The sequence below is a fragment of the Ceratotherium simum genome, chromosome 11, assembly GCF_057802395.1.
Source record: "Ceratotherium simum simum isolate JZ-2026a chromosome 11, ASM5780239v1, whole genome shotgun sequence".
Classification (NCBI taxonomy): domain Eukaryota; kingdom Metazoa; phylum Chordata; class Mammalia; order Perissodactyla; family Rhinocerotidae; genus Ceratotherium; species Ceratotherium simum.
Window position 1 is genome coordinate 73,162,209 of NC_141910.1, and position 121,896 is coordinate 73,284,104.

General features: G+C 43.7%; 2 protein-coding genes across 2 annotated transcripts; both read right to left on the reverse strand.

The window, feature by feature from the left end:
* Positions 1-2,955: 2,955 nt before the first annotated feature.
* On the reverse strand, positions 2,956-89,671 carry DCDC2C (doublecortin domain containing 2C). Its single transcript, XM_087436404.1, has 10 exons — positions 89,385-89,671; positions 81,664-81,715; positions 63,702-63,778; positions 58,980-59,108; positions 51,585-51,722; positions 47,676-47,718; positions 35,297-35,423; positions 32,900-33,000; positions 28,298-28,366; positions 2,956-3,039 (listed from the first exon to the last, which is right to left on the reverse strand). Exons 1-10 carry the CDS (start codon positions 89,669-89,671, stop codon positions 2,956-2,958), a joined length of 1,107 nt encoding a protein of 368 aa, XP_087292530.1.
* A 734-nt stretch (positions 89,672-90,405) lies between these two features.
* On the reverse strand, positions 90,406-113,413 carry ALLC (allantoicase). The gene is made up of 11 exons (XM_004436443.3): positions 113,169-113,413; positions 111,469-111,519; positions 108,119-108,206; positions 106,498-106,623; positions 105,229-105,308; positions 104,165-104,297; positions 95,503-95,658; positions 95,026-95,099; positions 93,905-94,013; positions 91,725-91,849; positions 90,406-90,936 (listed from the first exon to the last, which is right to left on the reverse strand). The coding sequence occupies exons 1-11, from the start codon at positions 113,256-113,258 to the stop codon at positions 90,730-90,732; spliced, it is 1,239 nt and encodes a 412-aa protein (XP_004436500.2). The 5' UTR covers positions 113,259-113,413; the 3' UTR covers positions 90,406-90,729.
* Positions 113,414-121,896: the final 8,483 nt, after the last annotated feature.

A 121,896-nucleotide genomic window follows, 5' to 3' on the forward strand; every position in this document is an offset into this window, starting at 1 on the left:
AGAACACAGCCAAAAATTATTCCCAGTGAGGAAAAAACACTTATTACCGCCTTGAATTAAACTTCACAGACTTAAAATTGCCTCATTCTCCCAGAAAAATGAAACTTGCAAACTCTCACAAAATACAAGAAGGCACTGCAATGTTTTGGAAACAAGCACTGCAATTGGTAAGAATTCCGGGACTTTTAGGCCATTGATAGGATGGATGGCCACTAACAGCCATAAGCGTTCGGTAGCAAAGGTAACATTTTTTAAGTGAGGTGTGAAATGGGCTCATTCCCTTCTCCCAAATAAATCTTTGTGTTGGGCCACAATTTCTGGTGGCCTCGGATTGGCTGATTAATTCCAGCAGCTCTGTGTAATGTATTGGAGTGAAAAACTGCTTGGAGACCTTGAAGGCTGTAATTGAACCACAGAGCTATTGGGTGGAGCCCAAAGGTAGCCTAGCCTCTTGGAAACAAACCAAAGGGGTCATAAAATCGCTCACAGCCACCTCGCCAGATGACTCAGTGCTGACATTATGGATAAACCCACAGCAAGCCCACGCTGTCAGGGCCAGTCCCACGGCCGAGCCGGCCCCGTGCTCCTGGCAGTGGGGTAGAGAGGGAAGAGAAGTGGATTTGCTTCAATTTCTGAAGTTTCTTCTGTCACCTTTGTCACCAAGGACAAGACAAGTAATCATTCTGCTTTCTCCTCTGTAAAATGAGGATCATCACCTGGCAAGGTTGTTACATTGAAAATAAAAGTCAGAAGGAAATGTCTAGGAAGGTATTGTGGAATCTGTGCATATTTTTAAATTATTGTTACAGCTGATGGTTCAATATACGTTTTATATACTTAAGGCTCAATAAAAGGCTGTAGCATTTAATGGGATTTTTTCAAGTACTCAAGACCTTGACTACTGGGAAAGGACAGAGCAGGGCAGGAGGAGGAGGTGGGTTAGATTCTCCCCACCAAGATTTCTCTCTGAGGTGAATTGTCCCTTGAAGAGCATCCTTCAATTAAAGTTCAAATAACAAAAAGAAAAGAGAAGCACATTCTACAACAGAATGGACACTTGCATCAGAGACTTAATTGTGAAGTCCACTGGCTTCCTTGCTGTTCCCTGGGTGGCGATCTGGGGCCCACGTGTACGACTGCTCCAGTGTGGTGCAATCACCAACTTCACTTTTGTTTTTCTTTGCTGAGGAAGATTGCCGCTGAGCTAACATCCATGCCCATCCTCCCTTATTTTGCATGTGGGACGCTGCCACAGCACAGCTTCATGAATGGTACGTATGTCCGTGCCCAGGATCCGAACCTGGGAACCCCAGGCCACCAAAGCGGAGCGTGCGAACTTAACCCCTACACCACCGGGCTGGCCCCCACTTTTGCTTTTTAATATCTGGGGGGTCCACTTCATAAACCTCTTTTCTTGAAAACAAAATAAGCTCCTCTGATCATTTTGTTGGCATTTATCATACTGAATGATGATTTTTCTCTTAAGTTACCAAGAAGAGTCGAAAATCAAAAGGCAGACATTCCCCCCAACAGTCATTGGAAATTGTTGTTGAAAGATTTTGATTGTGGGGCCATCAACAATTACAATGAAATGTTAAAACTAAAAGCCAAAACATCATAATGTAGGAGTCCAAGTCAGCCTGTGTTCCCAGTCTGTGTTCTCTCCCGGTCCACAGATAAGAAATTGTAGGAAAGGTCCCCTCACACAAAGAACTCTCACCACCATCATGACCCTCCTGGAACCCAGCCTCGCTGGTCCCCAGATGCCATCCCTCCTTTGGCTCCATGGTGCCTCTGCCTTCTGGTGCCCAAGAAGACCCCAGTGCTCCCCACCTCCACATATAACCTTCAAGCCACCCTTTAAGATCTCTTTGCCCTTCAAGGCTCCCCTTGGGGTTAGTTTAATGGAACTTTAACCACGTATAAATGCTAAGAGAAGTCAGCTAGTGACATGTGACAAGTGACAGCCTTCCCACAGGACTAGGGAGTCCAGGCACATCTGTCTCCTTATGAGCCAGCAGAGCTCCCTTCAGCCTCTCCTGTGGTAAACACTCCTCCTCTGTCTTTCTTCAAGGGGAACAATGCTCAGGTCCTCACACACAGGGTCCACAGAAGGAAGGGAGAGAGGGAGGAGGGGGGAAGCAACACAAACAGTGTTAGGTCGTCCTCAATACTGGTTTATCACATAGGACACTATTTTCTCATAGGATTGTAATTCCCACACTTTAAAGAAAAAAAGGGCTGCAGGTGCTTTGTTTGGGGGCCTAAATAATATCCAAAGAGCATACAAGTTATTGATAGAGAGCCACAATTCAAGGCTATGGAATAAAGTGCAGAGTTTTCCATCCCTACCCATGGACATGAGACCTTCAGACCTCAGACGACATGCCCTGTGAGTGAGTTCTGGCTACAGCATTACAAGTTCAGTAACGTAGAAAATAACCCTGTGACCTTGGGAAGGACACCTACCCTCTCTATGCCTCAGTTTCCTCATTTGTAAAATATCCAACTATGTACTAAAAAGACAAGTAGTTAATATAGCTGTAGGATTTCTACAATTTGCAGCACATTATGTCATTTACTGTATGTCAATACTGTAATATATCATTCTTCTACTTTTCACGGCTAATATGTTACACCAGAAATGCATACACATGAAAACCCTTTGTAAACTGCTTTTAAAACTACAAATCTAAAGAATTATGATTATAAATAAACAGTTATGAAAAAATTTAGGAAAGGAATTTATAATTTGGTGATGTTATAATTATGGGATTTTTATGGAGCAATGTAGGGGGATTGTGGGCAAGAAGTAAGACCTTTTCTCTATCGAGTGTTCTCTGTGTATTTTAACTATATTTCAGGAGACAAATTTGACTAGCTGTTTATAACAGGATCTGACAGATATCCTCACCCTTGGCCGAATTATTACAGAATATGTACATTTCTATTTCTTCAACATCTACTTGACATACCTTTTTTCTTTGTGTTGTGTCTTAAGGAAAATCTTTTCTTAAAAGACATTCGTGAATTGTCTTCCTGAAATAGAAACCATCAGTGTTAGCAACTGATACTTTTTTCTCTGAATGTCAACAAGAGTCCTCAGCATTGGAATGCTCAGCTACAACTGGACTCTGAGAACTGAGGTTTGCAACCAAGGTTAGTCCACTGGAGATATTAATACACGCAGCAATGATTTGCCAAAACATGAAAGCCCGTGCTGGAAGGCCACGCACCTCTCCACGCTCCAGCAAGGGCTGCCTTACTCTGGCCCGGCCTGGGAGTCCAGACCAAGATAAATGAAGCCCATGGATCACCATGGACCAGATATACTCCCCTTGTCTGGCTTCAGGGTCCAGCCCCCATCTGTTGGACTCTTTACTCAGGGCAGTTCAGGGGCCAAGCTGGAGACCAGGACCTCTGGACCCAGTTCATACTGATTCCCATGGGTCACTCCAAGTTTTCCACCACTATCTTGTCCTCCCAAACATTTCCTATATCAAAAATGACCCAGCTTCATCTTGGAACGTAAAAAAGTGGAAAAAGAAACACTTCCTTCCTAACAACAAGAAAAAGCTGGATAATCTACAAAATTACAATCTTCTTGAACTCATCAGAGAGTTGAGATCACAGGGAAACCAACTGTCTTTAGCTTGGAATCTAAGGACAGACAGACTCCTCCAAGGAGATTCAGGGCCTGAGTACTGGCTTCCCTGGGACAGAGTGCGGGCGGAAGAGACTGCCAAACAAGGGGGTGAGAAGATTTCAGCCAAAGGTTTCAGGGAGTGTAGATGGGCATGAGAGCATACAACCAAGGCTCCTTGGATAAATGGCTGATTCTATGGAAAGGGCAGAGAAAATACAAGATGAGCCTGGAGCAACTTGCAGTAATAGAAACAAAGGAAGTTCTTAAAATAACAAAACATGTCAAAGGACATGTCAAAGGAATACAGGAGCCAAGCTGCAAGAATTCCAGTGGCCAAAATAGCAACAAAATAAATAATGTAATATTGTATTATAACCCAAAGTGGAAAATAACTGTACATGAGTCCATAAAGATATGAATAAAAGGGTGGATAAATAAATAAATTGGAGATAAGAAACAAATATTTCTTACAGGTGAATTCCAAAGAACAGATATACGTAGATTACGCTGTCCCACCTGGAGATGGTGGCTAATTCCCACCCTATCTCCTTTTGGAGGCTAGCCCTAGTGACTTGTAGGGAAAGAGATCAATACTAAGTATACAGTAGAGAATCCTAAGAAACAATACATTAACCAAGTAATGAAGGTTAATATTATTAGGGATGTCATGTAGATATCCGCTGATATGACGTTACAAGAAGAGCACTTCACCTCTGTGGCATTCTTCCCCGAACCCCATAACTCCAGTCTGATAATGAGAGAAACATCACTGGGGGATGTTTTATGAGGCCTGCATTCCCTGATATCAAAACCAAAGACATCACAAGAAAAGAAAACTGCAGACTAATAACCCTCTTGAAAACAGACACAAAGATCCTTCACAAAATATTAACACATTGAATCTAACTATATATAAAGAAAGATAATACATCATGAACAAGTGGAGTTTATCCCAGGAAGGTAAGTCTAGTTCAATATTTGAAAATCAATCAACTCAATTCAGCAATTCAACAGACTAAAAAAGAAAGCCACACGTTTATCTCAGTAGATGCAGGAAAACCATTTGACAAAATTCAGCATCCATTCATGGTAAAACTCTCAGCAAACTAGGAAACAAGGTAACTTTCTCAATCTGATAAATGACATCTGCAAAAAATATGTATATAAATATAAACATATATACATATACGTTACATAACACACACATATCCACACAGCTAACCTCACAATTCGTAGTGAAAGTCTGATGTCTCCCTTCAAGATTAGGAGGAGGTCAAGCGTGCCTGCTCTCACCACTCCTATTCAACATCATACTGGAGACCCTAGCCAGTGCAATAAGGTAAGAATGTGAAACAAAGGCATCCAGACAGGAAAGGAAGAAATAATATGGTCTTGATTCACAAACAATATGACTGTCTAAGTAGAAAATCCCAAAGAATCTACAAAAAACTACTAGAGCTAATGAGTTTATCAGGATTTCAGGATATGGCTCAACATACAAAAATCAATAGTTTTTCTATATATTCCTAACTATTGGAAATTAAAATTTTAAGTGCCATGTATAATAGCTCCAAAACAAAATATTTATGCATAAATCTAACAAAATATGTGCAAGATCAGTATTCTGAATGCTAAAAAACATTGATTAGAAAAACCATAGACCTGGCCGGCCCCATGGCTTAGCGGTTGGGTGCTCGCACTCTGCTGCTGGCGACCCGGGTTCGGATCCCGGGTGCACACCGACGCACCACTTCTCTGGCCATGCTGAGGCCGTGTCCCACATACAGCAACTAGAAGGGTGTGCAGCTATGACATACAACTATCTACTGGGGCTTTGGGGGAAAATAAATAAATAATAATTATAAAAAAAAAAAAAAACATAGACCTAAATTAACGGAGAGATAGACTATATTCATGGTATGTCATAGTCAATATTAATGCATAGATTCTCCCCAAATTGATCTATAGATCAATGCAATCCCAATCAATCTCACCAGGATTTCTGCAGAAATCAACAAGTTGTCTAATATTTATTTAGAAAGGCAAAAGTTCTAGAATAGCTCAAAAAAATGTTGAAAAGGAAGAATAAAATCAGAGGTCTTACATAATCAGAGTTCAAAACTACAGTAATCAAGAAAGTTCAATATTGGTGGAAAGAAAGACACATAGATCAACAGAAGAGAAGATTGAGTCCAGAAACAGCCCAACACATATATGTTCAGATGATTATGAAAATTGTGCAAAGAAGTGTAACCATCTTTTCAACAGATGGCGCAGGAACAATTAGATATCCTCACGCTAAAAACAAAAGATGAACCTCATTCCTACCTTGAACCACATATAAAAATTAAGTCAAAATGGGTCCTGGACATAAATGCAAAACAAGAAAGCCATCAAGTTTCTAGAACGAAACGTAGAGGAAAATCTTTGAGACTTTGAGTTAAGCACAGAATTCTTAGATATGACGGGAAAAGCTCAATGTATAAAAGAAAAATTGAATCATAGGACTTCATCAAAATTAAAAACTTCCACTCTTCCAAACACAATGGTAAGTGAATGAAAAGACAAACCACATATTGGGAAAAGGTATTTGCAAAACACATATCTGATGAATCATTTGTACCTAGAATACATAAAGAACTCTCAACACTCAATAAAAAGAAAGCAAACAACCCAAAAATAAAAATGGAGGCAAAAGATTTGAATAGACATGTCTCCAAAGAAGATGTATGGATGGCAAATAAGCACATGAAAAGATGTTCAACATCATTATTCATTAGGGAAATGCAAAATAAAATCAGAAATGAGGTACAACTACAAAACAAATAAAATTTTTTTAACTGGCAATGCAAACTGCTGGTGAGGCTGCAGATCAACTGAAACTCACATTCACTGCTGGTGGGACTGCAAAATTGTACAGCTGCTTAGGAAAAGCTTGCCAGTTTCTTACAAATTTAGATATGCTTTGACCACATGACCCAGCAATCCCACTTCTAGATATTTACCCAATTTGTATATGAACGTTCATAGCAGTTTTTTCAAAATTGCCAAAAACCGGAAACAACCCAAATGTCCTTTAGTTGGTGAATGGATAAACAAGCTGTGGTATATCCATAAAAAGGAATACTACTCAGCAAGTTAAAGAGATGACTAGTTGGTACATACAACAGGATGGATGAATTCCATATGTATCACAGCAAGTGAAAGAAAGCAGATTCAAAAGAGTACACACTATCCAATTCCAGTTATATGATATGCTGGAAAAGGCAAAACCTTAGGACAGAAAACAGATGAGTGGTTGCCAGGTCCTGGGGGAGAGGGGAGGAGGAAAGAAGCGGTTGACTATGGAGGGATGTGAGGGAATGTGGGGCCAATGGATGCACCATACTTGACTAAGCCAGTAGTTACATAACTGTATGTGTCCCCAAAACTCCTAGAACTCTACAATGAAAAGGGTGAGTTTTCCTGTTCATAAATTATACCTCAATTTTTAAAAAGGAGATAAAATGACCCAAGGAGGGAACAATGGCATGAAGTGGTGGATCAGGTGATTCTTCCTGCTGATTAGAATTACAAAACTGAAAAAAAATCACAATTATTAAAATGAGCTCTGAAGGCACTTGAAAACACCAAAGGAAGGCAGAAACGGAAGAGGGTTTACTGTTTCAGACTGCTGTGGTCTCCCACTCTGCAGCCTTCTGGCCTGAGGGTGCTCCTCACCCACCACGGCGCTGGCTGCGGAAAATCACAGCCTTTCTGCCCAAGGTAACAGGTGACCACTCGAGCGGCTGAGCACCTGCAAAGTGAAGGGGGACGTTTTGGAACTGAGAAAGTTGCAGAAGGCTGAGATCCAAAGTATGGTTGTAAAGCCTGCCCAGCTCTCGCTCACCATAACTGTGCATTTTTATACATTTGCCAAAACACCTCCAATTCCAATGGATGTAAATTATACCTCAACAATGCTGTTAAAAACAAATTAGCTTTTGAAGAAAAAAAACCCAGGACAGTACCTCTGGAGCTAGCCTGCTCTGTGGTTTCTGGCCCTGGTAAGCCAAGGCCGCGAGGAGCTGCCCCGGGACAATTATCTCTACAATATGGGAGAGGGCAGCAGGGCCCAAGGATTCCCGGGGGCTCTGTAGCAACACCTCATTCACCTGAAATCTATAATGCCTGAACACCACTTGCCCAGAAAATAGCGAAAGCAAAAAAGAAACTAAAAACATGTCACAAATCCGTGTGTCGAAGTTGACGCACTTTGTCAATGGGAAAGTCTGCAGCATCTCACTGGAGCCTATGTGCACAATTCCAGCAAGCTTAGTTCTCTGTTTCCCCCCCTGCCACCGAGCAGAAGCCATGTGTTAGAGGGATGAGGGAAGCTGCTAGCAGCACGCTGAGAGCCACAGGAGGCAGTCCTGAGTCCAACAGTGAGAGGGGACAGGAAAAGCCACCCATACAAAGTAAGCAGGAGAACTCACAGAGCGCAGCCAGCAGGGGCCCCTTTGCAAAGGGACAAAAGCCTGTAGACCTCAAGCATCTTCGAAAACATCAAACAACACAGCAAAGAGACTTGCTGTGTGCAAAACGATGACTGAAGTGTCAGGAGACAGGTTTAAAAATGAAGAAATTGTGGCTTATCCACAGAGGCATCAGATATATGGAAAATCACTTTTGCAAAACCCATCATGACTCAAAAATGAGAGATAAATGTAGTATTGCTGTATTGGCATTTATCAAACTATGTCACTAAAACCATTCAGTTTGGCATGCAATATCATTGAAAGCGTGTGTAAGCAATCTGTGAGTCCTTATCACCATCTCTAAGATTAAACACTAAAAACTTATTTGCAAAAAACCTAGTCACTTCCTTTAAAACGTCATAAAATACTTTCTACATTTCACAGAAGCACTGGACTGGAAACACAGACATGAGGTGACATTCATTCTTTGCCAGTTTTCAGGGTTCACTTGCAGCTGATATAAGGCAACGCTAATAAAGCATCCCTTTTGACTTTGCTCCCATTTACCACTGAAGAAATAGATTCTCCAAAAACACCCACCTCAGTCACTATATGGAGACTAAATATGGAGATAAAAGAGTGGAGATCCTGGGTTTTTCTTCATATCCATTTCCACTCATGTCTGATACTTTCTCCACCATGAGGGATCTGACATCCTAGCTGATGCCTAGAAAAACTCAGGTAGACCCTGCTCCCAGCACATCAACAGCACCTCTCCAAGGCTCATCCTGGCTTACTCTCATCCTATTTATGCCCTTTCTGTGTTAACCTGCCAGGAACTTCCACTTTCTCTCACCCAAATGCCTTTTAAGAGTGAGCAGACAGAAAAAAAAACCTGTTATCAGCTCTGTGGATAGTTTCTCAGGGTTGGGGTAGGGACATTTCACATAGAGGAGGTTATTTTGGGATCTCTGGATTTTCAGTTACCGATGTTATTGATAAGGGAGAAAATACATATGTTAACTCTACGCATGTCAGTGATTGCATTCATCCCTACTTTAGTTTATATTTCCAAGTTTTAAATAACAACTTAGTCTTGTCAAAATTGACCTAGAAAGGAAATGTCACTAACAATTCAACAGCAAGGAGGCTTTTCCTCAATCTACATTACAATTCTCTATGAGACCAGAATAGGGTTAAAAGATGATAGCATTAGAATTCTCACTGTAAGGACTTCACTTATGAGCACAGCCCAGGTAGATGTACTTTGCAATTATGTTAAGACCATTTCTTCAAATGTCCATTATAACAATGAACCTCTCTTACTTACATATCATGTATGCATTAAAAAGAGTACTCTTCTCCTTTTCTACAGAATAAAGGAAATGAAATCTTTTAAAATCAAAATTCTTACTTTTGATATCAAAATTAGTTACTAGAAAAATGACAGGATTTTAGTAGATATTGATGATAATGTAATAATTATGACCTCTTGCAAAAATCAAGCACAGGCACAATAAGAAAATCCTTCTAAAAATATTTATATCTGCTCCTACTGAGTCCTTCGTTCATGGATTTACCAACATCATTAAAGCAGAGTTTTTAAAAATCAGAAACCAAGAAAACAAAAGCAGTAAATAAAATAAGGGCAACACGTAAAGCAGAATAGAAAATAGTTCTTCAATATATTAGGCACAAAGGAGGAAATTCTAAAAATGGACGAAATGTTCAGTTGCAGAGACTGAAAATGAAAGAGATTTTGATCCTTGTTTTAAATATCTATTTCCTGGAAATGTCAAATATTAGCCAATCACCAGTTGCCTTTTGAGCACCTCCTAGGTGCCCAGGGCTCTGCCAGTCACTGGTACCAGCTGCCGGGAAATGCAAGGTGAGGTCTTCTGGCTCAAGCAATTTACAGTTACAATGAGGCCCTGATTGCTAAATATGAAATGCACATCAAATGAGACCGCAGATAGCTAAGTGTACAACTGTATCAGTGCACAGTAAGTTTTGCAGGATTTCAGAAACCACCCAAGTCTGGAGTGGTCAAGGGTGGTTTCACAGAAGCGGTCAGACTTAGATAGGGACAATAACAGTTTTGAAAAGAACAGTGACACAATTAAAGGGGCAAATGTGGTGGGGGAGAGGGTAAAACAGAGTCAGGAGAGCAGTGTGAGGCCAGGAGTTGACCAAGGTCGACCAGTGTGGAGGCAGTGAGAGGGAGGGGACTCAGAACATGGGAAAGAACTGACGGACTGACCGAGTGAATGGAGATAGGGTGTGAAGCAAAGGGAGGAGTCACAGATGAGACACCACCTCCTCAGACCTGGGCGACAGGAAGAACAAAGGTGCTGTTGACAGAGAGAAGAATGAACTTGTGTTTAGGACGTGACTTACTTGAGGAGAAGTAGCAAATCTAAAGGGAAACGCAGTGCTCATAAAAGTCATGAGGTGTAGACTCTACATGCTATGGAAGGTCTGGAAGAACTGAAGTCACCAGAGATTCCACTCAAGACAAGGGACTGAAGTGGCATGTGGAAACAGAAGTGGGACAAGAGTGGGAGGTCAGCGCAGCTCAGGTCACCTTCAGAGTCATCGGGGCAAACTCACCTATGAAGACAGGCAATAGGGAGAAGCACCAGGAGTGAAAACAGAATGTGAGGTCTCTGCCTCAAGGTGGGGCCAAGATGGAGACACCAGCAGGCTGATGAGAGCAAGAGACGGTCATGTTTATGACCACGAGGTTGACAGGTAGAGTCCAAAAAATATCCCAAAGATTTCAAAGATAGGGCAGATGAAGAAACGATCACTGAATTTAACCATTATAGGTGAATGGTTACAAGAGAGAAGCAACAGTAGACTATCAGAAGTTGAGCCATATCTCAAGGGGTGAATAACGAGAGAGAGAGAAAGTGGAATTGTTGCATATCGGTGCTGGGCATGGAAAACCTGACATGAAAAAGCAACTGCAGCAACCTTCACCTGGAACTATTCCCAAAGCAAATGACAGTAAACGTTCTAGGTTAACAGATGAACATAGGTGAGGTAACAAGGTGCTAGCCACATGTGCTGGAAGGGCCAGGAACAACTTTTTAAAGTTGACACCTCTGCTTACTGGAGAGCAGAACAAACGTTCCAAGGAAGAGGGAACATTAATGGTACTGATGAGGCAGGAAGTGGATAGAGGCCCATGGACCCTCAAGAGCTGAGGAATGAAGACATTTTAGAGGCAAAGGGGATATTCTTTTCCTCTGGGGCTTAAAGAAGCAGTCTGACTAAAGGTACCAACGCCTGGGATGCTGAGCAAGAGGTTATCCTAGATGCTTTTCCTCTTGATTTCTGGTTCATAAACATTAAGAAATGTGTTCTATCTTCTAATATTTGTTATTTTTCTGTCAAAGAATAACAATAGCGAATGATTACTGAGCCCTTACAGTTCATGAATTATCTTGTTTACCTGTCCCAGTAACCCCACAGGGTCTCATCATCCACATGGTAAACATGGGAAAGCTGTGGCCTGGGACAGGTTACGTGACTTAGTCAAGATCACACGGCTAGAGGGGGCATAACCTGGTTTAACCTCTGATCTACAGTCCCTCCAGTCATGACCTGGCTCCCCAGCAGGTAAACAAATGCCCGAGGAACTCCTACTTACAGGGGTCCTGTACCACGTGGGAATCTTCTGTGGAAAATGAATTGTTCTAGACTTTGAACACATATACCATCACCACTCCCGTCTAATGCACTGGTTCCCAGGAGGTGGTCTGTGGATCCCTGGGGGTCTATAGAACCTTCCAGGGGGTCAGTGAGGTCAAAACTATGTCCATAATACAACCAAGACTCGCTCACTTCTTTCACTGTGTGCCATTTGCACAAATGGTGTAAAAACAACGGTGAGTAAAACTACCACTCCCCAAGTGCAGATCAAGTCCGTGGCACCGAACCACACTTGTCACAGCTCTATTCCTCACTATGATGCATTTGCAGTTTTGGAAAAAATGCCCCTGTCACTTAAAACGTCCTTGATGAAGGAATGGAACTTATTAATGTTATTAAATATTGACCTAGAGTGGGTCTTTTTAATGTCCTGTGTAAGGAGATGAGAAGTATACCTACAGCCCTTCACTGCACATCACAGCACTACAACCGTCTCAAGGAATGGCACTCGTGATTGCTCAAGTTGCAGGATAAACTAGCCACTCACTTCATGGAACGCCATTTACCCGAAAGGATGAACAGCAGGCAAACTGTAGTCATTTAGTCACGGGTATTGGGAATTTTCTGGACAAAATGAGGCACCTTAGTGAAAACAACTGACAACGTTCAGGTCCAACAACAAAATTTGAGCATTCAATAAAACTAGAATTTACAAAACATGTATGTGTGTTTGACAACCTCCCAACACTAGAAGTCTTTTCTAAAGATATTCCCGGAAATATTAATGCATGTGATTTTTTTAAAAATAATGTATAATTAAATGTGTCAACATTTGCATAACTCGCTGAACAATTTTTTCCAAATGACAGCTGCATCATGCTGCAAAATCATGTACGGGTAAAAATCCATTCAAAGTGCAAGGTATAACAATGGATTTTAATGTAATAAAAGATAAAAAGTTCACTGATATGGTTTCTGACTCCAAATTGCAACTAACCTTTAAGAAACTACCACTTGTCAAGTTTTGGTGTAATATCAAAGAATATTCACAATTATCCGAAAAGGCTATTAAAACATTCCTCTCTTTTCCAAGTACACATCTATGTGAGGCTGGATTTTCTTCACCTACTTCAATCAAAATATCATATAGCAACAAATTGATGCAGAAGCAGATATGAAACCCAGCTGTCTTCTATTAAGCCGGACAACTAAAGAGATCTGCTAAAATGTAAAACAGTGTCAGTATACTCACTAATTTCTTTTTTGTTTTGGAAAATATAGTTATTTTTCTTGAAAAATGTGCTAGCTATAATAACATGTATTTGATTTGTTATAGTTATTTTTAAACGAATTGACAAATGAATGGTTTCAAATTTCTCAGTTTTAATTCCTAATACAGTAACTGCTGATAGATTTAACCCACATAAACAAAAGCTCTTTGGGGTCCTCAATATTACTTCAGAGTCTAAAGGGGTCTGAGAATAATAAGTCTGAGAACCACTGCTCTAAAGTATTTATCAAAATTTGACGGAGCACCACTGAATTCATCCAGCATATTGCAAACACGAGATGCTAGTGCACTAGTTCTAAGGGTGGTACCATGAGCCTCTTAGCACCTTCCTTTACACTTCAAACCTCCAAGGCCTAAAATAAATTCAGCCAGAACCTCCAAGCTCACCATTTGCAGGGAGAATTTCTGAACTAGGATTTTATTCTTTTCATTAGAAAAAAGTCACCCACTTCACCTATTTAGGTAGCTTTTTATTATCATAATTTTTAAAATCTGATTTTTTATTTTTCTACTTAGAAGCAAGAATAAAAGCTTTGCCTTAAAAATATGGTCTTAACCCCCCTTCCCACAACCTAGGCTCCCCACCCCGTGCCCACCGCCTTTCTGTGGGACTCAGGAGGGCAGCAATTCAGGACTCAGGTGACAACGTCTGCATCTTACCGCGTCTTACTGTGTGGACCTTGCACAGAGTCCTGTCCACCAGAAGGGGCACTGAACGAGGAGTACATGCTCACTGGGTATTTGGAATTGGTTTAAGATATTTGTATGTAATAGGGAAATACGTAAAAATTTTTAAATTACAGTAGTGAGACGAGCAAAGAGATGTTTCCATTTCCTCCTCAGAATATGAAAGGACTGGAGAAGAATTATTTCTAGAGGTGCTTCTGGCTCAGAATTTTAAGATCCCATAGACCCAGTATACTGCGTGGATGGACTGCGCAGGCAGGAGCCTGCTCCTGGGCTAAAGCAGGCTCATTTATCAGGTGCAAGTGCGTAGACTTCGTGATACACGTTTGGGCAGTAGTGACAAAGAATGTTGAGAGAATGTCGCACAGCCTTCTGACACAGAGAATAGAACTGAAGGATATTTAGGAGCATTTAATTCCACCCCAACTATATGTATGTTTACTAAAATTCATTTGTATTCTGTGCCTATGATGTTTACCAATTTGTAAAATGTATTCTTTTTTTTTTTTGGTGAGGAAGATTGTCCCTGAGCTAATATCTGTGCCAATCTTCCTCTATTTTGTACGTGGGACACCGCCACAGCATGGATTAACAAGCAGTGTGTTATGTCTGCGCCCGGGATCCAAACTTGCAAACCCCAGGCCGCCAAAGCGGAGGGCACAAACTTAACCACTATACCACCAGGCCAGCCCCTGTAAAATGTATTCTTGAATGCATTTCAGTGCAAGGTGAAAATTTGCTTTTTGATATATTACAACGTCGAAAAAAGCCTGTCTTTCCCTACTCATTCTATTTACGAGCAGAAAATGTGAATTTTATTTACAAAACTCTTTTTTGCACTACCATGGATTCCCCTCCTTCCAATACCATTATAGACAAACCCTGAGGATGAATAAATAAGAAAGAAATGCCTGACTTGACCTGGTTACGGCCTCATGGATGGCATCTCCGTGCAGTCTCCACAGGAGTCTCAGCTCTGCATTACAACCCCACTATCTCTCATCCCGGCTTTCTCACGAGGAACAGCTGCCAGGTCCACAGAAGATACGCGGAGTCAAGAAAAAAGGTCCCTGAATAATCTCATTTGTGGATCCAAAGAGTCCGTGGACCTTCCAGCCCCTCTCTTTACGTTTCTGACTTTCTTTCCTCTAAACCACTCATGGGAGAAGATATTTGTTTCCCCAAAATATGGCTGTCAATTTAGGGTAACTAAGTCATAAATTCACCTGAAGTACCCAGAGCGTAGTGTAGGCCATCAATACAGATTTCTCATTAAGGCTTCCCAGAAACAAACATTTTAAATGCTACTTTTTGTGCCCAAAAATACTATTTATGGTCCTATGTTACACACACCTAAACTCCAGGTCGTTTGGTGCCTTACAAACACACTGTAAACTGACCACATATATTTATAATTAAAAATAATTCAGATGTTTTAAAAGTTATAGATAGCATCTCTATCACATAGAAAACCCAGTAAATATGAATAAAATGCTTTCCTTTTGTGACTGCAATGGTTTGTGTGTTATGTGGTCATATGTTAATAAAAACTTGTCCACCTGAGGCCAATAGAAGTGTGACAAGATGACCACTCATGGAGAACAGAAATGGATTATGACACACCTTACACCAGGGCTAGACTCACAGCTGAGGGCACCACTTTATGAACTAAAAAGGATCATTTCTTCTTTCTCCATGTCCCATTCCTGCTACTTAGGCATTACAAGGTGGGCATAAAGTTCTATAAAATTTTTTACTCTCACCTCTTGGGAGGTATCTCTGATAACACTTTTTCTTTTTTGTGTGTGAGGAAGATTAGCCCTGAGCTAACATCTGTGCCAATCTTCCTGTACTTTGTATGTGGGTTGCTGCCACAGTGTGGCTGACAAGTGGTGTAGGTCCGTGCCCGGGATCCAAACCCCTGAACCCAGGCTACTGAAGCAGAGCATGCAGAACTTAACCACTACGCCCCAGGGCCGGCCCCTGATGACACTTTTAATTAAGAGTTGCTCACAGCAAAATCCCATTGCTGTTCTTTGCCTATGCCCTAGCAGATGGCCCGAAGTTGGAGTTTTGTTCATCTGCTTAAAATCAATTTTCTGTAACAGATAATATTGTGGACAACTAGTGAATAAAAAAATAAAGTTAAAAATGAATGGCCAAACACAGGCTGCTGAGATGAGGAGCAGAGCACCTACCTGAGCATCTGGCTTAATTTTACCTCCTTTCCCTTTCACAATGTCAAGGTCGACAAGTAAATATGGAGCCCACCTGAGAGACAGAGAGCCCAGTGGCAGCATGTCAGACACACTGCCTTGGTTCTGCCCTCTGCCCAGACACAGTGGCTCAGAGAGGAGGACGGTCTGCTCAAAGAACAGCAGAGCCTGCAGCCTTGGAATGGAGCCCAGACCGCTGCAAACACAGGACTGGGAGACGGGCAAGGATGGGAAGGGAACCTGAGGCCACTGGAGAAGGGGAGCCAAGAGGACATTTTGAGTCCTCAGCCTAGAAACCAGGAGCAAAGGTGCAGAAGCTTCCGAGATGGAAGGCGTGGTGGTGGAAACTGGCCTGCACTTGCTGATTTTTTTTCTAGCTGTATTGAGATATGATTGACAAATAAAAATTGTATATATTTAGGTTGTACAACATCATGTTTTTTGAGGTGTTCAACATGATGATTTAATATACGTATATATTGTGAAATGATTCCCACAACCAAGTTAGTGAACATATCATCACCTCACATAGTCACTTGTTTTGTGTGTGGTGGGAACACTTAAGATCGACTCTCTCAGCAAATCTCAAGTATACAATACAGTATACTGTATTCTTAACTGTGCATTAGATTCCCAGAACTTACTCATCTCATACCTCACTGATATTTTTCACTTGCTACTTCTGCAAACCAGAGTGGAGCCTCTTCCTTCAAGTCTCTAACCATGATTTCTAAAATTGTCATGAATACAACAAAACTGTTTCAATGGAGCCCACCATATGAATAGATAGGTTGGTTCATTCATGTCTGTTCTATTATAAAACATCAATTCAATATTTCCTGTTTTATTAATATAGAGCATTACATAGAATATCGATCTGCAATTATATTGAAGGTGAGGCATCCTTATTATTTTAAAGTGAAAATTCCTTTTTTTACATGATCAAATGAACCTCCTATGTATAGAGGAATCCAAGCTTTATTTTTCTAGAACTGTATAATTCCCTAAAAATTTCATTACTTAATACTTAATTCACCATATCCCACTTAGCATTATTGATGACTGACACGTAGCTTTTGAGACTCCAGTATTGATCAATACGAACCTTGTCTCTTAGGCAAGCAATAAAATACTTAGCTGCAGCGACAGAGCGGCATCAAGATAGTAAAGAGAAAAGAATGGTAAAGATCCTGGGCAGGCAATGAATTTCAAAAATCCATTAAAGAATCAATGCCATTTTCATTTTGCCACAAAAATCCTGAGTCAGAGACAATGCTAGATCAAAAAATCCCTGGTTTTATTGGCCTTTCTGGCAGTGTTAACTAAATGAAAACCCTCTACAGATTGACAGATAAAGCACACAACGAGAGGAAGTTACTACTAGGGATTGGCATATGCATTTCACTTTAGCAACACGTTTAGATGATGTTTTCATCAGTAGCTGCCGGCGATGGAAAATGCCTCATGTTCTGAGCCTCTCATTCATAATTACGTTAAATCATTTAAATATGATTTATGTCAATTAATATAAACCATTACTTTGATTATTTAAAAAAAGATTTCACTGTTTTATCAATCATTTTATAGCTCATAACATATCAACTGCTCACTTTTCCTATAGAATCTTGTCTGGTAGACCACTTGAAGCTGAGGTGCACATTACCGGAAGTGCCCATTTCTTTCAAAACCTCTCATCCTGTAAGATTTCGATCCTCGATGACGTTCTAAGCACAATATGATTTGGGGTGGAGTCATAATGGCAAGAAAACTAAAAAACAAAATAGAACATGACTCTTTTTTAAAGAAAATAAGCACACGACGTTTATCAATGATAGATAACTCCTGCTCTGTAACTATTGCACCAAAATTTTGTTTTTCAATTTTTTGTTAGTATGACTCCACCTAAAGTCTTATCATGTTTTGAAATTTCCAGCTTTTCAGCAACATGAAACATTGAAGACTAAAAGCTTTGAGAGGACCAGATCTCTCTTTCTTATGCCAAATTCTAGTCCTAGAATGCCCAGGTTTGTTCTTTTAAGAATTTGCAAGGAGCCAAGTCACGCTCCTTGGCAGGGGAGGAGAAGACCATGAGCAGAAGACATGGCCCCTGCAGATGCAGCTGACCGTTTCAGCAGGAAAAAATAAACAGAAGGCATGGAGTAGAGAGTTGTTGAAAACTTGAAAGCACACACAAAATAACTTGGAGATAATTAGAAAAAATGGCATGATTAAAATAGCATGTATAATTGCTAGAAGAGAGCATTAAGAAATGACCAGAATGGGTAATTTAAAAGTTTCTTGGAAGAAGTGACTCATGAACCCATTGGAGACGCGGCATTAGAAAAAGAGGGAAAGATGGATCTGGCCAGAAATGTGAATTTAGAAGTCAAGTAGGAGTGAGAACTGACACCACGCTGGAAGGCGTTTCTTCAAGAGGAGCATGGGGCCAGCCCCCCAGGTCCCAGGAAGTGTGGAAATCAGGGAGGAAAACGACCACTGGTATTCCACATGGAGTCGCACACACCTGCACAGCTGGCCAGGCATCATCTGATGATACACCTGCCACTTTTCTCACCGGGGTAGCTTCTTCTGGTTCAAGAGCCCAGTACTATTAACAGAACTTTCTTGGGCAAGAAGATGAAACTATGAACTGCACCTCATTGTGGAGAAGATACAAGCCTTACCACTAAAAGGATGTCTTCCATTAATTCTAGCCTAGGGCAAAGAACTTGCAGACAAAATGATTCTCAATGCTTCATTGCCAAATCAGAGACCAGAGAGCAGACTCTCAACTTATACTGACATTCTAAATGTTTCGATTTATAGACATCAAGATTTTATCAGAACAAGTGACACCCAAATACACTTTTTTAAAAAGTTTACAGCTATCTCAAGGAATAAATTTAATAACAGACATGAGTTCTTTATGTGTGGCTTGGTAATTTTTCTCTCCTGGCTTTTCAATGGGCTAACATATAAACACTTCAAAGGCAGACAAAATCTGCTATTTTTCCATCACATTAACGGCATCTAACTCATGATGCTCCACAGGTTTTGAGGTGTGGTCGAATGCTGACTTCAACATGCATTTGAAGGGACTTTGTCTTGACCTAATCATAATAACATTGTCATAAAACATACAAAACGTACCTCTAAAAGGTGATAGACCATTTCATGAGTTGAAGAATATAAAAGGTAAAAATCTTATTTAAAATACTTTTTTTTACCGATAGCACATGGATTATTAATCAAATTATACTTGATTTTTTAAGCCTTTGGGGAAAAATGTCACAATTATGATTTCATCTTCTTATATACTTTATACCTGAAACTTGTCACTATGGCAACCTGCCTTGATGCCTATAAATCAGAAGTGATCCATGTGTTCATCTTATATAATGCAAAAACAAAAAAACCCACCAAAGTGCACAGCCCGGGTATTCCACATGCTCTCTGTTAGTGTTCCGTCTGGGGGAGTTATCACCAGTCTGATACAGGATGGAGATAGAATACTTCAACATCTAGCTTCATGATTTAAATTTTAGTTTATATTTTTTAATGTTTTCCTGGGTAAATTATTCCATCTATTTAGTTTTCTTAAGCTCTCAATTTTTCACCACATCACAAAAATACACCAAATGAGAAATCAAGTTGAATATTTATTCTGGTAAAAGAGAAATAAATCTGTCTTTTTTAATCCTGGCATGAGATCAAATGGTCAGAACAAATGACACTCAAGAAGCAAAATTTCCAGTTGCTTTGGAAGAATTTCACATAAGCACATGATTCATATGTTGTTTTGTTGGTTGTTTTCCTTCAAATGTGAATGGCAGCTCTGCTCAAAAATGTTTAAATCTATTTCAAATAAACAAAATCAACATTCTGAAGTATACTGAGAAAAAATTTAAAATACTGAAAAATCGTAAAAATTGATTCATAGTATTTGTTAAAATAGATTTTTTTATTATCAGCAAAGTCAAAACCTCTTTAATACACTACATAAAAAACTAAATGGAAACTGGAAAACAGCTTTTAAGAATATATACAAAAGTGAAATAGATTCTAAGCAGAGGAATTCAATGTTTTTACTTTATTTTCTTATCTGTATTTGCTCATATTTCTACAATAAATATGAATTATTTATAATTTGATAAAGTATTCTTAATTTTAAAATGTGAGATATCATATCATAGAAGAAAATTCAATTTAAAAATGCAATTAATGCCAACTCTGAGTAAGGCATTGCATGTGCCTGATGCTGAGAAAAGTGAAAATATAAATAAAGTCAAATTCCTGCTTTCAAGGACTTTAAACCTCTGATAGGGATCGTGATTAGACTGGAGAATAACAATAATAACAGTAGCTATAATTTACTCCCAACCCACTGTATAAAGTACTTTATGAATATTTCTAATCTTTATACTGACCTCACAAGTTGGAAATTATCCCAATTTTACACATAAGGAAACTGTGGCTCAGAGAATTGACACTGCTGTCACAGACACAGTTTCCATGTGTCCCAAGTTTGCACTCCATTCCATCATGTTCGGTAAAACATTGTGATTAAAAGAGCAAGTAACACGTATACCAAACAAATGATACATTTTCCAAAGAATTCTTGACACTGAAACCCCAGTGGATGTTATTTAAGCTTCCAGGGACATCCCCATGAACACCCACTATTGTTTCTCCAGCCAAGTGCAGTCAGGTTGGTTCTCAGAGTTCCAGAGGATGGAATGCCAGATCACAAAATCGATTACACTGATTTTAACAAGATAGCTAAGAGTGGGAACAACCAAGTGTCTGTTTCCAACTGAAGAACATGTACTTTCAGTAAAATAACGCAAACACCATTTTAAACATAAATATGTTATAATTTTTAAGAACTTTCAAATCCATCGTCTAATTGATTCTTGCAAAGTAAATAGACATATAAACACGTAAAATAACTGTTGCTTGAATTAATGAAGTGCAGAGAGGTATGGTTACTTAACAAAGGACACCTAGCAAGTTAAAGGAAGAGCCAGAACTGGAATTCAGAGCTCTTTTACATGGCTGGGTGCACGTCCGCACGTAAGAAATACGTGCACAAATACAGCTGTAGCTCTTGTGTGTGCCCTCTCCCCCATACTGTCAGGATTCTTCTACAATTCAGTTATTTCTAAAAACATAAGAAAAAATCGTAACACCAAGCATATTTTATATATGTTATCTCTAATCCTGGAGGTTGATTTTGTTATAAATAAACCATTGAACAAACTTCAAACAGAGGAGGGAACCGAGGCTCTGAGATTTTAAGGGGTTTTCCCAAGGTCACACACATGACTGACGGATGGGGCATGCAACTCTAGGCTGATCTCATGTCAAATCCCAGCTGGTTTCCACAGGCTGGTTTTGATTAGGTAACCTTCCCAAATATTAGTATTTATGGCCCGAGTTTTTTATGGAGTGATGAGGAGTATAAGTGAACTAAGGGGTAAATAAATAAAATCTTATGTACTAGGATAAAAATCGTCATGGTCACTTAATCATTTAACAAATAACAGTGAGACGTTGATTCGACTTAGGACAGAGGGACTGCTGAGCAGCAGGGAGAGCAGCCCCATGGAGAAGGACACGCCCCCGCCTGCCATGAGGGGCCAGCTGCCCAGCCAGAGCCTCGCCTTCCCAGGGGGCTGTAAGCCTCGCAGCTATGGGGGAGCCCATCCACCTCTTGGGCCCTCACCATGTCGACATATTCATCCTTAGCCTAATGGCCAGGGTCTGAAGGTGCAGGTTTTATGACTTTCTGGAAAACCCAAGTGACTGTCTCCAGGTGCCTGCTTGCAGATTGCTCATGGAGGATGTTGCCTAATGCATGACCCAAAGGAATCTTCACTCTCCTGGTTTTTTTTGGTGAGGAAGATTGGTCCCTGAGCTAACATCTGTTGCCAATCTTCCTCCTTTTGCTGAAGAAGATTAGCCCTGAGCTAACAGCCATGCTCATCTTCCTCTATTTTGTGATTAGCCCTGAGCTAACAGCCATGCTCATCTTCCTCTATTTTGTATGTGGGACGCCACCACAGCACGGCTTGATGAGCAGTGCATAGGTCCATGCCTGGGATCCAAACCTGCGAACCCCAGGCCCCACCAAAGTGGAGCGCACGAACCTATCCACTACTCCGCCAGGCCAGGCCCAACTCTCTCTTGTTTTTTGTCTGCCTTTACAGAGGATCCGTCCATCCACTTGAAATGACTTAATGAAGTTTCGTTTCCACTGAGTTTGTTTTCCATCTCTGGGAACAAGAGCTATGGTGTATGACGGAGACATGGAAGCTATATTTCTAAAGAACACCTGACAAGATTTTGGAATCCATTGATTATCTTGTTAGGTCTGTCTTCAGAAAGGAGACACAAAACTATAGACTTTGTCGATACAAACCTTTCCTTCATTATCTTCATAAAGCCTTTCATCTTCTTTTTCCTATTATTAAAAAAATATAGTAATCAACTATCTGCAAGAAGGATACTGTCACGGAAATCCTTAACCTTGCCTATCTCCTCTCATTTTCTAGGTTGGGTCAAATTCTTTCCTGTTACACGTATCACTCAGGAGTTCCCTTTCAAGCCTCCACCCCACCCTCGGTACTATTCCTGTGTTCCCGGTCCTCATATTTCCCCTCTATTTCGTCAAGCACTACACGTCTCCCACTCTAAGTTCTTCATTTTTATGTACATCTGGTTAAATATTTTTACACAAATACAGTATACTATACTCTCAGTTGCACCTTGATTTTTTTTTCACTTAATATAATCTCTTGGAGCCCCCCACCCCCACACCTTCAGGACATACAGGTCTACCTTACTGTTTTTCGAGCTGTAGTGTTTTCCATTGTGTGGGTGAAGCATAAATTAATCAACCAGCCCCTAAGAATGAATATCTCATATTTCTATTTTTTTGTTACTAATGAGTATATCTGTGAAATATCCTTAGCTTTGGAAATTATGGTTAAAAAAAAATACGTGCACATTTAATTTTAATAGAAACAGCAAAAATCCCTTCCCCAAAGGCTGCACCAATTTATACTTTGACCCTGTTAAGAAGCATTGCTGCTTTCCTGCATCTTCCCAACACTGGACACTGTCAATCTGATTTTTTTTAAAAATGCATTGTTTATGATTTGTATTTCTTTAATTCGGGATGATAAGGATATATTTTCTTGTGTCTTTTGGAGATTTGTGTTCTCTGTGAATTTCCTATTTGTTTCATTTGCCTTTCTTTTAACGGGTTGTATTAATGACTTAGGAGCCGTTTGTAAGTTAAGAAAATTTTACCTGTGTTGCAAATGGTTTCTTCCATGCTTTGGACTTTTGACTTGATGGCATTTTCCAAAGAGAAGAGTTTCATTTTCATATAGAGAAATGCCATGTCTTCGGGGATGATTACTTCTTAAGTCACAGCCTTTTGAGACTCACTGAATATTCAGCTTCATTTTCAGTCCTCTCTATCAGGAGTCACTTCCCAGCCCTGGCTTTGCCATACCCCCACCTTCTGAACCAGAGTTCAAATTGCCACCAGAGCCATACAATAGTTACCTACCATCCTCAAGGTTCTTGATCAAATCCAAGACCAGTTACTCCCACGTGCCAGGTGATGTGAAAGGTGCTAAGGGTGACAATAAAATGAACTGAACACAGACTCTTCCTTCACAAAACTTAGTCTATCAGAGGAGATAGCAGAGGCACACAAATAACTCTAAGAAAAGCCAAAGTGGGATTCAGGTGGTGTGAGAAGTAGAAACAAAATACTGTTGGGGATCACAGAGGAAGAGATACTACCTTTCGGTGGAGGATCCAGAAAGCTTAACGAGGAGGTTGGCATTTATAACGAGCCTTGGAGGGTGGGAGAAACTAGGCAGAAATTAGACCGAGGGCAAGCCAGGCAGCACGCACAGCACAAGAAGAGACAGAAAAGTGCAAACCATACTCTGAAAGGAAGAAAAACTTAGCACCCAAAATATTAAAATCAATCTCTCTCCCTCTCCCTCTCTCCCCACTTCAGAATAAACAAAATTACCCATGAAATTTTTATATAGCCTTTTCAAAGGTAGGAAAAACAGAAAAACTATTAAAAGTTTGATAACCCCAATTTCAGAGTCAGAAAAAAACCTTAGAGTCGCACAAGATCAACCGTTCCCATGCACAAGTCTTCTCCGAAACCTGCCTGCAGAAGCGGCCTACAGCCCACGGTGAACCATCCCCAGGGGCACGGAGTTCACATCACCCTTGGAGAGCCCTAATACATGGTCTGGAGACACATTTTCCAGCATTGCCATTCACACCTTCCACATTCTTTGGAAACTTTTCAAAACCTTTACACATTGTTTACAAATCTAGCAGGTAGCATAAATAAAAAAGTGCTGCTTGCACATAAAAGGTTTTACAATCAATGGACCAAACAAGTCAGGCAGTAAAAGAACTAGAGAAATTCCAGTCTACCTCGATTCCAACAGTTCTCAAGCACCCAGTTTAACTAAAATCTTGTGTCATGAACACAATTTGAAATAAGGAAAACAAAAAAGTACACATTTCATCTTTATAAGTTCACAGAAGAGTTTCTCAAGTTAGTTAATTAATGTTGATAATATTCCGTTGTTAAGATGAAAAATATTATTAAGTGTCAGATACTGGCAGAGTTGTCACAACTGTATAATTAACATATTTACAGCATTCTGAAGATGAAGAAGTGTCATGTGAAAGCACAGCTCTATTCTCTGTGTTTGATTTTGATTTCCTCTACTTCTGTGCCAGTGACACACATGATGACAAAATAAACACACTTGTCCATAGTTCCCCGGGCTGGGGGGTGAGCAGGATCTGATCATAATACCTACATTTAAACAGCTCCTTCAGTCAGGGGTTATTTTAAATGCACAAATGACAACAGAGTAGCGGCTGGGAGAAGGAGGCAGTGGGGGCCAGTGCTCACTGCTCGCAGAGTTTCTGTTGGGTATGATGAAAAGTTTTGGATATAGATAGTAGTGTTGCTTGTACAACATCACAAATATACTTAATACCTTTGAATTATACACTTGAAAATGGTTAAAATGGCAAATTTTACATTATATATATGTAAAACCACAAAAAAAGTATTAAGTGATAACAGAAATCCTTGTGATCAAACATCAGAAATATAATATATATTTTTAAAATAATGTTCATGATAATATGCTCTCTTATAACTTTCCAAGGTCATTACCATTTTATTCCAGGAGTTTATACTTAAGTTTAAGCAACTTATCATAGGTAACTCGAAGCCACAAACATTTATTAAACACCTACTGCATATAAGGCACTTTCCTAGACACTGTGAAGGACATATAGGATGACAAGGCACATTCTCAGCCCTTTAAGGATTTCACAACCTAGGAGAGCAGTCAAGCCAGAAGTAACATGTCTAAGAAACCTAACCTAGTCAATGTGAAATAAATATCATAGGGTTAATTTTTCAAATGAATAGACAAATGAAATACCAAGTGAAACTACAATTCACTGAGAGCAGATACAGATCACTGTGGCCAATTGGCCAGAAAGTGGTAATTGAGTATTTTTGCTTTTTCATTATTAATATTAGCTATTATCATGCATATAAAATGCTTGCTTTCTTTCTGATCGTTCAAAAACACAGGCTAGATTTTAGGGCCAAAAACCTTCAATTTCTTGGGGCATTTCATACCAGCAAGGAACAGACACACCAAGAAAGTTTTGTTCAGCTCCTGCTGGAAGCAAAGACGGAGCTGTGTGGACCTGGTAGAACTAAAACGTTTCTGGACATCTTGCAGACTATTAACACGATACATAACATCACAAAGCAATTGTTCCGTGAGGAGCAGACCATGAAGCCTGACATATCTCTTCTGAGAAATTATATGCAACTAGCATGGTTCACCGGGGAGAGGAAAACACAGCCTTTGAAATCATTCAAAACCGGGTTAGAATCCAAGCTCCCCCACTTTCTGACTGTGTGGTGTTGTCGAGTGACTTAAGCTCTCTCCATCTCACGGTTTTTGAATCTACAAAGTGGAGTACTGACACTTACCTCGAAGGTGAATGTGAGGGTGAGAGGGGACACGTGGGAGAGGGGCCAGCACAGTCCCCAGCACAGCACGAACGCTCAGTAAATACGAGTCTGCCCTCCCCAGCCCATCCCTGCCTCGCCCCCTGTCATTCAGGTTCAGGCAAGAGAATGAAGGTGTGATTGTTCCTTATCACCTCCTTTCCCTAAAAGCTTAGAAACTTTTTTTTTTTTTTTTTTTTTGCTGAGGAAGACTGACCCTGGGCTAACATCCGTGCCCATCTTCCTCCACTTTATATGGGATGCCACCACAGCATGGCTTGCCAAGCAGTGCGTCGCTGCGTGGCCGGGATCCGAACCGGCAAACCCCAGGCCGCCGCAGTGGAGTGCGTGCACTTAATCGCTTGCGCCACCAGGGCGGACCCCTAAAATCTTAGATTCTTAACCCAGATATCTAAAAACGAGGTGCTTGGGTTTGCCGTTATTCCGATACTATTGCTTACATTAAGAAAGACACTTTGATTCACTGTAAGAAATTCAGTCTACTGACTGATGTCATGTTACTAATGCTCCCAGAGCCCGAGCAGATTTACACGACAAGTCAATAAGGCGTAGATGACAAACTCCAGCGGCCCGTTTGCACAAGGTATTCAGGTGATCATGTAAACTCAATGTCGTCAAAATGAAAGTGTCATATTTCTATTAAAACACGGCATTCAGTTCCCCCATAACTGAGACACAACAGCAGCCCTGTCCTCTGCTCCCTGAACACAAGCAAGTGGTCTTTTTGCCCCTCTTCTCCTAGTGCTCGGCAGCAAACATCTTCTCCCCTGTCACCCTCCTCTCAGAACACAGTCTTACACTCTGTCACCAAAGCAATTATACATTCTCCTTCCTCCTCATTTGAAAGTCTTCCCTAATCACCCAGACACAGGCCGTATACCTTTCCCTGAAAACTGTCTCCAAATCAAAAATATTTAAGAATATAAGGAGGGAAAAGAGAACTGTTGGAAAGATTATTCCCTTCGACTGTCTGTTTTAGATCATAAACTCCTTTGAGGTTGAAAAACCCAAACAAACTACCTGAGGACCCATGTCCTTTCCCATAAACGCTCCTTTCCAAGCTGAGCAGACCCAGGAGACAACTCCAGGCTGCTCCAGCACCCTCCCACGGGCCCCCGGAATCATTTCTCTCCCTTCTTGAACCTGGAGCCGGGAAGCTCCAGTTTAAGAGCAGGAAAGTGCTGCTGGCAAGGCTGCTGCCCCTCAAGGTTATTTAGCTCTGGAGGAATCAGCATCAGAACAGACTCAGACTTAACATCCCAGATTTATCACACAACCTCCTGCCTGGGGCCAAAATTTAAAAAATAAGAAACCACCGTGAAAAAATAGATTTTTGCAAACAAACTCCCAAAAATCTATTTCTTAGCTACATGAATTGTGTATTTAAAGCAAATTTTGTCTTAAATGTTCTCACCACAAAAAAGAAAAGAAAATGGTAACTACTGTGGTGATGGATATGTTAATTAGCTTGATTGTGGTGATTATTTCACAATATATACCTATATCAAATCATCAAATTGTACACCTTAACTATATACAATTTTAATGGCCAAATATCCCTCAAAAAATAAATAAAAGTAAAGTAAATTTTGTTTTCCCATTTCACGTACTTTAGCTAGATTAGTCACGTAATCTCATAGAGCACCTCAGAATCACGCTTCCTGCACGGACGTACATCTAAAGCATCTGGATCGGAAGAAGCACAAACAGAAACCACACAGCCAAGTTCTCCTGCACGAGCTCCTGCTGCCACCTATAGAGCACACGCGGCACATATCCTTCCTTCCCCCAACAAGACACGCTATTAACACAACACCAACAACCCACCAAACAGTACACTCGTCCATGAAAACGGAGCCACCTACACACCGCTGCCACGGTTCACCTTCCCCGACTCTCCTCTCTAAAAAAATATCTTGAAAGCCGTTGGAAAAGAAGTTTTTCAATCTGTGACTGGAAGTACAGTAAAAGGTAATCAGAACAAGCATAGAAGCCATTAAAATTACTCACGTAGTTTCTGTCACACACGAGACCTGATCTAAGGTACAGCCTGTCTGGAGAACACATGCTATGTTTCTAATTCTATGCTGATTTGTATCCTGGAAGCAACTGGGGCCCTCTGGTCCTTTCTCCATCACACGTGAACTCTGTTCAATGTGTTAAAAGGATAAAGAGGTGCCTTAGACCCAAGGCATTAAATACAAAATAAAGGTAGATTTAACTCACCTTGTTGCTTTCAAAATCAGAGGTGTTATCATCTATCTCTTCAACTTCTTTAACTATCTCAGCTGGTTTCTAGGTGGAAAGTACACCATGTTTTAGATTTAGTAGTCAACTTATGTCAAACTCCTTTAAAGATGCAAAGAGCACATGAAACAGCATGACTTTCTACACCACTTCTATGGACAGAGCTGAAAAGTCACCTTGGTTTTTCCCCAGCGGTTACTTCAAATACAGGATTGCATCTGCTCTGCATTTTTTTACCTTTGGCTCCACCAACAAAATGCCAACCTGCTTAATAAAACTGTTGGAGAAATCTTTAAGGAGAAACACTATAAATCCCTTTTGTGTAAAAAGGAGTGGATTGGTCACTCCAGATGCCTCTGAAATGCCTTTGTAATTCTCAGTGTACTCTTGGGGACCCCAACCAGTACCCTCTTCTCTGTGTTCAAGGGGCGCCCGCCACAGCCTGGCTGATCTTGCTCCTCACACAGTGGTGTGTGGTCACTCTCCTTGTTGATTATTTCCCAGTTTTCATGATTTGTTGGCCAAAGGAAATGAGCTGTCTTTAATTAGTGCCCTGGAACCTCTCTCCACTCTTGGGGAAAATCATGTGGTTCTGTGGCAAAAACTCCCATAGGGGCTATTTCAATTACATTTCTGTAGGCAAACATCTCGAGACTTCGAGGAAACGTGCCTGAGGCCAAAAGTCAATGTGCTGAGGAAGGCAGCGTGGATCAACGGGAGGAACCTGGGCCTCAGTTACACCTCTGAGCTGGCCCACTCTGGAAGCTTCCATCACACGGAAGGCCTCTAGACTTCTACTACATGGCGTGATAAGTGTTCCTTATTGTTTAGCCACTTCTCCTTAGGTTTTCTGTTCTTCACAGCTAAAAGCATCCTAACAGATATAGTACTAATTACACTTTTTAATTTATTCATTGAAGTGGATACCTCAAGGACCTTTGTTAGCTTAGTCTCAGTTACTCTACGTAGGCACCTGAAAGCACCAAGGCTTTAAAGCTCCATTATGTTTTTCCTAATTAAACAATGCAGAGATTACACAAATTTAGACCGACTTTCTCCTAATTAGTCCAAATTATTTTGGTTTTACTTTAGTTATTGTCTTGTTCTTGGCTCTGTCCCTGGAGGGAAATGAATTAAAGGGGGTGCGGTTTAGGTGCATCGCTCCCGATGCTACTGGAGAATCTAAGTAGACACTCTCCTCTTGCCTGACTCTATGGGACCCTCCGAATATGACTGAATTTCAGTAGAGGTCAGAACCGGCCCCAGTCCTGTGTGATTGCAGTCAGTGCCCCTTCTCATGCGTCAACTGAAGACTGTACAACATCACCTGTGGGGACGCTGGCGTGAAGCTCCTCTGCTACCACAGAATTGGCCCCGCGCAGAGAACCGCCAGACCATCTCCTCAAGCGAGGAATCAGAGGTCAGAGTCCTGGGCTAGACAGAGCCTGCAATTCTAGGTGTTTTTCTGTCCTTTTAAAGTATTTATAAAAATAAATATAATCTTGAATCTGGCAGAAGACATTACTTCTGTGAAAAATGTGTTCCTTAAATCAGACAGAATTTCAACATCAATGTTTTAATATCTGAGTGCCATTTTTGTGCAGATTATAAGTGCTAAAAATTGTTTCCTTAACATTGGGGTATAATAACCCAGGACTGTAAAATAAAAGCTAGTGTAAAAATTCATCACTCTCGGAGAATCAAAGCTTATAAAGCAGACTGTTAACACGACCACCCTATAGGCCTCTGCTCAAGCTCTGATCATAGAATGTTGGAGCAGGAGGAGTGGATGGCAAGGGGGTACGTTATCTGCTATTAAAACCAAAGAGAGGAGCTGGCCCCGTGGCTTAGCAGTTAAGTGTGCGCGCTCTGCTGCTGGCGGCCCAGGTTCAGGTCCCGGGCGTGCACCGACGCACCGCTTGTCCGGCCATGCTGAGGCGGCGTCCCACATACAGCAACTAAAAGGATGTGCAACTATGACACACAACTATCTACTGGGGCTTTGGGGAGAAAAAGGGGAAAAATAAAAAAAGGAAGAGGATTGGCATGGATGTTAGCTCAGGGCTGATCTTCCTCACAAAAAAAAAAAACCAAAGAGAAACAAAAAATGGAAACTATATTGTCATTTATTAAAAATGAAAACTCAGAAGGAGACAATGCAGCATAAGAAGGAAAAAAAAAAAGGGTGACTACAGATGGACCATAATCCACGTGGGGACAGGCAACCAGCAGTGACACCCTCTGTAACATCCCGAGTTTCGATCCCTGGCATTCTCTCCCTTCACTTCGTTATATTTCCCACAAACCCAGCCTTCCGCCCTGTGCAGGAACCAACTGGTTCAGGACATATAAGGTCCAGGGACTTGGAAGCTCCCCCACTCGTGATGAGGGGAACCCAGATCACTCAAGTAACTGAAATACAGCTTCTCTAACCAGCGGCCCCACCCTGATTCTCTCGGGAGCCAAAGACGGACATCAGCAGAATTCTACAAGGGTCTCAAAGTGAAGTTTGTTCTCAAGAATGAGCTTTTACCACCAGGAGCGCTGGAATGTGAGAATGCACCTTCCAACACACGCAGGTAAAAGAGGGCTCTGCAGGGGCTGGCCCCGTGGCCGAGGGGTTCAAGTTCCATGCGCTCTGCTTCAACGGCCCGGGTTCGCGCGTTTGGAGCCCAGGTGCAAACCTCAGCCAGCTGTGGCGGCGTCCCACATACAGAACAGAGGAAGAGTGGCTCAGATGTTAGCTCAGGGACAATCTTCCTCAAGCGAAAAACAAAAAAGAGGAAGATTGCCAACCGATGTTAGCTCAGGGCGAATCATCAAAAAAAAAAAAAAGAAAGAGAGCTCTACGGAAATCAATGGCCAGTGTCTCAGCTGGTAGGAAACCAAGCGACTGAAGTTGGAAGATGGAAAAAGTGGGAAAAAGTGGCATCTGTGATTGAAATATATAAAGTATATATCACTCTGTAAGGAAATTAAAAGCAATTGGAAGACAGAACCATAAAAATGGGAGTTAGGAACCAGAGCCCAGGTCAAAATGCACAATGAGTGGTCATCTTGAACTGTCAAGAAGATTAATGCTCAAAGCAGCAACAATGTATCAGTAACAATAATCAGTGTTGGAGGGGGGAGGGGGATTATAAATTTGGTATAAAACCAAACTGCCTAAAATGTCTTAATTTACTTATTACTAAAATTCTTAAATGTGCAATAAAAGTATTTAAACTGTTAGTTTGGGTTTTAAGAGAAAAAAAAATCTTTTGGTCATTTTTTGTCATGTCAAGGAAAAGAATAAATAACATTACTGGTAATTTAGAAAATACAAGACACACAGGAAAAGTGCTCAAAATGCCAAAAGGAAGTGGAAAGCTAGTACATTAAGGCATAGTCCATAACATTTTAAAACTATATCACAGAGAAGAAAAACAGTAGAAGTTAAAAATAAACAACAGAGTTCGGAGTGACTGATTCCCGAAAGAGGAGCAGAAAGGCTCGCTGGTATGGATTTGGTACTCTACAGTTACAAGTGCAGGGCTGGGACCTAGTCCATTTACAAGGACTAAAAATGGGACTCAAATGCTAATATTGACCTTTTACAAAATATAAATTTTTTTCTCAAAAACTAACTATTGGAATTGTACTTTTAGTGCCTTCAGGTAGATACTGGAGACAAAGCGGTGCATTTCAGAGCTTATCTGGCCGTCTCCCCTTGGCAGGCACAGGGATTGGGGCCGGAGGGCTGTGGAGATCTGCCCTGGCGCTCAGGGTCAGGGGGTGGGCCGAGCTGGGCTGGAACCCAGGCCTGGGCCCCTCTCTCCAGGCACTGGGGAATAGGCCTTGACGACAGCACCCCATTCCCACTCTCTTGTGCCCTCTCTCCTATCTCATCTGCTTCCCTCCATCTCCCCCTGGACGGTCCACAGAACTCCGCTTCCCACTCTGCTGTGAAGCCAGGAGGAGGGAAATGGTGCATGGGGGTCCACTATACACCAGGCCCTAGATTGGGTATCACATGTGCATTGCTTCACTTAGCCCCACACAAACCTGCACGGTGACATCACCCCCACGGCACAGATAAGGAGACTGAGGCCCAAGGTCAGAAAGCTAGGAAGTGGCAGACCAAAGACTCCCCACCATACCATCTGATATACCATTCATTCCATCATTCCAACATTCCATCATTCCACAAATGATTAGTAAGGGCCTCCTACCTGCCAGGAACTCTGCTAGGGACAAGGGCAACAATAGTGGGCAAAGCAGACCATCCCCTTCCTTAGGGAGCTTATAGCTTAGTGGGGAGAAGGGACAGCAATCAAATGACAAAGTGAACTATGCAGTCACAAACTTGACAGCGTTAAGAAGGGTCCCAACAGCAGAAGAGCCTTTTGGAGAGATGGGCAGCCAGGAAAACTGGTGATACAGGATCTGAAGGAGGAGCAGCAGCTAACTGGAGGAGTCATAGAACATTCTAGAGGCCATGGAGAGCTTGGGGGAGGGGTGGGGTTGAGACTGCAGGCAGGTAAGGCTGGTGGAGCAGACTAAGAAGGCAGTGGGCACAGTTGTGCGATGCCAGCTACCCACCTGGTCCACAGGCACCTCCACCTGCACATCCTGGTCCTCTGTCACTTCCGGCGCTCCTTGGGTTTCCGTGTTAGGAGTCTGAGCTTTATACACGTCACCTTCTGGAGAAAAATAACACAAATTTAACAGGGTTCTCAAACCAATGTCCATTGTACATTTTCTGACACAAACCAAAATTACAGCTCAGCATCCTCGGAGCCTCCTGTGTCATCTGTCAGGCAGCCTGGCCCAGGGACCCCAGACCCCACACACCTCATCTCTGTCCCCATCACCCTTGCTTTGGCTTCTGTCAAGGCGCTAGGCTCAGTGGCCCTCAATGTCTGCGTTGTCTATGTAAGTCCCTGTCTCCACTGAGGTCCTGGACCCTGGATGTCATGGTCATTGCTGTGTCCCACCCACCAGGGGACTCGGTCCCAGAGACAAAATACAGTGGACATTTGACAAGCATGTGTCCAGTTAATTCAGCTAGAAATAAACACAAAGCAACTCACCAAACATCAAAATCATAGATTTTTCAGGACATGGAGCTTTATTACTTCAAAATATATTCAAGAACCGGGTTTGAACAAACTGGGTTTTAACAAACTAGGTGTTAAATTCATGCACTGTAAGGTACTCAAGTTAGTTGGTAGATAAAAATAATTGTAATTAGCATTACAATTGGATGTATTAAATGTTTATAAAATCCTGAGGTTCTTGAAAAGTTTATCCTCACCCTGATCAGAAGCGATAGGTGACAGCAGAAGATAAAGAAGTGAGCCAGCCAGTTCCTTCAACATCCAAAAGGATAGATATGTGGCCATTGATGACCTCAATGAACCAAAATGGGAAACTCCGATCACAGACCCATTCCATTCCTCCGTCAAGAGTCCTGGACCTCCCACCCCGCCCTGGGTCCATTCTTGTCCTTCCCAGCCTTCAGCCCCAGGAGAACTATGCCCTGAGTCTCGGGCTGGAGGATCCCTGCTTTCACGGGTGAAGGGATGGAAGGTGAGAGGAAAGGGCAGGAAGGTGGCATCCATCAAGAACCCACTGGGTTCCAGGCTCTCCTGTATGCATTCGATACTTAGTACTCTCGGCAATCCTCAAACAAGCCTACTAGGCCCATTTGCAGAAAAGGAATCTGCCCATGGTCACAGGTTCATGATGATCGCAGCTGGAATTCGAGCCCCATCACACCATGCTGCTGCCCAGAGGGAAGGCCCGATGTGTGCTGGGCAGCCCAAGCTACTCGTGTAGGATATGTTTCACCAAAAAGTAAATTTTACACACGGTGATTAAAATTTCTATTACTGTTGCTATATTACAGTATTTCAGGTGGTATAGGTTCAACAGGCTTTGGTCTTAGACTCAACCTGACCTCAGGATGTATTAGAACAGTGTAACCTGTGCGCACATGTCTGCCAGGCGTGAGCTCCGTGGAGGGGGGACCACATCTAAACACCCCCCTGTCTAGACCAGTGCCTGGTGCACAGTAGGATGATGCATTCGTCATGGGCTAGGAGCACCAGAAGGGGGAGAGGAGCAAGAGAGAGCGTCAGGGAAACTCCAACTCTGTAGCCTGGGAGCAAACGGAGGAGTGAGAGAGGAAGCTAAGAAACAATCAGAGAGCAAAGAGGAGAAAACCCGAGTCGTATTAGACGGTAATGAAAGCCAAAGGAGAAGAGGGTTTTAAGAAAAATGACTTCCAAAACTTGTCAGACACTGCAGAGAAGTAAACAGAGCCTCCTTCCGCCATCCTCCCTTCCTCTCCACAACCAGCCGCGGGACTCGAGTCTCTTGTTAAGTATCTATCACACATACTGGTGAGATGGCCACGGAGCTCAGGGTGAGTCAGAGCCCAGCAAAGGTGGTGCGAGAGGATGAGCAGCACCAGTAGCACCAGCAGTACCAGTAGTAACAGCAGTACCAGTAGTAACAGCAGGAGTCAGAATAGGAGTATAATTAAATTATTTCATTTTAAAATCACTTCTGAAGTTTAATCTTTTGAATGTCTCTCCTACTCAAAAAGGAAACGCAGACAAGTCAGCTCCTATTTTCACGTTTCCCTTAAAGGCTGATTGGTTTGTGGTTGCCCCGTGTCCTTGGTCCTTCAGGGAAAATACGCCCACCCTAATGGACACGTGGGCCATAGAACTACTCTAAGGCTAGATTCACCTCGGAAGGCCCGCGCCTTAGAGAATCCCACAGCCTTCAGCACTGGAATTTTGTTTTTCTGCTCTCCCAACCAATGCCCCATGAGCTGAACATTTTATTAATAAATCAGATAGCTACAAGTCAGGTTTTTAAATCAGCTAATTACTAGTCATATCTTTGCAGTACAAAATTGGTCTGAAAAACACATTCTTAACCCGGTAGCGTTCTTATTGCCTACAGCGACGTGAAATTTCACCGTACCTGCACCGCTCTGGCTTAAAGGCTCTACCAGTGTTTTCTTTTTTCTTTCTTTGGCGTAAAAAACAGAATCCTGGTCTTTAGGTGGAATGTTGTCACGTTTATGAGGTTCTCTTCCTTTGGAATCCTCCTAAGGTACAATTTAAGAACAAAAAGGGTGTTAGGAACAGCGCGTACACTAAGTGTTATCAGCGATTTTGAGGATAATCGGCGGAAGCACGCAACTCCTTGGGGGAAACAGTGGGCCCCCTTCTAGCACCATCTGGACTCTCGGTTCCTTACATTTCTCTTCTGTAAAGTGACATCTCTCCCTCGCTCCCAGGGACACGGTGGGCAGCACCTCACCAGGAGGGGAAGGCTGAGCCTCTTCCTAACGGAAGGTGCTGTGAGATGCCTGACAAATGAGGAGCCACGGGAGAAGGGGGACAGCGAGTCTAGTCTGAAGGGGTCTGTGTGGCTTCAGGGACACTCCTAAAAGCCCAATAAAATCGCTGCTTCAACTACAAAACCATTCCTGCTGGAACATCTGAGCAAGATGGAGCATCTCTGATAAAAAATTACACATATGGCAGGTTTGTTTTGCTTTACGATAAAGGGGAACTCAGATTTCTAAAAACAGTCTGTAGACAAGGATAACAAAGCATAACTAGACCACAGAGCAGGATGAACCAATTCTTAGCACAGTCCTAACTCTATTCCGAAAACTATCTTCACAATACAAACTGTCTTTTTTAGTTTTCCTTTTTTCTATCTTTGCTAAAGTATTTGGAAGTGAATATAGGCAAAACTATATAAATAGATGTTTCTTTTGAGCTCTCTATGTCACTTAAGAAAATCTCAAACTAAAAACACCTACCTTATACCATTAATATATTGTATATGATGCAAACTACGGTATTTTTTTCCTTGAGAATATTAAAGTGTGAAAATAGTCCTTCAACCATATACAAAAACCAAGTAAAATCTTGCTAACTATTTTAAGGGGCTTTCCTGCAGGTTGAAATTGTGTCTGTTAGTGCAGGAAACAAGGTCTTTGCAGACAGAATGGGTTCTAAAAACAGAACATGGTACGTGGTGCTTGCATTTTGCAGGGAGCTGGGGGTTGGGACCTGAAACCTTCTTGATGATTCTTAGCATCACTGACATCTATTTGTTGCAATCATATTCCGTATCTTTAGCCTCTAAGAGAAAGACATCATGTGTTTATTTTATTATCTCTGAAATAACACTCAAAAGAGAGTGACAAAGAAACATGCCCCCCCTCTTTGTGAGGACACAGAAGCAGCCACGGTACAGAGCAAAGAGCGCAGAGCCGACAAGACCGTCTGCAGTCGGACCCCCGGCTCCCATCACCCCGGGCGCCGCATGAGACAAAATGAGGAGGCTCCATATTGACCCGGAAAGTCACCTGAAACTAAAAGAACTCCCAGGGCTGCAAGATGGCAGGTAAAGAGCGGGCAGAATTTCATTAAACCAATTTTATTGTTTAATCTCATACCTTACCTAAGTACATGAAGGAGATGCAAGTTTTTTGTTTTTTGTTTTATGAGGAAGATCAGCCCTGAGCTGACATCTGCCAACCCTCCTCTTTTTGCTGGGGAAGACTGGCCCTGGGCTAACATCCATGCCCACCTTCCTCCACTTTATATGGGACACCACCACAGCATGGCTTGACAAGTGGTGCATCGGTGCACACCTGGGATCCGAACCAGTGAACCCCTGGCCACCGCAGCGGAGTGCACGCACTTAACCACTTGCACCACGGGGCCGGCCCCCCTTGAGATGCAAGTTTTTAAAATCACCTTATTTCCATAAAATCCAGTGAAACCTAGAGCCGCGCTGGTTTGGCCTCTTGTCAAGTCATGGCTCAAACATCAGCTCTTCAGTGAGGACCACCCTGCCTACTCTCGCCTTGTCCCTGCCAGCTCCTTCCTCGTCCTTCCCCACATTTTCCCACAGCACTTCACATAAACCTAATAGTTTATCTATGATGTTTATTGCTTATCTTTCACCACTAGAGGTTAGAAGCTCCATGAGGGCAGGGATGTTCATCTGTTTGTTTTTCTGATAACACATTCCCAGAGCCTAGAACAGTGTCTGGCACATAGCAGGCCCTCAACAGATATCTGTTGAATGACCAAGTAACCGTTGAATGACGATGAACCTGACCACTCCCACCATTCAAACACTGAAGGGAGTTGTTGCTGCTTTAGGATGGTGTTCAGATGCCTTAGCTTCGCAGTGGGACCTTCAGGCTCTAAGCCCACCTGCCCTCCTACCCTACCTGCCATCCCACCCCCACACCCCTCACTGCTCAGGCTTTGCACAACCCAGGCCTTTCTACCCACGGCTCACCTCCACCTGGAACACCCTCCCTCCTCTGCTTCCTAACCTACAACTTGCCATCCTTCAAATACCAGTACAAGCCTGCCCTCATAGGCCCCTCTGCTGTGTCCCTGTAACACTTGACATATTGTCACCAGAATGCAGACCCTGCCATCTGTGCATTCCTGGTACTCAACACACATTGGGCTCTAACTGTGTACCTGTGCTCAGCTGAGTGATCATAACAGCTGCTCAGTATGTCTCTGCTGATTTAATGACCTGAGTAGGAAAATGTGGGAAAGTAAGAAAAGAAGAGCTGAAAATCTGGCATTCTCCACACAAGGTAAGTGACAAGTTGTTAGGCATCACTTCTGCAGGTCAAGGTCTCCTTATGTAAATGTTAAATACGTATTTTTTTCTGAACTATTTAGAAGTAGGTTGCACACATCATGCACCTTTACCTCTAAGTGCCTTAGCACATAATCCTGAAGACACTTGACCTATTTAATACTTTAGGGTGCATTTCCTAACAACAGAGACGATCCTTACAGAATCACAGGACAGCTATCAAATTCAAGAAATTAACCTTGATGCAATATGCTTCTCTAATCCACCATCCATAGTCCCATTTTGTGCAATAATGTCTTTATAGGATTTTCCCTCAAGTCAAGCCCAGTCCGGGATCACATGTCGCATTTAGGTGTCACGTCTTCTTAGTCTCCTATAACCTGGAATCATTCTTGAGACTTCTTTTGTCTTCATGACATTGGCATTTTTGAAGAATGCAGGCCTGTTTTCCTTTGTTTCATAGGAAGAATCTGAAGCTGGCTTTGTGTGGTGTTGCTGCATGATTAGATGAAGGTTATGCATCCCTGGCTGGATCCTACACGGCCACGTCCCTTCTCAGGTATCACAGCTGGAGGCCCAGGATGACTGTCTCCTCTGTTGGTGATGTGGATCGCCCAGTCACGGGGTTTACAGCTTCTCCAAGGGCAGTCCTCCCTGTCCCTTACAGCTAATGCCGTTGGCAGGATGTGCAAATTTCCAGCTCCACCAAACTCCCCTGCACTTGACTTTGATTCCTGCATGAGTCTTGACCTAATCACCTTTAAAACCAGCTGTAAATGACTCTCATTTAAGTGGATGATCTTAATTATTTAAACAGAAAAAACTGTAAAAGTTGGAACTATAGAAAGAAAGCAACAAAATATTTACATAAGACCACTTAAAACAAAAAAATGTAATAAACCCCTGAAAAATACACTGAGACCTTACAAAGTGTATGACTAGACCCACAAACCTAGTGAGTGTGACCAGACCCACACTATTTGAAGTGTGAGTAGACCACACCTAGTGCACATACCAGCACAGGTGTATGACAAGAACTGGAAATAGACATGAAAGGCCCAGGTATGAAGCTGAGATTCTGGCCTTTATCATGGAGGAGGGGCAGTGCACCCAGGCTGGCTTTAGACAACCCCTCTGGCCATCTGGAGACTGGTATGCAGTCGGTACTCAACTACACAGTCAGCCCCACTCCCTACTCAGTAGCTGTGTGTCAGGCAAGTCATTCACCACCGTTGTCTCAGGGCCCTCTAGATGACATGGGATTGACAATAGGGCCTTTCTTAGGATTGTAGTGAGGTTTACAAAACTTCATTCCAGTAAGGATTTTGGAAGCCTGCTGGGTGCACAGAACTCCAGAAAATGTTAGAAAGAGACATCTGAGACGATGAGTGGATAAGGTTTGAAACCTGAGCTACAGAGAGCAGCCATGAAAAGGCGGGGGTCCAGTGGAGAGGTGAGGAGAGAGTCTCCCAGGAGAAGGAGCAGAGGGTCCAGGAGGTAACTGAATGCTGCTCTCATTTTCAGGCTCTCTAGGCCTGCGTCCCTCCAAGATAAAGCCCGAACTCCCACCAGCACATCCACACACACAGGCCTCCCCCGGGCCCAGCCTGCCTTCCCGTTCCCATCATGGGCAGCTTGACCACGTGCCTTGCTGTTCCCCGACATGCCAGCCCCTCCACATTCTCATGTTCTCCAGAATAGCCACCTCCCCGGTGTACCTGGCCAACCTGCCTACAGATCCTTCAAGACCCAGCTCCATGGTCGTCTTGTCCCTACACAGAGAAATCCCTCCTCTGTGCTCCCATCCACTACACGCAGCTCCATGGTCAATCACACGCCTGTGGTTTTCCACCTACTTAACTCTCTGCCTCTGGGCCGTAAGCTCCTCAAGGATGGGACCAGGGCCACCTGCATCTTTCCTTGTCCGGCGCGGCATAAAGTGGGCACTCTGGCTGTCTTTTCATTGTCAGAGCAACATGGATTTACAGCGGTTCTTGGATTAAGCAGGAAAACAGAGAACCTATTGCTTTCAGACGCAAGGAAACTTTTCTGAGCATCGTGCCTCCAATCCCCATGCCTCTCTGCCCCAGTCTCCAGCCCCCCTGAAATCAACGTGAGCTCTATTTACAAAGGTGACAGGTACTTCTTTTCAGTTTCATTATTCCTTCTTCCTATTAAAAATATTTTCAGAAAATATACCTGAGGCACGTTTGGCTTATTTCTCTGTAGTGCTTTAAGAACTATTATTTTCCTCCAGAGCCTATTTCAATCAATCTAGCTATATTTTAATGCATTGTAACGGGTTATCTTGCTCAGGCACATGAAAGGCAGCCGCCCAAGGTAATTTGGGATGAACTAGACAGATTGTCTAATTGAAGAATAGTAACAACCCATTTCAGAGTCAATCCATCCTCAGGCAGAAGACGACGAATGCTGCCGCAAAAGGCATTCCAATGGCTCTGAGTGAACGTCCTGGTTCCAGGTGGGTCCAAGTCTTCCATCATGAACCAGTCCCTGCTCTGAGCGTTACTAACGTGGAGGGTTCGCTCACATTTGGCCTGACTGCCACATCTTCAGGCTGCAAGCAGGTGACATCAGACGCTGCCCTGATTGTTGTGTGGTTCTGCCATGGCCTTGACATTACCAGCCTGCAAATGGCAGTTCCACAGCACTTACTTCACACTGAACTCTACAGTTTAGACTCGGTTATTAAAGTGTGGATGTCAGCCCCACACACACACACTCATGCACACACACACACACCCCCACATACCACACACACACACCTTTAACTCACCAATGCTTTATCTCATTTTCCTGATTGTTCACTACCAATATTTGTGCTCTATGCCCAAAAGGGAAGTAGGAAATATTAACATTCTGATTGGGGATGTGATATAAATACAATGCTTATTAACTATTTACTGATATTTTACAGAGGCTTGCACCCTAAAATATTCATTTTAAGACTTGACTGCAATTTTAAACATCTATTAAATTAGCCTTACTTCTTTGGAAGGTAATAGATATAAAATCACAGTAAATGCAGTTGCTGTAAAACTGAATTTGATATAACTAAATAAGAGTAGCTTCATTCAGTTATTTTCATTGGACTCAAAAAGTCATGGCTCAAGTTAATTTGTGCCATACAAGGCATTGGCAGACTCCTAATGACGAATTTTCCAATGTTCGAATATTTGAATCAAGCAATAAGAGAACTGAGCCAATCAAATAATGCAGACCATTTTCAAAGCATATTTCAAATGTGCTAATCAGTGAAAATGCACTGATATGATTTCTTTGCCATTTTCTTGGGAAATGGGCATTTTTAACAGTGCAATTTAAAGTTCTGCTAAACGAAGATAAAATTTTTCATTCCATTAACAATCTAGACGTAAGAAGCAAACAGCTTTGCTCTTCAACTTTTTAAATACTCTGGGTAGCGTATCTACAATAGCTTAAATTAGAACTCCATGCCCCTGGAATTAAGTCTGCTGACAGAGATCCTGGAAAAAAAATAAGAAGTAAAAGGAGAGAACAAGACACGTTAACTGCGACCCTGAGAGGTCGGCAACCTCCAGCCACACAGCCAAGGACAGTGAGGATTCCAATCCAAGAAGTGGAATCCAGAAGGCTTGCTCTCAAAGCTCCTTGGCTTTCCATTGGTGGTAGTAACTAGTTTACTAAGAAAAACAAAAATCTGTTACCATAATACGTAGACAAGATTTCACCCGCTTCATAGGCATCCAATTAGACCCAGAGAAGGGTCGTTGTTTTACTCATTAAAGAATAATAATCCCAGACAAATACAGGAGCAGATTTGTCCTCCATGTCATAGGGAATTCTACTTGACATCAAAAATACTTTTCTGCATCAATATCATCTCTCACGTCTCCCCTTACCTCTCATTTGATGAACGTGTTAATCTAGAGCAAAGCAACTTCTCACACATACGCACACACCAAGATCCTCCTTCTCCCCCTGGAGCCCAGATCTCGGCTCCTAACACCACCGCTGACCAGCTGTCCCCCCGGGAAACGTGGAGTCATCCCTGACCTCTCCCACTTCCTCACACTCCACAGCCATGGAGACCTGCCCGTGTCCCTTCCCTTTGTCTTTCTTCCTATCTCATGAATCAAGATGCCATGAGTCATAAGGCATGTGGTTACTTGATGTGTCGCCAAGAAAGAAACCAAGTTGCCATTTAAACCATGCCACAGAGCTTCCTTATTACCTAGAAGTTGCATTTTCTACTTACTGAAAAAGCCCTATTAGAACTATATAGACATAGATTTTTATCACTTATCGCTCTTGTATATAAAGAAAGAGGAGAATGTAACAGAAATAAGTTGCCTGAATCCTCCCAAGATTTTACATCCAGAGTCTGGCTCTTCCAAATCATTTCGGCCTCAGAGTCAAAGATGTCTGTGCCTTTCCATGCAGTGTGGAGAGAGTTCTCCACTGTTATCTCTGGAATTCTCTTCCAAGCTCCTCTGCACATTTTGATGCTGGTACTTTCTTGCCTGGAGTTTGGGAGGCAATCCTCCACACCTATCTCAGCAACAAAATGCAAACAAGTATGGTGGACTGCTTCCTGGCCACAAAGCCCCCTCTCAGGAAGCACATGAGGTGTGCAGAGTGAATAGCATTTAGCTGCACTCCTCTGCTGAAAGAGAGTCTATTTCTCTACCTCCTGGAACCTTGCAACCACGTGGATGAGGACAGAAGTGCCTGAGGACCAGCAGCAATTGACAGATATTGGCACCTCAGTGAGACTGGCCCAAACCCACCCAGCCAACCATAGAATTTAGAGAAGTAATAAATCGTTGTTATTTTAAGCCCCTAGGTTTGGAGATGGCTTGTTAGACAGTAATAGATTACTGAAGCTGATAGCCTCAACTACGTGTGGGTATCTCCCTTTCTTTGGTCCATAAAAGAGTTGGTTGTTGCTTTGCAAAAATATATGGAATTGAAGAAGAATATATTCTACTAATATCAAATTCACATCTTGCTGTTCTATCTTTATGCCTTTCTGTGTATATAATAACTTTTCATTTTAATTCTGAACCATAACAAAACCATTTTGAGCACATTTACACAGCAATTAAATGCACATGTATAGTGCCAACCATGCACACACCTCAACTGAAGAGACAGGAAAATGAGCAGCTGTAGCCAAGTTCACTGTGACAACAAATGACACTGCGACACGACTGCCAATAAGAGCTGTCAGATGCCATCAGCATAAGATGCACCCCATTTCAGAGATGTTAAGATAGGGAAAATGCTCATTGCAGAATCAACAATACACTGCATCTCTCAAATTTGACTGCTCTGCTCCACCCGTCACCCCCTGGGAACGTTGTGGTGGCCTCAGAACTGGCCTCTCCTCCTCTATCCTTGCTCCATTTTCTGTCCATACATTTTATTCCACCACTAGAAGACATTCTCAAGTGGACATTTGTTTATTTTACTCCCTTCCTGGCTGAAATGTGGATCCCTACAAACACAAATGTTTTCACCTGGCTTGCCAGCCCCTCGTGACCCAGCCCTGCCCGCCTTCCCAACCTGCCCACCACAGCTGGCTTTCCCACCACAGGGATTGTGTTTTCCTAACTCTATTGGGCAGTGTTGATGGCGAGACAGGCGCGTCTGAAAGTTCAACAGAGGAGGGATTGCTGACCTACTGGAATTGTCGGGTGAGGAAGGGTTGATGCTGGTGGAGTCAGGGATGACTTCTAGGTTTAGGCTTAAATAGTGAATGGGATTCAGTTTACTGGGTGAGGACTGTTAGGGTCACTCTGTCCTGTTTATTGACACGTCTGCCTTCTCCTCCAGCAGAAACTTACACTCCGCTCATCTCTGTATCTCCAGACACAGGGCTTCCCTGGGCCACCGGACAAATCAGCAAATGCCCCATTCAGCTCTGAGAGTCTGGGGGTCGAAAGCTCTGTGCTGCACGTGTGATGTGTTCATGAAAAAGTCAAGAAAGATTCTCTGCTGTGTACTCCAGGTAAATTAAAAAAAAATTTTCAAGAAGATTTAAAAGAAAATTCAGCACCAATCTTACAGACAGCTGCTACTCTGCCCACTGGACATCCTTGGACTGCAAAGACCACCAAGGTCACAACAGCCTCTCATGTGCTGCGGGTGACATCCCTACCAAGGGGCAGTCCTGGGTTTCCAGTGTTGCTTTTCTAATATCTTCCCCCCTTTCCAAAAGGATGTTGAGGTAGTTCATACCGAAAATAGATAAAAGAAGTTTAACAAGCTAGAAATGGAAAATCTGGAACAAGCAAATAAAGAAACAAATATATTTATCATAACATCGTTGCTGTGACTAATTATAAAATCCAGCCTCCTGCCGCTAAAGGAGCCCACATGTGGAGTAGTTTCCATTCTCAGCAACGTGCCCACTCATCACATGGGGCGAGGATATTTTCAGCACTGAGATCAATATATCACATAGACCTTTATACAAGGGACACGAATAATGTAAACCCCTTGACAGGCATTTTTACATCAACTTTTGCTAAAATCAATGCCTTTGGCTTTCTTCTAGGACTTTGCACCTTCCAGAACAAAATGTGCTTGCTATGCTGCTATATGCTCTCGTCACAATTACTCCATAGAAAATTTCCAAATAACACATGTTGTTTGCAGTGCAGTTTACGCCACGTTTGTGATCATTCTGTTTAAAGATACCTAAATGTTAAATGTCGTTATCAAAACCCATACGTCCAATGATAGATTTCCAAAAGAGAGAAGAGGAAATGTAGACAATATCAGAACAAACATGTCTCAAAGTTTAGACCAAATAAAATAAACGTTTAATAAAAGGAAAAGAAAATTATGTCCCTGCCTCTAAGGAACCAGAGTAAAAACAACAGCAAAACGGAAGGAAGACGTAACCAAAGCAGGAATGATGAAACAACTACTGGCCCAGCAGACATCGTCAACAACCTGTGTGCTCCAAAACCACTAAAGTGGGATTTCAGTGTTGTACCATTCATGCTAAATGTCGTCATTCAAAATCCAGTGCCCACATGTGAAGACACGGCTTTAGGTAGTAGAGAAAAACTCTGCGAGGTGGAATCACATGTGCATTCACGCAGGTTCTCCCCCTACCTGGAACATCTGCCTCTTCTCTGACTCACACTTTGTGACCTGCACTTCGTCTGCCAGTCTCCACCTGTGTCGATGACGCCCTCTCCTACAAACCGTCACTCTACACATGTGACTCCTTTATACAAATTTTTATCATGAAATAAGTCTATGTGTTTGCCTATCCCAACTAGATGGAGTGCATCCTTCAGGCAGAATCACGCCTGTCATTTTTGTGTTCTCAATGATCCTCATTCATTCATTCAATAAGCACTTACTACTAAAATGAAATCCTTAGAGAAAGAAAACCGAAAAGTAAATAAGATGATCATTCAGTTCAGAAAGCTACCAAAATAACAGAGTCAATTCAGAAAAACCTTGACACCAAAAGCTAGACAAGGACAATGTGAGAAAGAAGCATTGTAGGCTAATCTCACTTAAGAACAGAGATGCAAAAATCCCCAACAAAATTTAGCAAAACATATTCAGAAAAGTAGTTTTTTAGGGGTAAGTGTTTTTCAGTGAATGCAGGTTGGGTAAGGACCGTGGTCATGAACTCAACATGAAAAGACTCAGGTCAGTTGTGTTATTATCTCCAGCAACACTGCGCTCCTCCAGTGCAAGTGCAGACAAAACTAAGGGTTGGACTCATCCAAAAGTGGACTTGTGTCAGGTGAATACAAGGTGGTTCATAGGGGTAGGGAAGCCAAAGCTGTTTGCAAGAGAATGATTAAAATGGTGGTCATGATATCTGAGCTGCAACAGAAGAAAAGCAAATCCAAGGGCTGGCTGTTACATATTTGAAAAGAATAGATCAATACATGGGGGAAACTCAAGGCCGCTGAGTTACAGGAGGGAGGGTACTTGAGCAAACGGGCCCGAAAGCTAGGAACTGGCAAATAGGCATTCAACAGCTTCGTTGAATAAACAATGTCAGTAGAGCCACTAAAATGCAGTTTTTATAAGATGGTTATGGATATGTGATCATCATACAAACAGGTGATAAGGTCCAGTACAGGCCTCCAAGATCTGGGTTCTACCTGCCCTTCTCATAGCGTCTCCTGACATTTCCTGCCATTCTTGCTCATGCTGTATGTTCCAATAGCAAATTGTGTGTAGATAAATTCACCTACATACATACACACAGAGCGAGCTGTTTCTCACCCTTGTGCCTTCCTCCAGCTGTCATATCTGCCTGAAACGTCCTCCTCCCAGCTTCCCCCCACTCCCAGCTGTGCCAAGCTTGGCTCACTTTTGCTCCTACTGAAACAGCACATAAAACATTGCCAGCTTAAAGTAGCTTTGCTTCCTTAAAACAGGCTGTTGATTAATCAAACCTTGCTCACTAACAGAGACAGCACTGTGCACGTGCCAGGTGGGAACCCATAGCCCCAGGATGACCCCAGAACCAAGAATCTTCAGAAATGTTGTCACCCCACTGGAGGGCACAGGGTTTCTTTCTGATGTGAGGGAAACGTTCTAAATTGACTGGGATGATGGTTGCCTAACTCTGTAAAGCTACTAAAAACTAATGAATTATATACTTTAGATGAGTGCATTGTATGATACGTGAAGTATATCTCTACAAAGCTGCTAAAAATTTAATAAGTATTTCAAGACCAAAAATAACTAGGGCATCAAATTCATGATTTTTTGGATACCATTAGTTATGGCAAAGTAAAACAAGTTTTCAAATAAAAAAATAATAAATTGTGAATCAATTTCAATAAAAATATTAAATTTAAAAAAAAAAAAAAAAGAAACGTTGTCACCTGAGCCCTTCGGGAAGCAAGAAGTTCTTCAATAAAGAAAATCTGGCTCCCAGCAGCTTGATCACCACATATGAACTGACTCAAGACTAGCCAATCAACTTACGCGGGCCCAGCTGTAGCTTAGTAGCCCCTAACTCCTTAAATTTCGCCCTGAACCTTGGATCAGAGAGACAGAGTTCAGAGCCTTTCTTCCTGTCTCCTTGCCATCGACCTCAAAATAAAGCCTTTTCTTCTCTCAAAAGCTGGTTCCAGAGGCTGGCCCTGTGGCGCAAGAGGTTAAGTGCTCGCGCTCTGCTGCGGCGGCCCGGGGTTCGCCGGTTCGGATCCTGGGCACTCACTGACGCACCGCTTGGCAAGCCACGCTGTAGTGGCATCCCATATAAAGTAGAGGAGGATGGGCACGGATGTTAGCCCAGGGCCATTCTGCCTCAGCAAAAAAAGAGGAGGATTGGCAGATGTTAGCTCCGGGCTGATCTTCCTCACAAAAAATAAAAAGCCAGTGCCATAGTATTGGCTTCTGTGCACGTCAGGCAGTGGGCCCTTGCCCGGTGACACCACCTGTCCCATAAGATCGGTATATATTTTTATCTTCCCACTTCCTGTGTTATATTACAAACACCTCAGTGCACCTCCAAGTTTCAGACTCTGAGCTCCAAGTATACACCTAACCTCTCATTCACCTCATTCACAGGAGCAAACCAGGCACCTAACCCCGTGCCAGAGGAGCTCTGTTCTGCCAAGTTGGGGCCCTCAGCCTGGGATGTGTCCTTGTCAATGTGGAAGACACCAGACTCAGTCACAGTTGTCATCTTTCCTTTTTAAAATGTACTTACTTTTTTCTTTCTTCGTGAGTGTTTCTCGATGTCCGTGTGCTTTCTGAAAGACAAAAGACAGTCAGCCTGAGATGTTTAAAGCTCAGCCAAAAACAACTTTGTAAAAAACGTAGACTGCAGCCATGGGTTTCAGGAAGGCATGACCAAGAGGAAGGAGCTTACTGTCCGCAGATGACAAGAGCTCACATCAACAAGTCTTCCCAGCCTCAGGAGAGACAGGGAGTCTGTCCAATTTCCTTCCTTGAGATCTCTGAAAATCTGATGGATTCTCATGCACCACGGTGGCAGTCTGGCCCAAGGGTGGCATGTTTACAGGCACCTTCTGTCCTAAAGTTTTTATAGGATAGTGGGGAGCAAATTCTAACATTCAAGTTTTTACAGTTGACTATGGCTTCCACAAGCACGGTTTCTTCACGTAGCTCTCACGATGACTGGGGAGCAAGCGTTATGTCCTCCTCAGGCTGGTAAGGAACCCAGGCTCGGGGACATGAGAGCTTTCTCAAGGCCCCACAGCTGATCAGCAAAGAACTATTGACGAGACTTCAATCCAGTCCAACCCAGTCCATTTGCTCCTACCACATCACACAGCTCTCGTCTAACTGCCTGACAACGGTACAAATGCACGCGTCCCGTTTCCAACTCTTCTTTACCGAGGCTTACTCCGGTCATTGCTAAACAAATTTGGAAATGCTTCTACCACACAGTTCTCCAGCAGAAGAGCACCTCCCCCTCTATTTCGTGTATGGTGAAAGGACTTCAGTCTCTTAGCAACTCTGTGGACTCTCTTCACCCCAACCTCTGGTGAGGGAAAAAGACTTTCAAGCAACCGACAGACTCGGTTCAGGGTTCAACACGTGAACAGCTGACGGGAAGAGGCAGAGGAACATGTGTGGTGAGCAGGGGACACGGAGTGGAGAGAACTATTCATCTCAGCTCAACAGCCCTGAAGATATTTCTACCCACCTGCTGTTAGGACTATCAGTAATGAACTAGGAAGTCCATAAAATCAGGAAATATCCAAGCTTGCCAGGCGTGCAGGCAGGACCCTCACCTAACCATCTGCCCCACATCACTCTGCTGTGGGGTCCTCCATCCATGGACAGGACAATGAAGGCCGTTCTCTGCCTTAAAGCAGGAAACCTAACAGCCTATGAGCCCAAATAGGCACGAGGTACACCACAGACACTGTTCCCAGTGGGGTCTCAAGTTTCCCACATGACACGGCACCCCATGCGTGGGGTGGGGGTGGGGCCCGCCACCGGCACACCTGAAAGCATCTGCCTGTTCCACAGGAGGTGAAAGCTGACCCCTCTTCTTCCTTGCTCAAGACGACGACCATTAAAAACGTGACAGAGAAACAGCTACGGGGAAGGTTCCTAGCAGCCCTGAAATAGGTCCCCACACCACACATAGTTCAAACACACCCACTGGGGCTAAGTAGTCAAGGGTGCAAAATCCCGCACATCAGCTTGAGGAACTGCTCATCTCAGCAAGACCTGGAAATCAGGAACGCCCCTCAGTGTAGGAACTGGCGCTTGGTGCCCCAGTTAAAAATTATATCTGAGGGAGTCTCATGAAAGGAACACTCAGGCTGTGTGTACACACTGAAGGGAGGAGGACGGGCAGCAGCTCTGGCGGCCTGACACCCCAGCGCTGGCCCCGCCTGCTAGGAAGAACAGCAGCCCTGCCTTCCAGGGCAAGCAGGAAAGGGCATGGTTAGAAGGCGGATAAAAGTCTCGCCCACACATGGCCAAGGGGCCCTGTGATATTGTGATTTATAATAAGAAATACGTATGTGGTCTTTGTCCTCATTTCTGGCACAGAGCTCCTAACACCTTTGGAATCTCCTAGGCAATGAGAGCAATAAAGGTGTCTTTTGTTATGTTAATGAGGTGACTTTTGGAGAGTGCCTAAGGTTGGGGGCTGGTTGCCAGGAGAATCAACCACACGATCAGAGGTTGGAAACCTCAGTCCCACCTCCCACCCCCACCCCCCAGACCACCAAGAAGAGGAGAGGTGCTGAAATTGAATCCAAGGCCAACGGCTAATGATTTAAACAATCCTGCCTTTGTCACGCAGCCTCCGTACAAACACAAAGGACGGGTTCAGAGAGCTTCTGGGGTGAACTCGTGAGGATTCAGGGAGAGTGGTGCTCCACGCCCCTCCCTGTACCTGCCCTGTGCATCTCTTCCATCTGGCTGTTCCTGAGTTATACCCTTTTATAATAAACCAGTGATCTAGTAAGTAAAATGTTTCTCTGAGTTCTGTGATCTGCTCTAGCAAATCAGTTAAACCCAGTGTAGGGAAGAGTTGTTGGAACCTCCAAGCTATAGCTGGTCAGTCAGAAGCACAGGTGACAACCTGGACTTGCAATTGGCTTCTGAAATCGGGGGGGGGGGGGGTGGCGAGGGGTGCAGGGATGCAGTCTTGTAGGACTGAGCCCCTAACCTGAGAGATTTGATGCTATCTCCAAGTACAGAGTGTCAGAATTGAGTTGAATTGTAGGACTCCCAGCTGGTGTCCAAGCATTGCTGGTGCTGTGGAAAAACCTCCACACATTGGCATTGGTACTAGAATCATAGGTCCCTAGAAGGAGAGACCTGAGGGATGCCTGCCTGTCATCCCAAGCCCCACGCCTGTCTTCTCAGCTGACCCAAAGGCAATGAACCCAGACTCAGCCTTAATCCCAGGGCTTTCATTTGGGACAAGAAAAGTGAGGATTTGGATCAGTATGTACCTCTGAACTTTGGCCTTGCAGGTCAGCCTCCTCCCTGACCCGCCGCTGAGCCTGGCCCAGCCCTGACACTCAGTATCAGACACACACGAGCTCATCAGGAGCTGTGGCCACTGAGGGCCCCAGACTAATAAAGAGGTTTCTGGATCTATCGTATTTCTGGCCAATACAATAACAGAAAGGTTAGGAAGTTGTTTTGGACTCTATCATTGTACAGATATTTGGAGTAGGAAATATTGAGGCTTTACATTCAAATACAACCTAAGAAGGAAGGTGAGAGGGACACTGAAAGTTCATTAAGGAAGTGTCAAATGTAATTCTACCCTGGGAATGGAAATCAGACCACCTCATCCGGTGACTTCAAGGACACTGGACTGTGGGAAGGGCTCTCTGCAGACAGATAGGGAAGTCTGTCCATGGCTAAGTGAGCATCAGTGCAGGACACTGGGGAGCAGGCCAGAGCTCAAATGCTGGGCTTTTCTGCCTCAAGATAAAGCCGCCAGGCTCCCTCAGGCAGGAGTCTACCAGAGAACCTAGTGCATTAATTACAGGTGCTCATCTAGCCTACTGCAGACGGCACAAGCGGAGTGAGCCAACTGTCCCGAGAAGAGAGAACTGTCAGGACAAATCTCAGGTGACGGGACGGGAGTTTCCACCAACGTCTTCGTCTTCCTTCTAGTCGTTCTTCCATGTCCATAAATACACACACCATCGTGCACCCTGGTAGCCAGGCCCAGGAGCTACTATAAAAATCACTGCTTTTTTCACCAGGAGAGACTACTGCGCCACACAAACTCTGCGTTTCAGATAAGGAAAAGCAAGTCAAATTAAGACAACAAACACTGTGCTGGATGGAGTGAGGACTATCGTAACTGTGTCCTGGGGCCAGCTGTGCCACTATTTTGCACCTTTAGTCCCCTGATCTCTAAGACTCCCAGCATGCCCAGAGAAAAGACAATGGACTCAACACAAGATCTTACCGTGCTTGTGAACATACCAAACAACGGTAGTTCTTAGTTGCCTAACTTTGAATATCCAAAACTGCATCATATATAAAGTGACAATACCAAGTTCCACTACAGAAAAACAGCCAGTAGCTGAACTGGCCATAGATGGGAGAGATACTGAGGGTAAAAATGCAAATTGGTTGGAGGGAAAGGTATGAAAGTGCTCACTGTGGGACCTCACTGGGAAGGTTTAGGGACTTCCACTGAGGGAAACATTTGAAGGCCTCCAGTCCTGCCGCAACATAAAAATGGTGGTCTTGCAAATCCTTTGAGTTGTCCAAAAGATGCCCATTCATTGTAAATAATCTGCAAAGAAGGAAAGAAGAAATGAGCTAGAGATTTAAGACCAGCGATCCGGGGCTGGGGGCATTTTTGTATATGAAATGGCCAGCATGTGGACCACTGGAGAATCCATGCACTCGTCAGCAAGCGCAATCCAAACACGCTAACTAACCCTGTGGGAGCTGCTCTTGCAGAATTAGGTTTCCTTTCTATTTTGAGATTTTTTAATTAAAGTCTATTTTTAATTACGTACAAGTGCTCAGAGGCCCTCGAGAACATTTTAAGCTCTTGGTCGGTATTCAATTAATTTTAACTAATAACAGCTAAAATTAATACAAATTGGCTTATAATGTTCTAACAATACGTGGAAAACAAACCAGCACTTATTAGCAAATAATATGCCTTTTTATAAGCACCAAAAGACTAATATTTGTCTACTCTTTATTCCGTACTTTTTTTTAGCAAGTATGCATTCACTAATTTATTCATTTAAGAAATGATTCAATTCGTTCAATCCTGAGCATTGTATGCACAAGACAATGAAGCAGGCATTGCCTTGAATAAAAATATGAAAAAGTCACTGCTTCCCCAAGTCCAGAAGTGGACACAAACTTAAAAAGACAAATATGAGCAGAGAAGGGCACCGTGCCGGCCCTTCCAAGAAAAGAGAGATTAAACTCAACTGTAGGCTTCACAAAAGTGGGAGAATTTGCAGCGGGGTTTGAAGGGTGGGTGGGATTCCCTCATGTGAAGATGGCACGAAGCCATCTGGGGTAGCAGGAGGGGTCTTCGCAAAAAGCCAGAACACGGGGGGCTGCCTGCCCTACCAGATGAAACACAAACATAGACCTGGAATGTTGAGTTCTAGAACCTGGAATTCTAGGGAGAGGGATTTATCAGCAATTTAGCCAGTGACTGGAGATTTCCATGGGAGAGCGGGAGAGGAGCTGTGTTTTAGCAACAGTACACCGACCGTTGTGGATGGGCTGTGACAAAGCAAAGACCTCACCCGTGAGAGGAGACAGAGCAACTGCCAGGTGTATGCTGCAGCCACAAATTGGAGCAGCAAGCGCAGGAGTGGGAAGGAGAACCCACAGAATTCATCCCCCCCCCGCCCCCGCCGTCAATCACTCCCAAACCCTGGGCGTCTCAGATTACCTGGGAGGCTGCTAATGCACAGGGGACCAGGCCCACCCTCCGGGCTTCTGATTCATGAGTCTGGGAGGGGCCTGAGCGCTCATTCCTAACAAGTGCCAGCTGATACCCATGCTGCTGCTCCCGGGCCCAATTGAGAACTGCTGCCTTAGATCAACGCTGGAGAAGCGACGGAAAGAGAACATCAAGATAGGAGAGGTGAGATGCCACCCGAGAGCCGGTGCTGGGACAGGGAGCGCAAGGTGTGAGATGAAAAGCAAAGCTTAGAGTTCTGTTCTTCTCCTGCCATTGCCTTGGGCCAGTCAGTGCCTGTCCCCCCCGGAGGGCTCGGACAGCGGGGGAAGTGTCCCCAGGAGTAGGTCAGGGAGGCGCAGCAGACGCCCTCAGCAGATGCGCTCAGCAGGCGAGGGGCCGAGGGAGACGACAGGACTGACCAGCTGCGGCCATGAGGAGAGCACCTCTGCCCAGAGCCAGGCCCCGGGCTGGACGGTGGGGCTCCAACAAGTGGGGTGTCCAGAAGATCCCCACAGAAGCAGAAGTGTTGGACAGATGGACCAAGAATTTAACATAAACATGAAAATGTTCTAAAAGAAATAAGAGAAATAGAGAAATACAAATTACTGTTTGGAAGATAAAATTGAGGAACTCCCCCAGAAGGAAGCAGAGAATGATAAGAAACAGAATATATAGAAGTTAAGAAATAAGGATTAGTAGAAGTGCCAACATCCAGACAATAAGAATCCCCAAAACAAGTTAAAATAGAAGTGGAAAGGAAGAAATATGTGTAGAAATAATGACGACTAGTTTCACAGAACTAAAGAAAGAGGAAGACCTCACATTGAAAGAGTCCACAGATGACAAAAAAAAGTGCAGAGAGAACAGTGAGGTTCTAGTACATGCTCAACAAATATGGATGGAAATGAAAATTGAGGGTGGAAATAATTGTATTTCAAAGACTCAAAGAATTTCTCAGGGATGGCGCATCACCTTTTCCTTCCAGCGAGTGACTTGGACAGAACCCAGCACAGTGGAACTCGGGGCAGTTGACCCTCTTCCATCCTCACTTTCCTCCAGCCACATAACCACCTGTCCTTTCTTGGAACACATCTGGCTCTCATGTCCAGGCATTTCCATTAACACTGCATTTTCCCACACAGGCCTGGGACCAGGGTGAGGCAAGCGAGGCACCCCGGTGTAAATCTGGGGAGGTGCCCACCCTCAAGCGCGTGCCAATGCCTCACTCATCTCCTCCCTGGTCCAGCCCTGCCCCGACTTCTGCTCATCCCCCATTCTTAGAGCAAACATCTCTTCTTCTAGGGGTATGCTTAGACTGGGCTCCACCCCTGTGTGCACCCTCTCATACACACCCTGCCCCCACTGTAATTACCAATTGGAAGTTCTGTCTTCTCTGCTGGGCCACCAGCTCAGTGGGGGTGAGCAGAAGAGGCTGGGTCTCCAGTGCGCAGCACTGTGCCCACCTCGAAACCAGCACCCAATAAATGCCTACTAGAAGCACGTTTTTCCAACACCAAGATCAGCAATAACCCCTCACACAGAGACCCACGCAATTTTACTGAAAGATTTCTCTGGATTATATATCTCATACCGAAAGTTCAAAACTAGCCAATAAATCAACTCATTTTAATACCACTGAGAATTTGGCTAAGTTTCCAACTGACACAAGAAAAAGGTGCAGTGGAAACCTCCACTGAACCATATTAACATTATCTAACAAATGATAAATACAGATAAACACAAATGACTTTTCAAATGTCTGTTGAATATTAGCTGTAGATTCTGTTCAAAGGTAGCGTATACATTGATTAAAAAAAAACTGTTATGGGGGCCGGCCCGGTGGCGCAAGCGGTTAAGTGCGCACGCTCCGCTGCGGCGGCCCGGGGTTCGCTGGTTCGGATCCCGGGCGCACACCGACGCACTGCTTGGCAAGCCATGCTGTGGCGGCGTCCCATATATAGTGGAGGAAGATGGGCACAGATGTTAGCCCAGGGCCGTCTTCCTCAGCAAAAAAAGAGGAGGATTGGCGTATGTTAGCACAGGGCTGATCTCCTCACAAAAAAAAAAAAAAAAAAAACTTATGTGCATATTATATCACTCTTTCACGATTACTATTTCTACTTTGTAAGCATTTCTTTTATTTCCAAGCTCTGCACTTTTTCTAAACGCGACCAGAAAGAACGAATTTAAGTCCAGGAAAAAAAAGAAACAAGCCTATTGATCTAACATCCTATTTTCCCTCTAAATCTCCTATTTCCTTGCTTACTTCTGTATGAGGATATTCCCTCTCACTTTCACCACCACCATTTTATACATGAAAGTTATGATTAATTCCACTATTGTTTCTGGCTTCTTCCAAAAACATACACAAGTCTATCTGTTCCACACCATTGTCTTTATTTAAGAATAAAACACTACTATTTATAACTGCATTCCGGAAGCATTTGGGCCTTTACAGAACTGATTTTTATACATCTACCTTCCCTGGTGCATTTAGGTCCCCCTTGGTATTCACCGTCCTTGCTGGGTTAATGACCCAGCCCGAACGTCCCAACACGCTATGTCCTACTCACAAGTGGATGCATCAGTTTTCATTGTTGGTGTCACAACTGCGGACGGTAAATCAATCTTTTATGCTTTAATTTACCCCTGAGAGAGTTAGTCGACAAGCAAGTGAAACAGGGGTAAATGTTTTGGTGTTCCAGCCCAATGCCCACCACCTGGGGACCATCACTGTCCAGAAAAATGGTCCTTCTAACACTTGGCATCGGACCACATTTCCTTACTTTTCAGCTTTAAAGACTTGTGTCTTCCCTATGCTTTCTCAACTCACTCCCACTGCAAGACTTTGAGCCTCCTCATCGCCCCGGCAGCGCTCCCAATATCCAGGTCTTAACCTCGCCCCCTGCAGCCTCTCAGCCTTCCAGCTCCCCACTGCTCCCTCCCTCTGATCCACTCCAACGGCCAGTCCCCTGGTCTGAGACCCGACTGTCCCTGACTCCACTCCACAGCCAGCTCTGTCTCCACGTGCCTCACCTTAAACCCCTGCTGACACACGGAACCGAACTTCTCCCCTGCTGTCCTTCCCCACACTCGGCCCATGGACGAATCCATCCACCTGCCTTCTCCCTCTCACCCTGGGCTGCCAGGGATCAGAGCACACACAGTCCTGCAGGTTGGTCTGGCTGGGCCCTCCAGGCTGTTTGTCAATCCCCTCATTCCACGTCCCTCTAGTCCCTGTCGCTGCCCCGGTTCTCCTTTCCATTCACAAAAGACAACCTTCTTTCCACCCGCCCCCAGGTCACACTGCCTTCCATCTGCTCAGGACTTTGTTCCAACTGTTCTACACTCTCCTTTGTCTTCACCACCCCCTGTCCCCTGGGGCTTTACCCTCAGGGGAAAAATGTGCTCAAGTGTCTCCCACACTCGTTGATAAGAAAGTATTTTCCTGGAGCCCCCCCAAGCAGTGATCCTGTGTCTCCTGTATCGGTCCTCTCTCTTCCTTTTACAGCCACACCCCCCCACACACACTCCCGCCTTCCTTCCCCGCCCTTCACTCAAGCCCTGCCCACACAGCCTGGCTTCCACCTCCAAGCGCTCGGGCCACCTGCTCATTGCAGTCCTGAGAGCCGTTCCCGTCCTCGTCTCACTCGTCTGTGGCATTTGTTGGCATTCTTGTCCCTAGAAGCATTTCTGCCCTGCTCCCACCTTCTGGACTGCCTATCTCCCCACTGGCCATGCGTGTGCACCCTCCTCTGTGGACTCCCTTTTCTCCTGCTCCAAACTCGACTCGCAAGAGTTCTGCCCAAGCCGGCTCTAGGGTCCAGGACTGGGAACAGGCAGAGGGCCAGGTACTCCATCGCCACAGAGCACGGTGCCAAGGAGAATTCAAAAACCCAGCGATGGAGGTGGACTCAAGCACCAAATAGCCCAACGAGGCACCAACAGGCCAGAGAGAAAGAGGGCCTCCAAGCCTCAGGGCCACAAAGGAAGCACAAACGGGAGCCAGGAGAGATTCTCCAGGGCCCACTCAGAGGAAAGCAGGGGCCTCGTACAGGACGCCTAAAGCCTCACCTGTGAGTAGGAAGGGGGCCATAAAAGAACTGATTAGAAGATGACTATTGTCTTTGTTTTAAACAATTTGATGCTTCTGCCTTCTTGTGAAAAATTTGATCTGGCTACACGGGACCCACATTCCCACCAGGTGACAAGGAGCTCATTGAAGCTCCCACAGCATCTGAGTTGTGCCCCTGCTCTGGGCCGGCTCCCAGGAGGGTCTCGTCCACACGCACAGTTCCACTCACTAGCCACTGAGTTAACAAATCCCAAATCTAAAACTCACAGCCCAGACTTGGAGGTCCTACAGGCGTGTCATACCTGACTTCTTCAATCCTTCATCACATCCAAACCTGTATTGTGTTCACCACCTCAGAAAAGAACCTCATCGGTTCAGTTTCTCAAATCAGAAATCCTGTGGAGTCCCCTCTCCTCTATAGCCAAATAGTTACTAAGACTTATCATGTCAACCTCTTAAGCACCTCTTTCCACCCCCAAGGTCACCTCGCCTCTCTCCACCCCATGGTCACCTTGCCTGTCTCCAACCCATGGTCACCTCGCCTGTCTCCACCCCATGGTCACCTCGCCTCTCTCCAATCCCATGGTCACCTCACCTCTCTCCACCCCATGGTCACCTCACCTCTCTCCAATCCCATGGTCACCTCGCCTCTCTCCACCCCATGGTCACCTCGCTTCTCTCCAATCCCATGGTCACCTCGCCTGTCTCCATCCCATGGTCACCTCTCCTCTCTCCAATCCCATGGTGACCTCGCCTCTCTCCACCCCATGGTCACCTCGCCTCTCTCCAATCCCATGGTCACCTCGCCTCTCTCCACCCCATGGTCACCTTGCCTCTCTCCACCCCATGGTCACCTCGCCTGTCTCCACCCCACCTTCCAATCCATCGTCATGACTGGCATGGTGAGCTTTCTCCACACAAACAGGACCCAGTGCCTACAAGACAGCAAAGCCCCTTGCCTGGCCTGCCTGACGTTCCTGGTCTGGATCCCTGACAGTTGTTCCAGCCTCAAGTCTAGCTACCTCCCTCACAACAATGCTGAGCTGTGTATAACAAGCAGTGTCGTATCCCCCCCAAAACGCTGTCCTTGTTCACCATCATAATCGTCAGCCCTCACCATACACCAGGCACTATTTAAGTACTTCACACATACCACAACTCTTGGAAGGAGGTACTATTATTATTTCCAATTTTCCAGATGAAGGAACAGGCCTCAAGAAGTTAAGCATGTAGCAGTTAAGTGCGCGCGCTCCGCTACTGGCAGCCCGGGTTCGGATCCCGGCCCACAGCGACGCACCACTTCTCCGGCCATGCTGAGGCCGCGTCCCACATACAGAAACTAGAAGGATGTGCAACTGTGACACACAACTATCTACTGGGGCTTTGGGGGAACAAAAAAGGAGGAGGATTGGCAATAGACGTTAGCTCAGGGCTGGTCTTCCTCAGCAAAAAGAGGAGGATTGGCATGGATGTTAGCTCAGGGCTGATCTTCCTCACAAAAAAAAAAAGGAAAGTTAAGCATGTCCCTGAGGTGACCAGGACACAGGTGGTGGAGACCAGGTTTGGCTCCAGGCGACACTAGTGGCCACTGCACCATGCTGCCTCCTTCATACAGGGACTTCATCTCCCCGCTAATCAGCCAAGTCAGGGCTCAGACTCGGGCTCCCCATGTGGCTTCCCCTGACTTCTCCAGACCGACCGCGAGGCCTCAGCACACCAACGGCAGCGGCTAACTAAACGTTCATTGTTGGCCCACCAGGAGGGGCTTAGTGGGCATGCCTCTGTAGGTTAGGCTGTGCTCACCACACCTAGCACATGGTAGAGGGTCAACGATCTTTGTTGAGTGAATACATGAAAGAAACTGGTTAAAATAAGTATGGCACAAAGACTGGAGAAATACTGTCAGCTTTGAAGAAGCAAAATCAGAGTTTGCAATGCCTCGTTTCCGCCCTGGCTGCTCCAGGCCGGGCATTCCCACAGCAAAGCACAACTCGAACTGCGGTGCCCCGTCTCCCGCAGACGAGAGAGCTCCTTACTTCCGAACGCCTCCGAGGGGGAAGACCTTTTCTCCAATCGTGGCCAGCACGCTATTCCACTCCGTCAGGCTGAATTTGGGTATAATAATTTTTACAGGAGGAATAAATAATCTTCCATTTGTGAAAACACTGTAAGAATAGAAACAAAAGCATTAACTAGTACCTGAAATTTGAGGAGAAAACACTGAAAATTCAAAGAAAGATGTGTAATTATAGGATGTAAAATCCATGCAGTGCACTGAGCAGCCCTGGTAGTACACACCCCGCCCCAGAGGACCGTTCTGAGCTGCAGGGGATGCTGAAACCTGTGACGTCACAGTAACGTTGGGGAAACATCCTCTCACAGAATATAAGGTCCCAGATGAACAGGACAAAACTCTACTTTTTAAAAAATATGCCTCCACTATGGTGGGTAAAATGGAAGAAAATTGTGTCCATTGGGAAAACAAAGGGGGAAATTTTGCCTTTAAAAACGCAATTTTTCCCTTCCCGTGGAGCCAAGATAGCATCCCAAGGGAAAGAATGTGCAGTCTTCTGAAAAGATAATAGAAACAATTGGTTTCACTCTTGCAGTTGTAAGGCAGCTTCACTGTGATCTCAGCGGGTTTATTTTGTTGCTTCTGTGTGCAGGCGGAGAGGTGGGGGGGGGGACAGGGGGGAGGGATCTGCTACAAAATCCAATGCAAAGTTACTAGTTCTCTGGTGGTAACAAGGTCCTGCCACTTAGTCAAAGCCACGCGGCAACAGTTTCAAACTCTTGTGACTCGTATTAAAATAAGGTAAAACACAAGGCTTATTCCTCTAAGTCTAAAAGTAATGAATAATATTTAACAATAGAGGAGCTCAACTTTACAATTCTGGTTTTCAATTTTTTACATTATTATTTATCGTCATTGTGGTTTTATTCTTGCTGTTTTTCCTGAAATGCAAATAATGTAAAATTGGAGAAATACATCTCTTTTTTTTTTTCAGAGTAAAAATAAATTTTAATTTAACGTGTTTGTGCACCATAAAGAGACTTGATTTTCTCTACTAAGGCTCTGTGGCAAGAGGCTTCCCATCAACCCAGAGTCCTATTTACGAGTCCCACTAGTAAAATCATGTGGATTTTCTCCCTAGAAAGGAATGTTCTGTGCAAGTGATAGCCCAATTCATCCACGTGATTTTACTAGTACAATCAAGATTTGTACAATGTTTCCATCTGTTGGTTTTCCTAAATGGTGTATGCCAAAAGTCTTTCCAAACCTAGATTGCTACTAACAATAAAATAAATAAATGTTTAAACAAGGTCATGTTGTATTTTTGTCTAAATTTTTAAAGATATTTAATACATATTCTTATTCTGAGTGTGGGGAAATAGGCACACTGTTATGGACTGAACTGTGTCCCCCCTAAAGTTTTCGCAGCCCTAGCAGACTAATTCATACACACACACACACACACACACACACACACACACACAGTTGACATAGCTAAAAGTGAGCACAAGCCTACCGAAGGGCAAGTCGCTAATATAGATCAACGACATGTACGGGACCCATAATCACAGACCCAGTCTTTCCATTCCATGAAATCCAATCCATGGAAATGGGACAGAGATTTCCATGTAAAGATATTTCTCATGGGAGTATTTATTTAAAAAAAATATAAAAACAACCTAAACATGCAAGTATGGAGGAATGGTTAAATAAATTATGGCATAGCCATACAATAATGAATTATGCAGCCATTTAAAATTATTTATGCAGAATTTGTATTTACAGGGGAAAAATGGACAAATATAATTAATACCATAAAAACATACAACTGCAGGTACAGAGGGAACACTAAAAGTAAATGAACCTCCAAGTTAATAGTAGCTGACTCTGAGGAGTGGGGTAATGAGTGATTTTTATGTTATTCTTCCACTTTTCTAGATTTCCACATTTCTTATAATAAGCATGTAAATATGGAGAAAACTACCTATAAGAATTTTTTTTAATTTTCAAAGACAAAGGAAAGAAATGCTGTCTCCAATTTATAAATTAGGAAATTGCAAGTGCAGAGGGAGTGATGGACTTAACACGTCTCCAGAAGTTTGCTGGTTGAGTTGAAGAGTGAACTAGACCCCTCTTGCTGTGCCAGATTTAGGTCTGCGCTGTTCAGCTGTCAGACAGTCCATCTCCCACCTGACCTTCCGAGTGGGTGGATAACCAGCACCATCTAAAAGACCCAAGAACAGTCTCCCTGGAAAATCTGTGAGGACAGGTAATGGATGGGCAGGAACCCCCAGTCACAAAGCAAAAGCTCACTGTTGTTAGATTATGGTACACCCAAATTTTGGAATACTATGTAGCCATTTTTAAAAGCACAGCTTATCTATATGTGCTGATAAAGAACCATCTCCAAAGTAAACTGTGTGGTGAAAATAAAGGAAGATACACAACAGTGTATGCAGTACACATACGCCTCTAAGAACTTGAATATGCAGAGCTTGTCTTACAAGGATACTCCAGAAACTCTTAACTGTGGTTCCTCTGCAGAAATTACTAGAGAACTGGGATAGAAAGTGGGAAGAAGACTTACTTTTAATTTATACATTTTAAAACTACATATTTACCATGAGCATAAATTACTCTGGCCATAAAAAAATGGTTAATTTTAAAAAATAACTTTGAAGTAAGAGAAGTTAAAGGCATAAAACTACTTTGTCAATGCCCCTAATGTGCCAGTTAATTTTTTAATAGGAAACATTTTAAGTAGGTTGTATTTTAAATTCTTTACATAGGAAATATTTTTAAATTTTTTAAATAGGAAACAGCACATGGATCTAGGAACGGATTTTAGCCAGGTGACTGGATGATGATGACGACGGCCACCATCTACTCAACATTCCCCACGTTAAATAGCTTAGTCAGTGACAGAACCAGGACCTAAACCTGAGCCTCATCCTCCGAACTGGTGACTTCAAACACTCCTGGTCATGACCAGGTAGATTCTGAGGAGACCCAGACAGTCAGGGGCATCAACAGCTGACTTCTGCAGAACACACGCTCAGCAAGCCACCCACTCCCCCCACCTTGGCCCCCCGTTTACAAGGAAGGGTCAGAACCCCTTTCTCCCTCGAACATCAAGGCCTCTGAAAGCTGTCATAATAACCATTTTCTGTTTTTATAGTTACAAGGTCTCCAAGCAAACATGATCTGGTCTTTTCTTTGTAGAGAAGACCCTGTGTTTGGATGGATATTTGGGTCCATCTAGTTGAATGGAGCCTATGCTGCCAGAGTAAATGGTTTATGATAGAAAAAAGTGTCTGTCAAGATAAGTGAGAATCATGGATGTCTTGGGTCATGCCAAAAACAATGTAGCTTTAGGGATGTGTCTTTGCCAGGAAGGATCCATGAGCTCCTCCATAATGTTCCCTGAGATTTCCATACATTCTTCAGAAAGAGATGTCCTTCAAGAAATTTAGAAATACTATCTTTCATTATTTCCAAACAGCTCTCATATTTGTAAAAGGCACCTAGTATGTTTAAATGTCTCCCTTGCAGAAGCTTAAGGAAAGGTATCAAAGAAATGATCGCTGAGGTTCTGAGGATAAGTGAAAGGAGCAGAGTTTAGCTAATAAACAGGTTTCCTTCATCCTTCTGCTTCCCAGTCTGGGGCTCTGCCGGGTCTAGCAGGGCTTGTCTAGCCACGTGGGCCTCCATCCCTTTGCTGGTCAGCATGAGAGTGAAGGGCAACTCATCAGGAATGTAGCCAATGTGATTCCGGTTAGCAAAGGCTGGGCCTGGACACTGCTGCTGGTGTCCGTCTGACACTGAGACCCCCAATTCCGGAAACTCACTGAGAGTCTTTCCAAAGAGAGTAGGACATGGTAAAAGGGGGATGCTATCCTGAACTTCACATCAGGGATTTTAATCCCAAAAATATTAAAACATCACAATATAAGAAGGATTCGGGAGAAGAGCCGCCGTTTGGAGAATTCCTACCCAGGGACAAGTGCTGGGCCGGGCTTCTGGGAAATGTTACCGGTTAACCCGACCACACCATGCAGGTGGATGTGATCAGTCCTGTTTTACAAACGAGGAAGCCAATTCAGAGAGATGCAGTGCGTGCAGTTCACAAAGCCGGTAAGAGGAAAAGCAGGATTTGAACCAATGTTTTGAGTCAGTGTGCTCTCTTTCTACCACCCCCAAAATATAGGGCGGATTGGCCCACAAAGCAGCCTGGATCCACTGGACATATTCACGGGGGCACCTCCACACCTAGCGCCATCCGTGCTCCAGGGCAGCCGGGACATTCCGGGCCTCAGGCTGCGCTTTTCTAGGACACGCTGTCACCTACAGCCTGTGACAGCAAGAGCTCATGGTGGGAAAAATAACTGCTAAATTTGCTTTCAACATCCAGCAGCTGCAACTGCTAGATTAAAAAGAAAATTAAAAGCCTAAGACTGAATTGTGTGTTCCCACCGCCGTGTAACCTGTAAACAGCGGTGCAGCAGCTGGATGGCTTCCCAAAATCAAGGTTCAAGAGGGAAAGAGTATAGAGCACCTGCAAGGCTGGGTCCTACAGAAGGTGTCCCCAGAAGAAGAATTAGCTCAGAGAAAGGGGAAGAGGGGGCAGAGGAAGAGGGGGAGGGGAGGAGGAGGGAGGGAGGAGGTAAAGGAGAGTCTGTCAGGCTGAGCATTATCTTGAAAGAGCCCCGGAGCTGTGACTTCTCACACAGGACACTGTACTCACTTTATATGTCGGGAGGTACGATGATATGTTTGCCACCTGGAAGGCACATTTATATCACAATGTACCACCGGTTTGATCTGAAAAAAGAAAAAACAAAAACCTCAGAATTCAGTTCAAACTAATAAACACTTGTTCAACACCCACGGTATGCACCACACCGCCCCAGAACCTAAGTAAAGGTGGGGGCCTTGGTAATAGGACACACGGGGAGACCCAGGAGGGGTGCACGGAATGCTGGATTCCATGCTAGTTGGTGGACAGGATTCCAGCCAGGACAATGCCCGGGGATGGGGATCGGAGGGCTGTGTATTCCAAGTGGACGGCAAGCTCCACGTGTGGAGGTGCAGAGTGCAAGGGGGTTACAGTGGTCCATGAGGGCTCAGAGAGACAGGCTGGAGGGTTCTGCTAAGGATGCACCTGGCAACTCGTCCAGCAAGCATCGATGGTCTACTCCCCAGGGACACGGCTTGGCCAAACTGTGGGCCCCAAGAATGGATGGGCAGCTGCTAATTCAGGCCGTGAGGCTGGAGCCAGAACGTCCTGGCAGCAGGTGAGAACACCTTCCAGTGCTTTCTGACCTTTCTCTTCTCTTTTCTGTGAGTCCACCTGAGGGGCTGAGCTGCCTCTGGGGCCTCACTCAGCTTCAACCTCACGTCCACTGGGGCCCAGACACTCAGGCAGGAGAAGAGTCTGAGACCTGCCACCGGTGGGTGAGCAAAGTCTCTCTTCCTCATGGTCCTATTGTTTAAGAGAGCACAGAAAAGCAGTCTTCCCTGCCTGCCTCATTTTGCCCTCTGCTACTCCACACACTCCGCATTACATCCCAGTCGGCCACCTGGTCCACTGGCCAGTCCACACACAGGCCCTGGGCCTTTGCTGCAGGATGCCTTGGCTCAGGCTCCTCCCAGCAGGAAGCCCTACCCTACCAGCCCCTCCCCCCACCTATCTGCTCACCACCCCTCCAAGGCCATCTCTAAATCAACAGAACCCAGCACCCTTTTCAGCACGCCCTAATTAGAACTCACTTAGTGTCCCTCACACCACAGGCCGCTCCTCCTGCAGGATTGCTCCCCGCTGCACTGTGACCTCGGGGCAGAGATGCACTCAGAGGCCATCCTACCTCACACAAGGCCACCAGAAGGCCTGACCTGGACCCCACCTCCAGGGGCTTCTTCTTCTGCTGATCCTCCCATCCCCCTCCCAGGCTGGGACCCAAGCTCCCTTCAGACCCCGCCCAACATGAAGCTCACAGAAGGGATTTGAGCTGCTCGGTATCAGAAGTCTTTGTTGTGGCTCAGAGTTCAGGTCTGACTCATGTCTCTCCCTCACTCCCTGGCTCCTGGACCTCATCTCCGCCTGGAGCCTGCTGCCTGCTCGTGCTCTGACTCCAACGCCGGGCCCCACCAGCTTGTAGAGGCTCTGCCCTGAGTTAGACCTGGTGTTCAGGGCTTAGAACTCCTACTGCGCCTGGCCCAGCAAGGAGGGCCAAGGGACAGAGGGTTTCTACCCAGAGTTGGGCCTCCCGCCCTGGCCTGCCCAGCTGTCTGCTCTCCATCCACTCCCAGGCCCCTCCAGGCTGCCTAGCTCATGTGCAAACCGGCCACCTAACCCTCTGATGTTGGCACAGCTCTACTGAATTACCCCAAGTTGAGTAAAAGTCACCTACAAAAGTTCCTTTGCCAAGAATAACACCAGTATACTCCCGGTTCACCACGAGAGACAAAGTAAGCTGCACATACCGTTCACAGAGGTGACAAATTATTGACATCTCAGGATTTCCCCAGGACTGTTTTTTAAAAGAGGAGAGGGGAAAAGCGTTACTCTGGGTTTTCTGAAGGAGACGAGGAGGCAGTGTCCACGTGGCTCGTGGGGTGGAGAAGGGTGAGAAGAAAGATGGAGCTGCCGTTGGGAAGTCTGCCTCAGCATCTTGCTGCAAGCCTGAAACGCCTTTAGTCAGGAGAGAGAACTGACGAAGAGTCATGAGAAAGCAGAGAAAATCTGGGAGGCAGACTGGCAGGTGGAAAACCACCGGCTTTGGAGTTGGGTAGACCAGCGTTCAAATTCCAGGCCTATATCTTCCTATCCGTGTGACTTGGGAGAATCTATTTCACCTCTGAGCTGCAATTTATTAATTTCCAGAATGGGGATGATATACCCTGCAGAGTTTATATGAGATGATGTTTTATATAACACACACTGCCATACCTATCACACAGCAACAAATATTCAATCCAATAAATATGAGAGTCTCCCAACACACACAGAGAGACAGAGACAGAGAAACAGAGGAGAGAGGAGGAAATGGAAAGAGAGAGACCATTTAGCATCTTGGTCTTATTATGGTCCAAACAGAATGGCAGAATTTTACCCACAGCCTACTGATTATCCCCAGACATCCCCATCTCAGAAAATCACACCACCCTAGACCCATTTGTTCACCTACAAAATCTGGGAGACATTCTTGAGTCTTCTCTTCCCTTACGCCCCACAACTAAACCATCAGCACATCTCAGTCTACCTCAAAACTGTACCCTGGACCCATTCAGTTCTTGCTGTCCCCACAGCTACCAGGCTGGCCAAGCCCTCATCTTTCCCCTAACTCGTCTCCCCACCCCAACAGTCCTCTCTTCACAGCAGGCAGAGTAGCCTTTGTGAACATAAATCAGAACGGGTTACTCTCTGACTTAACGCCCCCAGGCGTGGAAAGATCCCTGCTTACACTAAAATCCCACTGCCCACGAGGCACATGTGAGCTGGCATATGCTGGCCCCTGCCCTCATCTCCCGTGTCTCACCTCTCTTCCCCTCCCCCCCACACGACGGCTGTTCTTTCATTTTTCCAGTTCTTTAAACATCAAGCTTATGCCCCACAAGACCTTGAGCCTGGAATGTTCCCCTAGATCTTTGCACAGCTTGCTCCCTCTTGCATTAAGTCAACTTAGGGCCGGCCCTGTGGCTTAGCGGTTAAGTGCGGGCGCTCCTCTGCTGGCGGCCCAGGTTCGGATCCCACGCACGCACCAACGCACCGCTTCTCCGGCCATGCTGAGGCCGTGTCCCACATACAGCAACTAGAAGGATGTGCAGCTATGACATACAACTATGTACTGGGGCTTTGGGGGGAAATAAAATAAATAAATAAAATCTTAAAAGAAAAAAAAAGAAGTCAACTTAAAGATGTCAGCTCCTCAGAGAGGCCTTCCCTGACCAACAACACATCTCGATTTATTTCCATCTAGCACCTAATATGGCCTAATATTTTCATGTTTATTTATTTGCTTATTATTGATTCCTCCTTGTAGAATGTATGCCTCCTGAGAGCAGGACCTTGACTGTGCTGTTCACAAAGTGTCCCCAGTGCCTGAACACCGAGCGGACCATTGTAGGAGTTCAACAACTATTTCATGGATATGAATGAACGAATGCTGTGATGACACGTGAAAAACAGCTCTGATACTCCAGAAAGGATCCCAGAAAAAAAAAAAAAGGCCATTGAGAATTGTGGTAATGCACACCTAGGCCCATTGTTACCCTATTGTCATACTATGTATAAAATTGTGCACACCTGCATACTAACAGTGAAAAAAATCAATGCTATGAATATCAACAACTAGCATGAATTTACGGCCCTAGTTTGAAAACAAATCAACAGAAATTGTCCTCTGCAAAATTCTATTAGGGAAGGTACAGCTACCCTAAGAAACAGCTTTCTGCTTGATTGCATTAAATTATGGAAACAATGAGCTAATTGCTTTTTTAATGTGTTAATGATTCATTAACCCTGATATCACCTGCCTAATTAAATAACTCTAGCAATTAAATTCATGATTCTGGATTTTTTTTTCCCTGTACTCCATATAAGCTCCTAAGAGGTGTCAAGCAAATGCGGTTCTCTGTGTCTGTCTGATGGTGATGACAGTTTCAAAGACTCATGTCACTCACCTACCCTGAGACATGGAAGAGATCTCCAACAACAGTCCAAGGTAATTAAGCCAATCTACATCAACGATGGAAGGTGCTTGAGACTACCAGAGGTGTACCTCACCAGGCAGAGACGTGGTTTACTGGATGCCTGTGGTGTATCAGGCACTACATTCATGACTTTAGATGCATTCATACTAACCCTCAAAATGACCAGGCAAATATCCAGGCAACAAAGAATCAGAGAATTTATATAACTTCCCAAGAACACACAGTTCTTAAGTGTCTTGGCCATGATAAGCCATCAAAAAGCATTTTATTGTAGTAGTTTTTAGCAAAATGGGGATTTGAACATATGCCACTATAGCATTCAGGAGCTTGTGTTTTGAGTCATCCACCATTCCAAGACTGGCTGTGTCACTCTCTAGCTGTGTAACCTTGATCAAGTTGTGTTACCTCCCCAAGCCTCTGTTTCTTCATCCATTCAATGCAGATAAAAGTGGTGTATATCTCATAAGGTGTGCTTTCAATATAAGTAACACAGAATGAGATCGTGCATGTCCAGTGCTTAGCACAATGCCTGCAGTGAGTTAATAGCTCAACTGACAGAAGTTGTTGTTATTTTTGTTGTTGTTGTTGTTGTTAGGCTCCCAAGACCCTGCTCTTTCCACCTCGTCCTGCTGTTCCAACTACCCTCAGCGGACATCCTCACAGCCTTTTCCAGGCAAAGCATCAAACAAAAAAGACTCAAAAGAATCTAGCATAGGGCCAGCCCCATGGCTTAGCAGTTAAGTGCGCGCGCTCCGCTGCTGGCGGCCTGGGTTCAGATCCCGGGCGCGCACCGACGCGCTGCTTCTCTGGCCATGCTGAGGCCGCGTCCCACATACAGCAACTAGAGGGATGTGCAGCTATGACACACAACTATCTACTGGGGCTTTGGGGGGAAAAATAAATAAATAAATAAATAAATAAATAAATAAATAAATAAATAAATAAATAAATAAATAAATAAATAAAAAGAGAATCTAGCATCAAGAAAAGACCTCATCATGTAACCACATTGAGAGGAGAATCTCACAATAAGCAAATAGTGCTCATCAAAGTCTTGTCCATGCAGTGTCATGAAAGTGAATTAACAGAGATGGCCAAGCTAAAGGAATTAACAGTAGATGCTTAGCCTAAAAGTCTAAATCAATTTCTAAAGAGATACACAATGGCCACAGATCACAGAAACCTTGTGGAAAGTGCAGTGGTCTTTGCATTTCTTGTTTTATTCATTAAGAAAAAAATGTTGCACTGGATCACCTCCAAAGTCACTTCAAATTCTCATTCTGTGATGCTGTGAGTCAAAGAAACAATCAGCTTCACTCTTTCCCAAAATGTCAGAGTCTTAATAGGTTAGCCATTCTGGAGCAGTGACGTAAGGAATGGGAAAGAGGCAGGCAGGTCAGAAATCACCCTCCATCCACCCCAGCACCATTACCGGTAGAAATGTGGCAGATCTGGGCAATCCCTCAATGTCTTTTGCAGTCCTCTCCCTAGTTTTATGCTGCATTATGGGCCCCCAAGGAGGAGAACAGGCAGATGTATCTAAATAATGGGGGGGGCGGGGGCAGGAGGAGAGCAGTGGCTGTTTTCCATCCTTTGGAAAATTGTGCAATTTTTTACATAAAAAAAGAACCATGACTAGGGTTTTTAATTGACTTAGCTGATTTTACGTACTTTGTAAAGTTCTATCGTGATTCTAAAAGTTAGGATTTTACCCCCTCTGGAAAGTTGGGAAGGAAACAGGGGCACACACTTGCCCAGCCCTCATGGAGGACTCCTTGACTGAGATGACACTGGCAGGAGAGGTCCATGTTTGGGTTACTTCTGTGCCCGCTAAGACAGCAGCTGATCTGAATTATGATGGGCCTTGAGTGGAAGCTTCCAGATCTAGAGTGGCAGAGGGCTTTGGATCATCCCGGCAAACGTTCCAAGTTTCTGATGACAAGACTGAGGGTTGGAGCAGCGACTTGCCTGAAGTCAGCAAGGTTGTGCCAAAGCAGCTGAAGCCAAGAGCTCTTGACTCCTGGGCAAGGGTGCTTCCCACAGAACTGCTCCTCCTGAAGAGCAATGCGTTTCAAAATTTTCTATTTCAAATCCTATTTGTTCAGTGATTTATTTCTTTTTATTGAAAGATACTTCTTCTTCTCCAAACTATTTTGAATTACTGATGATTCCTTGAATGCAAGTCTCTCTCCCTCCCTCTCCTCATCACCATCATCACCACCTCAGCAACCTCAAGCCTCTTTCTCAAAAAGTGGGAAACACAATATGCACAGCAACTAACCAACCACTGAGTGTCCTTGGAGTGAGCTCAGCCCAGAGAAACCCTCAATTACTCCTTTTGTGAAAATAAAATGGTAACAAATGAAACTAATCACTCCTACTGGCTTGGTGTTAATCACCTCCATTTTCTGCATGGTCTCTGACAATAGCCAATATGAATAAAATAACCAAAAAGGAAGAAAGAAAGAAAATGAAGACTAGGGGGGTGGAGAATTGAGGGAAAATAAGAATAGAAGCAGTAGAGCAAGTGCAGGAGGAGTGAAACTTATGCTTATCCGCATACATTTTGTCAAAATTCATTGATTCTCTCTGCCTGTATGGTTAAACTGTAGAGTTAAAAGAGAGTTAAAAGCAGCTGATAAATGTCAACCTTTGGAGACAGAAGAGTTACTGAAATCAGCTTCTGTGACAAGCCTAGGAGAATGAAGCAAGGTCTACAGAGCGAAATCAGTAGAGGTGAGAAGGAAAGAGGCAAGCAGGCTCCAAGGCATGGTGGGACCTGGTGTGTGCCAAAGCCAGCCAGTCCATAAGTGTCTTCCCCATCCATCTGATATCAAAACTAAAATCTCTACCATTGGTCACTCTTTGGGCCAAGATGTTGTCTCCAAAATGTCTCTGACAAAAATGCAAATACATCACACATGGCAGAGAAAGAAAGTTAGCCCTCTCCTGCTAACAGAGCAGCAGAAATCATCCATGAAGGCCTGAGCCCTGGGAGGAAAGGGCATTTGGGGGAGCATGGAGGAAAGGATATCCTAAAGAGAGAGGGAAGAAAGTGAGGGTGGGGAAAAGAGATAACCCCAAATAGAATCATAAATCCCTACACAACAGGAAAGAATGATGTTAAGAGCAGAATCAATGAAGCAGAAAACAGAACAAAAAAAAAACAGAGAAAACCAACAAAACCAAAAGTTGGCTCTTTGAGAAGATCAATAAAATTGATAAACCTATAGCCAGATTGATCAAGAAAAATAGAAGACACAGATGACCAATATCAGGAATGAGAGAGGTCACATCACTCAGATTCCACAAATATTAATAAGATAAAAGAATATTATAAACAACTTCATGCCAATAAATTCAACAACTTAAATGAATGGACAAATTAAAAGACACAAACTACGAAGTTTCACTCAAGAAGAAACAGACAATCTGAAGAGAACTGTATCTATTAAACAAGTTGGATCGATAGTTAAAAACCTTCCCACAAAGACAACTCCAGGCCTAGATGGCATCACTAGGAAATTCTACTAAACATTTATGGAAGAAATGTCACCAAAACCAGAAACAGACATTACAAGAATAAAAAAATTACAGACAAATATTCCTCCATGAACATAGATGCAAAATTTTAGCAAATAAAATCTAACAATATATAAAAAGGATAATATTTCATGACCAAGTGGAGTTTGTCCCAGGAATGCAAGGTTGGCTTAACATTTGAAAATCATCAATGTAATTCATATTAAAAAACAAAAAACCATATGATCACCTCAATAGACACAGAAAAAGTCCCATGTAGTCCAATTTAAATCTTAATCCTACACCCCATGCAGAGCTTCTCCCCTCAGCTCAAGCCTAGCCCGGCTGCAGTGGGTAGAGTACATGGTTTTTGTCTTCAGCCTCCTCCTCCTCCTGGCTTTTCCAAGGCTGGGCTGGAGGGTATAAGAAGACAGGCAACATCTAACATGATTGGAGCTGCTGCATCTGACTTCCTTCGCAAGTGTCCAAAAACAGCTTTCAGGGGGAGGAGGGATTTAGTGGATTCTTCTGAGAACCTCCACAGGGACCTCCATGCTGCACTGTTTCTAACGCAGGAGACGCATGCTCCAGCTGACTCCTTGCTTCAACCCCTCCAACCCTTGCTACATTCCCCACAGACCTTTACCATGACTGGCAATCATTCTTGAACAGCTCAAGTCTGGCGACCTTCTGAGGCATTCGTCTCCCAGGAAAAGTTATGCACCTTTGCCACACCATCCCACCATATGGTGGGAGTGCAGCTTGCACAACTGCTCTCTCCCCACCCTGTCCTCACAGGCCTCCATCCTTCTGATGCTTTGGGGCATAGAGAAGTAGGTCTAACCTCTGCACTCACCTGCAAACCTAAACCTCAAGCTCACAGGTGGAGTCCTCCCAAGTGCCTTTCATGCTCCTCTCAAGCAGAGCTTCTCTGATTCAGCGTCCAGCCGCTCTTCCTTTCGGTAGGCACCCAGTTTTCTGAGAGGTTCTCTGGAACCTCATACTTGATGTGAAGCACCCATAGGAAGCAAAGGAGAAACACCAAAGCATCCTCTACTCTGAAAAATTCCCTTCATCCAATACATTTACTAATATACAGTCCTTCTTATGGAAGGTTTCAAAGGTGATGGTCGGACCATTTTGGTATCTTAAGTAGATCCTACATTGCTATATCTGACACTTTAGAAAGTGGAAAGTTGTCAGCCAAAATTCCAAGATATTAGGCAAAGTCCCATTCAACATCTTGTAATTATACACTATAAAAAGTGGAGGAGAACTGGTTGCCCCACCACCACCTCCATCATCACTACCTTCAACCCTGCATCTAGTCCTAGGATTAACCATGACCCCACAGCACACGAGGACAGGCAGGAAAGAGAAACATGGAAGGACCAACTCAGAATGAGGAAACTGCATTAAATCCACCACAGTGGACAGGAAGAGATGCTATGGGGCAGTAGGAATGAGCATGAGCACCTGTAAAATGAAAATAGTTATACTGAACTTGCAAGATGTTGTCAGGTTTTGAGATGCCAAATGAAAAGCCTCTGCCCATGACAGCACTTGTTACAGAGTGAGTGCACAATGAGGGTCTATTTAATATTAGCATTAACTAATGAGGATCAAGGCTCACTCTTATCTCCCCTACCCTTCCTCCTGCCCAGCTCTGCCTCGTTCAGGACAAAGGACAGCTCCACACTGCCATCCGGGCCGATCAGCGAATCCCTGGACTCTCTTGGAGACTAAGAACCAAGGCATCCCAGAGCTCGACCCAGATGAGGTTCACTCTCTGAGGCTGACCTGGAGTTTGGCCACATGATTAGCATTGGTGACAATGGCTGCACAGCTAATTTGTGTGTCATGCTCCCACGGAGGTACTCCCTCTGAAAAATGGATTTATAGGTTGGAATTGACATGCTGAATGCCTCCAAAATTGCTGACTCTGCAAATCGGAAAAACCATCCCACAGAGACAGACAGACATATGAATTATGGAGCCTGCTGGCCATGCTGCTAAGTCCCTGCTCAGTAGCAGGGCCTCAACTGAAACCAATCTATAGGAAAAGACCCAAGGAGAGAATATCTGCCCTAAAATTCTGCCAGGCTGCCAGACTTCCCGAAGGTGCTCAGTCAGTTTCATTCATTTATTTAAGACCTATTTATGGAGGACCCACCCTGTAGTAGGAACTATGCTAAGTGTTATGGATGCAAAGGTGAACAAGACCATCACCACACCTGGCCTCGGAGAGCTGGGAGCCTAGTGGGGACACGGGCACTAAAGAAGTGATCTGTAAACAAGCACACAGCACTGTGAAAAGGGCTCTGTAGAGGCAAGCATGGGGAACTATGGGAACACAGAGGAGAGCACCTAATCCTCATGGGGGGAGAAAGGAGGCTTCCTGGAGGAAGGGGCATCTAGGTTGACCTGAAATATAGTAGGAGCCAGTCAATTGAGGACAGGAAGAAATGTTACATGAGGCAGGAAGAACGGCATACACAAAATCTTGGTTAGAGGAGGGGGTATGTGGATATAGGTTTTTGGGAAACTGAAAGTCATCATGGACTGGATCCCAAACATAGAGGAAGGAGTGGTGAGAAGTGAGGCTGAAGAAGAAAGCAAGGGCCAGATCAAGAAGGACCTTAACATTCATGGTGAACTGTGTCAACTCCATCCTCTCGGATCAAAGCACCTTGAAGCATTTGAACAAGGGAAGTGATGGCTCAAATTGGAAAGAGACAAGGCTGGAAGTAGGGAGACCAGTTGGAAGGCACAAGATTTTTTCTAGGAACAGATCTTGGTGCCTTCAACAAGAATAGAAGTAACAGAGATGGAAATAACTGAATGGATTTGAGAGGAAGTAGACTGGATGGGGTGAGAGAGGCTGCAGAGTTGCTGGGAGAGGTAAGAGTTGAGAACAATATCTGGGTTTCTGGTTTTTGGAATTGGGTGGACAGTTCCATTCTCTGACATAGAGAACACACACAAAAAATTGAGCTTTGGGGCAGAAGCCAATGAGTCCAAACTTGGACATGGTGAGTTAGAGGTGTCTTTGGGACATCCAAGTGACAATGCCCTATAGATAGAGATGTGGACCCTGAGTTAGAGAGAGACCTGGGAGTCTTGGGCACATGGATGATAATGGAAGTCATGGAACAGATGAAGCAGACTGTGCTGCCTGAATGAGAAGAGACAAGGAACCAGGACAGTGCTCTGAGGGACATGAATATTCAAAGGACAGACAATGACAATAATTGCACAAGCAAAATTTAGAAGAAACAATCATAGGAAACAAGAAGAGAGAAGAGTTTCAGAAGACAAGGAAAGAAATCATTTCAAGAATGAGAGGAGAGGACTTCATATCCACCAGCATGGCTATAATAAAAAGGCCCAAATGTTCATCAACTGTTGAATGGATAAATAAAATGTGGTATATTCACGTAATGGAATGAAGAACCAGCACATGCTACAACATAGATAAACCTTGCAAACATTATGCTAAGTGTAATAAGTAACATGCAAAAGGCCACATACGGTATAATTCTATTTACATGAAATGTCCAGAATAGGCAAATCCACAGAGACAGCTGTTATTACTCTTATTATCTTTTCTCATCCACTCAAGGACAGTTCTCGAGCAAGTCTCCCTTTTCTCTCCCACATCGTCAGTTTACCCACAAAACATCTTGAATAGCAAAAGCAATCTTGAGAAAGAAGAACAGAGCTGGAGGCGTCACACTTCCTGATTTCAAACTATATCACAAAGTTATAGTAATCAAAACTGTATGGTATCAGCATAAAAACAGACACATAGATCAATGGAATAGAATAAAGATCCCAAAAATAAACCGATGTATATATGGTCAACTATTTTCAACAAAGGAACCAAGAATACACAATGAGGAAAGGACAGTCTCTTCAATAAACAGTGTTGGGAAAACTGGACAGCCACAGGCAAAAGAATGAAACTGGACCCCTGTCTTACACCATACATAAAAATCAACTCAAAATGGATTAAAGGCTTGAACATAAGACCTGAAACCATAAAACCCCTAGAAGAAAACATAGGGAGTAAGCTCCTTGACATTGGTCTTGGCAATGATTTTTTTGGATTTGACACCAAAAGCAAGTGCAACAAAAGCAAAAATAAACAAGTGAGACCACATCAAACTAAAAAGCTTCTGCTCAGCAAAGGAAACCAACAACTAAATAAAAAGGCAACCTACTGATTTGAAGGAAATATTTGCAAACCATATACCTAATAAGGGATTAATTCCAAACTATACAAGGAACTCATACAACTCAATAGCAAAAAAATAAAAACAAACAAAACAACCCAATTTAAAAATGGGCAAAGGACTTAAATAGACATTTTTCCAAAGAAGACATCAAATGGCCAAAAGGCACATGAAAAGGTGCTCAGCATCACTAACCATCAGGGAAATGCAAATCAAAACCACAAGGAGAGATCACCTCACACCTGTTATCAAAAAGACAAGAGATAAACGCTGGTGAAGATGCGGAGAAAAGGGAACCCTTGTGCACTGTTGGTGGGAATGTAAGTTGGTGCAGCCACTACAGTAATCAGTGTGGTGGTTCCTCAAAAAATTAAGAATAGAACTACTATATGATCAGCAATCCATTTCTGGGTATATATCCAAAGGAAATGAAACCATTATTTTAAAGAGCTGTATGTATTCCCATGTTCATTGTAACATTATTCACAATAGCCAAGGTATGGAAACAAACTAAGTCTCTGTTGATGGATAAAGAAAATGTGTTATATAATACAATGGAATATTATTCAGCCACAAGAAAGAAGGAAATTTTGCCATTTGCAACAACATAGATGAAACTGGAGGGCATTATACTAAGCGAAATAAGCCCAATTTTCAGCTATAAGATGAATAAGGTCTGAGGATCTAATGTGAAACATGGTGACTACAGTTGTTAACACTGTGTTGCGTAATTGAAATTTGCTAAGAGAGTAGAACTTACCTGTTCTCACAAAACAAAAAATTAAGAAAGAAAAAGAAAGATAATATGTGAGGTGATGGTTGTGTTAATTAACTTGATGAGGGGAATCCTTTCATAACGTATATCAAATCCTCACATTGTACACTTTAAATATCTTACACTTTTGTCAATTATACCTCAATAAAGCTGAGAAATATGGTATAATGGAATACTCTGAATTCACTAAAAGTTATTATAGGAGCATATTTGTTAACATGTAAAGATTTCATGATACATTGTTAAGTAAAGGGAGATTTGTAAGAAATAATATGTAGAATAGGCTCTCATTTTTGCTCAAATAAATATGTTTATAAAGCTAGAAATGTGTATATATATATATGCATATATGTCTATATATTTAGAAGCATATAGAAAAACATGGTGGTTAATTCTCTGGGTGATAGGATTATGAGTGTATTTTCTCTTAAATTATATACATTTTCTCATTTCTGTACAAAGAACATGAATTATACAGTACTTTTTTTTTTTTTAAACAGAACCAGAAGCTTCCAAAAACGTGTTCAGGACAGTTCAACAACAAACAGTGAGTGCCAGTGGCAGGACCACAAGAGAAACATGGCGGAACTGAGTGTTGGTTCAGTCAGTCCAAAGTGCCTCAGCCTAATCTGGAGTCATCAAAACCAAGTTAAATTTCATTCCTCATGCTTTTGAATAAGGTGGAGAATCACATAAAACTTTATTAAAATTTATATTAAAAGTTAATTTTAAAATATTCTTCATGTGAGACTCATTGATAGCTGCAATCATCTGGAAAATTCACCTCAGTGAATCTTTTCCTTCTCTTCCACAACAACTTGAGACAAATAAGATCTAAATTAATGGTATAATTGTTTTTATACAGAATAGGCCCACTGAGATAGCAGAATCAGAACACAACTCTCACGGGGAAAAATATTAAAGTGGGGTTCATTTGTTCCTATTAGTGGAGAGAAAAGGACTGGAGAGGTCTTCTAAATTCTGCCTAAATCTACACAATTTGAGATTACAAACCAGACCTCTAAGATGTAGCAATAGAAGTCCTTGAATTAAAGTGAGACCAAGGACATTTTTCTCATTAAAACTAATAAGACTCGGTCATTGAAAGCCAAGATCCCAAGAGCATCTATTTTGAGTCTAATTTTCCTTCATTTAATGAAACATAATTTCAAATTCATTATATTGAAGTATTTTATAAATCATTTCTATAGTTATATTAAGTGTATATTATGGTATTCTAATTAATTTTAAGTAAATTTCTATACTAAATTAAGGTCTCTTGAGAAGCTTATACAATTTTCCCACTAATCTATTTTGACCAAAACAGAAATTCTCTGCAAGAATAATCTACAGAAAGCTAGGTATTTCTATTCTGGTGTTAGTATCACAAAATAAGGCAAAATAACTTAGTAAAACATTTAAACATTGAATTTTTGGACTTGGCCAAATCTTACAATGTACTCTATTTAATTTTTCTGTTTGCACTGGCATTCAACTTGGTAGGCATTCATGGATCTCAAATTTGGACAGGCTGAGCCACTCCAACTTAAAGATGTTATGAGTAATAATAATGTCAACTATGTGTGGAGCTCTTGCTAGCATGCCAGGCACATGCTGAATGCTCAACACAGATCATCTCATTTAATCCCAACAACATCCTGAGAGATACTATTTCAGATCAATACTTACAGATCTCATCACAGTACAACACGTCATGAATCATTCAACCACTTCTCTACTGATGGACATTCAAGTTGCTCCCAGGTTTTTGTAATTACAAAAAAAATACTGCTATAAACATCCTAAGCCCCATGTGTGACTAGGCCAAGGGCTGTCCACTGAATGAGCTACCCGGAACAGGTGCAGGAAGGGCTGCGTGTGGCCTCGACACCCAACAAGGCCTCCAGGAGCTTTTAGTACCAGGCTCGCAACTCCCCTGGCCCTGGGCACCTGGGCCCCACGTGGTTTCCCCCACGCAAAGCTGTTCTCCACTGGCCCTAGAAAGAGCTGGAACAGCCAAGGGGCAAGGCCCCCTTTCTGCAGCTCACCCTGTGGGCATTCGCTCCCCTCAGCCCTTCGCACAAATCCTGGAGAATCACAGGCCCCATCTTGCTGACTCTCTGCTTCTCAGTCTTCCTGGTGGTGTCTGTTTTGTGCCTTTATTACAAGACCTTGTGGCATTTGCCTTCACCCCCCCACTGCACATGGTGCTTCTCTCCCTGTAAGGTAAGTGCTTAAATGCCCCTCAGAAATAATTCCTCAAATTACTTAATTCTATGAATTAAAAAGAAGAAACTCGTTTCACACTGAGAGGTTGTATAATGCAGTAATGGTCTTTCCTTGAGAAAAAAGTGGGGAAAATCCTGCCATCATCTCTAGAATATTTGGTCTTAGTCCAAGGTCTGTTACTAACTAGCTACATAATTTTAAAATGTCACTTAACCTTTCCTGAACCTTTATTCATCTTTTAAATGGCAGATATTAAGACCTGGTCTACCTCACATGGTTCTATTTTTCCATCTTCCCGGATGAGACTACAGGTGTGAAAACTTGTGAACATAAACCATAGACATTCCATGTTAAAATAAGAAGAAAGATGAAAAAGATCAAACACTGATGAAGCACACCAAGGACTGAAATGTCTGTCCAGTGCGTGAAGTGACATGGGGACATAGCGAGCCTGGCTAAGTGAACAGTCGTACATAAAGTCAACAGCATAGAGGGCTCACTCCGTAAAGTCCTAGCATTTAGCATCTGACATCTCATCAGAGCGTTTCTATTCCTAGAATAACATAAACAATGAAAACAAATCAATGAAAGAAAAGTCTTTTAGCTCATTAAATATATAACCTCCGGAATCATGGGTATATTCCCACAAACCACAAAGACCACAAAATGTGGCTTTGTAAGGAGTGGTGAGTAGTAAGAGGTGACAAAAGAGAGTGAGGGTGAGTAGTTACAGGTGACAAGGGGGAGAAGAACTCATTCGAGTGACTGACAAACCTCTGCCTGTGACTGGTCACTCTACATCCCCGTATGGGACAGATCCATAATTTCAGGCTACTCTTATGGTCCCCTCACAGGAACAGCAGATTTCTTGAACCAAAGCTTGTGTTTCAGTCAAAGCTCTTGGTGATGGCCCCAACTCACTCAGTGTTGGTTGCACACAGATGCCTGTCCATGAAAACACTACACTCCCCCCAAGACAAGAATTCACAGGTCAAACCACAATAACCACAATCCATTTTTAGGGAGTGAATTCTCCCACAAAAGGAGAGGGCACCAAGTACTGGGCCACGCACCCTGCACGTCATACTGCTCAACCCACCACACCCACAGGGAGTCATGGGCATGCTCACACTCCACTAGAAGCTACTATACTTTCTTAGAAAATTCCTGGAAGTAAATATTAAAGAGGTTAAAACAGGCACAGAATTCCACTTCTCCATAAACAATCATGACTGTGAGCAAAGACATCTCTCTCAGGGGTCTGTTAGACCACTGTTTACAAGAAGGAAAAGGCACAATGACGTCAAGTCTGCTGACAGGGAGTGGGTTAAACCAGGATGATAGGTTCACATGATGGAATATTTTGCAGCCATTAAAAATCATGTTGCAGAAGATCATTTACTGTATGAGAAACCTGTCATGATACACAGCTAACAAAAAGCAGATAGAAAAATAGTATGTATTGATGGATTCCATTGCTGTAAATATATATACATATACACATATGTTTATGCATGTGTGTGTGTCTCTGTGTATATACTTGCTGCTGCACACAGAAAAACAACTGGAAATGGACGTGACAAAATGCAAGGAGTGGTGACCTGGGGGAGGTAGGATTGTGCGGGGTTTCCATTCTCTTCATTGAGCTTTTCTGCACAGCATTTTTGACATTTTACTCAACAAGAACTACTTTTATAATCAGATTTTTGAAATGCAAAAAGCATAAATTCCAAACGAAAAATTACACAACCCTTTGGGCACCTGGAGTCTCATTGGTGGGAGTGCACAGCAATCTCGGGCCTCCTTGAGGAGGATAAGGCTCCCACGGGAGTTTAAATTCTGGTATGCTTGTTTGACATTGGGCACATCACCTAACCTCTCTGATCGAAGTGTCCTCGACGAGAAAACAAAGAGGTTTGACCAAATCTGGACGTTTCCTTCCTGTCCTAAAATGCTAAATGCTACCTTATAATCGTGTCTTATTTTTTAAATCCCTGAAATGTACAAAGGATAAACACAGACTCAACCTCCAACAGATGCTCTGGAGGCGTACTTTTCAGATTTGCTGCTTAAACCCACTCCCCACCCCGTCTGAAGAGGGGAAAGCAGGTACGTAGCTGTTGAGAATAATCATGTGCCATTTCCACTCCCTTTATTAAGGTAGCCCTGAAATTCAATGACTGCCAGAATTGTTTTCTTGTTAGAAACTTGCCTGCCTGCCCCTGGCAAGCTACAATGTAAGGTGAATAAGGAATAAATTTGACTAGATTCATCGCACTGCCTTGAAGTGGAGAATCGGAGGAAGCAGCTAGCTGCCTCTGCAGCCTGGTGCTTGAGATCAGTGCCGGAGGATGAGAATGTCCTTTGTTGGCACACTGGGCGGTGATTCAAGGACACAGAGAGATCCTGCCTCTTTAACATGTGGGGGAAGAGAACCAACATTCATCTAGTGCTGGTACATTACATATTTCATCATTTGATCTTCACAACAATCCTCGATGGTAAAGATTCTCATCTCCATTTTATAGCGGAGAAAACTTAAGACTAGCAAAACCACCACTTAGAGAAGGAGATGCTCTAAAAACATCTCACCTTTGAAATACTCCACAAAATGACAAGTCCTTTTTTTTTAAAGTAAAATCATGTTACATTCTAAATATGAATAAGCTCTCGCGCTTAAAACCTGGCGATTTTTATTGCTTCTTAAAAAAATGTGGATCTCTTTTAACTTTTACATTAAATTTGGGAGAGGCTAAGAATCAAGTGATATGAACAGAGATGCAAGGTTCCATCCTGTAGACCTTTCAAGTGTCAGCAAGTACAAAAATGGTAAGTGTACATGGGGCAGATCTTTAAATTTAGCATTACAATTAGATGCAACACTGTATAACTTAAAATAACTTTTCATGCCACCCATCTTTCTAAATCCCAAAAAACAAGAGAAAGTGAAAAGTTTTAATATATAATTGCACAGTGTGTCCCAAAGATGACTATCTCCCTAACCGTGGTCTCAGAATATTCTTAGTGACTTCCATCATTTTAGTAACTCAGGCGCTTTGACAGGTATGACAAGCTTGCACAGGAAATTCTGGCTTCATGAGCAACATGCCTTTTCAGGCTGTTGCCTATAAAATGCTGTTTTTGTAAAACTTCACTTATTCAATACTAATATTTAAATTTTTACCAAATCGTCTAATTTATCCCATCTTTAGTAGTGAGCAGTGAACACTTACTTCCTTCAACTTTCTCATCTTTGCAGGTTTTCTGGGAACTATATGAATATAACTGCAAAAGAAGAAAGGAAATCTTAATTAGAAGGTAAATATTTAGATAGAAAATTTGAACCTCTTCAGAGATGACTCCTTTTCAGCATTACGATATACAACTCCACAGCAACTTAAAACTAAAATCAAGAGCACAGTAAATGCTAGGATCCACATCAATAGTCAATACATGTCATTGTAGGACCATTTTCATACTGCGGCCACCGTTATCAGCCAGGGGAGACTGTCTCTTAAATGGCACTGCTTTCCCCCATTCAACGTATTGCTCAAAGAGGGACCTGAGAGATCATCTAATTCAACTCCCTTTTTCACCAGGTCACTAAAGGCCCAGAACCATGAGTGTATCCAGGGTCCCACAACTGGCCAAAGTCAGGGCAGACTTTGTCAGCCAGCTCCTTGTCACCTCCACCATTCCCTCCTGTCTCACAGAATTTCATCATTGTTCCCATTCTGCCAAAAAGAACACTGAAAAGAGTCACCAGAATAAAATGTGTATGAGCCCCATTAATACAATTTTTGACCCTTGGGGACTTTTGGAAAGCCTTCCATATGCCTCAAAAATAGAACAAAATTTTTTAGTGATAATAAACAATAGCTTAAGATTTATATTGGTTAAGGATTCTTCTCGATTTAAGAAAAATAATTGATGTTGTTTTTTATGGTTTTAGCAATATTCAGAGAGGGATTTACTGAGAGTTGGTAGATGGAAGGAAAAAGAAAACTAAAAAATTATTCTACAGAAGCCAGGCAAATACATGATGACACTTGCCAAGGGTAGTATTAGGGAATGGTGGGGCCTGTGGTTAATGGGCACGTGCTTACCACCTAAGACGAAGGTGCTTCATAGCCCCGGGGCACTGTTTTACTGGGCAAGTGTAGGCAACTAAAACCAAGTCCTTTTGAACACTCAAATCTTCTATTTTTTTTTCAATAGAAACCAAAATTTCTTATTATTACATGAATTCCCCCATTATAAAATGCTGCAGCCAATTCCAATCTTTGAAAACCATGCGAACCAAAGAAAACGTGACTGCTGGCTGAGCTCAGCCTGTAGGTCTCCAACTCGCCACTTCAGCTTCAGCCCTTCTATGAACTCTTCTTCTAGTCACCGGGTAGTATTTTAAATGAGCTTTAGATCCCCAAATTCCGTACTTTATTATGAACATTAATCTTCCAAATGAGACAACTTATTATCAAGTCGAAACAAAAAGTAAAAATAAACACAGAAAAATTAAGGCATGAAGAGATCCTACAAAAACTCAAAACGCTATTTATTGTTTTAATGTTGCATTCCAAAGAACATACAAATAGAACAGAAAGAGGAAACAGGCAATTCCTCAGAGATCCAACGGACTGGAGTCTTTTAACCAGGCACTTGGAGTTTTCTGGTTGGCTTCAGGTTTCCTTGGGGGGCATGGTGGGGGGGGAGCAGTCATTTGAAGCAGAGACTGGATGTTAATGTGCAACTTCCCTCCTTGCTGCTTCCAGAGAATAAAGGAAAGGAGGAAGCCAACCACCAGAATCAACACCAGGCATTTTAGTACTGCCTTCATTTAATTCTCACACCACTACACGGGAGTAGATATTAATTAACCCCATTTTATTGATGAGGAAACTGAGTCTCAGAGATGATTTAATTTGCTAAATGTTACTCAGACAGGAAAACCCAGCATGCAGTTCAACCCGGGTCTTCTGGCTCTGAGACCACACTCCTCTTCCCCTGGCACAGCTGCCTCCCCACAGCCGTTCCTCCTGGTCCTGTTACCCACGAGTCCTCAGGGCACAAATGGGTACTCAGGAGATCAGGAGTAACGGTTGGGGTCTAGAGGAACTAGGACAGTTTGATTTAAATAGCACTTTCACTTCGTCTCAATAACAAACCCATAATGTAAATACGACAATTAGATTATTTGCTGGTGAAAATTAATTTTAACTGCTTCATGGCTCAGTAATTACAGAATATACATTACAACAAGTGCCAGCTCACTGATACCGGCGGAAATCAAGCCAAACCCCTTTTCAGAGCTTTATTCACCAAAGTCCGGATTCCAATTTCATACTTCACTAATCTAAAAAACAGCAAAGAAAATGAAATACAATGTCTCTCCCAGTTGAACTTCACATGCAAATATCGCCCATCTATTTCATAGCAATGAAGGTACATGCAATGCAAAATAACCAAGGCTACTGACCACATCAGAATCCAGTCTCCCCTCCCTGCTCAGGAGCACATTTCCTTCCTTACAGAAAATAACAAACATTGAGAAATCTGAGAAACACCTCAAAGTCTTTCTCAATATTTTTGCCACATGTCCAAAACATTTGAACTCAACTCTGAGAATTTCTCTACAAAATTAGAGGCCTAACAAGGTCTATGAGACAGCGTCTTGAGCCCCAGGAAAGCGGAAGGCCAGCGTCCACTGAGCACGCTCCAGGCATGAGCGTCGGGGCCTCACAACTTCCTCCCTCATCTGCTCGCACGTAAAAGACAGGCCAATCTTACAAGGAAATGTTCTGGGGGGAAAATTAAATACTTCCCATCATACATATATTCAAAAGGACTTTAAAGTCAATTTTTGTAGAAACATATCCTTCTGTTGTTGTAAAACAAGACTGGATTCCAGTATAAAATCAGAATCCAGCACATGCAAGGTCTGACTGTTCAGGCTGCAATAACAAAAATACCACAGACTGGGGGCCTTAAACAACCCACGTTTCTTCCTCACAGATCTGGAGTCTGGAAGTCCAAGGTCATGGCACCAGCAGATTCGGTGTCTGGTGAGGACCCGCTTCCTGGTTCATAGACGGCTGTCTTCTTGCCGTGTCCTCACACGGTGGCAGGGGCGAGGGAGCTCTCTGGCATCTCTTTAAAAGGGCGTTAATTCCACTCATGAGGGCACCGACCTCATGACCTAATCACCACCCAAAGGCCCCGCCTCCCGATTCCATCTCAGGGAGGGCTGGGTTTCAACATATGAATTTCGGAAGGACACAAACATTCAGTTTATAGCATGCAGTAAATAATCCTGAAAAAGTAATCCCAGAGTCAAACATCCACAAAGAAAGATTCTTGTCAGCGAATTCTCACACACAACAGGATTATCACGGTAATAAATCTAAACCTAAAATGTCACAGTGTTAACCCAAACTCTACCTCATGGCAGCTATGATGCCTGTAACCTACGACTTTTCTTCAAAAACAATAGGATGGTAAGTTTGTGTCTTTGCAAATGCCCTTAAATATTTGGATCACCAGCCAGCTCACAAAATCACACTATCTGGGTGGTCCAAAAAACCCCAAGCTACTAATTTAATTCACAATATATTTGGATAGGGAGCATTCCCAGCATTTGGAAGATGAAAATGGAAATCCTTTCTGGAGAATCTGATCTTTATCTCAGCCCACAAAGAATTTCCTCAAGTAAAATTCCATAGAAAAGAGTTATTCACAGTCAAAAAATAGGTAAACTAACAAGGATAGAAAGGACCAAGAGGAGAGAAATACAGCTGAAATAACAGAAAGCAGAAACAGGTTTCGTATAGTAGGATTATAGACATGGACCACAGAAGGACATCATTTTAATAAAAGGCAAGCTTGAAAATGTACGCAGGACCAAGAAACTTGAAAGAATAACATGGAAGGTTTGAAAAAGAACAAGATAGAATTTTTAGAAATGAAAAATTAAGTAATTTAAATTTAAAACTCTATGAATTGGTTTATAATATTCTTTTTTGATGTGTGAGGAAGATCAGCCCTGAGCTAACATCCATGCCAATCCTCCTCTTTTTGCTAAGGAAGACCGGCCGTGAGCTAACATCTGTTGCCAATCCTCCTCCTTTTTTTTTCCCTTTTTTCTCCCCAAAGCCCCAGTAGATAGTTGTATGTCATAGTTGCACATCCTGTTAGTTACTCCATGTGGGACACTGCCTCATCATGGCCAGACAAGCGATGTGTCGGTGCGTGCCTGGGATTCAAACCCAAGCCACCAGTAGCAGAGCACACACACCTAACTGCTAAGCCATGGGCCGGCCCCTATGAATTGGTTTGATAACATATTATACACAGCAGAAAAGTTAGCCAGAATATCTATGTGAACAAAGTACTTAGAGTATAGCACAAAGATCAAAGAGAAATACATGAAAAAGAGGCAGACTCCTGGAGATCAGAGTCAATGAGACAGGCCCACCCACATCAACTCAGATCCTGAAAGCAAAGAGAGGAAAACATAAGGCAGAGGCATCAACTGAAGAGACAAGAGCTGAGAATTTCCCAAAACTAATGAAAGTGACCACACCAGTGACTCAAGAGAATTGAATAAAAATCTGCACTTAGACATATCACTTAAACCACAGTACACTGAAGTCAAAGAGAAGATATAAACAGCCAAAAAAGATAAAATATTACTTTCAAAGATGTGAATGATGACAGCTGATTTCTCATCAGCAACCTCTAAGTTACAAGACAATGAAAAAATACCTTTCATGGCCTGAAGAATGGGCATCCACAGAATCACATGTCTAACAAAAATATACATGAAGAACAAGGGAGAGAGGACTTCTGCTTCTGGGAACCATGGACTAAGCAACTCTGATCAACTCTTCCACTAAAAACTACCCAAATTGAACAAAACAAAAAAACACTTTTTTGAAACTAAGACATCTAACAAGATGGTAAGGGATTACCAGGCCAAGGTCCAGGAAAGAAAGGAAATCCAGAGACGTGAGCCCAATATTTGGGGCCGTCTTGGCCCAGGGGTTATTGTCGATTGGGAAGAGAGAGCTGAGAGGCTGAACCCTGTTTCTGACAGCCTTTTGTGGCTAGTAGGCAAAAGCACTTGTTCAGGGCTCACCAACAATGGACTTCCTTGTCAACTACCCCACCAGGCTGCACCTTAAGAGTAGGGAGCATCCTGGCTTCAGGCCATCTGGCTGGTCCAAACTATCTCACACTCTGAAGCTGTATTAAGGTGATCGTGAACTGGTGATGACACAGGTACCTGCCTGAAGCACACAAAAATCTACTTTGGCAAAAGATATCATCCTAGGCCTCAAATTATTTCTGCAAATAAGTTTCAACAGTAATGTCCAGTACACAGTCAACAATAACTAGGCAGACGGAGAGAGAAGACAGCATAACAGAGAACCCGCAGTAAAACAGACATTGTGCCTTCAGCCTAGATCACTCACACTGTAGAGAGCCAGCTGTTAAGTCCCCTCTGGAAAGGCTCACACAGCAGGGATGAAGCTTCCTGCTGTGGCCATGTGAGTGAGCCTGGAAGCACCCACCCAGTCAGGCCTTCAGATGACTGAGTCAGCATCTTAATTGCAACCTCATGAGAGTCTCTGAGCCAGAACCATTCAGCTAAGCTGCTCTGGAATTCCTGATCACAGAAACTGTGAGATAATAAATGTTGTTTTAAGCCAATAAGTTGTGGTAATTTGTTACACAGCAATAAATAACTAATACACCCTCCTAGAGAAAGTCTTACCCGTACGCATCAGGAGACATGCAAAAGAATGTTTACAGCAGAGTCGCTGATTTTAGCATAAAATTAAAAACAATCCAAATTATCCATCAACAGATTGGATAAATAAACTGGTATATTAGTCAATGAAATAATACATAACAGTAAAAATGAATGACCTTCATGCTATTAACATGGATGAGTCTCACAAGCGTATTATTGTGTGAAAAAGCAAGTAACAAAAAATATATGCAACATAATCGCATTTATATAAAGTATATGCTAACATAAAGCATTGAAAAAAATCCATCCTTCAGGGATAGATTATTATGAAAAGATGATTATTAGAAGCCAAAATAGTGGTTATCCGTGGGCAAAGGATTCGGGTGAAGGTGGGAGGTTTTTAAAATACCGGTAATTCTGGGACCGGCCCGGTGGTGTAAGCAGTTGGGTGTGCTCGCTCTGCTGCGGCAACCCGGGGTTCACCGGTTTGGATCCCAGGCGTGCACTGAAGCACCGCGTGTCATGCCATGCTGTGGCGGTGTCCCATATAAAGTGGAGGAAGATGGGCACGGATATTAGCCCAGGGCCAGTCTTCCTCAGCAAAAAAAGAGGAGGATTGGCAGATGTTAGCTCAGGGCCAATCTTCCTTACAAAAAAACAAATAAATAAATTAAATACTGGTAATGCTCTTTTTCTCAATCTGGGTTGTGGTTTACTCACAGATTTGTTTTATTACTATTCTTGAAACTATACATAGATTGTATCCACTCCTCTGCATATAAGATATATTTCACAACAAAAGAAATGGAGTTAGCAACAATGTAAAGAACAGTAACACCTTTCAAAGGCAGAGCCAAGAAGTAAGTGATGCTGAGGCCGGTCAGGAATTTGTGGAGGATTAAGAAACAGTTGTCCCACTTCCATTTTGCAAAGGGATCCTTTTCTGAGGTCCTGCATCTAGACAGAATTAAACCTGGGCTTCTGTCATAGTAGTTACCACTCTGTTTTTTTCTGTTTGTCTCTTAACTCCCCAAAACATATCCTGTAAAGCCCTCGCGGCCTCTGCAGCGCCCCGGAGGCTGCCTGACTCGAAGAAGTGCACAGCAGCTATTTGTTGAAAAACTGCAAGATTGAAGCTCAGGTTGCAAAGAAATTTCTATAATGACAGTTACCAAGAAAGTTTAGAGAAATTATAAGGAGATGGAGGTACGCCTGGGAAGAAAAGTAAGAGTACAAACAGGACAGTGTTGTATAAGCCCATACACCATAAGATCTCAAAAGGATTCCAGTACCAGTCCCAGGCTAAACAAAAAGAATTAAATTGGCATATTGAGTGAGCACCCTCCTGTACAAATGACAGCCTGAATATGACCAGTCAGTTTCGGTTATGGCTTTCCGCAGTGGCCCTGGCATTTATACACAGGCTATTTCCCCAGGACAGCAGACATCCCTCTGGGGCTGCTGTCTTGATCTTAGCAGACACGGGGGACTGGATTTCCTTGTTCACAGCCAGCATTCCGAGTCTCCACTGTAGGCCAGCACTGTTTCACGTGCCAGGATTACAGAATCACTGCACAACGTCTGTCCTCCGTAGGGTGATAGTCTAGCAGGAGAGACAGCTGTGAAAAGGTCCGATTTACACACTTTATTTAGTGCGTTGTAGACTGCACGGCCAGCGACCCCAGAACACCCGGCTGGACACTCCGTAGAGGGGTGACTGGATTGGATCCGGGATCTCCAGTGCGCTTCCCCCAGTTTTCCTCCGCATGGCTAACTCCCTTCTTCCTTCAAATCTTCGCGCAGAGGTCACCTTTTCCAAGAGGCCTACCCTGAGCATTGGGTAGGCCTCTACTGCCATTGCCACGGCCCGCCACCCTCTTTTTCCATCCCCTTCCTAACGTTCTCTAACGTGGACAGGTCATGTTGATAGCAGACGGCCACCCTCCCCATAGGCGGCCGGGGACTTCTGCCAGCTTGGCCCCAGGTGCACTGCGCGCACGGAGGAGCCACCAGTGGAGGAAACCCACGCGTGTGAAGGGCGGGCAGGGCTCGGCCGGGGAAGGGCCCGGAGAGCACATCCTCCGCCCTCTGCGAGGAGGACAGGTCGACGCGCTCCCGGCAGAGAAGGCGCCGGCCGGGGCGCAGGGTCCCCCGCAGCCCTGGCCCGCCCCGCGAGCCCGGGGCAGAGGCGGGCGCACTTACTCGAGCTTCTGGAAGCGCTCACGGCCGGCCGCCACGTACTTGCCGCCGGCCTGCAGCGCGTCCAGCTCGCGCACCGGGTGCCCGCGCGTCGGCGTGTAGAGGCGCCGCACGCCGAACGGCACCTGCACCTGCTCCGTCAGCTGCTCCAGCAGCGCCTCGAAGGTGGCGACGCGGCGCCGCGGCAGCACCACGCGGCGGCCCACGTAGAACGGGTCCCCGTTGCGGTACACCAGGATGGTCTTGGCGGGGGTGGTGTCCACCAGCGCGGGGAACCCGCGCGTGCCCATGGCCGCGGGACAGCAGACACCTCGCCGTCCGCGGCCAGTGGCCACGGAACGCTGCGCTCGAGCCGCGGGGCAGCCAGGGCGAGGGGCGCGGGAATGCAGCTGCCCAGACGGGCCCCTGGCACTCCCCACCTGTGTTGACGCCAGTCGGCGATTGTGACCACAGCCCGCCGCCGGCCGCCCGGGAGAGGGGCAGCGGAGCCGGACAGGTAACGGGGCATCAGAGAGCCAGGACAGGTGAGGAGGGAGAGCTAGGACAGGTGAGGGGCAGCAAGAGAACCCGGACAGGTGAAGGCAGCAGAGCTCAGGGAAAGGAAAGGAAAGGAGACAGTCGCTCCTGCAAACGTGGCAGGAATGGGAGATTGCGGAGGATCCACCAGGTAGGTACCCACTGCAAACCCTCCCACTACACTTGCCACCTTCCTATGCAGAAAAGATTGGGTCGTGGACTGGAGGAGGGGGCATCAGGACCACCTTGGCAATCAAAACTGCATGGAGGAGGAATTGTCTGGAACCATTCAGAGCATGTGAGAAACTGGGTTACTAGGCGCAGCTAGCACATGGTGTATCAAAGGTTAACATTCAGAATGCACCTTTATTTGGGGGAAGAACAACTCAAGGGGCTGTATGTCCTTGGGAAAGTCATTCCCTATTCTAGGTAAAGATAGGCCAGTCCTCTTGAGCTGGACAATGAATGATTCTAGAAATACATTTTTCCAATCGTTTTGATGGGCTTAAACTTTTAAAGACAGTAGGCTATGTGTTACCTGCTGAATCTACATACAGAAGGTATGGAAGCGTGATACTATAAAAAAAAATGGAATTCTTTAAGAAACCACCTCCCATTCACAGTCACAGTCAATTTTTAAACTAGCAAACACTTCATAGCAACGTTAAATACAGATATCAACGTGCGAGAGGGACCACTTTATTAAGTCACCAGGAATTATAGTGATCTTAAACAGATTAATTGCTAGAAGCTTCTTAAGCTTCAGGTGTTCAAAATACTTCAAAAGAAGAGTATGAGTAATTATGTAACCAACACACGGTTTTGTGTGGGGTTATAGGTTCGCTTTGAACCCCAGCTTAACGGAGAACCTCATCATGGGCCTCTCCCGGGGGCGCAGGAGGCAGATGGAGCTGGGGAATCCCTTGAGTCGGAGGCGGCTCACGCCCCCGTCCGGAGTGATGGTGAACCTCACGTGAGTGATGACGTCCTGGAGCTCCAGGGTTAGGCTGTCAAACGAGTGACTTTCGTCCGGAGATAGCTGAAAGAGAGGCAGACGTAGCGGTCTCTGTAATAACGCAGTGTACGTGGCCCAGATGGGCTGACTCACCCGACGCAGCCCCTCTAGAGATCTGCTAGTAGGGAAAGGATGCCCAGATAATACTGACGTGAATACTCAGATCCCCGTGATGTTTGTTGTTTTTAATAGTTAAGTAAGTGGACAAGCTGATGTGAGAAAGAAAGAAGCAGGCATGTTGGTGTCTCCCAGAGGCCGACACCCATCCTTACATGGGAGCAGCCGGCACCCCCCACTCTGACCTGCAAATGACTTCCCTCCTACTGGGAAAAGAAAATGCTTCTGGACCATCTCAGTGTCCACCTGAGTAGACACACCATTATAGCTTTAAATGTGCTAGACAGACCGCATATATGCTGGTGGTCCCATAGATTAGTACCATAGAGCCTAGGCGTGTAGTCGGCTATACTGTCCAGGTCTGGGTAAGTACGCTCTGTGATGTTCGCACAATGAAGAAATCACCAAACGATGCATTTCTCAGAGTGCATCCCTGTTGTTAAATAACTCATAACTATATATATCTTTTGCACATGATGGTTTAAAACAAAATTTGATTGTTAGACATTCAAAAGTATGCAAAAATAGAGCCTATCTTTTTATTATATACATGCACAGGTATGATTTAAGTTAACCTAGTTAAACCGAGCAGAAGTTTGGAGCTGTATCATAACCCTTGGGAAGCCAATCTGAGTGAAGCCGCACAGGTGGAGGGCCCGCCAGCACGGCGCCCGCGGATGCTGCCCCACGCTCACCTTGGTGACTGGAAGCAGTGGCTTCCACCTGTGGCTGGGAAGATCCCACTTCTGCCTGATCATGTCTTCTTCTTCCTGAGCTGTCAGGATACAACCATCCAGCTTACAGCTGTCAGGAGAATTGCCTAGGAGAACAAAATGCAGAGTGACTCTCTCCACTCCCTTTGCACCCAGTCCAGTTTGGTTTATAGGATATCAGACTTTTTAAATCGGATCAAAAACGCAGCAAAGAACAAATCATTGTTCTTTCTAAGCAAAAGCACAGGTATGAAGTATGTGAGAAAAGGAACATGCAGGTTTGTGATGGAACTGGATTGCCTCGTGAAATACATGGTGTTTGTTTTTCAGAGGAATCAGAAAAGTCCGACATATTAATGGGCTGGCGCATTTGAGTTTGAATGTATGGCATTTTACTTTGCAAGTTTAATGTATTTGAAAAGCTTCCTAGATTGTAGATTTAGTTACTTGCATACTGCTCTGTGGCTCATGTGAAATTATTACGAAGCCGGAAAATATTTTCCTGATGGCATCGTATTTTGTAACGTGACAATAAAAAGAAGAAATGCTGAGTAAGTTACCCGGTGCTTAGCACCTATCAGACGCACTGTGTTCAAGGATCTCTGAGTGTTTTCTAGGTGAAAATATAGTCCTGAGTTTCTCTTGTCTCTTTGGGATTTCATTGGACTCGTGTGCCCCGTGGGGTTAGAGGACCTTAGTGGAAGGGCCCCACACTTTTTGTGAGGAGAACTTCTATAGGGGCTCCCCAAGACTTTAAGATCAACAGAAGAGGAGTGGCTGACCACAAACCCTGACAGAAGAGGATGCTCATTGCTCTCAGGCCCCCTCCGGCTCACCTCGTAAAACAACCGTCTCCAGGGTAGATGAGCCCTCTCCTGGGGTGCACATGAAAACCCAGAGGATGCAGGGGGAGAACGTTAGAGCAACTATTTCTATTTCTTTAATATATGTTCACACATGTGTATGTATATATATATTCAGCTTTGCATTTTGATATTAGAAGGGGATACTGACATGCTCCCTCATTCCCCTGACCATGATCATGTTGTAGGGAGATATCTTAAGGAGCTAACAGCAGTATATTCGTGGCACATTTCAGTTTGGGGTCCCTGGTTACGAGGATTTACTGGTTGTTACCTGGTTTTAACTAAACTACCCTCGCAAAAGTAAACAAGTGATTTTAAACTGTTCATGAAGAGAAGCATGGATTAAAGATACTACTAGAAATGCAAGCATCCTTGAACAATAAGAAAACAGCAGCCCTGACACTTCTTCTGATGCTCAGGATGAGCTCTTCATCAGCCATGTTGAAAAGTGAAAACAGTGACCAGCTAATCAGATCTAAAATATAGTCTTCCAAATATAAGTTAAAATTATCAAGACTTCTTGAGATAGTTCATTTACATCCACTACCAATGATGATGAAACTCGCCTTAAATATATATATATATTGTCCCTTGACATAACAGTTAATAATTGGGTGAAATCCCAATGATTCACAAAATGTTTAAAAATCAGGCATCTGAAATATGAATATAAACTGCCATGTTTATTCAGAGATGGCTGATCAGTCATGAGACACTCAATCCAGTACTTATCAAACTTTCATCTAACAATTATAAAAGTTTAGTAACTTCTCTTGAACTTTCTTAATATAATGACACATATATACTGCATAAGAAAGTAGATATAGAATATCATGGGTGCTTATCCAATTATTTTTTTACTATGGAAGTGCATGATTTTAAAAATGTATAGATCACTGCCTTCTAAATCCAGGCTGGAGAAGAAATGGTCCCCCCCAATCAACATGCTCAAGACCCCTCCCTATAAGAAGATGCCCCCATCCAGTTCTTCTCATGACCTAACCAAGGAGTATTTCATAGGCTTTTTCCAGAAGGGATTCAGAGCCTCTGTAGTAAAGAGCCTTACAGCATCATAGAATCTCATATGAATTTAGTGTTCATCCAGTTCACCTCTGACGTTTTATAAAGCGGGAGACTCTTTAACAAAGAGTTAAAGTAACTTGCTCAAAATCGCACAGCTGGCAAGTGGAAAGCCAGGCCCACAGCCCACTGTCCTGAGTCCCACCCCACAGGACCGCGCTAGCTTTATAACCAGCACACTGATTGTTACGCATTTCCTCATGGCTTTACACCTACCTTTAAAATATTTAGTATCGATTTCAATTTGAGTTATTACTCCAGGATGTGCCAATCGGAAAACTGCCCATTCACAGCCCGGTAGAAGGAGAATGCCGTTCTCATCATTCTGGAATTCAAAAAGGAAAAAGAAAAAACGTTAAGCCAACTTGGTGTCATTCAAGAAACCAATCCTGAAAACCAGCGGGTGAAAAATGACATCTACTTACATCATCTCTCTTATTCCTTACTATAAGAGGGTTACCTATGGCCTGATTTGTAAATTACTTTTTGTATAAATTTCCTCTGCTACCACTCCTTAAATGCCTCACGATGACTCATGAGTTGATTGGGTACTTGGTAAATTTTTATAAATTTCTAATACGATTTTCTATATCAACTATAAATTCACGTAGAATGCTATACACAACAGGATCTGTACCTAACCCAGCCCATCGGTCCGCTAATCTGTTTGTTTTGACCTTTCAAAGTAGATATGTTCTTGGTGAAATCAATACCAGTTTATGAACTGCCTGCAAACCTTAGTCTCTAGGAAGGAGCATGTATTCATTTATATCTGGAAGTGTTGGGTGACATGAAAACTAACCCAAAAAGGAGGTGTTTACAACTAAATTTTCAGTGGGATTTACAAATTGAAAGGTGTTCTGTTTCATTTTGCTTTCGTTTTGACTCCCTTATCTCAAGTTAATTACTAGCCACATTAAACAGCCAAGCCATCTCTAGAGTCTCGATTGTCACAAGTTCACATACGTGGTCTCATCTGGGGATACACAGATATTAAAAATGATTAAACTTGTGTTTTTTCTCCAGATCGACCGATAAGTTCACTCATGGGTTTTATATCATGAAGTTGCATATCTGTTTCTTTCTTAAAGAAGCAGAGGGATCTTCCAGAGCTGCGTTAGAGTAGCTGACAGTAACCAGTGTGGTTGGCCTTCCGGGTCTCTGCCCTGATATCACAGCGAAGCAGAGGGAATTTGGAAAACGTGAAGAAGTAATAGGCTTTTAGAACGATGCTTAAGAGTTTTCTAAAATAAGATGTAAAATTGACGTAAAATTTAAAAAAAAACAAAACTTCATTTTTTTAAAACCTTAAACCACAGTTGTTTTTAACTTCTTACCTCCAATATTGGGGGCCTGTCCAGCCTTCTTGCAGTTTCCCAACCATCTGCCATAGACTTTGCCTGCCCGACTCCTACCAAAAAGAACATCATTTAACAGGCTATCACATGATGTTATTTTAAATGTGAGAATGAATGCTGGTGTAATTAGATTACAGATCTCATGCACCTAAACATTGCCACATAAACTATTTTCACTAAAGTTAATGTTTCAGTAAATTCATATACAACCATAGGGTTAGTAAATTTTACTTTTCCTTTTATAGCAACTGCTTAAGGAAAAATTAGGAAGGAAAATTGCTATTGATTTACTTCATGTTGTAAATGCATCAGATCCAATACGTGGATGATTAATCTCATCCACTCCCACACTTTGAGGATGGCACCTTCCTCTTAAATCATTCGTACCATATTGGGTGTTAAATGCTGGTGCCCAGATGTCCCAAATAAAAGCCAGCTCCTAGAACATCGTCTCACCTATCATATTGTTCGGGTGCCCAAAATGTGCGTTGCTAAATCCTACACAGGCACCCCCATAAGCGATGGTCACTAGGTCTAGTGGTTCTTTGGGGTCAGTCATTGCCCAGTCTTTTTGTCCAGTACCATATACCCTAAGACGTGCAATTCCGCCATCTGAAAAAGAAAGATGCCTGAGTTATTTCTTACTTGGAAAGTGACTGTGTGCAGATCATAAACTACAAAGCCCTCCACATCTGCCTGCTCTGTTTCTCAAATACACCAAGCCCACGGCCCCAGGGCCTTTGCACTTGCCATTCCCTTGTCCTGGAACAACTTTTCCAGCTCTCCAAAAGACTATTTGTTGTGCTTAGATCTCAACTTAAGTGTCGTGGGCTCAGAAAGGCCTTCCTCTCACTCTCTAATGTTCTCTCCTTCCTGCTCTGCCTGGCCCCCGCCTAATTCACCAGGTTAAGTTTTATCATCTGGATATTTACTCCACAGCTCTAATCACAGCCTGAAATTACCTTGTTTTATTTTAGTCCCTGCTGATATAAGTCTCCCAAAAACAGAATATAAAGTCTTTGAAGGCCAGAACAGTTGCTTTCCTGTTTGCTTCTGTGTCATCTCTACCTAGAGGAGGCCCTGGTACATAGGTGCCCACGTTTTTTTACTGAATTAATAACTTCAGGAAGGTCAAAGCAATTGGGAAATTCATCAGAGATATAATGTTTGGTGCCAGAAATTAGCAATTCTAAATCTTGAGATCACAAACGATAATAGTCACACAATCAAATAGCTGCTGAGAACCACAGCAAGATCTACCAAGATCAATTCACATTATCTGATTTTAATAAAGTAAATTTTTTATGTGTTTGAATATTACTTTCCAGAAGGTGGAAGCCAAGCTTTCTTTATAGGGAAGCTCTAAATCGTTAACCAAAGTATTCTACTGAAACCAAGCCCTGTATATTTTTACATGAACAATTTGGTGAAACTGAGTGATCTGAAGAAAATTTATTAGAACAGTGGAAGTCTTGATATTTTCAATAAATAAAACCAGGGTGCCTTGGCGTAAAACCCTAGAAAATATCCTAGAGGGAGTCACTCAGCAGTGCTGGACTCTGAGAACCATGGTTCTGGTTCATTGAATAGTACGATCTGCCATAATGGTATAGAAGATATTTGTTTATTGAATGTAAAGCTGATTTTATATTTTAAAAAATAAGATTCTTCTCTACAGAGTTAGTATCCAACCTCACTTTTAATCAAAACCATCAAGGAATATCAGAAATGCCTCTTGATGCTCTGAGGGCATCTCATTTAAAGCAACCCCATTCCCACCCCATATGTCCCATCCAGGTCTTCCTACTTCCTACTTCCCTCTTATACTTGGACCCTACATGAAATCCTCAGGAGCACTTAAGGATGCTGCTGAGACATGAGGAGAAATCTGCGTACAGACAGTGCCCCCCTCCCTTCCATCAGCTGATGCTGACCAATTTAAAAAGAACTTGAATGTGCGCAGGGAACCTCAAGATCCGATCCCGCAAAGCGGGTCTTCCATCGTGACTTTTTTCAGACACCCCCTCAACTCCTAAGCTCTGGACAAACTGGGTTGAGCATATGAAGTTGCTATTTTGGTTAATCAAAAATTGCCAAATAGAAACTTCTCAGGGCTTTACCTGAACACTTTTGTTATAACACTTATCACTATTTTGCAGTTATTTTTACTTGTCTTTCTCCCCACCTGGGTTGTTCACTTCATAAGGGCAAGGACTCTGTCAAGTCAATCTAACAACAGATGATTACTGAGCCTCTACTCTGCTCCCCAAGCTGTGCTAGGTACTGGGGGTACACAAATGACAGCCGGGCACATGACCTCTGTCTTTATGAAGCTTACATTCTGTTAGCTCTGCCCTACTCATCATCTGGGAAATGATTACATGGCCAGTGCTCAGTCCTAGCTCAAGGCAGCTACACCATAAGTGTTGAACTAACAAATGGAAAAAGGCCTAAATCTCTCTTGTTGACTTTGCCCATTCAGTTGTTTCCATTGGTTTTAGAATAGATCGTTTCAATGAGCGATCAATATCAGTAAACATGTGTTCAGATCTTTACATGTTGGTGTCTTCCTTTAAAGCATGATAACCAGAAATAAATTGCATCTAAAATGAAGATCAAGAGATCTACTTCTGGCATAACAGCATGAGGAGCTCTGCTAACCCACTCCCCAGTGAAACTGGGGGAAAATAGAAAAGAATCAACCAGTTGAAGTCTCTGGAAAGAGTCCTAAGGGCATACAGCAAATGAAGCAACATTTATTCAAGGAAATCTGCTAAAACTCAGTAAGAACAGTGAGAATCTGTGGTATTTGAACAGGTCAGCACCTTCACTCCCTGCTCCCACTCCAGACAGGTACAGCCAAGAACACAGGGCTTCCTCTCCCCCAGCTCCCAGCTTCCCGGGGCTTTCTTCCTGGAAAGGGCAGGACATCATTCTGCCCCACCTGCCTGTTGCCGAGGCTAAGTCCCAGGGGAGCGTGGTTGAGAAGAGGGGGCTCTTTTCTTCAACTCAGCCCCCACTCATGGGACTGGGGCTCTACCTTGGGCACTGCCCCACTGAGGTACTGGGGCCATGATCACCACGTCTCAGTTCATAAGGCAGAGTTTCCACAATGAAAGAGACAAGCCAAGAAGACCTGAGGCTACTGCCCCCCCTCCACTGAGGACACAGCTCCTAAAGCAAGGGTGTCACTCAGAGAGAAGTGTGCCATTGTCCCCACCCCCAGCTCCAGAGCCAGGGCTCAGAGATTTTGCCCAGGGGAAGAAGTGAGTCATAGAATAGGGAGCTCCAAATCTCTTCCTAATGAACTGACTTCATGTGCAACAGAGTATGGAGAAGTTAAAGCCTAAGGGTTCTCTCAAAAACAATGGAAGTTGTGGTCAAAAGCTATTAAGGGAGACTGGTAGATTCATTAGAGAGATAAATAAACTATAAGACTGTAGTATAAATTGTAAGCCAGACGGTTTGCTGGAAAGAACAGGGAAAGAGCTCAGAGAAGCTCTTCTGGGATCAGAACAAATCTCAAACACTGACTTCAAAAACTGTCACTTCAAAGGAACCCAAATTTAATTGGATTGGTATGTGGAGCAATTTATGCCCAGGGCTTTGTTGAAAAAATAGAGCAATCAGATGGCAATTAGTGGAGCTAATTGTGGGTATGGTTAGGGAAAGAGACGGTCAGAGAGTTCTGCCAAAACCATTATCCCAGGGTCACTGGGGGCATACCCAAGGCTGCACCTCCCCAAGGGGCAACAGAGAAGCTTCACACTGTGAGAGTGAAATGGACTTCACTAGAATAATACAGCCAGGAGCTCAACATGAAGAAACAAAGAGCACCTGTAAAGGTGATTATGTAATTATTATAAGAGACAGTATAAATACATATTTCCTCCCCCTTATTCTCTGAAGTGACTTAAAAAAAAAACAATAGTATAAAATCATATGTATGTAGTGTACTTTGGGGCTTATAATATAAATAAAAGTAATTTATGTGTAATATATTTACCAGAAACAGCACAGAAGTGGTTGTTGGGAGCACAGCTGTATTGGGTTAAGGAAACAACTACATATGGTAACTCAAATTCACAGGCATAAACGAAGAAAACCATAAATGATAAATGGGAAGATTAATATGACAAACCTTAAATAAATATAAGTATATACTTGTTCTCCTTTCTTCTCTCAGCTTCTTTAGAAGATATAAAATTATATAAATAATTGTAAAAATGTATTGTTGAGTTTGTAACATTTATATATGTACTTTGTATAACAATAATGCCACCAAAGGGGGAAAAGGAAATACAGCTATATGAGTAATGTTTCTAAAAAGAAATAACAATAAAATAATGAAAAAAATCATTAAAGAAATTAAAGTGCTACTTACAAAATATTCAATTAATTCAAAAGAGAAGTAAGGAGGAAAAGAGGAACAAAAAAACACAAGACATGGAAAACAAAAAGTAAAATGGAGGCCGGCCCGGTGGCATAGCAGTTGAGTGTGCATGCTCTGCTTTGGCAGCCTGGGGTATGCGGGTTCAGATCCCAGGGACGCACCGATGCACTGCTTGTCAAGCCATGCTGTGGTGGCATCCCCTGTAAAGTATAGGAAGATGGGCACAGATGTTAGCCCAGGACCAATCTTCCTCAGCAAAAAGAGGAGGATTGGCATGGGATGTTATCTCAGGGCTAATCTTCCTCACAAAAAAAAAAGAAAAAAAAAGTAAAATGGTAGATGTAAATACTACTATAAAATAACAATTATGAATGCATTAAACAGTCGAAAGCCAGAAATAGTCCAACCGGATGAAGAATAGTATGGAAAAAATTATATCATGCAAACAGCAACCACAAACAAGCTGGAGTGCCTTTCCTAATAATAGACAAAATAGACTTTAAAACAAAAAATGTTGGGGCCAAGCTGGTGGCATAGTGGTTAAGTTCAAGTGATCTGCTTTGGCTGCCCGGGGTTCACAAGTTCAGGTCCTGGGCATGGACCGATGCACCGCTCATCAAACCATGCTGTGGCGGCATCCCACATACGAAATGGAGGAAGATGGGCACAGATGTTAGCTCAGGGCCAATCTTCCTCACCAAAAAGAGGAAAATTGGCAACAGATGTTAGCTCAGGGTCAGTCTTCTTCACCAAAAATAAGTTACTAGAGATTAAGAGGGACATTATATAATGATAAAAGGATCAATCCATCAGGAAGATATAATAACTATAAACATATATGCACCGAATAACATAGCACCAAAATACATAAAGGAAAAACTGTCAGAAATGAAAGGAGAAATAGACAACAATAATAGTTGGAGACTTCAATACTCCACTTTCAATAACGGATAGAACAACTAGACAAAAGATCAACAAGGAGATAGAAGGCTTGAACAACACTGTACACTAACTATACCTAGTTGACTTGTAGAACACTCCACCCAACAACAGCAGAATATACATTCTTCTCAAGTGCACATGGAACATTCTCCAGGATAGGCCTTATAGGAGGTCATAAAACAAATGGATTGAAATAATATAAAATATGTTCTCTAATCACAATGGAATGAAATTAGAAATCAATGAGAAAGAAATTTGGGAAACTCACCAATATGTAAAAATTAAACACACTCCAAATAACCATTAGATCAAAGAAGAAATCAAAAAGTAAAATAGAACATACTTTGAGATGAATGAAAATGAAGATATAACATACCGAAACATATGGTATGCAGTAAGCAGTGCTTAAAGGGAAATTTATAGCTGTAAATGCCCATATTAAAAAATAAGAACCTTCACCTTAGGACCCTAGAAAAAAAGAGCAAACTAAACCTAAAGCAAGCAGAAGGAAGGAAATAATAAAGATTAGAGTGGAAATTAATGAAATAATAGAGAATATCAATGAAACTGAAAGCTGGTTCTTTGAAGAGATTAACAAAATTAGCAAACCTTTAGGTAGATTGACCAAGAAAAAAGAGAGAGAAGAGTCAAATTATTAAAATCAGAAATATAAGAGAGGACATTCCTACTGACCTTACAGAAATAAAAAGGATTACAAAAGAACAACTATATACCAAGAAGTTAGTTGAAATGGACAAATTCCTAGAAGACACAAACTACTGAAACTGACTCAAGAAGAAATAGACAATCTGAATAGACTTATATCAAGTAAATATATTGAGTTAGTAAACAAAAAATTTAAATATCAGTTCTTTACAAACTCTTCCAAAAAATAGAACAGAAGGAAACACTTCCCAACTCATTCCATGAGGCCAGTATTACTCTGATACCAAAACCAGACAAAGACATCACAAGAAAAGAAAACTACAGGCAAATATCTCTGATGAATATGGACACAAAAACCCTCAACGAAACACTGGCAAACCAAATCCAAGAAACACATTTTAAAAAATTATACACCGTGACTAAGTGGGATTTATCCCAGGAATTCAACTTTTACATCTGAAACTCAATTAATGTAATACACTGTACCAATAGAAGGTAAGACATTTTATAAAACCACATGATCATCTCAGACAAAGAAAAAGTATTGAACAAAATCCAACACCCTTTCATGACAAACACACTCGAAAAATTAGGAATAGAAGGGAAATCTGTAACCTGTTAGGGGCATCTATGAAACCCACGGCTAACGCCATACTTAATGGTGAAAGACTGAATGCTTTCCCTCTAAAATCAGGAACAAGACAAGGATTCTGCTCTTGCTACTCCTATTCAACAATGCACTGGATATTCTAGCCAGGACAATTAGGATGGAGAGATAGGTAGGTAGGTAGGTAGATAGATAGATAGATAGATAGATAGATAGATAGATAGATGGCATCTAGATTAGAAAGGAACAAGAAAACCTATCTCTACTCACAGATATTATGATCTTGTATATAGAAATCCTAAGGATTCCACTAAAAATCCATTAGTACTAATAAACAAGTTCAGCAAATCTGTAGGATACAAGATTAATATTCAAAAATCAATTGTCTTTCTAAACACTCATAATGAGCATTCCAAAAATGAAATTAAGAAAACAATTCCATTTATAATAGTATCAAAAAGAATAAAAGGTATAGGAATTAATTTAATAAAAGAAGTACAAAATGTATACTCTGAAAACTATAAAATATTGCAGAAAGAAATTAAAGGAGATGTAAATAAATGGGAAAACATCCCATGTTCATGGATTGGAAGACAATATGTTAAGATGGCAATACTCCCCAAATTGATCTACAGATTTAATGCAATCTCTATCAGAATCTAAGCTGGCTTTTTTGTAGAAATTTACAAGCTGATTCCAAAGTATAAAATTGCATATGAAATTGTAAAGGACTTCAAATAACCAAAACAATCTTGAAAAAGAACAAATTTGGAAGACTCACACCTTCTGATTTCAAAACTTACTACAAAGCAACACTAGTCAAGACAGTAAGGGGCTGGAGTAACGATAGACACATAGAACTGAGAGTCCAGAAATAAACCCATATGTCTGTTGATCAACTAATTTTTGACAAGTGTTCCAAAGTCATTCAATTGGGAAAGAAGAGTCTTTTCAACAAATGGTTCTTGGACAACTGATATCTACATGCAAAAGGAAGAAATTGAGTCCTGCCTCACACCATATACAAAAATTTATCAAAAGACCTAATAAGAGCTAAAAAGATAAAACTCTTAGAAGAAAACATATGGGTATTAATTCTTCATGACCTTGGATTGGCAATGATTTCCTAGATATGACTCCAAACACACGAGCAACAAAAGAAAAAAATACATAGTTGAACTTCATCAAAATTTAGAACTGTTGTGCTTCAAAAGAAGTGAAAGGACATCCCACAGAAGGGGAGAAAATATTTGCAAATCATACATCTGATAGAGGATTTGTATTTAGAATACATAAATAATTCTTCCAACTCAATAATAAAAGACAAAAACCCAATTTAAGAATTGGCAAAAGATCTGAATAGACATTTTTTCAAAGAAAATACACAAATAGCCAAGTAAGCAACTGAAAAGATGCTCATCATCATTAGTCATCAGGGAAATGCAAATCAAAACCATAATGAGACACCACTTCACATCCTCTAGGGTAGCTGTAATCAAACAGTCAGATAATAACAAATGCTGGAGAGGATGTGAAGAAATCTGAACCCTCATACACTGCTGTGGGAATGTAAAATGATGCAGCCATTTTGGAAAACAGTCTGATATTTCCTCAAACAATTAAAAACATAGTTATCATACGACACAGCAGTTCCAATCCTAGATATATACCCAAATGAAAACATATGTCCACATAAAAACTTGTGTAGGAATGTTTATAAGCAGCATTATTCATAAGTAGCCAACAGGTAGAAACAACCCAAATGTCTATCAGCTGATAAATGGATAAACAATGTGGTCTGTCCATACAATGGAATATTATTCAGCCATAAAAAGGAATGAAGTACTGATAAATCCTACAACATGGATGAGCCTTGAAAACATTATGCTAAGTCAAAGAAGCCAGTCACAAAAGACCATTTATATGAAAGGTCCAGAACAGTCAAATCTATCAAGACAGAAAGTAGATTAGTGGTTGCTTAGGGCTGGAGGAGATGAGGGTTGATAGCTAAAGGGTATAGGATTTCTTTTTGAGGTGATGAAAATGTTCTAAAATTGACTGTGATGGTTGCACTATATATTTACATAGACTTTAAGCCATATACTTACGTATACTATAAACCATTGAATTGTACACTTCAAATGGTTAAATTGTACATTATGTGAATTATTTTACAATAAAGCTGTTAAATAAAATAAAATGAGGGTCATTTTTATGTACCACTTCAACTGCTAATATATCTGTGAAATAGAAATTTTTAAGAGCTATCTAATCTAATACAACTTAGTTCCATCACATTCTAACTTACTTGACAGTTTTTCAATAACTACCTATGGATGGATGGGTTAAAACAAGAATTTCCTAGAGCACCAACAGGGCAAATTATAATCCTAAAATGCTAGAGAGGTCAGTGACCAAGAAGGAAAGCGTGATTTCATTTTATATTTTTTAAATATGCCAACCTTAAGTAAAGAAACCATAGACTGGAGATGGGTCCATGTCATATTTACCTGGGTAAATGTTGAGTCTTATATGAGTCCATCTCTGCTGGGAATTGATAGGAAAATAGTTGTGGCTGGAATCAGGCTTTCCTGGTTTAAGCTCTGTCATGGGAACCAAGTAATCCCAGTCGTCGGACTTGAACTAGCAATAAATATAAAAATGTTAGCAACGGCTCCAGGGAACAATAAACTCTCTCATCCTAGTGCCCAGGTGGGGTTTACAGGGTAGAGATACTTTGGAATAAAAATTAATGATGGATGCCTAATGCAACATTTTAACACAAATACTAATAAAGATCAAGTCCCAGTTTTCATAATAAATGACTCAAGGCCTGTAATTTTTCACCCTGATCAAAATAGCCACTGAGTGATGGTGGCAGTGGGTGGGAAGGGAGGGTCGGGAATGAAGGACAAGATCTGAGATCCCTCCAAATGCCTTCACCTTGAGGATTCTTAGAAAGAAGAGACCTGAGTGTGATGTGAACATTCAAATAAAAACTAGGAATAGCCCCATGGACCGCGAGATCTCAGGTAAATTGGTTGGTCTGAACCTTGCAACAATTTTCTCTAGATAAGTGCTTCTCAAACTGAAGGACCTGTTTGTTGTTATTCATTTCCCAGTCTGCTATGGACCGACACTTTTGTAAAACACAGTGTAAATTACTTACTACATAAATAAACTTAAAAAACAAGAGTGTACCAAAACACAAGCCCAAACTGTTTATTTTAGTAAATTCATCAGACATAAAGTTACTTTGTCAAATTGCTATAGAGAGTCTTTAAACTGTTGCTGTCAGTTTCTGTATTTATCTCATCAGGGGCCAGCAGCAATTTGCAGGTGGGTGCCAGTGAGCGGACAGCCCTGTGAGAAGCACTGCTCTAAGTCTCGCACGACCATGTCCTTTCCTCATACGGGGGTTGTATGAACCGCTCATGAAACACCCGAGAAGTTGCACCGGGCAAGTAAATGAGGTGAGGCGTGCCAGGGCCGAGTGTCCCAAAGAACCCCCTTGCGTCGCCAGGCATGCTGTCCTGACAATCCAGGCGAGACCCAGTTCTTTTTGGAGGCCTACCTCAGCGATAGCTTCAAACTCCTCTGGAGTGGCCCCGGCTCCTGTCCTGAGTGCTCTCTGTGGGATCTCTGGTTGTTTATCTGAAGTCAGAATGACCATTTAGGGTTACAGATCGAGTTCAAAAATCAAAGAGAAGACACTCTCTCAGTGGGTCGTATGGTAATTTTCATTTTGCCAAATAACACTAAAGATATCATTCTTTAAGTCAAAGTAGCAGATGGTCAAAGTAATAACCACACCCGTTGAAGTTCCTCATTATTTAAAGTATTGACAGTAATTTCAAAAAGTAGTGCAATACATTTGATAGTGCATTCGCTTGTCAAAATAGTAAATACTGTTTTCAAGTTAGGTCAAACTTCAGCAGATTCATCACATGACTAGAGTTTTCAAAAGTTGGATCAGTAAAGGTTCGGGATATTGCAAGGTCAATCCCAAAGAAACTACTTCCCTCAATGGCATCCTTAAAATTGATACTTAGGCAACTCACGGGCTTGCTGAAAGAATCTTACCCATTTGTCACTGGTTATTTCCCGCTTGTAAAGTAACAACTCACCTATCATCATTTAACTTTTCAGGTACCCAGCTGTCTTTCAGGAGGAGGCTCCATTCATATCCACAGAGCCTCATACAGTACTGTGCACACAGCACTTTCAGTATAAATTTGCCAATTGGCCTGATATATCTTCCCAAAGTACATGTATGTATACACACATAATGATACATATTTCTAAAAAATTAATTCTGGGACCAACATCACATGAGGCCAATTAAAGGAATAAAAACACAGGTTTAACTTATAGAGCCTGTATGATTCATATGGTCCAGCATTCCAAAATACAGAAGGGAACCTTTTCTGAAAACCCCGTAGCTGATGCATCATTACGCACACTGGGATAGCTGAATGTGGAGCTGCTGCAGCTGGCCCCACAGCTGGCTCAGACCTGGATCCACATCATCCAGATCCAGGCAGCCGCCCTACCCAGCAGCCTGCTCACCAAACCTCACAGGGACATGAGGATGTGCCTTTGGGTGAGGCCTGAAGAGTGTGGGAATAATGAAATCTAAATTGGGCCACAGAACATTGTTAAGCTAAAAATCAAAAATCACAGAGCACTCTGTAGGGAACTGAGTTCTAAAGCTCTGTGGTGGTGAAGTGGCCTTGACGAGTTGCTGAAGCTATCTGGATGGAAAGTGCACAGTCAGGGGCTGGGCCCAATGAGCTTCACGACCCCACAGTGCTTATTCTGGGGCCAGTGGTTTCCGAGGCACCTTCTTCCAAGCATGCTGCTTGAATTGACATTCGAGGAGGGTGATCTCCCACGAAGTAAGAAACGTCCACGTCGAAGCCCCGGATAATCCCTTGTATCCCCAGCCTGACAATGCACCAGTCGTGACCTACGAGACAAACCGCAAGAAAATCCCTGTTAGATTTTTTTTTTCCCCAAAGCCCCAGTAGATAGTTGTACGTCATAGTTGCACATCCTTCTAGTTGCTGTATGTGGGACGTGGCCTCAGCATGACCGGAGAAGCGGTGCGGTGCGTCGGTGTGCGCCCAGGATCCGAACCAGGGCTGCCAGCAGTGGAGCACGCGCACTCAACCGCTAAGCCACGGGGCCAGCCGCCCCGTTAGATTTAATTCAGCAGATGAATCCTGTGATTGAACAGAACTGAAACGAAAATAAACGACAGGAACACCCTCCTCCCAACACGGAAAATTATGCCCAGGTTAATTCTCAGCTATGACTTTAAGATCTCTCCTAATGTGGCCACATGTGACCACCATTCCTCAATGAATCCTCAATTCTAGTCGGGCCAGAACACCTATAGGCCTAGGACTCAGAGAGACCCGATTCTGATTCCACATTGATCATTTCCTATGTGTGCCTTCCTCAAACTGTTTGGCCTCTCTGAGCCTCATTTCTTCAACTGCGAATCAGAGATGAGATTAGCTTCCCAAAAGCTTGAATGTGACTGTGTGGTGTAGACAACACGTAGCCCAACTCAGCAGGTTCAGTGTAGAGCTGGGTCTCCTGGAAACACTGTGCTCGTTGTCATCTCGGGCCTTAGGGAATTCCTACCGTGCCCCCACTCAGAACACCCTCCATTGCGTCTGCTAGAGTCTAAGATCTCTTGAAGTCAGTATGTCACTTGTGGTTCTTGGTTACTTGCAGTCAGATATGGACCCACCTTAAAACGTCCAGATTTTTAGACTCTAATAATGTCTGGAGTACCATAGAAATAGAGAAAATTAGAAATATCCAATATTTATGTAATACTTAAGACAATAGCAAAAAAATCCAGTTATTAGCCTAATGCTGGATTAGTTTGCTTTTACAAGCATTTCTTCAACTTTAAAACCTGTATTTTGATTGAAATTGATGAGTAGCAATGAATAAAAGTAGCATCTTAAGGTGACATTAAAGATAGTATATACAGTGGCATAGGACAGATCTTGGTTCAATTCCTGGCTTATCTTCCATTTATGTGACCTGGGCTAAGTTAGTGAGCCTGTTTACATAGCAATTAAATGGGGGTAAGAACACCTCCTTCAGAGAGTAGTGGTGAAGACCAAATGGAAATTCATTTACCAAATGTTTGCCACATTGCTCAGTGAGTGTCTGCTCCTCCCCTTCATCCACAGCCCTCAGAATATTTTCATCTTCCTAACAAAGTGTTTGCACTCTCCTTTTTGCCTGGTGGGGCATGGACGACCAGCTCTCCAGCTACCCCTTCCTGAATTTTCAGAGCCTGATGTTCAGAAGGAACATCTGAGATGACAGAGCATCCCAAGGGCCCCATGTTAAAACTGACCCAAACGAACACTGGCTTTCCAACAGCCCCTGTTTTTGAACTTTGCAGTATTGAATGCACAGAGTCATCATCTTATTACCTGGAATCCTTTTCCTTCTGGTCTGCCATCCATCCATCCATTTCCCAAACTCAGTATATTCATGTTCTTTAAAACTTGGGCTGTCACTCTAAAGCAAAGGTGTACAACAAATCAGTAATTAACATTCACTCAGGAGCCTAGGCTTCCAACATATTAATTTTTGCCCCAAAGAGACAGAAGGGCCCCGCAAACAGGACTCTTGGGGAGTCCTTAGTGGGGAGTCCCTGCCCCCACCCTCAGACACAGGTAACCCGTTCCAAATCAGGGATGCCTCCTTATCTTTGTATCATCTTTAGAGAAAGAAATTCTACTCTGTGGACCTCAGTACACGGAATCAACCCCTGATAGCAACAGGTAAACCACATCGCAATTAATTCCACAGGCCCCACAAATGGTGCAACTCCCAAGCACAACCTAGGGGCATACTGAAAGGCCACCGGGACAAAATGAGACAGGACAGTTAGATTTCCCAAGCAACCCAGGAAAGACTGTTTAACAAGGTGTTCATCCAAAGTCATATGAAGAGTAGGCCGGATGCTCGGGGTCCAGCGGACCGCTTAAACCCCAGTGCTCTGAGCTCTCCACGCCCGCCTGGGGAAAAGAGGACTCTGAAGGCGCAGAAGCCAGTGTGAGGCTCAGCTCAGCCACTTATTGGGCCCTGAGACAAACGGCTGAGTTCCTGCTGCCTCATCTTTAAGAACAGGATGGTGAATACATCCCTCACAGAATTCTTATGAAGTTGAAATAAAACCCGTGAAAGCCCCTTGAATAGTATAGACTGAGAAATTGTTCTGTGCTTGGTGGGTGGCCAAGCTTGGGGACATTTTCCCTTTTCACAGCAAGTCGGGTGCAGGGAGGACCTGATGTTTCTGCTTCGGGAAAGCTCCCTGGAGCTGCAGAGGAAAGACAAAGTCATGGACGTGGTGGTGGGGCCTGGGCAGGGCGCCCACAGAGCCGCTGCACGTGGCACAGCCGAGGATGCCACATGCGCCACAGCGCCCCGTAGGCGAGGGCCCAGGGCGAAGTCCTCCGCCAGCGCTCTTGAGCCTCAGTTTCCCCACATGTCAAAGACAGATGACAACAGTGCTGCCTTCCTCCTGAGGCCCCTGTGAGCATTGGAGCGCTGAGAGCAGAGCCCGGCACCTAGGAAGCCCCCAAGATCTGTTCAGCATTATTATATCAAAGTTGGTGGCATTTTGAATGTTATTACAATCCAATCACATCTTAAAGACAACCCACACTCCAGCCTGTCCTTTGTTCATAAGGAGTTGTGAAGCTCTGTGTTGACCCAGAGAGAGGAAAGAGGGCGCACCACCCACTTACACCCAGGCCTCTCGGCCTCAAGCTTTTTGGTGTTTAGTGAAGCTTCGGTGGCAGATAGGTCATTTTAGGTGTGTTGTTGCTGTGACTGCTGCCGTGGTGACTGGATTGATGTAAAAAGCATGAGGGAAGCTACTGAATTGGTGGCAGGAGAAAACAGGACTGTCACAAAATGGTACTCGCCACACAATGGCAAACACGTTCTTAAAGAAAAGAAACCAAAGGCTAATCCCAGGGAAAAACCTGCAGGTGCACAGAGACCTGCGCAAGGATGTTTACCACAGTGAAAGTGTAATCGACCTAAACAGGAAACGTCAAACAGGCCCAGGGATTTGGTTGGTTACCACCCAGCAGCTCAGGAATCACCCAGACCCCCAAGAACCAGCCTGGATGGACATCACAAGCATCCAGTGAGAAAGCATGGTTGCAGAATGTTAAGTACTTGATGATAATAGTACACAAATTTAAAAACAGAAAGCAGGACTCTTTCTATATATGGATATGGATATATTTATTTAAAATTACATAATATATTAGAAGAATATGCCAATCTTACAATAGTGTTAATTCTATAAAGGGAAGGAGTGGATTGGCAGTGGAGTTGGTGGTGAAAGAGCCTATAGCTTTATCTGTAATATTCTTTTTTTCCAGACTTGTAAAAGCGATTTGTAAGCATGACTACCTATAAGTGATTTGTAAATATGACTATGTATACATATGTATAATATATTCTCAAGTGTATGTAGGTATATATACTCAAGTATATATATAATATAGATACTTATATCTATAATAGTACATATATATACATACTCAAGTGTAAAATATAGGAAATAAGGCCCCCTTCTCTCTCCCACCCACTTCCCAAGCCCAGCTCTTCACAGACAGCCACCCTTCACAGTTCGATGTGCATCCTTTCAGTCATGTTTTCTATACATGCAATATACATGTTTTATATACATACATACAACATGCATGGACCTCTCCTTGCCAGGGTGTGGAGAGCTGGCTCATTCTTTTTAGTAGCTACATAATATTCCATATCTGGGAGATCCATAGGTTCTTTAACTAGTTCCCTATTGATGGACATTTAGGTTGATTTTTTCCTCTCTGAACAACACCAGAATGAATATTTTCTATATATCTTTGCCTACTTGTGCAAATAATGTAAATCTGTGGACTAGCTAGATCAAGGTACTATGCATTTAAATCTTTCAAAAATAGAACATATAGCAAAAAGGTGAGAACTTTGACATTTACTAGCTGTGTGACCTAGAACAAGTTAACCAATATCTCTGTTCCTCATTTTATTATCGTTTTCTCTGAGGAATAAGTTAATATATGCAAGATGCCCTCAGAGGGTCATATTGCAACATGCTCTGGACCTGGGCAGGTCCTGTCCACACAGAGTAACATTGAACCAGAGCATCCAGATGGCCACTGACCGTGGTGGAAGATGGCATGCTGCCCACCAGGCCGGAGGCCCTGAGCTGCAGTCACACTCACTGTGCGTGGGCGTCAACTCTGTGTGCACCTGTGTCCATCTCCCCACTCGCAAGAATTCTGACCCACACACAGGTGTGCAAGGTAGCAGGATTCCAGCAAAGCTTCCATTTCTTCCTGATATTTGTTAGTATTTTCTGTTTGTGTTTTTTTAGTAAGCATGTCCTACGCTTTTAAAATTAGGCAGGTAAAACATTTTCCAAAAAATTCAAGTTGTATACCAGTTTTCTTCCCAACACAGATTAGGAACGCCACGTAAGACAGAAGAGCAATAATATATGAGGATCTCAGGAGTTTCCCCAAAAGCAATGTGGTCCCAAATTCCTGTGTCAGGTCCCGTCTGTCTCTGCTATGTCTTAGCATGAGTTGATGCTGATTTCTACATGTTTCTCCTGTTCTGATATGCTAATTCACGGGTACACACCACGTGACTCCCATCCCAATTATACAGGTAGATTTTAATTCACACGGCTGCATCCATCACTCTACGCCAGCACCTTACATTGCTGAACGCCAATTTACAATACCTTTATGAGGTTCTCTGCAGGAGCAAAAAAGTCATCTGTTGCAAACAAAATCTAGACAAATAAAGAAAGAAGTAAAGATAAAATAACCGTAAATTAAAAACCATTTTATTTCATTCCCTAGTGAAACATTACAAGATGCAGTAAAAAGAAAACGTGAATTGCCAAGGGGAAGAGAAACAATATGCAATTAAGCCACAATGCTTTTTAAATGTTACATGACATTGCCTGCCTCCTTCTTAATCTTTCCTTCCCACTCTTTATTCTTAATTTCCTTCACCATCTGGATGCAAACGTGACAACTTCTTACACTTGGCAAGGAAATAAACCAACTTCCTCTTCTCAAGAACCAAGGACCTAGGCTCTGTGCCTCTTTCACAGACAGAGCAGTGGCACAAAGACACCGCCCTGGGTCACCCCGTGGTTCTGCCAGCTCACCAAAGTACGCCCTGCAGGTAGTTGGCCTGGTGATTGGTCATCCAAAGCAGGATGTTTTCAAGAGTGAGATGGGGTGCTAGTAATTACACCAAGAAAACAGATGGAAACCGCATTTTCCCAAGCAAAACAGGCTGCTGGTCACCCTGCCTGACCCGGGACCCAGTGACAGCTGCAGTCTGGAGGGGACACAGTGCCCTGGCCTCTGACTCCAGCCCAGAACCTAAAAGATGGAGAGGATAGCACTGTTTTGGAGCTGCCGGCTGTTTGGGCGGCTGAGGGTAGGGGAGCCGGGGAGTTGCTGCTGTGTGGGGTTGACTGCCCCCTGAGAATTTGTCAGGACTGTTAGAGTCCGTCCCTTGTTCCAGATCCTTCAATGGCTCCTCAGCAGCAACCCTCCCAGGGCACTTGAGGCCTTTCCTACCTCTCCAGGCTCATGCCTCCGACTCCCCCTACACACACCTGGTGTGTTCCAGAAACACTAACCCAACTGGAGCATGTCGTGCTCCCTTCACAGCATCTTCTGTCTGAAATGCCCTTCACCCTTCTTTGCCTTGACAGCTCCCTCTCCCGCTTCAAGACTCATGAGCATCACTTACCTGGATAGTCCTTCCCAACCCTTTCCCACCCGCCTGCCCACGGCTGGAGTAGACGTGCTCCCACAACACCCTGTCCTTGCCTGGATGACAGCTCTGATCTGGACTGTCTCCCTGGCAGAGTGTGAGCTTCTTGAGGGCAGATGTAGATCTTTCCCTTCTGTACCATACATAGTGCCTCTGCACATTACTGGTACCTTAGCACATTTGCACATTGCTGGTACCTTAGTGCCTTTGCACATTGCTGGTTCCTTAGTGCTTTTGCATATTGCTGGTACCTTAGCGCCTTTGCACGTTCTGGTACTTTAGGGCCTCTGCACATTACTGGTATCATAGCACCTGCACACTGTATAACAAGTTCTCCAGGTGATTCTCATATTAGAGCTTGAGGACCTCTGATCTATACCATAAGAAAACACACAGAGGGATAGTGAATTCTTTTCATAGGTGCAAAATGTCTCTGTTTTAAACTTAAGGCCACGTTGCTCTTGTATCATAACTGTCATCAATTTAAGAAAAATCCTTTGGAAGCCTTTTGCAGTAATGGGCTTCCTCAGGTGGCCAATACTTCAGCCTGATTCCTGCCCTTCTGATTAGGTTCTCAGCAGTGGTGAGTTGGATCCTTAGCTCGGGTACCTTAAGAACTTGTTCTTGTTGGGAGAGATCGCTTACCTGTCCTCCCATAGACTCACACGCCATGTCAGTCAGCTGAATGAAGGCCGGAGCCCTGGCCAGCTTTCCCTCCCTGGGAGAGTCCGCCATGCTTCCTGGCAACGAGAAAGGCAGGCTCAGTCAACCTCCGGTGCAGAGGGCGGCAGAGCCTGTGTGAGTGAGCGAGGCCCTCGTCCAGGCTTCCAAAACCAAGGCTTCAGACGTCCGAACAACACTGTCAACTGGATGTGGCAGGTGCCCTCCTGCTCAAGGATCCCTGCAGATTAAATTACAGATGACTTTAACAAATGCACAGAAATAGAGAGAATTAGAACACAGCTTCCTTCTGAAGTATTTAAGAATAAAATATACACAGCCTAATGCCACAAAATGCAAGATTTTGTTATATAAAGGGGGAAAATATTTTAATTTAGAAAAGAATAATTTGCTTTTAATAGTGCTTGGATCCATTCAAAAAACACTTATTGAACAACTAGGTGACAGGCCCTGGCTAGAAATGGGGTACAGAGGAGAATGCACACCCTACCTATGGGGCTTCTACCACGGTGGGAAACAGATGCCCACAGACGCACACACAGAGCCACAGAGATTTCTCCATCCAGAATTCAGGACCACTTGTCATATCAGCAGGAGGCTAATCTAATGGAATCTGACTCCCCAGCACCCTTACTTTGGAGGTGAGAAAGCAGAGGTGAGAAATGGAGAGGGGCGTCGAGGGAGAGTGGAGGAGTCAGGACTGCCGAGGTCGCCCCACTCCTGAGCCAGTGGGTGAGCCTGTGTTCCCATCCTTTTTCTCTGCCCCTCATGGTGAAAAGAGAAAACTACATAAAAACTAATATCTCATTGAGAATTATTCATATTCACAAAAGAAGAAATACAAATGGTCAATGGACATGAGGCGTTGTCAGCTCTCCCTTGAAATCACAGGAATATAATTAATCATAAAAAGACATTCTTCCCTATGAATTGGACACTTTTTTTTAAACAGACAGGCACCCCATGATCTGCTCTCAGGAAAGTGACTTGGACCAGTCTCTGCAGAGTGATTTGGTGATAACTACAGCCTGAGAGGCAGCTCCTTGCCATTCTCCTCTGCCGGTGACCTCCCCGGGCTGCAGTGTCCTGGGCTACCTGACTCTCCTCTTCCTCTGCACTCGTCCCTCTGGAGAGCTCAGCCACGCTCTTCATACCATCCATGTGCTGATCATCCCAAATACATATTGCCTTCCTGGATTTCCAGCCACCAGCTCAAAATATCTCCCCTTTGACATCTAATCGCGTCCCACGGCTGGCGTGTCCCACACTCAGCTCCTGCTCTTCCCAGCCCTGCTCCTCCCTCGGGCTTCCCCGTCTCAGCCAGTGGCGACTCATCCGCCCAGCCACTCAAGCAAAAGGCTTGCAGTTGTCTTTCATTCGTCTCCTCTTTCCCTTACACTTCACATCCAATCTGTCGGAAAATCACGTCTGCCTTCAAATTAGATCCAGAACCTTGAAATGATATCATATCTGGAATTTTCTTTAAAATAATCTGGAGAATTTTCTTCATAATTATCTAAGAAGGAGGGAAGTGAATAAGGACATAGGTGAACAAGATTGGCCATGAGTTGATAATTGTTGTAGCTGGATGATGGGTACGTGGAGGATGCAGATAACATTTTTATCTACTTTTGTATGTGTTTGAAATCTTTTACAATAAAAGTTTTACATATTATATGCATTATACACACACACGAAGAGAGAGAGAATGTGGGGGGCGGGGGGACACCATCATCATCTCTCTCCTGGGTCATTAAAATATCCCCAACTGCTCTCCTATGTCCACCCTCCCTCTCCACAGTCTGCCCTCAACACAGCACCTTCAAAAACAAGAGTCAGTTTGTTAAAAACCCTGCAAGAAGGTTCCCTTCTTACACTCAGAGTAAGAGCTGGTCTCCTTACAGCAGCCACAAGACCCTCCCTCATCAGGCACCCATTTCTCTCTGACCTCTTCTTTCCTACTCACCTCGCTCTACTCCAACCACACTCGCTCCTGGTAGCTCCTCGTCACACGTGGCAGGCGTGTCCTGCCTCTGTGACTTTGCAATGGCTGTTCCCTCTGCTGGGATGCTCTTCCTGGGATATCTGTGCGGCTCACCCCTCACCTCCCTCCAAGCCTTTACTCGACTACCACCTTCTCAGTAAAGCCACTACAGTAAAGCTGTGACACCTGCTATCTGCAGGGGTGTCTCCACTCCCCCAGCACTTCCAACGCCACGACCCCATCTGCCTTTGTTTCCATGGTAGATAGACACACTGCGTAATGTGCTTGTTTATAATTTGATCTTTCCCAATTAGACATATGCTCCATGAGGACAGTAATTTTTGTTTTGTCCACTAGTGTATCCCCAGGGCTTGGAACATTGCCTGACACATACAAGATGCTTAGTAAATATTTGTGGAATAAGTGAATGAGTGAATAATGTTTTCTAACTCTTTTTGTGTTTTTAAATACTGATTCCCTAAAGGGACTAAAATCTTCCTGAGGATGAAGAGGTGCCGAAGAAGAAATGTACTAACATTTATTCCGAGTTTGCAATAACATCATGCATGGTTCAAATATTTTATCTCATTTTAATCCTGAGAACAACTCTGTGATTTGGGTATTATTCACATCTTACGAAGGAAGAAAATGCTTCTCTGAGCAGTCAAGTGAACGGTCTAGACCACACGGCCAGGAGGTGGACCATACGCCCAGATACGGGTGACGTTGGAAAGCTCTTAGTATGGTGCTGGCACACGGAAGTACTACATAAAGCATGTCAGAGAAGCACACTTCATTCCGCTGTGTATTTACTCACTCAGCAACCGTGTGTGGAGCTCCCATGACGTTCAGGCACTGAGCCAAGCGGTAGGGTTACCGCAGCTCTCAAAGGGCTCTCAGTGGAGGGCAGGGTACAGACACAACAACAGGGGATGGCAGTGACAGAGATGTCCTCACAGCACAATGGACACTGAGGACGCACACCCAGTGAGCTTCGGGGCTCGGGAGCTGGGAGTTGAAAAGGAGCAGGGAGGCAGTGTGGACTCCAGGAGCCACAGAGCCAGATGGCGACATTTGTCTGGACCTGCGCTCTCCAACCTGGAAGCCACTGGCCATACATGGCTATTTAATAAATTGAAAATTAATTAAAATTAAATAAAAGCAAGAATCCAGTTCCTCCTTGAGCTAGCCATATTTCAAGTGCTCAGTAGCCACATGTGGCTTCCATACTGGACAGGGCAGACACAGAACCTTTCCATCATCGCAGACAGTCTTAGTGGACCATGGTGGAAAGCTCTGAAGAAATTATGGCGCAGAGCCCACCCCAGCACACCCACCACCTCCACGTACTGCAAAACTACAGCCAACACTAAACCACAAGACAGACGCACGCCCTACACAGGCCGACGGGTCAAACGGCGTCTTCACGGAGCTCTCACTGCACGTTCTGGGGCAGCTCATCAAAGCGGAGACATTCTCATTCTGCTTGAGCTCCGCCAGCCTCCCCGCCGGCCAGCCTGGGGGCTCAGAAGCGCAGAGGCGCGGGCTGTCACAGACGGGGCCTGGCGGAGCCGGGGGGCACTCGGGGCGGGCCTTCCTCCTCACCACAGAGGTTTAGGAACTGTCCTGTATCCGCACACAACCACACAGTGCCAGGCCAGTCTGGACACTCAACAAAGGCTTGCTGAGTATGTAAGGTGCTTAAATAACTACAAAACATTTGATTTACCCGGTCATTCCTTTTTTTTCAGTCAGTTGCAGCGAGCCTGATATGCACCGGGACCGAGTGTTTGAACATTTTGCCTACGTCAATAATTCAAGGCTCCTCTCTCAGCTGCCCGCACTTGACTGAGAAAGTGAGGTGTCATGTTAACATGGGGCACGGCCCACCCTGGGGCTTATCATTGCGCCCCCCTGCTGGCCAGAGAGCAGGAGGAAGGTGGACGATGCTCTTCTTCATCCTTGCTGTCTTTATCTTTTTCTTTGATATGCCTCAGACGACCTGCACCAAGCAGTCCGTGTTACATGCGTGAACCAGAGGCTGCGAATTCAAGGGAGAAAGAGATCTCGGGGCGGGGAGGGGGGTGGGGGGGACGACATTTTACGCTTGTTCTCAAGGTATCGGTCTCAACACTTCAGGTTTTTATTCTCCCACTCCCCAAAAACTGACACTCAATTTAGACAATAAAAAAAGAATGCTCTCTTCTGGAAATGAATGTTTCCATGTGGAAAACACATAAATTAAAGCTCCTCTTCAGCAGACATTCCTTGGTGTAGCAGTGCCCTCTGTGGCTAACGCAGCAAAGCAGACAGACCCTTCCCGGCATTCGCCTCCAAGTTACAGCAGCATCCAGGGCCAACACCAGGCTGATTTAACAGAGCCGGTTGCTCACACTGGGTGAACACGCTTTCCTCAAGCCCGTGAAATACATACATGGTCGTGAAGAGCACCTCAAAAACAGGTGTTTCCAGGCTAATGTTTGCTTTTCCAAACGAAATCTAGCATTTGGACACATCTGCTTTCATTGGCAGAAATTCAGTTTGGGGCAGAAATATCTCTGTAGGCTCCTCCCTCAGCCCTCCCACGAGTCCACGTCCGCTGGCTTCCCCCTGGCCTGCGAGCTTCACTGGCGACGGGAGTTACAACGGGAACTCTACAGCTGCTTCCAAGAAATAGTCGCGTAAGTGCTTTCTCCTTCTCTTGGCAAAGCTCCATTTGCAATTAAGACCTGCTACTCAAGTGCATTTAAAATGTGTCACGTTGAGATAAAAGAAAACCAAACAAACCTGTGCAAAATACTGCAGAGGAGGCTCGGTAGAGAAAAATCTCAAAGGATTATTAAGCCTTTGATACAACGTAATAGCAAAGCAGTGGCTGAGGGGGCAGGGGTAAAATTCAGCCGCCGTCCTCTCCTGGCCACTCACTCCCTTTTCTGCTACCCTGTCTGTCTTTATTTTTTGTGTGTGAGGAAGATCAGCCCTGAGCTAACATCTGCCAATCCTCCTCTTTTTCTGAGGAAGATTGGCCCTGAGCTAACATCTGTGCCCATCTTCCTCTACTTTGTATGGGACGCCGCGGCAGCATGGCCTGACAAGCAATGTGTTGGTGCGCGCCCAGGATCAGAACCTGCAAACCCCGGGCCGCCGAAGCTAAGTGCGTGCACTTAATTGCTGCACCACCGGGCCGGGCCCTCGCTACTCTGTCTTTAGACAAAGAAATCAGACCTGTAAACAGAGAGACACAGTACCAGGTACTGAGCGTGCACACAAGTGTTGATGTTGGCCGTGGGTGTGCAAGTGTTCTATGGCTGCGCTGAGATGGTAACCATTTGCCACATGTGGTAGTTGAGTCTAAATCCAATGGAATTGAAAATTCCATTTCTTAGTTGTACCAGCCACATTTTACATGTCCAGAAGCCAGGTGTGGCTGGTAGCTACTGTACTGAACAGTACAGAAGAGACATTTCCATCGCTGCAGAACATTCTAGTCAGTGGTGCAGGTGTATGGTTTACAAAGCACTTTCATGCTCATTATTGGAGATCATCCTTTGCTTTAACATCCCTTTTTACTGATGACCTTAGACGTAATATGAATTTTCAGTGATGATCTCAGAAGTCTGTAATATCCTCTTGTCAGTGCAGGAAAGCCTCAACAACACTGCAAAGCCATCTATTTGGCTTCCTACTACTGAAGACCTACTATGCACCAGGCATGTTCTGAGTGCCTGACACAGGCTCTCTCTAACTCCCTGACCTCCATACAGGTGTCCTTATGTTCCCACGGAAACCGGAGCTCAGGGTGGTTATGTGACGCTCATCCAGCACCGCTTGGTCCAAAACAGGAATGTGAGCTCAGATCTTCCCCTGCTGCCCCCAAAGCGAGCTCTCTTCCAGCGCTGGGGGTTGTCAGACTTTCCTGTTAGGGGACAGGTCGGAAACACACAGGCCGTACAGCCTCTCACACAGAAGCAGCCGCAGACAATATGTAAGCAAACCAGTGTGGCCATGTTCCAACGAAACTTATTTATGGACGCTGAAATTTGGATCTCATGTCATTTTTATGTGTCACAAAATATTCTCCTTCTTTTGATTTTTTTCAGCCACTTCAATGTAAAAACCATTCTTAGCTGGTGAACCATATAAAAACAGGGGACAGGGCCGGCCCCGTGGCTTGGTGGTTAAGTGCGCACGCTCTGATGCTGGTGGCCTGGGTTCGGATCCCAGGCGCGCACCGAGGCACCACTTCTCTGTCCATCCTGAGGCCGAGTCCCACATACAGCAACTAGAAGGATGTGCAGCTATGACATACAACTATCTACTGGGGCTTTGGGGGGAAAAAATAAATAAATAAAATCTTTAAAAAAAAAAAAAAAAAAACAGGGGACAGGCTGGATTTGGCCTCGGGCTATGGTTTGCCGACCCCAGTCTACACCAGTCAAAAACTTTAAAAATCATCAGTAAGATGTCAGCTGGTGCCGGCCTCTCCCCACCTTCCACCTGCTGTGTATTTGTCACCCACCTTCTGCTTCCTGAGAACCCTGCTAGGTGCCAAGGACCAATGGTAAACAAGACCCAGTCCTCACCCTTCAAGAGCCCCATGGAAAGACGTGCAACAAATAAGACAAGGCAAGGTCAGTGGCAGAGCGATGCAGGATAGTACAGGAGCCGAGGGAGGACACTGGGGTCACGGACGTCCTCGACCAGGTGAACTGAGTCTTAAAGGGTAACCAGGACTCAGAACCTGGGGGAGGGACATTCCTGGAGGGGCACGGAGGGAAGACTGCTTGTGCAAGGAGCTTGCAGCTCAGCATTACCATGTCCGAGGGTAGAGTGGTGAGCGGTGGCAGGGAAGGTAGACGGCACCAATGAAGGAAGGTCTCCTATATCTTCCTACGGAGCCCAGGCTGTGTTTTATGGGATGCATTTGGGGCCGGGGGAATGGTCAGATTTTCACTGTAGACAGTTCTCTGAGCCACAGTGTGGAGGGTGGCTTAGGCAGAGACCAAGTTAGGAGCAGGAGAACATTGTGGAGAGTTCATAGGAATCCGAGCAAGAAATCGTGGGAGCCAGAGAGGAGCACATTCAAAAATACTTGGAAGTGTCTAGAGAGGAAGGCGGGGGAGATTGATGGGGTTGATAAGGGCAGTGACCAAAACCAGGAGAGAGGTGAGATGGTCCGAAGAGAAGGAGGACTGAGAGGCCACCGGGGCTCAAGTGCGAGACCTGGGAGCACCACACTTAGACTGTCAAGGGGGACACAGGTGGGTGTAGTGGGTCAGCCTTTAGAGCCGTCTCTGCAGAGACAGCCCAGGTCTCCATCCTGCCCCACTGGCCCAGCTGTGAGGCCTGGGGTGGGCTAATCTCCTTTAACTGTGCCACGGGGTTTCTTGTGAGGACGCCGAGAAAGATGCATTTCAGTAGATGTTCAGAGAAGGGGGTGACAGGCATCTTGGGTGGCCTGCGGCCAGGTCTGCAGCACAGCACCTGGCCCCCCGCAGGGACGCAGTGACGTTGGTGGGTGAAAATGAACCAACTCCTGAGCCTCTACGACCCTGACAACTAAGTGCCCCCAAGAACACGGGTACTTGGTAGATGAACGAGTTACCAGCTCCCGAAAGAGAAGTCGCTGACAATGCAGCCCACTCTTCACAGCTCAATGCGGTCGTCTTCACAGCTTCTCGTCCTGGCCTCAGCCTCGCTTTCCTGGTAAACACGCCCTCCCATCGTCTGCTCAGACGCCTTTCTCCTCAAGGCACTGGGTTGTTCTGAATTCTCTCCTGCAGCACAATTACCCCATGTCACCATCTCTTGGGTGCTGCTGATGAGACCCCCTTTTCACTGAGTCCTCAGCCACAATCTAAACGCCTGGACACCAAACACACACCCTTGGCTCATTCCAAATTCTGGAAAGCCGGCCCCTTGGACCTCACGCCTGTGGTCCTGCCTAACTCCGGTCAGCCACTTTCCCCTTCATGGACGCACAAGAGGCTTCTCCCGCCCTGCTTCCTGAGATGGCAGTCAGCATCTAGCCCAACCTCCTCGCCTGGGAAGGTGACTCCACCTCTCCCACCTTTTCCCGGGCTAGGAAGCAGGTGCTGCCTGTAGAGGGTGCGAGAAGACGTTGCTGAAGGGCTTTGTGAGTGCTTTCCAACCGCGGGTGTTATGATGATCCCGTGTCCCGTTTCCGTGCACTGGGCTGTGACCTGGCTCTGGGACGTTCCGAGATCCCAGCCCCGGAAGTTTCTCTGCATGGAAAAGAGGCTGGAGAAACTCAGGTGCTTGAGCTAAGCCCGGACCACTCTGCTGCATAGACAACCCCAAAAGTGTTCCACACCCTGGGAGGTGCTGTTTGGGAAGAAAGGAGCTTACAGGGCAAAAAGGGCCAATTAAACCCAAGATGTGGACAGGCAGGGCCTAGAGGGCAAGTGCTAGAGACACTGGGTCTGGACGCCCCTCAGCCATGGCCTGGACACCCCATGTTTCCATGTGACAATGAGCCTGGCTTCTTCAGCTCCTGAGACCTCTCCAGGAGGTGGGAGTAACATGACGGCTGTGGACCAGGCCTCCAGCCTTCTTGGTTCCACATCGCTCTTAGTAAGACAGCCTGCACCCCCAAGATACAAATACTTACTTATAATTATATGTGTGATTAGTCTCCTTCTTATTTATTATTTAAAAAAATTAAAATAGGGCTGGCCTGGTGGGGTA

Coding starts and splice junctions, on each gene's coding strand:
- DCDC2C (XM_087436404.1), bottom strand. CDS start 89,671: ATGGGCACGCGCGGGTTCCCCGCGCTGGTGGACACCACCCCCGCCAAG. Junction 35,424..47,675: donor ACTCACGAAGAAAGAAAAAA/GTAAGTACATTT, acceptor ATTGTACCTTAG/GAGGATTCCAAAGGAAGAGA. Junction 28,367..32,899: donor TGGAGGTGCCTGTGGACCAG/GTGGGTAGCTGG, acceptor CTTTCCACCTAG/AAACCAGCTGAGATAGTTAA.
- ALLC (XM_004436443.3), bottom strand. CDS start 113,258: ATGGCGGACTCTCCCAGGGAGGGAAAGCTGGCCAGGGCTCCGGCCTTC. Junction 104,298..105,228: donor AGTTTGAAGCTATCGCTGAG/GTAGGCCTCCAA, acceptor ATTTATTGCTAG/TTCAAGTCCGACGACTGGGA. Junction 95,100..95,502: donor GCACCCGAACAATATGATAG/GTGAGACGATGT, acceptor TCTTTTTGGTAG/GAGTCGGGCAGGCAAAGTCT.